This window comes from Thamnophis sirtalis, unplaced genomic scaffold (genome assembly GCF_051295495.1).
Source record: "Thamnophis sirtalis isolate CommonGarterSnake01/CBP01778 unplaced genomic scaffold, rThaSir2_p1.2 scaffold_2, whole genome shotgun sequence".
NCBI lineage: Eukaryota > Metazoa > Chordata > Lepidosauria > Squamata > Natricidae > Thamnophis > Thamnophis sirtalis.
In genome coordinates, this window is record NW_028261382.1 from 9,319,184 (window position 1) to 9,453,417 (window position 134,234).

Consider the following 134,234-nt stretch of genomic DNA (forward strand, 5'->3'; position numbering starts at 1 on the left):
AACCGGTTCTTAAATTATTTGAATCACACCACTGTAGTTCACCCTAGAGCAGGCAAGACAAACACTCTAGATCCATAGCCATCTCCACAATATCCCTCTCTTTGATGATGGAATGTCCTCTCTAGAGGACTACATCTGGCCCAGAAATGATTACTTGTCTCTTTTATTGTACAGGTTAAAAATGTCATAGCAATGTTAAGAGAAGCAAGTAATGGATGGATGGATGGATTGATTGATGGATGGATGGATGGACACCCATATAAAGACACAGAAACCACTCATTTCTCATATGAATTAGGTTCTTCTATTTATCTTTCTGACAATGTATATACACAAGAGATAAGTCCATTTTCAAAGGATACAGACAATGGGCACCAGCCAGTTAGACATTCCATGGATTCCAGGCTCTTCAATAAACACAATCAAATTAAAAGGTACATAACAACACTTTATCACTGGATGATGCCTTAGAATGACCGGAAGCACTAATGGCTAAAAGAATCTCGAATTTTGGCTTGTAAAGCATCACAGGTTTTCTTTGCATCTCCAAGTAACATTGAAGTGTTTGGTTTATAAAAAATGGGATTGTCGACAGCAGCGTATCCGACTCCCAGGGTGCGCTTCATGACAATGACCTGGTGGAGAAACCGAATGACACAATGAGAGCGAGTTCAACTATTTCTTGCCTTCACTCAAAAAAGCTGGTTAAAAACATAGCCTGCAGTATGCAAATTGGTTAAATCTTTAAATGTGGTTTACACCCAACACCACTGCAAGGATATGCAGACTTTTTTAACAGAAGTGTCGATTTTTCATCAGGGTAAGAATGAAATAGAAATTTCACATATAATATTATAAAATTGTAAAGTTGGAAGAGACCATTAGGGTGAGCCCAAACTCCTGCCAGAGCAGGAATTAAATTAAATTGAATTAAATTAATGTCAATTAAATCATTCCAAGCAGATGACTTTGGTAATTTGTTCCAGTGTTGTTGAACTGCTCTTACCATTAGGAATTTATACTGGATTTCCCCCAACCCCCCCCCCCCTAATATTCAACCTGAACCTGCCTTCCTGTAATTTAACTATATTGTTTTATGTCCTGCCCACTGGAATGATAAAGAACAGGTCTTCACCACCTTCCACCCCTCTCTCTGATATTTGAACAATGTTCTCCTATTCCTCATCAATCATTTTTCATGACTAAGCCTATTCTCTCCCCTGAATTCTTCCTCATTGCTGAAATTCTAAAAAGACAATATTTCAGATTCTACTGCTTAGCAAAAGGCAACCACCATATAGTCATAAGGACATAAGCAGGGCCCAGCTGGATCAGAATGCACTGCTGTTGAATGCAAAAATCTTATTTATATTGGCAAACCTAGAGAGCTTTCCAGATTCTCCAGCAACAGATAGCAGGACATCCTCATCTTACTTCCCCACTGGGTGTTTTTCTGAGGTCTTTTGAGTTCAGCTCTCATCATTTCCCAGCCAACATGACTGTTGACTCTGCAGTGCCAGTGAACTCTCTGTTGTGCTGTCCCTTAGATGCTAGAATAATTCTTTCCTCCCAAGAAACTGTACCTTGTGTCAACTGGAAGATTTGATGACATCAAAACAATAGTCTGCACTGCAATGAAGGCAACATTTTCGTACTTGGGGACAAAGTGTTCTGACCGAGGCTTCCCAAGAGCCTGAAGCAAACTCCTTGTCCCAACAAAAAACCCTTTTATTAATTGACTCTGAATTCTGCTCATTCACATACAGCAAAGTCTTTCAAGGGAGGATTTACAGTCACAGACCTTATCTGGCCTGGAGAGCTGCCAGGCCGATATCTGCAAAACCTGGCAAGGAGTCTCAGAGAGTCATGAACCAATTAAGCGAACTAATTGTCTCCTGCAAACTCTACTCCCCTTTCGCTCCTCTTTTATTCCCTCTGGGAGGGGCCATTGATCGTCCATCTGTGGCCTTATTCCCAAGTCGATCCCTGTTCTTCAGCTGTTCCTTTCTCTGGCAACTCTGTGCATGTGCACACTGGGAACAGGCTCCAGCTGTTCATCTGCCTCACTGATGTCTGACTCTGAAGGCAGCCGATAACTGGCATATGGCCCTGCCCCCCCCCCCTCTGCCTCCAACACCGAGCCCTCATCAGAGCCTTCCCCAGACTCCAGGACTGGCCCATGTTCCTCCCCAACCTCCTCACTGTCTGACTCTGCTTCCAGCTCTGCTGGCGGGTCACAACACAAAGACCCCTTTCTTTTTACATTGTGTGTTAGGTATTCTTTGCTCCAATGAAGAAACAATCACAACCCTGCACTCTCAGTTTCTTTTTGTCACTTACTTGTTTAGATTTCCAAACTTCCAATACAGGCATGCCAGCTATAATGGAGTTGGGATCTTCCTGTGCTGCAGAATTCACGGTGTCATTAGCACCAATGACCAACGTCAAATCTGTATCTGAAAGTAAGAAGACAGAGCCTTGGAAAAGGAAGACCTTTCAATATGAAAAGCTTCAAAATCCAAGTGTGCCATAATCACATTTTTTTAAAAAAAAAGTAAACCGGGGAAGCTCTAACGTTATTTCTGAGATTGTAAAGGAAAGCTGGGGAAAGAGACTTTGGTATAGTGAGCCAGCTAACTGGTACTCAATGTCCTTTCCATGTTGCTTACACTACTATTTGTCTGCCGAAATTTGGCTTGTGAATAGTTTCCCCCTTTTCATGAAAAGGCTTCTAAAACAAGTTCTCCTGTGTGCTGCTCCGGGAATCCAATCATGGGGTTAACTTAGCCTTCTAGCCTTGAGACTGAGTATGCAAATATCAAAGTTACGCCTCCTCTGACTGGACTTCCGCTTCCTCTCCAGTCCTTATTACTCAGTCAAGCCTACGAGACTTATTTTCAACGCTCTCTTGATTAATTGCTAATATTTCTAGGTTAAGGATGAAATTACTTGGTTTTTCAGGTCTCCCAGCGCTGCCATCCCTGCCGGATAGCACCCGCCCGCGGGCGCGGTCAGATCCGAGGCTTTGGTTTGTCGGAGCGGGGCTTCCCCCCCTTCCCCGCCTCCCTCCTTTGTGCCCTCGCTGGAGCGGCTGCCGGAGAATTGCACGGATCGGCTGTTGGGAATTTCCCTTGCGGTTCCCTTGAATTTCGCGCCTTGAAGCCGGGGACCTTATTTGGAAGCGCTTTTCACGCATGCGCTCTAACGCCTGGGATGAGAAGGCAGATTTTGTTCGCGCGCTTGAGCCTGCGCACTGCTTCCGCCCCTCCCTTTTCCCTCACTCGAGTTTGCTGACTCAGGGAGGAGGTCGCTTCTCTTAGTCTCTGCTTCCACGTGGCGTTCTTGGCGAAGTGCTTTCAATTGCATTCCTTTGTCTCGCTGATTGAGCTCTTTCAAACTCATATCATGGCTGATCAATTGCAAGGTACTGTCCGGCCAGTTTCTGAGCCCCGTTCCCCTGGCGAGGGAGGGGCCAGCCCTGGGCCCAGCAGGGCCGCGACCAGGGCCTCTACTAGTAGGCCTCGAGCCTCATCTACTGTTCGGGATAAGTCGCACAAGCGCAAGGACAAGGCCAAAGTTCCCCCCAAGGCATCTGGGGCTCCCATTTCTTCCCCTCCGGTTTTGGTTCAGCAGCCTGTGTCTCCGGTGAGGGTTGTTGAGCAGGGTTGGTCTCCTGATATTCAACTTCCCCAGGGCCCTATTCCCGAGGTAGGGGCTTTCGGGCCTCGTTCTCCCCCAATTATTTCGGAGGCTAGTGGGGCTTCTCTTCGTTCACCTCCACGCGCTGGGCCCTCTGCCACGTTCACCCCCACAGCTGCAGGCCTCAGGCCTCTGGAGGGCCAGGATTTGGGCCTTTCTGCTGAATTCTACAGCATGATCTCAGAGGCTATTTCCAGAGGGGTGGATGCGGAATTAGCGCGTAGATCCCAGGTCTCCAGGCCTACTCTGGCCTACTCAGGCCTGGCTCCCCAAGCAGTACAAGGGGATTCTTCCATTCTGCAAACTGATCCTCCTTCCCCTTTACACTCTGTGTTTAGCGCACAATCTCCCTTAGTGGAAGAAGGTGAAATCCAGGATAGGGAACTCTCTGGTGACGAGGGCCTTCCTGTGGACCTGCCTCCGCCCCCTGGGCTTTTCAGGCACACTCTTTTCAAATCCCTGCTATATAAGGCCAAGACTACCACCCACATGGGGGAGGCAATTTCTGCAGAAAGTGCTGCTGTGGGCCTGGATGCCACCGAGCGGCTCTTTGCTGAGCAGGTGGCTCTGCAGGATTTTATCCCATCTCCCAAGCTTTTTCTTGATTTAATCCAAAAGCAGTGGGATGAGCCGACCGCGGTTAAAGCCCCTGGGTCTGGTGATAGGAAGCTTTTCACATCTTCCCCAGAGTTGGAGGCCCTCCTGCAGTTTCCCACAGTGGATGCTCCCATAGCGGCTCTTGCTTCACCGGCATTAATTCCTTCTGAAATTTCGGAAGGATTGAAGGCCGAGGACCGCAAGGCCGAATCGGTCCTTCGCAAGACTCATCAGGCAGCAGCGTGGGCCTTGCGATCAGCCACTGCAGCTTCCTTCTTTAATAGGACTTCTTTAGTTTGGCTGAGACAGCTACAGGAAAGGCTGGATCCGGAGGAACTGCGCCTCCATCAGGATGTCACCAAACTGATAGCGGCCCTAGAGTTTTCTGCTGATGCCACCCTTAGCGCGGCGAAGTTTGCTTCCCGAGCCGTGGCTTCCAATGTGGCCTCTCGCCGTTTGCTCTGGCTCCGCCACTGGCAAGCTGATATCAAATCCAAGTGGCGTCTAGCATCCACGCCCTTTAAGGGCGGGGCCTTGTTTGGTTCAGTGCTGGATCCAATTCTCATTGAGACTCGGGACAGACGTAGGGTGCTTCCCTCCACAAGTGCCCGTGTGGCCAGAAGGCCACAGCCTTATGGTAGACGGCAGCCCTTTCGGTCTGGGGACTCGGGGTTTACCTCTGCCCCCTATGTCCCCAACTATACCAGGGGGTTCTCCCAGGCACAGGACCGTGGCCAGGACCGAGCCGGGGCCAGAGACAGGGGGCGCCAGCAGAGTCAGGCGCAGAGTAGACGATCATTCCGAGGAGCGGGCAACCGATCCTTTCGCAGATACCGCTGACTCGCAGGAGGTAGGGCCCATAGGAGGACGTCTCTTGGCCTTCGCCCACCGGGGGGCGGAGCTCACGTCAGACGCCTGGGCCCTTCAAGTAGTGAGTTTGGGTCTCACGCTAGAATTTCTATCCATCCCCCCGAGGAGGTTCATCAGGTGCCCTGTGTCCAGGTGCCCGTCAAAGCGGCGCCTTATGGACACCGAGATATCTCATCTTCTCACCATCAGGGCCATAGAGCAAGTTCCCAAAGGGCAGGGAGGCCTAGGGTTTTATTCCATCTTGTTCCTAGTACCAAAGAACTCCGGGGGATGGAGGGCAATCCTAGATTTGAAACAGCTCAATCAGTATATCAAATACCAAAAATTCAAAATGCACTCTCTAAAGAGCATATTGGCTTCCATCCGCCAAGGCGACATGATGACTTCCATAGACATCAAAGAAGCGTACCTCCATGTGCCCATTCATCCGGCACATCGGAAGTTCCTGCGGTTTCACTTCAACGGCCGTCATTATCAATACCGGGCCTTGCCATTCGGCCTCTCCTCGGCCCCGCGCACGTTCACCAAGCTTCTGGCAGTATTGGCAGCCTCCCTTCGCTCAATTCCAATACGCATCAATTGTTATTTGGACGACGTATTGGTGCTGTCGTCCTCTCGAGATCAGGCCCTCCGAGACCTACAGGTCACGATGGACGCATTGCGGGACCATGGCTTTGTCCTCAATCTGCCCAAGAGCCACCTGCGCCCAACCACGTCCCTCCGTCATCTGGGAACCACCATCAACTCGATGTCGTGCGAGGTTTTCCTGTCCCCGGAAAGGAGGCAGAGCATATACCGCCTAGCGCATCATGCGCTATCCCATCGGCGAGTACCGCTGCTGTCGCTTTCCAAACTGCTAGGGAAGATGATCTCCTGCATCAGCGTGGTGCCCTGGGCCAGGTTCCATGCGCGTCCTCTCCAGTGGTTCCTGCTGCCCTTCCAAAGAGCGCATACCAGTCATTCCCACATCAAGGTGTAGCTCCCGGGCAAGGCCAGGCGGTCCCTGCATTGGTGGATGTCGTCCAGGCTCCTCAGGGGATGTCCATTCAAGGAGCCGGACCGCGTTCAAGTTACAACAGACGCCAGCTTATTCGGATGGGGGGCCCATGCCCTGGACAAGGTGGCCCAAGGTCGATGGTCGGATCAGGAGCTGGCGAACAGCATAAACTGGCTGGAGTTGCGGGCCATCCGTCTGGCTCTCCTGGAATTTCGGGACTTTGTATCTCATCACCATGTGTTAATCCTGACCGACAATGTGGCCTCCAAGGCTCACATCAACCGCCAAGGGGGAACGCAGTCCAGAGCTCTGATGCTGGAAGCGGAAAGGTTGTTCCATTGGGCGGAGCCCAGACTCTCATCGATTCGGGCGGAGCACATCTCGGGCGAAGCCAACACTCAGGCGGACTGGCTGAGCAGAGCGACTGTGGATCAGGGGGAGTGGCAGCTCCACCCCATTCTCTTCCAGGAGCTCTCTCGCCGCTTCGGCCTGCCCGAGGTGGATCTGTTCGCTCACCCGCGCAACGCACAACTTCCCCGGTTTTACTCCCGATACCAGGCTCCGGGGGCGGAGGGGGTAGACGCTCTACGCAGCCGTTGGCCGGCCGGCCTTCTCTATGCCTTTCCTCCTCTCCCGATCCTTCCGTCGGTCATTCAGAAGATATTGACAGAACAGGCGGAAGTCCTGCTGGTCGCTCCAATGTGGCCCAGACGTCCCTGGTACGCAGACCTCGTCCATCTGTCCGTTTCGCGTCCTTGGAGGATCCCGGACGACAAGATTCAGCTCCACCAAGGGGCTCTCCGGCACCCGGGCCCTCAGCTGTTGCAGTTAGCCGTGTGGCACGTGAGCGGGAGATGCTAGCGGCCCTCCACTATTCAGACGAAGTCATCTCTACAATTCAGGCGGCCCGTCGCCCGTCGACTACCCGTATTTACGAAGCTACCTGGCAGGCCTTCTGCCGCTGGTGCCGACGCACCGGGGTCGATCCCATCAAGGCCTCGGTGCCCCAGGTTCTGGATTTCTTGCAGTCCGGCCTCAACAAGGGGTTGGCACCAAACACACTTCGCCGTCAGGTCACAGCCTTGTCAACGGTGGTCGGGGGTGGCCAAGGCCGCTCCTTATCCCAGCACTTGCGAGTTCGAACCTTCCTTAAGGGTGCTTCCAACTTACGACCGCCGACGGTACATCGTTATCCCACGTGGGATTTGACCTTGGTTCTCAGGGCCCTTACAGCTGCCCCCTTTGAGCCTCTACACTCCATCAGCCTCCGCTTGCTGACACTCAAGACGGCTTTCCTGGTGGCCATAACATCGGCCAGGAGGGTGTCGGAGCTAGCAGCCCTTTCGGTTCGTGCGGATTTTTGCATCTTCCACCCGAACAAGGTAGTGCTTCGTTTGGATCCGACCTTTCTTCCAAAGATAAATTCATTGTTTCACAGAACTCAAGAACTTGTCCTGCCGGACTTTTGTCCTCACCCGTCTCATCCGCGGGAACGACAGTGGCACCATCTGGATGTGCGCAGGGCTCTTCGTCGCTATGTGAAGCGCACGGCGTCGTTCCGAAGATCGGAGGCCCTGTTCGTCTCCTTCCAGCCATCTTCAATGGGACAGAAGGTGTCCTCCCACACCATCGGCCGATGGTTGAAAGCTTGCATTGCGTTGGCATATGACACCCACTCCAGACCGGTTCCAAGGCGAATCACTCCTCATTCCACCAGGAGTGCGGCCACCACAGCGGCCTGGGCGACGCAAGCGTCCGTGGAAGAGATTTGCAGGGCGGCCACTTGGGCATCCCCCTCGCCCTTTATTCGCCACTACAAGATTGATGTCTTCGCCTCGGCCGAGGCGTCCTTTGGGCGGAGAGTGTTGCAAAGGGTCCTTCCGTCTGCGGAGGAGCCTGACCAGCCTAGCTCCCGCCCTGGGAGTTCATTGCTTTGATATATCCCATGATTGGATTCCCGGAGCAGCACACAGGAGAATGACCGTTGTCTTACCTGAACGGTCCTTCTATGGGTGCTGCGAAGGGAATCCAAACCCGCCCGCGGCTTCGGCTGGTCAGGGCTCCATTTGACTGTGACTAGTTACTGACTGGACTTGACTCCGTAGTGCCGGATGACTTGCGGCTTGTTGAGGATTGACATAATGCTTCTTCGGTGGACTTCGTAATAAGAACTGGAGAGGAAGCGGAAGTCCAGTCAGAGGAGGCGTAACTTTGATATTTGCATACTCAGTCTCAAGGCTAGAAGGCTAAGTTAACCCCATGATTGGATTCCCTTCGCAGCACCCATAGAAGGACCGTTCAGGTAAGACAACGGTCAATCTGTGCTAAATAACCTACATGTGAAAGTAGATACAAGATACCCAAGATGTACCATGGACCGGGTTACGTAGCTCAAAAGCAAAAAAAAGGTTCAGCGCAAACCAAATATTCCTCACTTTCTGATCCTCGTTTGTGACCTAATTTATCTCTTCCCCAAACTAATCAAGTTATCCCACTTCATATTATCTTCAAAGCAACCTAGACTAGGCTGAATAAAAGCATCTAGGATTAAGATTGAGTGGTGATTCCCTTTCTGGATATCCTCAATCTTATATTCACTAAAATGAATATTAACCCCAAAACTAATCTTCTTGAGATGGAACCGGTTCTAAACAGCATTGTAGATTTGTGGAACCTCTTCTATAAAAGAGGTTAGAACTGGCAGGAACCCACCCGACGCTCATGTGCTCGTGTGACGCTTCTGCGCAGGCACAGAAGCATCTGCGCGGATGAGCAAAAACTCCCGCTGCCACCACTACCAATTTTCCCGATCCGGGGCGAACCAGTTGAAACCCACCTCTGTACCGATTTTCTCTCTCTCTCTTTTATAGTTTCTGTTTATGCTTGTATGTATGCTTTCTATATGGAGCCTGCTTGAAATCTGTAGATTTTGCATGAATCTGTTTCATCTGGATTCGGCTGCTCTCGCAATTTGGAGAGATTCCACGCTGGCATATTAGCCTGACAAGCCTAAGCTGTTGAATTCATCATTTGAAAAGTTATTTCTGGTCCAGGACTGTCATGAGTCCCTTACTGAGCCATAAAACCTGACCTCCCAAAGAGATGTCAAAGACAATTGCCTTGTCTCCTGATGGACTGCCTGAGAAAACAGACCACCTCTGAAGTCAGATGAGAAAACAGGCTTTGGAACTGAAGGGCTTCCAGCATCCAAGGTAATGTGGCCAACTATCAATCCCAGAGGACCTTTTCAGAATGCATCCATTCTGGAGGTTGCTTCAGGTGTGCAATGGGTTCAACTTGGAAGGAATTCCTACAGGAGGTGCCAATTAAGAGCCGAGGTGGCGCAGTGGTTAGAGTGTAGTACTGCAGGCTACTTCAGCTGACTGCTAGCTGCAGTTCAGCAGTTCAAATCTCACCAGCTCAAGGTTGACTCAGCCTTCCATCCTTCTGAGGACCCAGATTGCTAGGGGAAATATGCTGACTCTGTAAACCACTTAGGGCTGTAAAAGCACCGTGAAGTGGTATATAAGTGTTAAGTGCTATTGCTATTACTATTTCCAGTGTAGGGTTATTAGTATGATCAAATGGGGAGAAACTAAGTTTATTTGCCAGTACAGTTGCTTGCAGGGGGGCCTAAGAGCAAGTGAGATGCAGATTGCCTAGGAGATGATAATTATAGGGGCGAAGTAAACTACAAGGGGAAAGCATAATTTGTCATATAGCAGCATGAGTTTTACAATTACTGGAGCTACAGATTCAGCTAAGGACCTTGAACCCTGGAGGCACAGTGGTTAGAATGCAATATTGCCGGCTAACTCTGCTCACTGCCAGGAGTTCAATCCTGATGGGCTAGAGCTTGACTCAGCCTTCCATCCTTCCGAGGTGGGTAAAACGAGGACCCAGATTATTGGGGGCAAGAGGCTGACTTTGTAAACCATTTAGAGAGGACTTTAAAGCACTATGGAGTGGTATATGTCCTAAGTGCTATTGCTATTTTGCAGCCTGAAGAAAACACCATATACACTTTGCAATGCAATTCAAACACTAAGCCGTAGTTTTGTTCGATTTTTCATTCTCCTCTTTCAACCCTTATCCCCTACCTGGAAAATCTTCATTAATTTCGTCCATTTCCAAGACAACATCATACGGCACACCAGCTTCTGCCAGGAGGACATTAAGCTGGCCTGGCATTCGGCCTGCAACTGGATGGATGCCAAACCTGCAACCCAAAAATAGGAAGAAATGCTGAACTAGGTATACAGACCGAGAAATGGGGAAACGTCAGACAAAGTTCACAGAAAGGGGAGAGATATTATATATTCTCTCCTCTAAGCAGGAGAAAGATAGCCAATTGGGTGTAGTGGTTAAGGCACTAGGCTAGAAACCAGGAGACAGTGAATTCTAGTCCTGCCTTAGGCACAAAACCTCCTGGGTGTTTTTGGGCTGGTCACTCTCTAAACTTTTGCCAAGAAAGCTGCAGAGATTTATCCAGGCATTCACTGGGCGTCAACTTTGACTCAAAACCACACACACACACACATACACAGTAGGAGAAAAGTTCCTAGAGAGGCACTGACAGTACGATTTAGAGAGCACCCAATTTTCCTTCCTAACTTTCAGTCAAAGTCAATATTTCCCCCATTAAAGGTATACAACTGCCATTTTGGTTTTTTTTAATTAAAGACCAGTTTTGTTTGGATTTCTAGGATGTGGCATTGTTAAAAGCAGTGAAAATATAAGGCATAAATTTAATATTAATTAGAGCACCACATATAGCATCTTGGCTATAGCCCCTGCCATTGCTGATCAACAATAAAAAGAATAGATCATTTTTTTTCCTTGAAAGAAAACATTCTCATTTTTGAATGCTGGCACTAAGATCCCTGTTGTAATCTCATGCAATACGAAGGGAGGATTAATTTTCATTTATTTATTTATTCTATTTGCATATCACTGAAGAAAGGCCCAAATCAGTTTGCAAACCTTCAATTAAACAACTATTTGACTGAAATCCCTTCTATATATATAATCTACAACCCAACTCTGGATAGGAAGAAGGGAAAAGGGACAGAGACTTAGTTGCAAGACTGATATGAAGTAATGGTATATGACTATACCATATATATACATAGTCCATCATTAAATCAAAATATGTTAGTACAAAGCAGTGTAATTTGTTTATATCAACAATGGTGTTTACTTGCCTGACTTTTTTTCCTTGTTCGTTCAGCATTTTCACCATGTCAGCAATGGGGTATTGAGCTTTAGCTGCACATAAACCCCAACCTAAAATAAGGGGGGAAAACTCTATTAGAACATGGAGAGTGAATCCAGAGGCTGTTAGGGGAACACCGAGTACAGGAGAAACATGCATTATGGCCAGGAAAGTGTTACGAAGAGCATTAGAGCAGACAGAATAACAGAGTTGGAAGGGACCTTGGAGGTCTTCTAGTTCCAACCCCCTACTCAGGCAGGAAACCCTACACCACTTCAGACAAATGGATATCCAACATCTTCTTAAAAACTTCCAGTGTTGGAGCATTCACAATTTCTGGAGGCAAGCTGTTCCACTGATTAATTGTTCTGTCAGGAAATTTTCCTTAGTTCTAGGTTGGTCTGCCCCTTGATTAGTTTCCATCCCTTGTTTCTTGTCCTGCTTTCAGGTAATTTGGAGAATAGCTTGAGCCCTCTCCTTTGTGGCAGCCCCTCAAATATTGGAACATTGCTATCATGTCATGCCTTGTCCTTCCTTTCACTAAACTAGACATAGTCCCACCATCAGTTATTTACTCCACAGGGGATAGGAATTGTGGTGAGTTTCTATTTTTTTTACTACCGGTTCACTCATGCCTACACGCTTACTCGCACAATGCTTCTGCGCATGCTCAGAAGCATCCAGGCAGGTGGGTGGAGCCTCCCGCCCCGCCACTACCAGTTCGCCCGATCCGGGCCAAACCGGGTGCAACCCAACTCTGGATAGGAAGAAAGGAAAGAGGACACAGACTTAGTTGCAAGACTGATGTGAGGTAATAGTATATGAGAATGACCTTGGGAGAAAGGCAAAACAGCCACGGACTAAGCAACAATCCGTTATGAAGCAGTTGATCATGTAGGAAACATCTCAGAAGGCCCCCTTTCTAGTTTCTTTCGATTGTAAAAGTGAGGATGGAGAGATGCACTTTCAGACTTTCAAGAGTCTGTTAGTGTAATCTTACAATTAAGACTGAGATAGTACCTCTGTGCGTGCTCCTTGTCTGGACTAACTCATATGATTGACATGTGAATCCTAAAAAGTAGGCCTGATCAGGATTTACTGAGGTTCATTCAAAACGTGTGAATTGCCACCCCAGTTCTGCTACAGTGAAAGGTTTAATCTGTTTGAGTGTAGGAAAAAACAGGATTGGCATAGAAGACAATGATGGTGGACCCATCCAAAGCAGGGGCCACCTAAAACATGATTCAGTATCTGCAATTAAGGACAATAAAATCACTCATTTGAAATAGAACCTCAGGAGTCAAAAGATAATAAGACAAGAGGCCCAGATATATGATTATTTTCATTCTTTCCCATTTTTTCCTAGTCTACATTCTCCAGAGTTGGAGAAGTACCATTGCTGAGGTTCGCAGAACGGTCAAAACCAAACAAAGCCTAGGTAGCTCATGTAGAAATCCGTCTTTGGTTAATTGTTCACTCTTACCTGGTGTAATGATGATAGAGTTTGCTTCTTTGATCATTTCAATGGCTTGGTCAAGCCCAACTTCTGTATGTGTTCCAACCACTTCCATGGGCTTTCCTCCAGCTGTAGACGTTGTACCATATCCACCCAAAATGACATTTGGTAAAGAACGATTCATAGCCTGGCCAACCATAAACCATACATTAACCCAAAGGTTCCCGTCAATGAAAGATTCCAATGAATATAAAGCAGGAAACTACTTTAAGCGTGCTTTACTCTGTACAGTTGTAATGTATATGACAGCTCCAATTCACAACCTAGCTTGCAATCCCAGAATTTAATACCCTGCTTTCATTCTGAAATATGGTTTCAATGTTTATTATATCATTATAATGCTTAGCCGGAAATAAAGAAAATGAACTATTTTGAAGCAAATGTCTGTTAACAGTTAATCCTTTAAGCTTTTTAAATGAGCGGCAACATCTGCCAACTTTCTACAGGACCCTTCCCAGCCTGGTAGGGCTTTCATGTATGGAACTGCAATTCTAATAACTGGGTGTGAATTGGGGTCCCAAGAATTTTGAGAGTTGCAAACTACTTGGAGGACACGTAAAATATCTGGAAATATCCAGGCAAGGCTGGAATATGGTTGTCACAATAGGTCCTCCTGAAATCTGTTATGATTAACAAAATGGGAGATCCACAAAAGAGGATCCACTGAAGAAACACGTATTGTTTCCATGAAAAAAAAATGCAATGGAGCCCACCACAGAGGACTTAACCTTACCACACACATGATGTAAGACAGGATAGCTCCAGAAGAGCCAATCAAAGCTCCAACGATTGTCATCAAGTTGTTGTTGAGAAGGAACCCTTCTGCGCACAAAGCCCATCCAGAGTAGCTATTCAGCACAGTGATGACCACAGGCATGTCTGCTCCACCAATGGCTGCCGTTAGTGTCACTCCCTGTGATTTTTGATGCACCAAAAGAGAAAAGGTGGAGCAGATGTTTGTGCAATAATATATTGAAGAGCCGCGGTGGCGCAGTGGTTAGAATGCAGTGCTGCAGGCTACTTCTGCTGACTGCCAGCTGACTGTAATTTGGCAGTTCGAATCTCACCAGGCTCAAGGTTGACTCAGCCTTCCATCCTTCCGAGGTGGGTAAAATGAGGAACCAGATTGTTGGGTTCCTCCTTAGTAATTCTCAGAGTCTATCTTTGATAAAGATGCAAGTAATTGCTTTAGTTTGGCAAAATTTCTGTTTATAGGTAAGGAACAATAAAGGAAACTGCTTGGAAGTAATTCTATACGTCTTTCTTGGTTTTTGAGTCATGGTGGTGCAATGGTTAGAATGCACTGTTGCAGGTTAATTCTGCCGACTGTCAGAGTTCAATTCTCACCAGCTCAATGTTAACTCAGCCTTCCATCCTTCCAAGGTGGGTAAAATGAGGACCCAGATTTTTGGGGGCAAGAGGCTGACTCTGTAAACCACTTAGCTACTGCTATTGCTACTACTAAACCAGACTAACGTCATTGCCATGTTTATGCATATGGTGTTTATGGGAGACTCAAGCATATTCTTGGAAATAAAAAAGGATGCAGAATCCCCCTTGCCATTTTTAATTAAAACAATCTATAAGAAAGAAGGAAATAAAATCAGGAAGAACTACAAAATTTGGTGAGCTTCAAGGCAAGTATCAATATAGTCCTACTTTTACTCTGGATATCAAGTTGCCTACTACTATTCTGGAAGGTTCCAGCTCTTGCCTGATCCTGTTCTTAGGCTTTCTCTGACTCGGCCATCAGCTCATCTCCAGTTTTTTCATCTGCCCAATTTAAAGGAACGAGGAGTAAAGTTTTGGACCCCTACCATTATTGAGGAGAGTCCAGAAACTCCAAGAAGGCAGGCCATGCCTCCTGTATAGCTGGAATCTAACATAAAATAAATCATGCCTCCTACTGAAGCTGCCATCAGTCCAGCATTCAAATAATGACGGCCAGGCAGGAGAAGAGGAGCAGAGTTCAACAGACCTAGAAAGAAATGAGATTCAATGTATAAAGTCAACTGTTTATTAACTCTTGCGGTAGGGTGGGCTGAAAATGTGAGGAAGGTCATTTCTTTCTATCAGTGTCATGTGCTCTCACTTGCCCAACTGACTGAAATTAAGAATTGACTTATTTGGCTGGGCAGGAAGAGACCCATTGTGATGTACTGCGGATGCGCTGGACTAGGACTGGCTAGGACAGGTTTGACAACCCATGACTCTGGAGCCACATGTGGCTCTTTCATCCCTCTGCTGCGGCTCCCTATCGCCGGTCGGCTCCACAATTGATAGGGCTTTCAGTTAGGACAGGTAGAGGAAAAAGGATGCCATACTAGGAGGAGACCCTATGGTAGGGGAACCATACTTCTGGTCGGCAGAGGAAAAAGGACGCTGTGCTAGGAGGAGACTCTATGATGAGGGAACCAGACTTCTGATCAGCTCCAGAATTGAATGGTGGGCTTCCAGTTAGGACCTTTGTGGCTCTTTGAGGGTTTAAGGTGCTGACCCTGGGCTAGGAGGTCTTCAAACAAGATCATTGAAACTAATTTTAACACCTGATCCACCATACCAGTCTTTTTCAACCTCAGCAGCTATAGGATGTATGGACCTCAACTCTGGCTGACTAGGGAATTCTGGGAGTTGAAGTTCACACATCTTAATACTGCTGAGGTTGAATGTCTATGGAGATTCTCAATCATTCAGGTCATGGTTGTCCCAAAAGTGCTTTTCCAAAAAACAACTAGGCTTTCTTGGGTTTTTTCCCCCATGGAAAGCTTTTGCTTCTCAAGTACTGAAGAAGCTTCTTGGATGAGAATTGAAACGCTTTCAAGGAAAAAGCCTAGAAAGTCCAGTTGCCATTTGGAAAAGTACCTTTGGGACTTGCTGAGGTTGAGAAATGTGGACTAGATCATAAAAGGTCCTTTGGTCCGTATGAGCCATATAATATGTCAGCTAATACTGTGACACAGAGTCTACTATTCATCAGATCTCGAGATCATGTCAAACTTGTTTCAAGAGTTTTTGTTTTAAAAAAGTCCAGCGCCAGCTTTTATGGAAATTCAGTCTGAATAGGATTTCTATCCCTTAAAAAGCCATTGGTGTTATCTGCAGACGTTATTAAAATATATATATCATGTGTCCTGATCATGAAAGGACATACCTTGCAGTTTTCCATAGGCTACCAAAGAGCCACTGAACGTTACACCTCCAATGTAAGTGCCCAAGTAGGCCACGGTTTTGAGAACACTGGCAGATGGATGTAAATCAAGGTGTGGATATTCAATCATGTACTCAGCAACGCAGGTCAAAACGGCTGCCAAACCAACCAGGCTGTGAAAAGCAGCAACCAGTTGTGGGAGATCGGAGATCTCGATCCGTTTTGCAATTGTGAGACCTGCAAAACGAAGCAATTGAGATCCAAGGTGAAAACAAATTGATTTTATGCTTCATCATTCTCTTGACCCTGTAGAATAGAATAGAATAGAATAGAATTCTTTATTGGCCAAGTGTGATTGGACACACAAGGAATTTGTCTTTGGGGCAGATGCTCTCGGAATCATAAGGTACAACACTTAATGATAGCCATAGAGTAGAAATAAGCAATCAACTCATACTAGGAAACAATCGAAAGAGAATAAACTATGAACCCTAAGTTCTCTCCCTTTTGAGGTTAAGAAAAAAAGATATGACTGGTACATTGTGGTCTAATTTTAGGATTCCTTCAAGATTCCAGATTAAATTATCTAGCATTGCAGAGATCAAATAGGAAATGGGAATCCCTTATTTTCATGCAAAGGATGAAAACTGAAAAAAGGAGGGATTCCAGGTCCCTAGAATAGTTACTATAATGTTCTGCAACACATTTGGAGTTCCTCATCCTCTAGGCTTTTACAAAAGCCATTCTCTAAAAGTACACAAGTAAAAGCCACTGCCATAAATAATAATACCCATTTTCTCCTGTGTTATGTTTTTTTCCTGCAATTGGTGTGAAAGTTCCTGCTTCTAGAGTTATAATCTTTAGTGGATTGTAGTCTGGATTCCAAAGAGGGTGGGGCTTTTTCTAGAGGAGCAAGACACCATGAAGTTTTAGATAGTTTGGTTAGGAGAAAGAGAGAAGAGCTAGGCAATTTTGATACAGCTTCTTCTTTATGAACATATCCATCGTTCTGTGACTTCAAACTTCCTGACTACTTCATTTTTCAGGTGACTTGAAAAAGAACCAATTATTTTTGTTGAGTTGATTGAGGAGGAAATGCAGGACTGACCCAGTGATCCATTTCAAGTAGAAGAATTACCCACATGTACAGAAAACACAACAAGGTGAAACCCACACACAAAATCTCCGTGTTGTTATTATCGGAGGGCTCACACACCTGAGCACAGGTGAAGCTCTTTTCAATTTTAGAAGGCTTACCCAGATGGCTAATCTTTAAGCCAGCTTTACTCAGGTTGCCCAAGATATTTAAAGAAATCATGAGCCTTCTCGCTTTTATACTTTTACGTCGGATCCGATTGCCTAACGCTTTAAAAAATGCGAACTGCTTTTGTTTTTTAAATGAAAAGCGGTAGATTTGTTTTTTTATAAATAAATAAGCAAGCAAGCTGGAAAACCTGATTTTCCACTTGTTGATGCCAATAGGGGACTAAAATAAGATTTCACACAAATCCGTTTCAGAGCATGTTTACAAGAGTTTGGATTCTGTGAGTACAGCAGATTCATCTTCGCCCTGCACCCTCCCTGTTTCATGTTAATTCACAAACCCTGCTGGCGTAAAGGAGGGCACCGAGAGAAATCAAAAAGAAGGAAGCAACATGACATTTGTGAATAAACATTACTGACGTGAAAAACCTACTTTGCATGGTAGCAGTGAGCTGGCACGGTTGGTTCCAGATGAAATGTTTCCTACATTTACTATGTACACTTCACGCTTCATTATTTTCTTCTTACTCAAGAGCTCCATCTCTTGGAATTAAACATAACTTATGACCCCAAAATGCAGTACTAGATGCCAGGGCATCAAGATCATCTTATAAACACCATGAGCAATTTTATAAAGAAATTGGAAAGAACAGTTTTTGTATATCCAAATGTCACCCTGGATCTATTAATAGAACAGAATAAAAGTATTGGAAGGGACCTGGGAGGTCTTCCTGCTTAAGCAGGAGATTTTATACCATTTCAGACAAATGGTTGTCCAACATCTTGAAAACTTCCAGTATTGGAGCATTCACAACTTCTGGAGGCAAGTTGTTCCACTGATTAATTGTTCTAACTGTCAGGAAATTTCTCCTCAGTTCTAAGTTGCTTCTCTCCTTGATTAGCTTCTACCCATTGCTTCTTGTTCCATACTCAGATGGCTTGGAGAATAGTTTGACTCCCTCTTTTTTGTGGCAGCCCCTCAAATATTGTAAGGCTGTTATCATGTCACCCCTACTCCTTCTTTTCATTAAACTAGACATACACAATTCCAGCAACCATTTTTCATATGTTTTAGCCTCCAGTCTCCTAATCATCTTTCCTGCTCTTTTCTGCACTCTTTCCAGAGTCTCAACATCTTTTTTATGTTGTGGTGAACAAAACTGGATGCAATATTCCAACTGTGATTTAACAAGACACAATAAAGCAACAATAACAAATTTGTGGTTTTGATTCTATTACTTTGTTAATGCCGCCTAGGACTGCATTGGCATTTTTGGAAGGTGAAATGAAGGTGCCCAATCATGATTCTAGGAATATCAGATTTCCCTAGGAGACTGTTTCAAAACCACTGGTCAAAAGCTCACCCATGGTGCCGCCCAAGGCCATGGCTGTGGACATCTGGGCCAATACTTCGGGGGAAGGTTTCAAACTGCCCAAAGTAGCTGCAATACCAGCAGCAACACCAATCATCCCAAGGGCGTTGCCAAGTCGTGAAGTGCTCTGACTAGATAAGCCGGCGAGTGCACCCACACAGCAAAGGCCAGAGCCCAAGTATATCATCTGCAGAGGGAGAGAAGCAAAGCATGTGAGGGGGAAAAGTTGTCATTGATCTCATGTCTGTAGGTTTTACTTATCATCCTATTTTCCCGCACCAAACTATGAGCAAGTACAGGTATTCCTCGACTTACGATCGCAATTCAGCCCCCAAATTTATTTTGCATTTGTTAAATAGATTTTGCAACATTTTATTTATCTTTTTTTTTTGCCACAGTTGTTAAGTGAATCACTCTGGTTGTTAAGTTTGTCACACGCTTGTAAAGTGAATCTGCCCTTCCCGTTGACTTTGCTTGTGAGAAGGTCGCAAAAGGGGATCACTTGACCCCAGGACACTGCAACTATCATAATACATGGTCAGTAACCATGTGTCCAGATTTTGGTCACGTGACCATGGGAATGCTGCAATAGTCATCTAAGTGAACAAACATCATGAATCACAGGAAAAAAAGGTCATAAAATGGGGCAAAACTCACATAACTGTCTTGTTTAGCAACAGAAATTTTGGGCTCAATTGTGGTCGGAAGTCAAGGACTACTTGTATCTCAATACTTCGTTTGTGTCTCTAAATAAACATGCTTGCCTTTCCCCTTCTCTGCTTTTCAAAATCTTCCTGTGTAAACCTCCAAAGTTTTGTGCAAAGTAATAGTAATAGAGTTGGAAGGGACCATGGAGGTCTTCAAGTCCAACCCCCTGCTCAAGCAGGAGACCCTATACCATTTCAGACAAGTGACTGTCCAGTCTCTTCTTTAAAACCTCCAGTGATGGAGCACCCACAACTTCTGACTTCACTGGTTAATTTTCCACTGTTAGAAAGTTGCTCCTTAATTCCAGGTTGCTTCTCCCCTTGATTAGTTTCCATTCCTTGTTTCTTGTCCTGCCTTCAGATGCTTTGGAAAATACATTGAAACTTACTTACTTATTTATTTACTTACTTACTTACTAACTTGCATGTGAGTAAAGTGAAAAAACCATTTAGCTTTATCTGTCTGCCTGGCAAAGGGTAGTTACAGATGAGGTAATTAGCTGTAAATTTAAGTGACATAGTAAAGCTATTCTTGCTAAATTTATTCTGCCTCTCCTGCAGCAAGTTTAAAAGCAAAAAAGTTTTCACTGCCATTCAGTTTACAGAAGAATTGCAGACCACTAGTTCAAATGCATTTTGAAAATACCAGCGCTGTGAGATCATCTCAGCCCATTTTTTTATTCCTACTTTGATTTTTTTGTTTAGGATTTTGATGCATAGCAAGATGCTTTCAAAACCTGGCATGACCGAGCATTTATATGTAACATATGGTGCTTCTTCCCTGGGTTTGATTAGCAAGGGTTACTTTTTCTCAAATCAGAATGGTCTTGCAGGCTCGAAATAAACTTACCAAATTGGCAATGAAACCCCAAACACACCCATGAAGGATATTAGAGAAAGTCAGATGTTGTTTGTTGCAAAGTCGTGTCCAACCAATCGTGACCCCATGGACAACATTCCTCCAGGCCTTCCTGGCTTCTACCATTCTTTGGAGTCCATTTAAGCTCACACCGACTGCTTCAGTGACTCCATCCAGCCACCTCATTCTCTGTCGTCCCCTTCTTCTTTTGCCTTCCATCGTTCCCAGCATTCGGCTCTTCTCCAGGGAGTCCTTCCTTCTCATTAGGTGGCCAAAATATTTGAGTTTCCTCTTCAGGATCTGGACTTCTAAAGAGCAGTCAGGGTTGATCTCCTCTAGGATTGACTGGTTTGATCGTCTTGCAGTCCAAGGGACTCGCAGGAGTCTTCTCCAGCACCATAGTTCAAAGGCCTCAATTCTTTGGTGCTCAGAAAGTCAGATAGCAAACCCCAAAGTGAAAACTCTAAATCAGTGCACATTAAGATAGGAGTGCATGTACACACACATGTATGTATTTAAAATCTCAAGGTCTCCTAATCGAAACTAATAGAGAGAGGAAGGGGAATGGAGTCAGCTATCTAATGTACCCTATGAGAAAAATTCTGTACATAAATGCAAAACTACATCAAAGTTTGGGAACCAAAGATTCTGTATCTCAAACATCAGAAAGGCCTAAAGCTGGGCTGCAAAAACACACAAAACCTTAGTTCAAGGCCACCAATCAAAACTTCCTGAAGAGTAACTGATGCCTCCTGCTGACCTCCAAGAGTGCTAGAAACTTGAAATGTGTGGCTCCTAAATTGGTGATTGTCATTCAATGGCTCCAAGGTTAAATCCAGATCACCAAAGCTATGAGTGTAGCCTCCTGAGCTCCTTCAAGAGTTGTCACTGGATCGTAACTTTAATAGAACAGCAAGGGGGAAGTGAATAGTAAATACATGTGGCAATTATTATGCTGCATTTAATCTAATTTACATTCTATTTAGTTTTGCCTTAGCCGATTTTAGCCGTAGCACAACCCACTTTTGAAATTCAGTCTGAGAGAAGGCAATTAATTCCTTGCCATGGTGGAGGGTGAGAAAGATGATCTTGATGGGAATCTGCAAGAACTTGGGCTAAAGGGCTGAAGCATTTTTTTTTTCACCCAGTGCAATGAGAACATTAAAAACAATGCTGAGACTAGAAAGAGTGCAGAGAAGACCAACAAAGATGATTAGGGGACTGGAGGCTAAAGTATATAAACAACAGTTGTAGGAACTGGGTATGTCTAGTCTGATTAAAAGAAGGACTAGGAGAGACATGACAGCAGTATTCCGCTATCTCATGGGCTTCCACAAAGAAGAGGAATCAAGCTATTCTCCAAAGCACCTGAGGGCAGGACAAGAAGCAATGGGTGGAAACTAATCAAGTAGAGAAGCAACTTAGAACTAAGGAGAAATTTCCTGACAGTGAGAACAATGAACCAGTGCCTCCAGAAGTTGTGAATGCTCCAACACTGGAGGTTTTTAAGAAGATGTTGGATAACCATTTGTCTGAAGTGGTGTAGGGTTTCCTGCCTAAGCAGAGGGTTGGACTAGAAATCCTCCAAGGTCCTTTCCAACTCTGCTATTCTATTCTATTCTATTCTATTCTAACATTTGAAAGTAGCCCGAAGTGATACTTTCTTGATTCATTGGAGCATAAGAGGGGATAGGAGGTACAACACAATGAAACCTACAAGATTCTGTTATTGTAGCTCATCTCAATAAAAGTAGTTTTAAGCTTCCTGTGGAGTTGATTTCCTCTTCTGGTCTTCCAATACCATCAAAGCTGAAAATAGCTGGAGCACAGAAGATCTCAAAGTAGTCGTGCAAGATATGTGGAGAGACATGGTCCATAGCATCACCAAGAATTAGACACAACTGAATGGATGGTGATGATGATCATCCCCATCTTGTCTTCCTATAGGTGCTGACAGATATGAAAAGAACTGCAGGCAATCACCCCCTCCTGTTGATTATAGATGTTCTTCAACAACTTCAACATCATGTTCTTGAATGTTCTTCATCTTCCTTAAGACATAGAACTACAAAGTATTGGGTGAATGTGTAAAGATAAAACAGGTATCTTCCTATTCCTCCTCCTCCTCCTCCTCCTTCTCCTCCTCCTCATTTTAGCCACTGCAAGATGAAGGCCTCTTTCACCTGTTTCCGACCAATACATTCCTGAGCTTTCTTTTGTCAATAATAAAACAAGTCTACTTATTCATATATATGGTCAATTCTCACACAGGGGAATGAAAGTGTACCCATTTGTCTCCCAGTGACTTCCCAGTCAGCAGAATTCTATTGGTTCTGAGAGAACCAACTAGAACTAAGGAGAAATTTCCTGACAGGTAAAACAATTAATTGGTGGAAAGGCTTGCCTTCAGAGGTTCTGGGTGCTCCAACGGTGGAGGTTTTTAAGAAGAGACTGGACAACCCTTTGTCTGGAAAGGGTCTCCTACTTGAACAGTGGGTTGGACTAGAAGACTTCCAAGGTCTGTTCCAGCTCTGTTATTATTCCATTATTTGTTAGCCTCCCCTATCATATTATGTTGTCACACAAGTAGCTCAAGTTGTTGGTTTCCTTTTTGCATCTCGCAAGGAATTAAAGGCAGGCGGGGCAAGGCAGGGAAGACTGCTTTGCTTTCTTGTTGTGTGCTGAAAGCAGAAGCTGAGCACAGAGACAAACCCATAAATGTTTGTTATAAACACAATTCAGGGACCAGGTGAACCTAATGAAGTGGGGTTTTTTTTCATTACATTGCTTGAAAAATATGCATCACTGGTACTAATGAATCTTGAGAAAATTTTTCTCCAGAGAAGCTCTTCTTCAGTATGAATGTTCTGACCTAGGTTTCAGATCATTAAGCAGACTCCTCGTCCCAAAAAAACTCTTTTATTTGTGTTAAAGGGAATTCCCCTCCAGCAAAGTCCCGGCAAACAATCTTTCAAGAGATTTCACAACTACAGACCTTAATCAGGTTTGGAGAGCTGCCAGACTGATATCTTCCAAACGCCAAGCTGTAGCAGCAATTACTTGGCAAGACGTCAGGAACAGATCTTCACCCTAATGGATTGAACTAATTGTCTCCTGCAAACTCCCCTCCCCTTTTGCTCCTCTTTACTCCCTATGGGAAGTGCCATTCAGCATGCCTTTACTCCTGAGTTGGCCCTTGTTCCTTAGCTGTTCCCTTCTCCTGGCAGCTCTGTGCATGCACACATTGGGAACAGGCTCCAGCTGTTCCTCTGCCTCACTGATGTCTGACTCTGAAGGCAGCTGACAACTGGCATACGGCTCTGGCCCCCTCTCTGCCTCCAACACAGAGCCCTCATCTGAGCCTTCCCCAGACTCCAGGACTGGCCCATGTTCCTCCCCAACCTCCTCACTATCTGACTCTGCTGCCAGCTCTGCTGGCAGACCACAACAATCAATCTATTGAACAAACAGGCCCTAAACATGGGCCTGGATTTCTGACCTGCTCAATACTGTATCCACCAAGAAGAGATGCACCATATCCACCAACAAAGACCGTTCCGGGGAGAAGATAGAGGTAGTTGTATTCAGGTGGATCTGTTGGACGCTTAAACATATCCAGCATCCTCTGAGTAATTAGAAAGCCACCTATTTGGAGGAGGAGAAATGCAAATGGTTAAGATGAAGCAGAAAGATGAAACAAACAATTTATACCAGGAAATTAATTAATTATTTTTATTTATATTCTGCCTTTATTATTTTTACAAACAAACTCCATGTGACAAACATATTCAACACAACTTCCTCCTCCTATTTTCCTCACAACAACCTGTGAGGTGAGTTGGACTGAGAGAGAGAGTGATTGGCCCAAGGTCACCCAGCTGGCTTTCATGGCTAAGGCGGGACTAGAACTCAACATCTGCTGGTGATTGGCCCAACGTCACCCAATCAGGTTTTATGGTTAAAGCAGGACTAGAATTCCCAGTCTCCCACTTTCTAGCCTTGTGCTGGAAAGACCAAAGTTGCAAATATGGACTAGAAATCAATCCTATGGGGTTCTTAACAGGATGTCCATGGACACTAAGGGAGATAGCTTCCTTGGCTTTGAAACTGGGTAGCCATAGCCAGGGCAAAATATAAATATTTATTCGAAATAGAATAGCAACAGATTTATATACTGCTTCATAGTGCTTTACAACCTCCTCTAAGCAGTTTATAAAGTTAGCATATTGCCCCTAACAATCTGGATCCTCATTTTCCTGACTTTGGACGGATGGACGGCTGAGTCAACCTTGAGCCAGTCAGGATCGAACTCCTGGCTGTGGGCAGAGTTAGCCTACAATATTGTATTCCAACCGCTATGCCATCATGGTGAACGTGCACTTTGTGAATTATTACCTGCAATATTGACTGAGGAAACAAAGGCAGCCAGTAAAGCTAATGTCTGAGGCATACTGGAAGGCAAGTAAGATCCTCCCATCAACACCAAGCCGCCCACAGCAGTGAGTCCTAAGAGAGAGAAAATGAAAGAACCTGTTGTGACAGTGTGAAGGGATGGAGAGCTGGCAATCCCTGCTCAAAAACCTTCTATCATATAGCAGATGTTTCCTGTTGTGGTTGAACATGCTTGATTACTCATACTGTCAACAGCTCTCAACTCATCTTCCAAGCTAGTCGACTAGAGGCAGCCTTGGAAAATGTTGGATTGCACCGAAAAGAACGTTGCTACCTAAGCTACCCAAACTGCTAAAGCCACGTACTTCTTAGTTATCTCTAACATTTGACATTGACCAGTAGATTTTTTTAAAACCTAAGCACATCTCAAATACAGGTATAACAGAATTGGAAAAGAACTTGGAGGTCTTCTAGTCCAACCCCCCCCCCACTCAAGCAGGAGACCCTATACCATTCTGTAGAAATAGCATCTTTTTAAAAACCTCCAGTGATGGAGCAGTCACAACTTCTAAAAGGCAAGCCATTCCACTGATTAATCGTTCTCACAGTCAAGAAATTTCTCCTTAGTTCTAGGTTGATATATTTCTACCCGTTACTTCTTCTCCTGCCCTCTGATCTTTGGATCTACTTTAATATTCCACATTACAGTTATTTCAAGTTTATTTTTGCAGCATCTGCTAAGTTTAATTCAAAATCTGGTTTCACACTTTTATGCTAAGCCGCGTCTTTGGTTAATCAGGGTTTATTGAATAAACCATAATTGTTTAGACAATATCTGAGAAATTAAGCCGCCTTTGAAAAATATAACAACTAAGGCAAAATCAAGCAACCCCTTACCAATTATTGCAAAATGTAATTATTAACTAAGTCTAGGAACTCTAGGTTTTATGAAAATGGTGTCCTGGCCCAATTTATACTGGTTATGGTAAATTGTAGCTGGTTTTTTTTTCCCAATCACTAAAATCACGGTGGGATTGCATGAGACAACATGGATAGAAAAACAATCATCAGAATCTTTATCAACAACATGAACAAGAATGAAGCAAACTCAATCCTAAAATTCCCTTAAATGTCCTTCAAAGACTTGGTAATGTAAAGAAACATATTGATGTTGGAACATAAGGGCTACTTCAAGCAACCTACAGATAAGAGACGTTCAACTGCAGAGAAGTCACTGCAGCTAGAAAATTGCCAAGTTCAAGAAGAAAGATAGGGATAAGTGGCCTTTCTTGGCTGATAGTGTGATTCGGGCTAATGTCAGGGTTCCAAGTAACACCCCCAAAGAAAGAAGACTCAGAAGCTTGAGTTTCCTCAAAGTTCCATTTGCTAAGAGATGTCATATTGGCACATCTGGGAAAACCCAAATCTGAAAGCTTCCAGGTTTTCCCCACCCAAAAGAAAGTTCACGTCCCTGGCCAGCACCCACATGTCCATTCCATGGCCAAATCTGGCACCATCCAAAACTGGAGATGCCTCCCAGTCACACCATCACAGCTGCAGGGCAAGATGTCCGTGACTCTCTGAGAAAGGAATGTTATTTAGACTATATATCACCTGTACTCCATATAATCTCCGCTCCCATTTTCCCACAGTAGAAATTGTGGCAGGCCTGTAGGCCCAATGTAAAAGAGGGCTTCCAGGTCTGACAGAGAGATCTTGAAGGGAAAAGGAACTCTGTTTTCATTTTATTGTCAAAAGTCCTCTAGGATCATTGTTGCATCAAGTATTAAAACAAAAAAATCAGTAAAGCAAAGGTTGGACATACCAGAAATTGCATTGGTCACTGACATCAGAGGTGAATGAAGAGCAGGTGTAACACCCCAAACGGTGTGGTAGCCCACAATTCCAGCGAGACCAAAAGTTGTCACCATTTGGGTAAAGGCAGAATTCGGGGAGATGAGGCCCAGCCCTAAAACTGATGTCAGACCTAAAGAAAACAACAAGCATTTAGGATACTTACGAAAGCATTCCTCCCCCCACCCAAAAAAAGATGCCCCTGGTTAAAGGTCCAACTCTGTTTTGGGTTCTGGGGTGTTAACCTTCTCAATAAAACAAGACATTGGAAGCAAGGATATGAAGACTTTATGGATGCAATTCGCATTCCTTCCCCCCCTCCCCTCAAATGCTGACTTGTCTGGTTAAAATTCACTTTGCCAAGTTGTCTGTGCCAGAATGCTTTGGCCTCCGGATGTGGAAATGCCAAGAAATAACATTTTAGACATGTCAAAAATGTTGTTTGAACAATCCTTCAAGGGACAATGTCCCAAGAATTACAAAATGAAAAACCGCTCCAATGTTCCCATTGATTTTGTTACTCGCTTTAGAGGAGAAGGCTTCTATTGTAGCATCTGAAAAATGTTAAAGGAGGCAGAGACCACACAGGGATTTCAACAACATCCAATGAGAACAAGCTGTAGTTACCTTCTCCGGGTCCTCTATAGAGCAGCCTTCTCCAAAGAGGCAACTTCCAGATGCATTTCACTATAATGCTTGGGTTTTCCAGCTGCTATAGACCTGTAGTCCAACATCTGGAGAAGGTGTGGGCAACTATGACTTTATGACCTGTGGACTTCAGCTCCCAGAATTCCAGAATCAGCCTGGGGTTGACTGCCCTGTATTATTCTTTGACATGATACGAACTTAATCTTGTGAACCAAACAGATTTTTTCCCTTTTAATTGTAAAAGATTTGCAAATTTGGAGGTGTGAATCTTTGTGCTTCTCCAAAGAGAATAACTGAATTGATCGACACACACAATAACCGCATGGGAATTGTGCAAATTAGCGGTGTCCCATTCATTTAAATTAAAGCCAGTGTTGTCTTTCCTTTCCCTACTCCTTTATCCTGGACTATTCACATATACAACTGACCGCTTGGACTCATAATCCATGAATGCTAAGGAAATTCTACATGTAAATCAATTCAATACCAAGAAAAACACTTAACATTTTAATTGTATGCCAAAGCGCAGGCGAGATGGAGGGTGACCTTGTAGAAGAGATGGGCAGCATAAACATTTAATAACTAAATAAATAAATAAAAACAAATAAATATGTACAGGATAAAATATGGATAATTAAATGACCATATCTTTGTTCTGCAAAACCAACTTATGAAGATAGAGAGAGAGAGAAAGAGAGAAAGAGAGAGAGAGATAAGAGAGAGATAAGAGAAGATAGATAGATAAATAAAGAGACAGACAGACAGATAGAGATAATTATAGTTATCTATCTAATTATAGCCTAGTAAATCAACTTAAATTGTATAGATAGATACTATACAAGCCTTTTGCCAAGTATCGTTAAGTTTTTGCTTTTCCATAGCTTAATCGGCAGGAATTTTCAACATTCTGAAAGCATGACCACTCCGCTCTTAAAACAGGATTTTCTTTCCCGTTCTCAGAAAAGAATGTACCAGAACTGTGCTCAAACATATGGTTGGAATAATACCTTTTACAGCTTCCACTGAAGCATTTGGCTGTCCACTCCCTCATTCCCTGAAGCTGATATGTGTGTGTGTGTGTGTGTGTGTGTGTGTGTGTGTGTGTGTGTGTGTGTATAAAGGGATATATATATCACTTTATTTATTTATCAGCACAAATACAACATATAGATAGACAGACAGACAGACAGACAGACAGACAGACAGATAGATGATAGATAGATGATAGATATAGATATAGATATAGATATAGATATAGATATATAGATATTCCCCAAGAGAGAGAATTTCAATGAAATTTCAAGATGCACTATGGTGTTCTTGCGCTTCTTAACTAGGGGCCCATGGGGGTGAGTGAATGTCCTGTCTTTCGTTACACTCTCTTCAAATGAGTAGCGATTTCTCTTTTTCCCACTTTCATTCATTCCAAAGATATTATAATAGCCTCCAAAGGTTATTTATCTGATTAAGAGGCGTTGGTTAGCTATGGAGACTGGAAAGATCTGTCACAGAAATCAGCAGAATTGGAACTAGCCTCCTGTATCACTTCCATCCAATAATCACATCAGTTGAAGACTATCCTTATGAGAAAATTGAAATAAAACCTAAACTTTGGTCAGGGTGGGCTGCTACGGGTTTGCCTGGGTTCGGGAGAACCCATAGCTAAAGTTATAGACATTTTGGAGAACCTCCAAATCCTACCCCTGGCTGGCTGGATGTGAGTCAGTGCAGGACGCACACGGATGTTCAGGGAGGGGGGAAAACATGCCTTCTGGAAGACCTTTAAAGCCCAGGGGAGGCAGTTTTCGCCCTCCCAGAGACTTGAGGAAAGCCTCTGGAGCCTGGGGAAGGCAAAAATGCCTCTCCTGGCTGTGGTGCAGGAGGGCAACTAGGCCACTCTCACCATGGCCATGCCCACCCACCAACTGGGCAGAGAACCCGTTGCTAAAATTTTTGAAGCCCATCCCTGACTTTGGTGTCAAAAAGTAGAAAAATAGGCGCCTTGGTTGAGAACACTTTTTAGAAACTGCAAGGCTGATTTCCATGTAGCATGACCCTAAGGTGAGACATGATAGAAGGAATTATTGTTCAAGGGTTCTCTGTCCAACCCAACCAAGCATCAGTTGCATTTTCTCTAAATGCAGAATTTCCATTCTTAGTCATCAGCCTGAAATGCTATTAAAACTGTAGTCCCACACAATCTTACTTCAAAGGAGTTTCAAGCAAACGTTCGTAAAATATTTATAGAGTTGCATGCAATTGAATTCTCTGTATTTACATAACCTTATTTTAAACGTAATCCTAGGAACCTGGCCAACCAAAATGGACGATAGAACTAAAAGTCATCGCTGTATTTTAGAGGGATATCCATAAGTTAATTGCATATAAAAAGATTCTTCTGTCAGTTTTCCTAAGATCTGGTATGAAGCACCAAGGAAAACGAGATGATAAAAACTTTCATTCACATTTAGGAAGAATCAATTCCTACAAGGAGATAATAATAGAATAGAATGACAGAGTTGGAAGGGACCTTGGAGGTCTTCTAGTCCAACCCTCTGCTTAGGCAGGAAATCCTACACCACTTCAGACAAATGATTATCCAACATCTTCAGTGTTGGAGCATTTACAACTTCTGGAGGCAAGTTGTTCCGCTAATTAATTGTTCTAACTGTCAGGAAATTTCTCCTCAGTTCTAAGTTGCTTCTCTCCTTGATTAGTTTCCTCCCATTGCTTCTTGTCCTGCCCTCGGGTGCTTTGGAGAATAGCTTGACTCCTTCTTCTTTGGGGCAGCCCCTGAGATATTGGAACACTGCTATCATATCACCCCTAGTCCTTCTTTTAATCAGACTAGACATACTCAGTTGCAGCAACCGTTCTTTATATGTTTTAGCCTCCAATCTAACTTTCATTGCTAACTGACAGTTTGATAATGATAACTGACAGTTTGTCATTTGATTTTGCCTATTCACTTGTCCCACCTAATATCCTTTCTTACTGTTTTAAGATTAGTAAACTGAGCCAACACGGCTGGGAATGGAAAACAGCATACCACGCCCCCTCATGTTTTAATCACAGTCAACTATCAGTTCTATCTGGGATGGGCTCCTTGGCTAAAGTATAGTAGCAGCAATGTAGCAGATATTTTTTAATGGACCGTTGAGATGATTTCTCATTCTTTAACTATGACTCTGTCAAGTGCAGGAAATCAGGAGTCCAGGCAGCTCAAATAAATATGAGTTTATTGTACGCTGATGCTTTTCTACAAAAATGTGAACTACTAATGGTCAAAGCAATTTGGTTGTAGATAAGGTCAATGGAACTCAAGGTGGGCTAAACTTAGATCTCTTGTGGGTGCAAAGAGACTCAAGAGTGATGACGTGTTTGACCCCTCCCTCAGGCTCAGCCTGGTCATTTCCCACAGATTGTACAGGTAGTCCTCAACTTACGACCACAATGGACTTTCTCAACTAAACTTTTTGTTGTTAAGTGAGACATTTGTTAAGCGAGTCTTGCCCCATTATAGAACCTTTCTTGCCATACTTGTTAAGTGAAGCACTGCAGTTGATAAGTTAGTAACTTGGTTGTTAAGTGAATATGGCTTCCCTATTGACTTTGCTTGTCAGAAGGTCACAAAAAGGGATCACATAGCAATAGCAATAGCAGTTAGACTTATATACTGCTTCATAGGGCTTTCAGCCCTCTCTAAGCGGTTCACAGAGTCATTGCCCCCAACAATTCGGGTCCTCATTTTACCCACCTCGGAAGGATGGAAGGCTGAGTCAACCTTGAGCCGGTGAGATTTGAACAGCCGAACTGCAGAACTGCAGTCAGCTGAAGTAGTCTGCAGTGCTGCATTTAACCACTACGCCACCTCGGCTTGGCACACAGCAACAGTCATAAATATGAACCAGTTGCCAAGCATCTGAATTCTGATCACATGATCATGCAAAGTTCTTAATTGAGAAAAACAGTCATAAGTCAAATTTTTCAGTGTCGTCGAACTTTGAAAGATCATTAAATGAACTGTTGTAGGTCGAGGACTACCTGTATTAGCAAATCTCTTAATGCATATCACAATGAACTTTGAAAGAGGAATTCATACTTTAGAGAGAAGAGGGAGGGAGGGAGGGAGAGAGAGAGAGAAAGAAAGAGAGAGAGAATATATGAATTTTACATTTAGAAATACCTGTTGTATATACTCCAGCTGAGGTCATTGTTTTTCTAAAGGGTGAAAGGGCTGCTTGTTTTTCTGCTTCTAGTTCTTGAACAGACTTCTGCTTAACTGGGGCAGCAGGTGGTAAAGTTTTAGGTAAAGGTGCTGGAAAGATCGTTCTTCCTTCCTGTAGCAGAGACATTAGGATGAATCCTTCAAATTAACCCATGTAAAGTCACAAATCTTATTGCGAGGCTGTTAGAAGAGCAATGTGGACAGATTGAGTCTCGATGGGTCAAAATCTAAAAATGTATCCCAAATGTATTCCTTTGCTGACTCAAAGAACTTGGTTCTGATCTCTACTACCATCAGCTGATCTTTACAATTAATCTTTGTATGTCTTTACGATTAATCTTCTATATGTTGCTTGATTTCAACTGATCGTTCTTGTCACTTCATTGTTTTTGAATAGGAGGGAAAACCAGTGTGCAGATAATGGGTAAACTATTAATTTGCAAAGGTTTGTGACCGGGCTAAAATATAGTCTGGGTGCACAGAAGATTGGAAGAAAGCCTGATGTTCCAGTGGAAGAAACCAAAACTCTACGTTTCGATGTCAGTTGCAAAGCTAATTTCCAGACGGAAGTCAAGAATCAACTGCAATTTCTCTTAAAAGATCCTGATTCTGTCTTCTATTACGATGTTTTGCATGTCTCTGTTAAACCATTCATTAAGGAATTTTAGGAGAGGGGGGAAAAATAACAATAACTCACCTTCATGACCATAGTCCCTCTTATGACATGATCAATCGTCCCATAATCAAAATCATCTTTTGGCTCAAAGTAAAAGTATTCCTTGCTGGGGGAAATAGCTTTTAATAACTTCAAGATGTTGTTTGAGTAAAGGCTACTGGCCTGGGTAGCCATTCGGCTTGGCAAGTCTGTATAACCAATGTGCACCACGCCCTGAGGGTTGGAAAAAGCAATAAAGAAGACCCTTAAAAACATCTTTTTCGTGTATTGCCTTGTTAAGACTTTTAGGTGTTTTGACTTGATAAATCCTTCATAACTGATGGTAAATCAGATCTCTGCTGACACTTTATTTTGCCAGTTAAGGCAAAACTACTTTTTACTTTTTGCATGAACAGCTTGCTCTTACTCTTGAAGTGGGGGGGGGGAGCTTTTCTTTTTGACTTCGAGCCAAAGGCAGAGCAAGCCGGGAGGCCTCTGGGGGAAGCAGTTCCATGACCATATGGAGCTTATTTCAAGAGTTAAGAAATCAAAACACACTTTAAAAGCCTGAAAACACCTCTTTGGACATCTGATGCTCTCATGGTTACACATTGTGCTTCCCAGATTCACTGCACTCCAATTAAACTCTGAAAAGTAAAGGGAGGGGGTTAGATAACCTGGTGTCGCGCTATTTTGTTCAACAAAGTTTTTGCTTGGGGGTGGGAGAGAAGGAAGGAAGGAATAATATTACTTTGCAATTGTTTGAACAAATTAAACCTTGAGCTTTACAGAATAACAGAAGGGACCTTGGAGGTCTTGTAGTACAACCCGCTACTCAGTAGGAAACTGTACACCACTTCAGACAAATGGTTGCCCAATTTTTCTTTAAAATCTCCAGTGTTGGAGATCCCACAACTTCTGGAGGCAGACAATTAGAACAATTAATCCACTGATTAAGTGTTCTAATTGTCAGGAAATTTCTCCTTAGTTTTAGGTTGCTTCTCTCCTTGATTGGTTTCCATCTGTTGCTTCTCCTGCCTTCAGTTATAACCCTAAGTTCTGAGGGAACTTTACAATCGCAAATGATGCCCCTTAAAGGCACTGTAAATTCAGTTAACTGTATGTGTCACTGTTAAAGCAACTTATTTTGAGGTTTAGGAGAAAAGCTTCAAATACATATCAGATTCAGGCACTGCACTAAACCGTAACTAGGTCACTGTAGTGCAGAAGAGTTTCATGATTTAGTTGCACTAATGTTTGTATATACAAAACGTCTGTAAAGGCCATAGATTTCCAGGACAGCCGTAGTTCTTTTAACTATAGTTTGTTGAGTAAGCCAAAATGTCTGATTTTAGGAATATCTTAAATCATAAAGCTATGACAAGATAGTTTTTGTTGCCTCGGAGCTGCATAATTTCATTAGCAGACTCCTTGTCCTGACAAAAACCCCTTTTATTAAGCTAATGTGAATTCCTCTCATTCACATCCAGCAAAGTCCCAGCAAACAGTCTTTCAAGGGTGATTTTTTTTTCCAAATTCCAAATTTTTCCTATCCAGGCCGATATCTTCCAAACGCAATGCTGTACAAGAAAATACTTGGCAAGGAGTTTCTGAGAGTCACGAGCAAATCTTCACACTAATTAAATGAACAAATTGTCTCCTGAAAACTCCACTCCCCTTGTGCTCCTCTTTACACCCTATGGGAAGGGCCATTCACTGGCCCCCTGTGCCTTTACTCCCAAGTCAGCCCTTGTTCCTTAACTGTTCCCTTCTCCTGGCAGCTCTGCGCATGCGCACATTAGGAACAGGTTCCAGCTATTCTTCTCCCCCACTGATCTCCAACTCCAAAGGCAACTGATAACTGTTGGATGGCCCTGGCCCCAGCTCTGCCTCTGACGCAGAGCACTCCTCAGAGCCTTCCCCAGACTCCAAGACTGGCCCATGTTCCCCCGCAACCTCCTCACTGTCTGAGTCTGCCACCAGTTCTGCTGGCTGCTGGCGGGCCACAACACTGTGGGTTCAGCCCATGTCTGATCTTTTTCAAAATCCAGACCTTAAGATGCTTAGTGTAGCTAAGAAGGTCTATGTGTTACGTTCTGCTGGCTTGGAGAAGAGCAAAATAATATCTCTGTCAATGGGACAAAATATTTGAAACAGACTCTCCTGTGCAAACCTTATGTATATGAAGTTCTCCAGGGTGGATGGTCTCCACATTGCCGCCAGCCTCTGCGGCAAGATCTACTATTACGGAACCATCTCTCATGGATTCCACCATTGGCTTGGTGATCAAGATTGGAGCTTTTTTCCCTGTCGCAAACGGCAAGAACAGAAATGAAAGATGGGAACTTAAAAAAAAAAAAAGCATGAATAGATGCCAACATAAGATCAGGATTATCTGGATTATATTTGCAAGAGTCAGTTTAGGCTCAATAATTCCTACCTATTTCTACAATTCATTGAGATAGCGACCCGCCGTAAGACCACCACTGTCTGCTGAATCTCCAAAACTCTTTAGGATGTTTATCTCAAGATCAGGAAAATAAAACCCACACAATCGTTACATTTTCTATCTATTTGCAGAGTCCTCAGGGGAGAAAAGATTTGGCTTACCTGACACTCATGACAAAATAAGAAACCAAATGTTGGGCTTTCTTATTGGAAGCGTACACTGCTAAGGTCTCTGTACAGGTAGTTCTCAACTTACGACCACAATTGAGCCCAAGCTGTCTAAGTAAAACACTTGTTAAGTGAGTTTTGCTTCATTTTATGATCTTTCCTGCCACCTTTGTTAAGCGAATCGCTGCTGCTGTTAACCTAGTAATATGATTGTTATATGAATCTGTCTGTCAGGGTCCCAACGGATGCCAAACTTCTAGCCAAACTTCAAAAGAAATCCAGTTATTTATTAAAAGCTTCATGTTGGCACATTTTCAACTGAAGCCAGCTCTGACCCCATGTAATTTACGTCCCCAATCATGACCCTGTTTCCCCCCCTCCCCCCAGGGTGTATCATCAATCACATTCACCAATGGGGCAATTTCACGGCTTGTAGAGGATACAGCCCTGAAAGAGATAGTCTGGAATATGTATCTGTATTTTGCTGCCATTTCCCATCCCCTCTTCCCTATGGCAACTCGAGAGCAGGCCAGGGATGCTTTGCAAGTTGACACTGTCTTCCCCATTGACTTTGCTTCTCAGAAGGTCGCAAAATGGGATCACAAGACCGTCATAAATATGAACCAGTTGCTAGGGATCTGAATTTTAATCATGTGACAATGGGGGATGGTGCAAGAGTTGTTAACTGTGGGGAAATAGTCATAAGTCATATTTTTTAGTGCGGTTGTAAGTCAAGGAATATCTGTAACGGTGATAAAATTGTACAGTACCTGGAATAAGAGCTGTGCTAATAACAATGTCCACCTCTTTGCACTGTTTAGCAAAGAGGGCCATTTCTGCCTCTATGAACTCCTTCGACATTTCCTTCGCGTAACCTCCAACACCTTCTCCCGTTTCTGCAACGTTGATTTCTAAAGGTTCTGCGCCGAGGGATTTGAACTGCTCCAAAGCTGGAGGGCTGGAAGCAAGGAAAATTTCACAGCAATCACTAGCTTGGATGCTTTTCAGAGCAGTGATCAAGAGCATATAACTACTTTTCAGTCCAAGCATCGCATCTGACCTTTGTGTAACATGCCAGCATATGCTCTGTAAAATTCCTTGAATTTGCAAATGGGTTGTTGGTTTTCAGCTAGCATTATTATTGCTACTTTTACTTTATATCCCACTGTTCCTTTTCCCAAAGGACTGTCTGGAAGGCTCACAACATACAAATAAGAGCAAGTAAAACTAATATGTATTAAAGTAGACACATATTTGAAATTCATAATCAACCTTAGATGGAACCCTATTAAAGTTGGATGGTTCATTCGAGGCAACAAGTTAACGAGGGCAGAAAAAATATACTTTTGATTTCCTTAGGATTTGTATCCTGTTTTTCTTTACAACAGAAGCAGAGCTGAGGACTGGAGTTACTCTACCGGGTGTCGAATCCTCTAACAATGGCTCCCATCGATTTTGCTGCTCCAGCTGCAGCCAAGCCAGCCACCCCGCCACCAATGATCAGCATCTAGGAAGGAAAAGAAAGGAACTCACAAGTGGGCTTCTTAATGTATTTATAACAGCCCAGAATAAAACTTTTCTATTAATTAATGCATCATACACTTTGTGACATTGAAGAAGGGAGGGAGGGAGGAAAGAAAGGAAGGAGGGAATAGACAGACAGACAGAGATAAGAGGGAAGGGAAGAAGGAAGGAAGGAAGGAAGGAAGGAATAGACAGACAGACATAGATAAGAGGGAAGAGAAGAAGGAAGGAATAGACAGATAGAGATAAGAGGGAAGTAAAGGGAAGGAAGGAAGGAAGGAAGGAAGGAATAGACAGACAGAGATAAGAAAGAAGGGAAGAAGGAAGGAAGGAAGGAAGGAAGGAAGGAAGGAAGGAAGGAAGGAAGGAAGGAAGGAAGGAAGGAAGGAATAGACAGACATAGATAAGAGGGAAGGGAAACTATAAAAACTCTCTTCTTCGGGAGATGAAATAACTTTCTTCAAGCTTTCTTTGAAATGGCTTCAAAAGATAGTAATGGTGCTTCAGAAAACCATGCCATGAACCCTACCTTTGCAGGAGGTACTTTTCCTGCTGCAGTGATTTGCCCAGTAAAAAACCTTCCAAAGTGATTGGCTGCGAGAACTACGGCTTTGTACCTAGGAGAAAGAAAAAGGATGGAAGAGAAGAACATTGGAATTGCTAACATAGCAGGCATTTGAAATAAATAACAACAGACTCAGTTGTCTAATACAGTGGTCTCCAACCTTGGCAACTTTAAGACCTGTGGACTTCAACTCCCAGCCAGCTTTGCTGGCTGAGGAACTCTGGGAGTTGAAGTCCACAAGTCTTAAAGTTACCAAGGTTGAAGACCACTGGTCTAATAGACCAAAAAAATATAGAACTGCTTAGATCAGTCATGGCAATCAAACACCTCCAACAAATAAATAATCTGTCAGTAAAACAAAAAAATGCTTTTATCTATTAGCTGAGAAGTCATATATGGATATCAAAGTTATCACCATCATCATCATCATCTTCATCATCATCTTCATCATCATCTTCATCATCATCATCATCATCATCATCATCATCATGTCTTTAACAGTTTATACCATTGCTTATTACTTCCTTGTTGTTGTTAGTTATGAAGTCATGTCCGATCCATTGCGACCCCATGGACAACTAGGCCTTCCTGTCCTCTACCATCCTCTGGAGTCTATTTAAGCTCACGCCGACTGCTTTGGTGGCTCCATCCAGCCACCTTATTCTCTGTTGTCCCCTTCTTCTTTTGCCCGCAATCCTACTCAGTATTAGGCTCTTCTCCAGTGAGTCCTTCCTTCTCATTAGGTGGCCAGAGTACTTGAGTTTCATCTTCAAGATCTGGCCTTCTAAAGAGCAGTCAGGGTTGATCTCCTCTAGGACTGACTGGTTTGATCACCTTGCAGTCCAAGGGACTCGCAGGAGTCTTCTCCAGCACCATAGTTGAAAGGCCTCAATTCTTCTTGGCCTTTCTTATGGTCCAACTTTCACAGCCATACATTGCAACTGGGAAAACCAATTACTTCCTAATAAATGCTTAATCAAAAGACATTTCTTATGTTGTAAGCCGCCCAGAGTCGCCTCAAACTGTGAGATGAGTAGCATATGAATTTAATAAAATTATTCAGTTATTTATTTATTAAATTTATTCGCACCTCGGAATCATGCAACTCTGGATGGCTTATAATAAAGCAATACTGTAAATGATTAGGGCAGTCAAGTAATAAATACATCAAAATTAAGAAAGAAATAGCTAGGATTTAGCAGATGGTATATAACAGTAGAGTGGAGGTGGGATGTTTTAATCCAGGAACCTGACCAGAGTGAATGTTTTGTCCACCTTTCAAATTACATTGTGCTCATTGGGGAGAATGTTTTTCTCCCAGTTCGTCATAGTAGGGTTTTTTTTTCTGTTAAAATATTTTTTTGTTTAATTGTGGTGCTGATTCCTACATTCTTAGGCTGAGCGTCCCGTTCCTTAATTTTTGTTTTCTAAATGTTTGTTTGAGCCATTATTATGTACCTGGCTCTGTTCTGGTTGGTGGATCTTGATGTGCCAAGAGAAACATGAAGTGGATTCATTTTATGGCTTAAAAGGTCTGCGCAGAATTTTGGAAGCATTCAAGACCAGCTCATGTTAGATGCCTGCCTGCCTGCCTGCCTGCCTGCCTGCCTGCCTGCCTGCCTGCCTGCCTGCCTGCCTGCCTGCCTGCCTCCCTCCCTCCCTCCCTCCTTTCCTTCCTTCCTTCCTTCCTTCCTTCCTCCCTCCCTCCAAATGTTGGATGCTATGAATTAGTGAAAGATACTTGTTTTGGATTAGAAAACTAAATGATTACATCTCATTTTGTTTTTAAGCAATAAGCAAACTTTTTGATTAGAAGCAAAGAAGGGAAGGTATGCTTGAAAGCATACAAAGAAAATTTACAGCCCAAGATATCCAGGCATCACAAATCCAACATAAACAATCTCTGGAAAATCAGTATAATGTTTTCTTCTTCGTCGCACACAGGACTAAGGGGAGCAATGATTTAAGAAGGGAATTGCTCTTTTTGTATACAGATAATCCTCAAATTTATGACCAGAATTTCCATTGGTAAACAAGATGGTGGAAGACTGAATTGCACCCAATTTTACAATCTAGTATTAAGTGAGTCGATAAACAAATTGTCTTACTGCATTGACTATTCAAGGATATTGGAATATGATATGATATGATATATGATATATGTAAATATGATATGACTCAAGGTGGCACAGTGGTTAGAATGCAGCCTAACTGCCAGCAGTTCGATCCTGAGCAGCTCAAGGTTGATTCAGCCTTCCAACCTTCCGAGGTGGGTAAAATGAGGACCCAGATTGTTGGGGGGGGCAATAGGCTAACTCTGTAAACCTCTTAGAGAGCGCTGTAAAACACTGTGAAGCAGTATATAAGTCTAAGTGCTATTGCTGTTGTCCTTCCTTCCTTCCTTCCTTCCTTCCTTCCTTCCTTCCTTCCTTCCTTCCTTCCTTCCTTCCTTCCTTCCTTCCTTTCCCTTCCCTCTGTCCACTGCCAGCAGTTCAAATCTCACAAGGCTCAAGGTTGACTCGGCCTTCCAACCTTCCGAGGTGGGTAAAATGAGGACCCAGATTGTTGGGGGGCAATAGGCTGACTCTGTAAACCTCTTAGAGAGGGGGCTGTAAAGCACTGTGAAGCAGTATATAAGTTTAAGTACTATTGCTATCTGTCAGCAGTGTGCTCAGAACATTCTCTTAAGTTTGTATGCTACTATAACATTGCTTTAAAAGAGGAGATTGAAGAGGATACAGTGGAGAATCAGGCAGTTTGGGATATGGATTTTAAAATAGCAGGCTAAAAGTATGATATGGGCAAAGATGTTACACAGGACATAGAAATCAATCTGGCTGATGTTTTAATAGCTAAAGGGGACAAATAAATATAGATAAGTTATAGGAGGAAGGGATATTTTGGTATTTGTTTTAGAGAAAATGATAAGTTACTGTATAAATGAATGGAATATGAAATTAATTTGTTTAAGGTTAAAGTATAAATGTTGTTTCCGATAACTTTTAATAAACTTTTGCTGAATAATGGGGTTGAATAATGGGGCTTGATTATTTGTTAAGAAAGATGATATATGGGATGAAGAGATCTTTAGCTGAAATGTTAGGGAAAGTGGAAAGTTACTAAAATTGTTTCTGCTTGGCTTGATGAAGGGGGACATAATTTCTTTATATATTGTGGGGGTTTTTTGCCTTATTTTTTTTAACCAATTAATTCCCCTTTTCTTATTTCTGCACTTTTTAAAAAATATTTTTCCTTAGATTGTATTATGTTTTTACCTTTGTATTTTTAAGCTTTTTTTTTTTTTAATGTCTCTAAGATCTCTATGGAAATGTCAGCCGATCCAGTAAATTGAATTGACTGAAAAAGACTTGATTAAGCAAGCTATAGTTAAGTGTCTCTCAACTTCCACTACTTTAAAATGAGTGGACTTCAACTCCAGGAATTCCCCAGCCAGCCCATTGATGATGTATGGCTATAGATCAACATGGCATGTGAATGAGTCCAATTATGCCAGGGGTGTCAAATTCAAGAGCTCTGGCAGCGAAAACGGAGTCCTGAGCTCCGTTTTTGGCTGCAACAGCCTCCTGCTGCAATCCTCTGTGAGCAATCCTCTGTGGGCCAGATCCGGCCTGCGGGGTGCTTAAATCTGGCCCGCAGGGCTGACCTGGAAACAGCGAAGGACTGTCCTATGGTGCCTCTGCCAGTGAAAATGGAGCTCGGGGGGGGGGGAGCAGGCACCAGCAGCCCTTTTGGGCTCCTTTTTGCTCACAGAGGATTGCAGCAGGAGGCTGTTGCAGCCAAAAACGGAGCTCAGGAGTCCGTTTTCACTGCCAGAGCTCTTGGGCCACCACAGGCACCCCCGACACAAGTGACATCATGCTGGCCATGCCCACCCTGGCCACGCCCATCCCGGCCCCTGGAACTTAAACACAATCCTGATGTGGCTCTCAACGAAATTGAGTTTGACACCCCAAAATTTTCCAGATGTGTTATGATTACACCTCTCAGCAATTCCGGGCAGCATCCGTCTGGAGAAGGCTGGCCTAAGGACTCTATTTGAGACTTGTTGCTTCAAACAGGATCTAATTAGCACAGTGTTATTTTTACAAAAACCTTTCATTTGTCTACGAGCTGAGTTTTGCCTCCATGAAGGACCATAATGGAAAAGAAAGCCAGGTTTCTATGTGAACTTCATGCCAAACCTAAAAACACATTTCATGGCAGAAACTAGAGAGCAATCTCATTAGCTCATGGCAGCCACTGAGTCTTACGGTTTTCTAAAAACTGATTTATAGTGGCAAAAAGTGTGAGTGTACTAGAGCCCACACATAATACATCTGTTCATCTTTAAGGTCACAAGACATTCTATTGTTTTGATCCACTATGGAATCTAGTTCACATTACTCAACCCAACTATAGTTGGTGGGTTTGTAAGAGTTGTCTGGAATTCTCATTTGATTTTCTTTAGTAACGGTAACTTGAATGTGAATCACAGAAGGAAAGATATTTCAAAAGGCAGTAAAACCCCTGGTCTTGTTTTGTCATGACCAAAAGCAGACGTCAGAGATGTTAGAATCAACCACTCATCTCTCAGCAAGTTGGGTTGATACCAAACAAGATGAGATACGGTTCAATCAAAAGACCATGAAGCCTCTTGACAGAACTAGGCTGGAAACTAATACATCCAGATGATTTACTTATTCAGTTGTTTTGAATCTGCTCTGGATTTAAAAAGAATGAAGTCGAATTGTGTAATGTTTGTTTTATTAAGGTGGTATTTAAGAACCGTGTGGTTACTGTTAGCATAACTCAGCTCACCCTTCTCCAACTGAGTGTCGTCCAGAAATGCTGGAATTTCTGGAAGCTATTGTCCAAGCCTATCTGGAGAGAACCTATATTAGCCTAGTCTTACTTGGATGAAATGAAATACTAATCAAAGATTGGCAGTGGTATATGGCACGCACCAGAACCCCAACACAACCACTCACTCTCCCAATAATGTTTTAACATTTGGAGATCTCCTGATCTGATCCTGAGATTTTAGTGTCTTCTTAAATGTTCTCATGAGATTTCAATGAATGCACGAGACAAATGGATATAGGTGCTCCAGGGCAGAATAGCAGTAGCAATAGCAGTAGACTTATATACCGCTTCATAGGCCTTTCAGGCCTCTCTAAGCGGTTTACAGAGAGTCAGCATATTGCCCCCAACAATCTGGGTCCTCATTTTACCCACCTCGGAAGGATGGAAGGCTGAGTCAACCCTGAGCCGGTGAGATTTGAACCGCTGACCTGCTGATCTAGCAGTAGCCTGCAGTGCTGCATTTAACCACTGCGCCACCTTGGCTCTTAGAGAGCAAGGCTAACTCCACAATGGATGGTCCAAGAGACATATCTAATTGTGAGAACCTGAGAATTGAGTCTCAGAGAAGCTACTGTAAGCAACAAAAGAATAACAAGAGGTGCGTGGTTCCCAGGAAAGATTTCGATGGACTATGGTCTTCTGGTTCTCCAGTGTTATTCTTTCTAATCCATCTTAAACTTTTTCTCTCTCTCTCTTAAGCAAGAACCAAATATAAGAAATAAGACTGTTGAGAATTTCCCATGTTTTGGGATGTTTCCAACATGGCAATTGCCTGAATTTCCACTACTGTTTTTTATATATATATAACGTGTGTGTGTGTGTGTGTGTGTGTGTGTGTGTGTGTGTGTGTGTTGCATTTGTGCTGATAAATAAATAAAGGGAGACTAGTATAGATCTATTTCAAGCTATTTGGCTCTCATCAGCTAGCCATACCCTTCCTCCCTCCCTCCATATATATATGTACGTATGTGTGTGTGTGTGTGTGTGTGTGTGCGCGCGCACGCACACACACACACACACACACACACACACTGTATATATATTACCCCACTTGAGGTTTCCCACATCTGAGATGCCAGAAATTAGTTTTTCTTAGATCAGAGGAGATGAAATTGTAAATATGAGGTTCGGGAAAAATGCAGCATCTTATAATTGAACAAGGATTACAAGAAAAAAAAACTCCATTCCTAGGGAGGTCATGCGAGGGAAGGGAGTAAAAAAGAAGTCAAGAAAACAGCTGGGACCTCACAGTTCAAGTCTCAAACCTATCAACATCTATTTTTGATGCATGTAGAAAAAGATGGGACTTCTGTCACACAGTCACAGCTGCCCATTTTTATACGATTCCATTCCTCATGCCCCTATATCATATATAAATGTGTGTGTGTGTGTGTGTGTGTGTGTGTGTGAGAGAGAGAGAGAGAGAGAGAGAGAGAGAGAGAGAGAGAGAGAGGGAGAGAGAGAGAGAGAGAGAGAGAGAGAGAATGAGAATGCCTTCAAATCAGTCTTGACTTGACTTATAGTTTTCTTGGAAAGGTTTCTTGGAAAGAGTGGTTGTTTTCCATTGCCTCCTTCCTAAAGCCAAGAATGAAACTATTGGCCTGAGATCATTCTGCTGGCTTTGTGCCTATGGTGGTACTAGAACTCACAGTCTCCCAGCTCCTAACCCAATGCCATAACCCCTATACCAGACTGGCTCTCATACATAAACTAGTACTATATATGCAGCAGGGGTGGGTTCTAGCCGGCGCTACTGCCAGTTTGCTCGTGTGCACGCTTTGCACGCATGTACAGTTCAATATTGTTCTGCGCATGCGCAGAACTAAGAAACAAAATGGCAGCGTCAATGGCGCTGACCAAGAAACCGGTTTGGGGGTGTGGCAGGCCTGGGTCACTGCTGGTTCCAGCGATCCAGGCCACCATATCACTACCAATTCGGCCGAACCGATCCTAACTGGTAGGAACCCATCACTGATATACAGACATGAGTGGACTAAAGCCAAAGCTTTAGTCCTATTGCTTTGTGTTGTATGCTATTCAGAGTCACATTGTTTGAGCTGAGGGGCCCTTTAAGGCCAATAAATAAATATCTCCCAACCTTTTCTGCACCCTATTTTCTGGAATCTCATCCAACGGGAACTGCCAAAAATCAGCAATGAAGGCTTTCTGCTGTTTTTGAAGCAGGGGTCATTTATAAACAAAACAAAACCCTGTAGCATAGTTCCTAAAATAATCCTTAAAAACATGCAAGCTGGGGGTGGGGGTTAAAATATAATTACTATATAGGTGTACTTTTTTTTCTTTCAAAAAAAGAAGGAGGAAGATATATGTTAAAATTAAAGATGTATATTGAAATGGAATTATAAATACCATCAACATAAAATGGAGCATGCTCAGAGGCTGAAATACACCAAGTAAATGAGAGGAAGAGTGTGAAGTAGAGGAGAGAGGTAAGGGAAGAAGAGAGGGATAGGAAAGAGGGCAAGGGGGAAGAGAAGGAGAGAAAGAAGGAGTGGAAATGGGAGAGAGGAAAGGGAGAGAGGTAGGGGAAGTAGAGAAGAGAAGGACAACAGAGGGAAGAAAGGAGGTAGGGAAGAGGAGGAGAGAGGGAGAAGAATAAAAAACTTTATTAAAAAAACATGCAAGCTTAATAAACTAACTTCCCCAAACCAGAGAAATTTATCTGCTCTCACACTGCCCCAAAAATGTCCAACACCACCAAATAACTGCCCACCTCTAATATAGTAAAACAGGTTTGTTTGTTTGTTTGTTTATTAGAATTTGTAGGCCGCCCTTTTCCCTGAGGGGACTCAGGGCGGCTCACATAAACTGGGAAGGGGGGGAATACAAACAACAAGATAGAGACATATAATAAAATGGTAAGCAACATACATTCATCATTCGGGAGGGGTAACTATCCTTGTCCCCAGGCCTGACGGGCGAGCCAGTTCTTCAAGGCTATGCGGAAGGCTTGGACGGTGGAGAGGGTACGAATCTCTACAGGGAGCTCGTTCCAAAGGGCCGGGGCTACTGCTGAGAAGGCCCTCCTCCTTGTGGTTGCCAGCCGACACTGGCTGGCCGATGGGATACGGAGGAGGCCTAATCTATGGGATCTTATCGGTCGCAGGGATGTAATTGGCAGAAGGCGGTCTCTCAAGTATCCAGATCCACTGCCATGCAGGGCTTTATGGGTGATTAATAGCACCTTGAAGCGCATCCGGAGATCGACAGGTAGCCAGCGCAGCTCGCGGAGGATAGGTGTTATGCGGGTGAATCGAGGTGCACCCGCGATCACTCGCGCAGCTGCGTTCTGCACTAGCTGAAGTCGCCGGATGCTCTTCAAGGGCAGCCCCGTGTAGAGCACATTGCAGTATTCCAGCCTAGAGATCACAAGGGCCCGAGTGACTGTTGTGAGAGCCTCCCGATTCAGGTAGGGGCGCAACTGGCGCACCAGGCGAACCTGGGCGAATGCCCCCCTGGTCACAGCCGTTAGGTGGTGGTCAAATGACAGCTGCGGGTCCAGGTCAAATGACAGCTGCGGGTCCAGGTGATGAGGAACCATGGGAACAGAGAGAATAATGTGGACTCACCCTGCAATGTTGGCCATTGAACTTAAGGCGTCATATCCTTGAGCGATTGTGACCCGAGGAACTTGGTCCATTGCTAAGACAGTGGCTTTGCGCTGAGCCAGCTTTTCCAAGAGATCTGGATTTTGCGCTGGATAGATAAAGCTGACCAGAACCCCTTTCTCCTTGAGTAAGGTGGTCTCGTGGATTCCCAGCTGTTCATTAAAAATTGGAGCTCTGACCTTTGAGAGAATAAATGCCACATTACACTGCTTTTAAAAGAAAGAAAAGTCCATGCACATACGAACTATGCGCCAAAGTGAGGACTAGGCTACAGTATTTCTTTCTAATACACTTCATACTCACAATGTGGCCCTATCACAAACCATGACATATAGTCTAAATTATTGTCAAAAACCAACTGATTATGATTTATTGAACCAGGAATCCAACCCTGTTTACTCTACACTTTGCAGCCACTAAAATCATAATTATTGGGTCAGCAATTGAAGAAATTTTCTTTCCACTTTGGATTTTTGTGATCAATTCCTCACATCTCTGAGATTTATACCTCTTTGCTGGCCCATATTTTAAGGTTTGTTCCATATTTTCACTCTTTTTGCTGGTAAATGCTAGCCAAATATTTGAATATTATTTTGAACTCGGCTATTACACTCTGCTATGCTATGCTTAATTGTGGTATATTGAATATACCATGATTGACTGAGTTTATACCCTGTGCTAATCCATATACCACTATTCACAAAATTGTCATGGCTGGATAAGGCTAAAATATTAATTCAAAACCTCATGATGGCCTGGAGAAGTAAAAGAATAATCCTAACTCAAGAGTGGGAATGTTGTGAACTCTTCTTTCCTGTAATCTGGTGTTTCATAAATTCAAAGCCGTGTCTATCTCTGATGATGTATTCTGTATTTCATATTTATTTATTTGATTTTTATCTCATCTATGCTACTGTTTATAAATAGGCTCAAGGCAACAATCACACCTAATACTCTTTCTTCCTCCTAGTTTCTCCACAACAATTCTGTGAGATAGGTTGAGTTGGGTTGAGAGAGAGTGACTGGCCCAAGGTCACCTCCAGCCAACTTTCGTGACTAAGGTGGGACTAGAACACACATTGTCCTCTGATTGGCAGAAACCATCCATCCAGCTTTCATGACTAAGGCAGAACTAGAACTCACAATTTCCTCCGATTGGCTGGGTATAGGCCAGTACCTTAACCACTACACTAAACTCTCTCCCTCCCTCCCTCCCCCCCCTCTCTCATCCGTTTCAACTGTGAATAGAATATGCAAATTGCCCAGAGTCAATTTGGAGAAGTTCAAAAGTCCCACTAATTCATCCATCCATCCACCCACACATCCATCCATCAGTCCAGCAGTTAAATAATCTTGTCTACTAAACCTGGCAGTTTTATTTCATTCTTGCCTTTAGAACGATATCGGATCCAAACACAGTTTTCATGTCCCCGATTTTGGCTCCTGCCTCTTTGTACTGATCATCAGAGAACTTGGCTTCTTCACCTGCTCCATGCTCCACTTGCACATGGAAGCCTTGCTTCACCAAAGCTTGGACACCAGCAGGAGAAAGGGCTACTCTTTTTTCATTTTTATATACTTCTTTAGGGACGCCAACCACAAGTTCTTGGTAGCGGATTCCTGGATGAAATAGACATACCAACAAAAAGATTGATAGGTAGGAAGGAAGGAAGCCAAAGTAGACATGATCTCAATGAACTTCAGTACTTCCTGGGAATGTTAAGAGTTGTCAGGCAGAAGCACACAAAATAAATCAGAATAATAAACCAAAAGTATCCAGAGAGCTTCAGTTGGGGAAAAGGTGGTTACAAATATATTTACTTATTTATGTATTTCATTAATGCATGTACAATTATTATAACCGCTGAAACTTTCCAGCATAAATTTTGAGCAATAAAGTCTCATAATATATAATAAGTATTTTCTATTTTTAAAAAGTGAAAGTAGAGTCAGAGCAAAATTCCAATCAGGAATATAAATACCACTCTACGATTTCTGTAGATGTAAGCGCTAAATGCCTGACTTTTTTTCCCTTTCCCAAAAGAAGGAAGCTCTACTGAGCCTTCCCAGGGAGGGGAATATTTTAAAGTTGGAGGAAACCGCCATCAAACCATCTTTCTTAGCTTATTCGAAAGGTATCCCTAAATTGAAATTGTCAGTGATCAAGCAGATAACACAGGACAGAACAGGTTAAAAAAAATCTGAGAACCGAACCCAAGAAGGGTTTAAAAGTTAAAATAGCATTTGAATTGAACTTTAAATCAAGAAACTCAACAGTTTATCAAAGAACAGGTTCACTATCATAGCCTTCCATTATATTCTTTGGAGAAAGTCTGCAAGATGGAATAATGTACCTCTCTCTCTCTTTCTATGACTGCTTTACACATTATGCAAATAAGGCTTTGGTGTATTGTATGAGTTTAATCTATATCTTTTATTCCCATGCTAGAGAGAATTTTCAGATGCAGAGAAAAACCAGAAAATGTGAAGCAAAAGGGATTGTGATCATAACATCCATAAATGGTTTGGAGAATGAGAATCTGGATTTGAGTTTACTCTTTGAGGTCCTTTGCTTCTGCTACTCTCCACTTCACGTATGATCAAGAGATGGCTCTCCAGAGCTGATGGGTTTCAGCTCCTATCAACCACAGACAAACTCACTTGTAGCCTTGATTTGGCTTCAATGAACTTGTCAAAGTGAGCTTCCTTCCCTCACACCACCCAGCTCTACTGAACCCCACAGCATAACAACCAAGGTGACATAGAAATTTTTGGGGGGGTGTTGTTGTTGTTAATGGCAGAAGATGGAATGTTCCCCTGTCAAAGTGCAGTTCCATAGCCAACTCACACGATCACACAAAAGACACAGGCGGATACCAAAATAATAACAAATTAAAGTTTGGTTTGCAAAATACTTGACTGGGATCTGGCTTTCACAAGCTTTGGAGCTGTTTGCATGTTTTAAAAAGGTGCAGCATCAGCCTCAAGCAGTGATGGGACAACCTAAGATCTGGCTTTTGAGACAAGGAAAGGAAAACAAAGAAACAAAAGAACAATGTAGAAATTAGGTGATCTTTTTTTCCCTTTTTTCCTTTCCCTTCTCGCTCCTGGTTTGAATTAACTGCAATTATTTGTAACAAGAGGAAAATATAGTCATTATGCAGATATAAAACCACGCCTTTAGAAAAACTGATTATGTAAAAACAGGGTTACATATTACTTTTGAAGATGATTCACCCATCATATTAAGTCATGGTCACCTGAAAAAGCCATAGTTGGCAGGCTTCATGCAATACCTTAAGCCATTATATGATTTTGGTTTACTTACTATGTTGAGGAATGCAGCCAGTTCAGCACCCCAGTCAACCTGGATCATATTTTGTGGGGTCCTTGTTTTCTTTCTTTCATTAGCCAACTAGGTAACATCAGCTAGTATTGGTCTAATATTAATTTTGGTGTTAATCCCTGTTATCTGGGTGATGATTATTGGCAAGGAGCATTTGGTCTTTTCGTTTCCTTCTTGGTTTCTGGATTGTCCACCACCCCCCACCCCCCACCCCCCCGATGGAGTTCCTCCCTCTGACAAAAAACATACACTTTTGGGGGGAGGTAGAGGGTGTGGGTTTCTGGATTGTTGAGTGGAATGTAGACCAATTATACGGTATGTCTTTAGACCAACAATCAAATAGTAACCAGCAGCCTGATCAAGGAATCACTGAGAAGACTCCCACAAACACTGACAGGACAAACCACTAATATATAAAAAGATAGCAAGCCCTACTCACTTCTAGCACTGATGATGTTACCTAGCTGGGTAATAAAAGGTCTGCGACAACCAAGTTCAGAGAGCACCAAAGACCCCACCGTTCCACCGTGAGCTAATATCAAGAAAATGCTGAGATTCATTGTCCTTCACTATGTTTACCTTGGGATGTGATGAATAGATGAGAAGCCAGAGATGCTGAATGCTGCCTAAGACAGAAAATTCATATATAGTTTGATCTCTTGATCCCTATGCAAATGCAACAACATCATAAGAAACACCCTGATGAGAATTTCACCACAAATACTGTATCCTTCGAAAAGAATTTGAAATGTATTCTCCATCAAATTGAAGCTGACATTTGCTGCATGTGATTAATGCTTTGCTTAATCAAGAAGAGACTGTGCAGCCATTGTTATGTAGAGTCTCCTGCTGGAGCAAGTGGTTGGACTAGAAGACCCCCCAAGGTCCCTTCCAGCCTTATTATTCGTATTCTAATTTATTTAGTGAGATCATTAAGAAAGAAGGCAATAGGCAGAAGATGCATTCCATCAGATAGATAGTTAGTAAAACTTAATTTGGATTTCTGCACTTAACAGCTGTTGGACTGACTGGCTTCAAGATTCTATAAATTCTGCTACGGCAGATTTAATTTACAAAATGACATTTTTCTTGTCTTTCTCTGCACCTTTCTGCAGAGTACTGTATCTAATTACTATAAGTTATAACTTTTCCCCCTTTTCTGTTAACAATTACAAAGTCACTGTGACATTTCCAATAATCTCCTTTGCATGTCGAAAATGAGTCAGTTTATACATTGCCCTGTCCAATATTTCTCAGTTACATATCCACCAGAGCCTGTTTCCAAACTATGCTTTTTAGCAATTAAACTCTGTTTAAGTTGACTTTTGCTTTGCTTATTTTATCTCATTGGGCAATCATTTTCTGGAACAGGCTAAGATAAATCTAAACTACTGTTCTTGCAAGAGTAAACAATATTTAATATGCCATTGTTGCTTTATGGCTAGTCTTACCCAATGGCAACAAGTAAAATCGGAAAGGGAATTAAAATCCAAGGCTGAGGTTCAAACTACAAGTGAAGCGCAAATCTTTTCGGTAGATTGGTTTTTTGTTTTTTTTTAGAATAGCAATCAATGGAGGCAGAATGGTTGGGGACTGAATACCTAATTCTTTCATATCCTCCCATCTGTCTACTCAATTTTTATTTCCCTAAACTTTATTCTCCCCCTGAAGAATATCTCACTCTGTCTCTGAAGCGTGCAAATATTCTGCATCTGAATACAGAAATCCCTTCTTGCAGGTGGAATACATTTCTAATTTGAGGCCTTTGCCACCCTAGCAATTGGCAACGTGAAGTCCCAGAACTACAGATGTCTGTTGTTGTGGCCCACCAGCAGCCTGTGGAGCTGGCAGCAGATTTGGACAGTGAGAAGGTTGGGGAGGAACATGGGCCAGTCCTGGAGTCTGGGGAAGGCTCTGATGAGGGCTCTGTGTTGGAGGCAGAGAGGGGGCCAGAGCTGTATGCCAGTTATCAGCTGCCTTCGGAGTCAGACATCAGTGAGGCAGAAAAACAGCTGGAGCCTGTTCCCAGTGTGTGCATGCAGACGAAGGGAACAGCTAAAGAACAGGGGTCAACTTGGGAGTAAGGCCACAGGTGGACGATGAATGGCCCTTCCCAGAGTAAATAAAAGAGGAGTGAAAAGGGGATGGAGTTTGCAGGAGACAATTAGTTCACTTAATTGGCGCCTAGCCAAGTTTTGCAGATTATCAGCCAGGCAGCTCTCCATGCCAGATAAGGTCTGTGACTGTAAATCCTCCCTTGAAAGACTTTGCTGGATAGGGATGAGCAGAATTCACAGTAAATTAATAAAAGGGGTTTTTGTCGGGACAAGGAGTTTGCTTCATGCTGTTGGGAAGCCTAGGTCAGAAGAATCTGTCTAGATCTCCATGGCTAATTGCTGAATTGTTTGAGATCTGCTCTTAGCATACTTTGACTAAACTGGTTTCAGGGTTCAATCAAAAATTGTTGCAAATTGTTTTCTGACTTGAATTACATTTGGCTAAAGCAACGCCATCCATGGACGGATTGCTTGATGAAGCCAAAGCCTGTTTTTATTGATTATGAATTGATTAACTTTCTTCTCAAGTGGGTTTAGTACTTCTCACTTAGACTGACCATTTTTGGTCTCGTTAGCATAAAAGTGATGGATTCAAATTATCCTCAGCTGAATTTTCCTATTTTGATTATCCTTATTATTAGAAATGATTACTAATTTTGTGACATTTTTTTATCAACAGTGGGTCGAGTTGCTTTTCATTAACTCACCTCAACAATTATTTTTCCTCACACAATCATTGATTTTACCTTTTGCTTTCTGGTCACTCCACAAAGCATGGAAAGTTTTAAAAGAGCGCGGTCCAGTTGAGGGCTGAAATTTCCGGACATGGAGAGAGAGGAAGAAGGGCAACAAACCGTTGCTTCGATTTCGGACCAACGTAGCCATCTTCCCAGGTCCAGCAAGAAAACAGTCTGACCTTGACGTTGGTCCAGATGTTCTGTAAGCAGAATTTTTTTTTTACCAGAATAGACATCAGAGAGAGCAAGCTGGATACCACCAGGATTGTATCACCAAACCTTCGCCTCTACAGATAGTCCTCGACTTACAACCGTTCATTTAGTGACAGCTCAAAGATACAACAGCACTGAAAAAAGTGACATGATCATTTTTCACACATATAACCATCGCAGCATCCCCATGGTCACGTGATCAAAATTGAGATGCTTGGCAACTGGTTCATATTTGTGACGGTTGCAGTGTCCTGGGGTCATGTTTTGTGACCTTCTGAAAAGCAAAGTCAATGGGGAAGCCAGATTTACTTAACAACTGTTACTAATTTAACACCTTGCAAGGACTCACTTGATAACTGTGGCCAGAAAGGTTGTAAAACAGGGCAAAATTCATTTAACAAATGTCTCACTCAACAACAAAAAATTTGGGCTCAATTGTGAAGGTAAGTCAAGGACTATCTGTATTCTAATGTAAGATGTTAAGGCTGTATTACCTTTAACACAAATATACTGATTTGATCCTTGGTTGATATCACCATGTCATTGAAATTCTCCCTGCAAACTAAAAATACAACTTTGAAGTTACCCTCCCCATCACAAAAAGCTTGCCTATCTCTAGCCTAATCCATCATGGGGAAGAAGTAGTTGTGCTTTGTAAACTATGATTTATGGCGAACATGTTGGCTAAATCCATATGTAGGCCTTCCAAGAAAGTCTTTCAAATTTGCTTTGAAAAGATCTTCAGAAATGTCCTTGATCAAATTTTCCAAAAAAAATAGTTAAAAGCTTAAGCACAATAAAATATACACACATATACATACATACAAATATAAAATTTCAAACAAATTAACAAATTGAAATATGCAGCTTATGGTTAAATGGCCCTGGGGGAGTTTCAGTTTCAAAAGTTCACCGTAGTTATTTAATTTTCACCAGTTTATCAAAATGTGGAAAGTCTTACCGCATAAAACCATAGCATCTAAAAGGATTTAGTATCCCTAACTGTTACACTTCTGTCTCTCACATCCCACACTCTGGAATAAATGTCTGTGCTCTTAAACTGATGCATGAATAAAATAAAGCAATTAATCACAGACTTTCCATGAACAGATATGATCCTGGATAGAAGTTGAGACAGAGCTGGCAAAAGATCCTGCTTGGAAAAAAAACATTTCACATGGCAATATGCTTATGCACACCCTACTCCCCTTCTATGGTAAATTGCCACACATCCATCAAATACACATTGCTGCATCTACAAAAGTCCTTTTCAGCTTGTAAGGAAGCAACAATTTCCATACTGCTTCTCAATGTCCCTTAGCTCTGTCAAGAAGAAAGACAAATGCCCTGAATCTAGAAGCAGATGTAATTTGGAGTTGTCATCCAACTTGGAAGAATACTCAAGCTGGGCAAGATGCCACATTAAGCAAACCAGCCATCATGTTAACCTACATCAATTTTTAGAGGAATTCATTTCATTTCGGGTCAAATTGGAAATAAATTGTGTCTCTTGTCACTTGTCTGAAAGCCAAATTTTATTTATAAATGGCAGGACTCATTCATTGATCCCATTCCTGGCCTTTGACTTTCAAGACAGAACAAGGACTGGGACTCAGGAAGAATGGGGACATAAGAGCTGTTTTGGCACAGTGGTCAGAATGCAGTATCGCAGGCTAACCCTGCATTCCCTCTTGCCAGTAGTTCGATCCTGATCGAGGTTGAGTCAGTCTTCCATCCTTCCAAGGTCAGTAAAATGAGGACCCAGATTTTGGGGGGCAATATGCTGATTGTGTAAACTGCTTAGAGAGGGCTATGAAGCACTGTGAAGTAGTATATAAGTAATGTTGCTATTATTACAGGTAGTTCTTGACTTACAACCATTCATTTAGCCACCATTTGAAGATACAATGGCATTGAAATAAGTGATTTATGAGCGATCCTCACACTTATGAACATTGCACTACCTCCATAGTCAAGTGATTAAAATTCAGGTGCTTGGCAACCGGCATGTATTTACAACAGATGCCGCTTCCCAGGGTCATGTGATCATAATTTGCAACTTTCCCAGCTGGCTTCCAACAAGCAAAGTCAATGGGGGAAGCCAGAGTTGCTTAATGACATCATTCCACGTAACACTTGCGCTGGAAAATGTACTTCTGGTTTCTGGTGAGTGCATGAAGGCCGGCCAGCTAGTCTTCCGGTTACTGGCATGCATGCGTGCACGATGATCAGCTGCCCGGCGCATATGCTCACACTGGAAAACAGAAGACAAGCTCTTCCAATTTCCGGCACTGCCACACGCACAAAGGCTAGCTGATTGTCACATGTGCATGTGTGACAAAAACCTGGAAGAGGAATGGGCGATGCCGCACATGCCAGATGACATGGCTTTCCGTGCCACTTTGGCCACACGTGCCAAAGCTTCGCCATCATGGATGTAAAACGTATATACTTATGTTTTCTGTACACTGTTGAAAGCTGCAGTTTCCATTTAGAGGTTCTCAAATGCCTTGGGACTTTGAAAATTCTTATAAACCCTTTTATTTCAATCTTCATGTGAATGTCCTAGTTTAAACAGAACATTTATATCTGCTTCTGCTAGTATATTGTTGCTTCATTGGTTTGATGATTTGTTAAACAGTACTGAATACTGTTTTATGATTTGACTACTTATTTGTAGTCGAAAGGATGTTGCAATTGACATTGCTTTTAATTTTTAATAAAAAAAATGAAAAACCTTAAATCCGTTATTCTGTGTATTCTGAATCCAGATAGTTTATAAACAAGTGCCTGAAGAATCAGGCAGTGTACAAACTTCAGCAAAAATTATTTTGCATTTCGCAGAGACTTAAAGGAAAAACAGCAATGTGAAATTGACACACATGCCTTTTAAGTCCCTGAAAAATACAAAATAACACTTCCAAACAATTGGTTGAATCTTGCAGCCTGAATAAATTAGGTTAATAAAGATCCTTTGTGGTTTAATGAAACGTTAAGACTTGTTGCTCTGACTTGGTCCCTTCTAAATGTATTAAAGCTGAACTTTATGCTGGCCAGGAATTAGGAGAGTAGAAATCAGGGCTAGAAAAAAAAAACTACTTGTGAGAAAAAATTGTCTCTCAGACCGTGGCCTCGGTTTGCTTTGGCCGAGCAAAAAATTGTATTTGTTTTTTAGTTGTACATTTACACAGAATCTATCCTCTAGAAACACTCCTTTGCCCCCTTCTGGATTTGGAAACATAAGAAAGCATTCATGACATCCAATTCAAGCAAGCTTTTGCAGAAGATTAGCAACTTGGCTTAGTTTTTAAAATTAGGACAAAATCCTCAGAAGATTCCTGAATTCTGGATTTCCCTGAGTCATGTTTGAATGGAATTAATGCAGAACGTCCACCTGAAGTTATGTGGACTATGAGATGATCCAACTCAGGGACATGCTAGGCCAAACAGGGTATTTTCAGGGGGCGGGGAGAGACCACCCAGCTAAGTACTCCTAATAGATCTCAAACTGCAATTAAACTTAATCGGTTGAATCTCATCTCTTTTGTGGACAGAATAATCTGTCTTTCCCTGTTTCCCTGTGATGAGTATTTTAAGGGCACCCTTGGCTTTCTACAAAGAAGTCTCCTTCTGAATATTATGGCCTTGACTTTCCACAGTTGTCAGCTGGAACACTAAAAACAAAGAACTCCTGGGAATCAGCTGAAGAAGTTACACTGCTCTACATTTATGGCAAAGAACAGCAGTGTTAGAGAGCAATTAAGCAAAGACTAACCTGCGATCGGTGTCCTTAGGAGATTTCCCTGTCCTCCATAGAGAACGCAAGGGCAGCCGTGGGGGGCTGCTGGCTGTTAAGTGACCTTCGTATTTGCAGCTTGCTGGCAGAGGGAGAGGGGGCAATTTGAGTGGTTTATAAATAGGTGCCATGTGATCCCAAAGGCACTTGGCAACAGGCAGCATGGAGTCTTTCAAAGCAATACAGAGTAGGACATCCTAGGAAGCTGTGCAGAAGCCTGACAATTCCTAGTTTTCTTGTGGCAATCTTGGAAGGGAAAACCTAAGCCTGGTTAACAGACAGAATAACAGGATAACAAAGTTGGAATGGACCTTGGAGGTCTTCTAGTCCAACCCCCTGCCCAAACAGGAAACCCTATAACCATTTCAAACAAATGGTTTTCCAATCTCTTCTTAATTTGCCTTACATTATATTACAGATTAGGCCTTAAGGTTCTCATGTGTCCATCCCAAAGGTGCTTTTTTCAAAAGACAACTGGACATCTTTTCTTTGAAAACATTTCACTTCTCATCCAAGAGGCTTCTTCAGTTCTGAAGAACTGCACTGAAATGAACTGAAGAAACTTCTTCTTGGAGTGAGAAGCGAAATGTTTCCAAAGAAAAAAAACCAAGAAAATCTAGTTGCCTTTTGGAAAAAAGCACCTTTGGGACAAACCATGGCCTGATCGATTGAGACTTTCCATAGACTCTCCTGTGTCTCTCACATCGTTCAATAATTCTAAAAGGGACCAGGGCTATGGTGACTTCAGGCCACTTTGAACATTATTTTATTTATTTATTTATTTTATTTATTTAGTTTGTCAAACTTGTGCAAGATAACAGATATAAGCATAAACATGATTATGAATGCAGGAAATGGATACGAGTAAGTGGAGACAGTAGGACAGGGACGGTAGGCATGCTGGTGCGCTTATGCACGCTCCCTTACAGACCTCTTAGGAATGGGGTGAGATCCACAATAGAGAGTTTAAGGTTAGTGTTTTGGGGGTTTGAGGAAGTAACAATGAAGTCAGGTAGTGCATTCCAGGCGTTGACTACTCTGTTGCTGAAGTCGTATTTTCTGCAATTGAGTTTGGAACCGTTTACATTGAGTTTGTATCTATTGTTTGCCCGTGTGTTATTCTGGTCATCCTTGCTGCCAATTCTGAACATTTCATAAAATCAGCATGATTTTATGCCTTGCAGCTACGCCTTGTCCTACAGCAGGAGAAATATTCCCCAAACACGAGTAAAGATGATGCAAAATTTGCTGCTATTAAGCAGCAAGCTAACCCAGACCTTATAAGGCTTTCAAGATAAGTGCCACAATGTTGAATCTTTCCCCTTAAAAATATTCCTTTAATTGGCAGAATTCTTTATGTATCTTGAGTGATGGACAAGCAGAATGCTTGAGAATGAAACTGTACCAGACTTCAAAGATATGGGAAGGTCCATGATAATGATCTCTAGTCTGGGGGATAAGAGCATGAAAATGACAGGATTTTAACTCCCCCAGTGGTAGATAAAGAGCAAAACTAAGTGGGCTTAATCGTACAGACCAGGGAAAGTATGGAAGGATTATTAGCTGGCTGTTAATCTTTGGAAATAGACACGAACAAGGCCTTGATCTTGTTCTAAAAGCTGTGTAAATTCTTTTTTTTTTAACCACAAGAGGATCATGTTAATCTACAGAAAAGCAAGCAGGGAATGAAGTCAGAAAGGCTCTTACTTTTCAACATTTATTTTACCAAAATATGCAGAGATAGGAATTATCCAACACTCCTCTTTTTGAGTCAGTTTTGATTGCCTGGAGAAGCAAGCCCCTGCAATTTTCTTGGCACAACAGGCTGTAACTTAACAGAACACACACCCTGAAGGAGTGTTAGGGGTGTCTTACCCCCCACAGTATTTGTTTCCAGAGAGTAAGTAATCTGTGTAATAAGTTTGCTTGAAATTGCTCAAGGCATTCCAGTGTTATGCTGGAACGTATATATACACACACAGAGCCATTTAGATGATAGATAGATAGATAGATAGATAGATGGATGGATGGATGGATGGATGGATGGATGGATGGATGGATGGATGGATGGATGGATAGATAGATAGATAGATAGATAGATAGATAGATAGATAGATAGATAGATAGATAGATAGATACTAATTGTGTATCTGTAACTAAAAATTATAATATAAGTATTCAACTACTGTTATATTATGACTTATTTCTTAATACACAAATTTTTAGGACTCAGAGCAGTATAGATTTTTGGAACAAATGCCGGTAAATGATAATTCTGAGAAGGCTGGAATATCAAAGAAGGAACTAATGTGATTTGTATGATATACATTTATAACTGCAAGGCTAAGGCATACCTGATCATCTAATGTTGGATTCAAAACAAGCTCCCTAAAATGAAACATTATTGTGAGTATGATCAAAAAACACAGTAGCCCCAAGAGTGACAAGCCAAATTTTTATGTGGTCCAAAAAGCATCATTTCCTCTATTAGCAATAAAATGCCTTGCTAAAAACCCCAGATGGAAAGCAGAAAAATATACAATTATTGTATGGACAAGTGAAGATATCTTTGATACTTTGAGATTAACATATGCTTCTTATTGAAAAATGTTGCATGTTGTTTTTTCCTCAGCACACAAAAATAGTTAGTTAAGAAAATAAGCAAATAAATAACAGAGGGAAATCTTTGGCCATAGCAAAAAGTATGACATCATAGAAAACACCAGATATATTCCAAAGGATGATATTGATACATATTTAAGTTTGGCCTTGAGAAATACGTGGGGCCAAAATAAAAAGATGGTTTCTTTACTTGCTTCGTCTTCTGACTGCTTATTATAAGTTACTGTCAGTTTCTGGATAAATACTCAGGTTGTCTGGTTAAAGAGCAAAATCAAAATCATAGAGCATCAGAAAACCCTGCAAACTCTTTTGTTAAGTTCTCTCCACACATTGGCTATCTAAGGTCACCAACCAAGGGTGTAGAACAGGGGTGTCCAATCTGAGCGATTCTAAAACATGTGGGCTTCAACTCCAGCATAGTTGGCTGGGGAATTCTGGGAGTTGAAGTCCACAGGTCTTGCCAAGTTTGGACACCCTTATAGTAGAGTAAATCTGGGACTGTCTTTTTTGTTTTTCAATTCTACTTCTTCATCATGGCTTTGCTTCACCTTACATAACCACCCTATGCCAGAATTAGATCCACCATGGAGCATTCAACAATGGTTCAATTGGGATAGATGTGAAAATGATGCTTGTTTGGACAATTGTTTGAACCTCTTTGACTATTTATGTTTGTCTTGGGCTGTGGTAAATACACACTCCTGACCTCTTCCAGTGATTAAAGGGCAAGTAAAAAGGCAGAAAACATCAGCCAAATACGGCTGGATGTTGTTTAAGAGAATCTAGTCCAAGATTTAGATAATGTCAGGTAGATCAGCTGCAGAAGATTTCCCACTGGCCCCATGGACTTAATCTTGTTTATCTTAATGCTTCAATGTTTTGCAATAGGATTAGAAGCTCCTCATCCCCCAGTGATTTATTTCCTTTCTTTCTTGCATTACTTCTTTTTGTTGCTTATTCCTGGCTACTAAGACAAGTGAAAAAGGAGACTTATTTTCTAACATCAGCGGTGTTGATCTGCTGTTTAGGTAATGCTGACCTTATAGCCTTTGAAAGCATGGATATACCAAGCCTCCTCATCTGACTTGAGAAGAATTTGTATAATTAAGCATCATAAACTGTTAGAAATACACAAGGAGGCTGTAGGTGCTTTAGATGTTTTGAATGCTGTGGACATTCTTGCAATCTTTTGTTTTAGGGTGTTTTGTATTATGTGAGTTATAGCAACAAACCAAAGTTAACTAAGCCAGGGTTGAAACTGAGGGTAAATCTAGTCTTTGACATGATCAAAGGTAAGGATAGAGTGATTTCTCTTCCAATCTCTTATCACAGCAGCAATAATAGAATATTAACATTGGCTTTTCCATAAATAGTCTTTCTAGTTTTTTGCTTATCTCCTTGACTAACTTTCTCCACTAAAAAAAATCCAATAAGAAAAGATGGAAAATATCCACAATACCTTTTGATCGACTGTATTATCACCCTATGATTAAAAACAAGAAAATCCCCACTGTATTTTCCCTTAAAATATCAGTTTAGAGATGATATTAATTCATCTTGGGAAGTAGGTAAATAAGGGAATTCCAGTTAATAAACTCACTAAGAGAACTGTTACTGATAGCTTCCCCTGACAAATCTTCTAAATACCAGCCTCATAAAAGTCATAGTTACTTTATCTTTTACATTCCTAAAATTGTAGTGGGATCCATAAACACGTGGTCTTCAGAAAAGGAGTCTAACAGAGAAGTGCCTTGCTCATCTGGTTCTGGTTTAGACAATTTGCAAAAAATAAGAGTACAGAACTGCAAACGGAGTCCATGAGCTAAGTCTTCTATCTGAACTATTAACCAGCCCCTGGGAAAGGAGGGCTCTGGAGGATAACATAGGTGGGTTGGAAGAGATTCACGGACAATCTAAATCTAATGAAGTTATCAAAACTTTGGAGAGCAGAGGACTCCCTTTCACCGTACTTTATTTTTCAAAAAGGAAGTTTCCCCATGAGTTTTGCATGGCTTGGGCTTTCTGGAGAACAAAAACAAAGTACAAGAAAACAAAGAAAACAAGAGCCATGTTCATGGACAAGATAATTGCTTCCATATTTTATTGATGAGTAATACAAAGGCCCTATAAAACAATGGTTATATTCAGATGGTCAAGACCTTCATTGGCCTCAGTCTCAGAAATCTGGATGCAACCATCTGTCTCCCCCATTTGAAGAAAGATTAAAATAAGCAGGGTGGCTTCCAAGCCAACTACGATGTAAGTCCTTATTTAACCTTCAGAGTAGTCTCTTATTTCTGCCTTATTTGGAAACCACTAGTCATAATCCCCCCTCAACTTTGATTAAAATCAGGAAAACAAACCTCTAAACTTCCCATGAACCTTGAAATGAACCAAGTCCATTCCCACCAACACCAACAAAGCAAGGCACTAATATAAAACATGAGAGCAAACCCAATTCCCTACTAGCACAGCACTGATGATGCTACCTAGTTTGGTAATGAAATGTCTGCAAGAAAACAACCAATCTGCAGAAACATACATACATACATACATACATACATACATACATACATACATACATACATAGCATATATGTATATGTATACACAACACACACACATACAAACATACATACATATAAACACATACATACACATACTCACCACACCTTTCTGTAAAGTAATTAACTATAGTAATTAAATATAGATGAACTCAATGCAAGTTATTTTCGTAGCCTACATAATGTTATGTACCTCTGCTGAAAGGCGTGGCCTTTAATTCTACTGTTAAAAAGTGTTCTAAGCAATGTTTCTTTTACAGATCTAAACTGACTCCAATGAAGATCAAAGGGCCCATTGCAAGTTTATTTTGTGCCTCCATGATGGGCTGGATTCAAAGTTCAAGCCAAGCTTTTTATGGACCTAGAAAGTTAGAAAAGTACTTCTCATGTTTGTTCCAAAATCTAGAGGCTAACCAGCATCCAAGAACAGCTATAAAAGTAAGCCTCTTTTTTTCTGTTATGACAGGAACCAGATTTCTTAATGAAAGCCAAATGTTTGTGTATCCCAGTAAAAGCTGATATTTAGAAAAACCTCTTGAGGTATCTAAATGACATTTGCCTAGTAGAATAATGACTAAGGCTGCGTTCTCGAAGCAAAGATGTCATTATTTAATATTTTACCACATTATCTCTGCCTCATGTCTTTTTAAATAATTGGCCGTGACTTGATGTCCTCTTCTTAGGAGTAAACAATGCTCGTTGTCAATTGTCTGTTGAGAGTTTTAAAAAGGAGGGAGGAATACATCAAGTTACTAATTTGATTTCTATTCCAAAGCTATCCAAAAAGTTAAGATGTCATTTATAATTGATCTTTGCAGCTCTTGTTTAGCTTTCTTATAAAACAAGTTTTGGAGTTTGGAGAAAAATCTACCATTGCTAGAATACTAAAGGGACACAGTTCTTAGCTGGGGGAAGGAAAAGAGAAATATACAACTCCTAAGATTTCATCCATTTATAACTAATGTTTAAACTTTGGTGCGAAATTTCTTCGTTCTGGCTTCGTCTGTGGCTTGGGGTGGGGTCACAAATATCCTTATGAGAGAAGTCTTTGCTTGATTCAAATGCAATCATTCATTTTCCTAAGAAAGGTGAAGGATATTTAGAAGAAAATGATGGATCTATTTCCCCAACTACATAGAAAGACATGGGATGCTGTGGCTCAGTGGCTAAGACGCTGAGCTTGTCAATCAGAAAGCTCAGCAGTTCGTCAATTCGAATCCCTAGCATCACGTAATGGAGTGAGCTCCGATTACTTATCACATCTTCTGCCAACCTAGCAGTTTGAAAGCATGTAAAAATACAAGTAGAAAAATAGGAACCACTTTTGTGGGAAGATAACAGTGTTCCATGCGCCTTCGACATCTAGTCATGCAGGCCACGTGACCACGGAGATGTCTTTGGACAGCGCTGGCTCTTCAGCTTTGAAATGGAGATGAGCATTGCCCCCTAGAGTTGGGAACGATTGGCACATATGTGCAAGGGGAACCTTTACCTTACATAGAAAGACATTCAACTGCAGGAGAGAACTTAAAGCAGATTCTTGTTTGATACTTTTGCCCCAGTAGATGCTAGTAGGATAGCAAAAAAGCTTTTGCTATGTCTATAAATACATTATTTCCTTCCTTGGCTCTGAAATAACAATTGGCTATGAAGGATTGGTTGGGTGCATGAACATTTGACTGCCACAATTTTATATCCTAAAATATGACATTAATATGGATTACCCGTTGCTGTATCAGAATCTGATGGTGGGCAACTTCCAAAAAAACTGCTATCCATGGGATCTGTAGATATGTAACAGGAGCAACCACAATTCATAGCAGCATCTAAAAATAAGAGAATAATGGAATTACAATTAGAACCCAATGCATTTGACCAGTATAAAGTTCTCCACTTCTGCTATAAATTAGGTGTATATTTGATCATCTAGAATTTAACCAGTAATTGAGGTAGTTATAAAAAAATTAATTTAATTACAATTAAATAATTTAACTAGTAATTGAGGTATATATAACATTTAATTTAATTACAATTAAATAATTAAAATTGAAATTAAATTTTATATAGCTACCTCAATTGCTAGTTAAATTTTAGATCAGGGGTGTTAAATTCGATTTCATTGAGGACCGCACTAGTGTTGTGTTTGACCTCGGGGGGCTGGGGTGGGTGTGGCCAGCTCAATGTCACTCATGCTGGGGGCGCCTGTGGCAGCCCAAATGCTCTGCCAGTGAAAACAGACTCCAAAGCTCAATTTTTGGCTGCGACGGCCTTCTGCAACCCTCTGCTAGTGAAAATGAAGCTTGTGTGGGTTGCGTGTGGTCCTACTGAGCTCCGTTTTCACTGGTGGAGGCACTGAGGGCCATTCCTTAGCTGCTTCCAGAACATCCCCACGGGTCAGATCTAAGCACCCTGCAGGCCGGATCTAGCCTCCGGGCCTTGAGTTTGACACTCCTGATCTGGATGATCAAATATACACCAAATTTCTATCAGAAGTGGAGAAATTCATACTGGCCAAATGCTTTGGGTTCTACTGTAAAATCTATTACAGTTGGCTGTGTTGTCTGGTGTTTAAAAGAAGTTGTAATCCACAAATCCGTAAAGACCATCAGATTGCCTCCCCTCGATCTCCTCCAAGCTTAAAAGATACACCAGCTCTCCAGGTAAGCCAGGTTAAGAATCAGACAGCACAACAATTAATGGAACTATATTTTATTGCTGAAATGTATAAATAATGGAGTTTTGAAATCCTGCCTGAATCTCCGTCTCCCTTTTTTTTTACATGATGCAGAATCATGGCGGGGTTATTTTGAGTTTCTTCCTTAAGCTTATTGATTTCCAAGGGTTGGGGTGATGCTTGGGATCTCTTGTGTCTATTAGTGGCTTCTGCATTCATTTACTCTCTTTGCAGTCCTGGGCAAGATGGCACTGAGCATATTAAAAAACAGTTTTTGAAAAGGTGAGCAATGTCATGTTTTTCAGCACCTTGGACAGAGCATGAAGAGCAAGGCAACTTGTCCAATTAGGGTTAGGCTGAAACTAAATCTACTTTATAGGGCTAAAGCCTAAGACCCAGATTCTACCTCTTTGTTAAGAAATGGACGGTCAAGCTTAGCACTAAATCACTTCATGGTCTTTTAAATTGGACATGTTGAGCACATCAGAGTCTGGCCCCTCAGTGACACCTGGCCAGTTGCCATTGATCCAACTCTCAGAAGACAGATCATCAGCACTGATGATGTTACCTACTTTGGGTAATGAAACATCGGCAAGAAAACCATCAACCTCAGAGTCCACCAAGGATCCCTCATTTCAACCCTGAACTACGAATATTCTCCTCAGAAGACTGCTGCTTGTTTGGTTTACGAGCTGTAACATCCGAACTCCAAAGGCCTCATTTTTCTACTACTGTCTTGTTCCAGGTTGACCCAATAGACAGAATTTGGTTACAACTAATTTATTGATAAGTAATATTCCAAGTAATTACAGAGGAAGAGAAAGCCAGCCAACGGAGATGTATATACACTCCAGAAACTATACAGGAGAGTGACATTATGCCCGCAAGGTAGATGTGATCCAGGTAGTGAAGAGTTCAATCTAGAGTCAAATAACAGACAAGTGTAGCACAGGATCAGAGAAAGTGGCAAAGAAGCAAAGGCCAAAAAATTCTGTAAACCCAGTTGAACTGAAAAACCAAGAGTCAAGGAGCAAGAGGAAAAATCAAAATCACGGGAACATAGATCCAATGTGGCAGAATTGTTTTCAATGGAGTTTACTTTCTGAGAGCTGTCCTTAAACAGGCCAACTGGTATGACTCAATTAAGGGCACTAGGGGACTTTGCTTCGTGACTAACTAAACAGGCTAATCAGTAGTCTTTTAGTCAGTGAAGATTTTAGTCTCGTCTCCCTCCCTGGTTCAGGCTCAATCCTCTAAGCATCATACTACGCCATCATTCCCTATATCAGAGGTGGTATTCAGCTGGTTCTGACCGGTTCTGAAGAACCAGGAGAGGAAATTTTGAGTAGTTCTGACAACCGGCAAACACCATCTCTGACTGCCCCTGCCCCAGATCTACTCACTGCCTCCTAAGTCCCAGCTGATCGGAGTCCCAGCTAATTGGCTGGGTTTTCTTTTGTTGCCCTGCACAGGAGAATGGAGATGGAAAGCTGGTTAGGGGGATGGGGAGGGAATGGGGATTTTACAGTATCCTTCCCCCAGCAGTTGGGAGGGAATAAGAATTTTATAGTATTCTTCCCCCAGGAGTTGGATGGAAATTTTACAGTATCCTTCCTCCAGGAGGGAATATCGTTCCCCTCCCATGCCCACCAAGCCACACCCACCAAGCCACACCCACAGAACCAGTAGCAAAAAAAATTGAATCCCACCCCTGCACTATACGGAGTGTTTCAATCATATGAACTGATTATTCTCCCTTGGACACATTCTATACAAAGGCCTAGCTCTCTGAAGAAGGCTCTAATGCTGGGAAAAGTAGAAGGAAAGGGAAGAAGAGGAGGATTTTGTAAAGGAGGTTTCTGCCAATTTTGAGGAGAGGAAAAATGTGCTTATGTCAGTGGGAATTTCCAAGTTTCCAGACTATTACAGGCAGGCATCACTATTTCAATGTTTGTTTTTATGACTTTAAAAAAAAACCTAGGACTTCTAAGTAATGGAAAGTGTCTAAGAAGTTCTAAGAACTAACGGAAAGTGTCAATTCCAAAGGGTGTGTCAATCAAATGCCTGCCAAATGACTTATGTCCCTCTATGTTTCTGTTCATAAATAAAATAATAGAACACACAAATTGTTTTGAAAGCGAAATGCAAACTGTCTCCATTCTTGCTGGAAGAATTTAATAAATTTAGAGTTGTGATGGACAAGGAACTAATCAGAATATGGAATGTGAAGCAAATTCAGTAGTCCCTAAATACAGAAGTAGCTGATGTTTTTTGTTCAGGAACAAAATGATCTTTTCTCACATTCAGGAGCTTTAAGGGTAGTCAGATTTCTGGAGCCAGAGGGCAGAAATGATTGCTTGACATGGGTTTTGAAATAAGCTACTGACCTCTGATCTAATGTCTCAACAAAGATTTTCAAAAATTGAAGGAGAAATTCACATATTACATTTAAATATTAAATTAATCAACTACTAAAAAGCTACATGAACTTTTTAAAAAAAATGTTACTATGTAGGTAATGCACAACTTAAAACTACGCCATTAGATTAGAAATAAAAAAGGCAGAAATTTCAAATAATTAAGAAGACTATACCAAACTGAAATGCAGAAGTTGATTCATAATTGCAAACTTCCCCTTCAAAATTATCGTTTAGTTTTCCCTAACAACATCCATATCTTCAGTAATGATAAATGTCTCTTAAGACTTTGGCTTAAATCCCTGAAGATGGAAAAAATCTCATCACATTGTCTGTCAGCCTCATACTTTCTAATTTTAATAAGAACATTAATACATTCACTGCATAAAGTATTGGTTCATCATAAAGCTACCCTTGGAAATCCGCTTCCAATAAAACTAGGATGAATCATAGTACCTTGGACTATAAAATGGTAGCCAAATATTTAAACTTCTAGGAAATGACTAATACATTGTAAGACTCCACTTCTTCCTGCTGTTTGAATTTGATGGAAAAGGGCACGGCTTAACCTACAGAGCTGAAAAATTTGACCCGGTCCCCTTGCGTGTTGACAGCGTTGTTAGCTGCTCAAAATAATAGGCAAATATAAACACAGATGCTGGTTACAAAAATCTCTTCACTTAGAAGAAAGCAATATTATTTCTTTGAAAGACAGGTTAGGAGCCAAGGAGCCAGAAAAAAGAAAGATTGTTCCCTTGAAAGTTTTCCAGTCTAGATTTTCTCTTCCCTTTCAGCCAATGCTGAGTTGAGATAGTGCCTAAGAACTGTCAGCTTTCATTTCATTATCCTAACCCTCTCACCTCCAGGAACAGCATCTGGTTCCCGCTATATAATGTCAAGGAAAGGCACTTTACATATGCTTTCTGTCACTCATCTGTCTCAATATTCAAAAAAAGTTGAAAGGTTAGGTCTAGTCATTGGGCTTGTGACTCAAGGCAAATACTTGAGTCTTCACACTTTGTGAAGAGGCAACATCTCCTTGCTCTCCACTTTAAGACCTGTACAATCATCACATGGAAAGAGATTGATTACCTGCGACCAAGTCGTTGTTGCATCTGTCCATGATGATCTGTCCCTAACTTATTCCTTCAGCTTTTCCACCTGGCTGCTGGTCTTCCTCTTCTTTTCTCTTTCCTTCTACCTTTCACAACAGTAGAGTCTTCTTCAGAAGGTAAGGACTTTTCATAAGGTGTCCAAAGAAGGATAATTTGCAAAAATTTACACAATTTTTTGTTCCTGCAGTGACTTACTTGATGATCCATTGTTTTGTTTTCTTGGCTGTCCACTGATGAGTTTTCTCCATACGTGGAAAGCGCCCACCTAAAAAGAGATGATTACCTGTTTATGGTTTTATTTGCATTTGTAGGCCGCCCTTTTCCCTGAGGGGACTCAGGGCGGCTCACAGAAAACCAGGGGAGGGGGAAATACAACATTGAGACAACGACACATAATAAAATAATGAACAACATGCATACAACATGTTGGACTTCTTAATGACTAAACACTAAACTCTTCCAACCAACTTCCAATTTTCCTTACTTTCTTCCTTTCCTTTCCTTCCTTCCTTCCGAGACCGAAGTCAAAAATAATTACAGAATTTTCCAGAATATCTCTGCATGAATTTTGGCTTGCCCCCTTGCTGTCAAAATCATATCTAAATTTGGGGTGAACAGATCATTTTACTCTACTCAAAATTTATGCCAGTTAATTAAAATTTTCTATAACAGGGTCTTTTATTATAAAGTCATGAATTCCTATAAATTCTTAGTGTTTATTTATTAAATACTGGAAGTTAATGTTCTGACAGCTGTAATTCTAATATGAGGTGTCTTATAAATTGCAAACAGCATGCTATTTTGCATTATTACCAAAATGTATTTTGGTTAATTTATATATAAATGGTATGAATTTCCTTTTTTTTTAAAGTAGCAAATTTGTCCTCTACTATGAAAATTGCAAACACATTGGATTTTTGACCTTGCTGGTAGTAGGAACATAAATGGTTTATAATACTCCATCAATTGTGCTATTTTCAGCCACAAATGAGAATTTATAGAAAAATAAAAATTATTTAACAAATAAGGGGAAATTGGAGCAAGCCAAAATTTAATGGCCTCAAGAAAAGCTGTACTATGGATTTAGCTGAGTAGCAAAATATGAGGTGCCTTAAGTAACTGTGCTATTTTCATACGTAAATATACCTTAATTAATTTTATTGGGGCACATGAAAAAATTCCAGGTCTCTATATTTTAACTGCAAACTTCAAATGACTGCTTCTAGCTTTAATTTTGTTTTGTTTTTTTAAAAGAAAATCTTCTGGAAAAAATTAACTGAAAGTCAAGACAGCTCTGTTGCACAGACAAAAACAATAGTTATGTTTGTAACCAATATTACCAAACCATCGTAGTGTATACTAAACGTCAAAAGCATATTTTGTGTAAGGAACTGAGGAATGGCTTATGTTAAAATTGTATACTTACAAAGAATATGATTTTTCTTTTCTTTTTTAGGAAATAAGAATTTTACCTTGAAAATACATACTAGGGGAAGGAGGAAAGGAAAGGGTTTTAGTGATACTTTAAAATAAATGATTTTCTATGAAACAAGTACAATTTCAGTTTTGTATAAAATCTGACAATGACCAAAAACCTAGCAGGAATCAAGGTCACAGATTGTCTATCCTTCATTTAAAAAAAATGCACTGATACAAATGGTTTGCTGTTAAAAATGTTAGATATTGGCAAGATGAACAAATACTTTTTAAACAGAATAGTACCTACTCTGTCATATTAAAACTCTCCACTCAAGTTTTGGACTCTAAAATAAAATAAATCAGTAAAAACCTGAGCATTATTAGAAGGCAAAACTTCAGAGAGAAAAAATTCTACCAGCCTGGAAAACATGATTGAGCTTTCTATGGCTCCAGTCCAGTGGTGGATTACGGATCCCATTGCAACTGGTACGGTTGCAACAGGGCCCAGTGTCCTCCACATGAACATGCATGGTGCACATGCACACATGCGTGGCGTGCGCATGCATCCTATCTGCCAGTGACGCCTCCGCAAGCCTCCGTGACTGCTCGGCAAAGCATCGCGCAGGTGCTGTACACACCATGCATATGTGCGGAAGCGCCGAAGGCTTTAAAAGACAGGTAAGGAGCATGGGTGGGGGGTTGGGCCCTCCGGAGCACCATACCGGAACGGCACCCGGTGCTTTGGGCAGGCTCCGGTACGCCCATACCGGGACTACTGCTGCAGTCATACTTTTCATGGCAGAAAACCCACCACAATCTCCAAGGTCTTGCAAGAACATGTAGGTGTACTACCCTTGTTTTATATTAAAGATTGGCAAGTTTGGAGCAATGAAGATCATATGCAGCATTTTCAGTGAGAGTAAGAATTAAAGTAGATGACTAGGGTTTAGAAATCAGGGGCACAAGATCCTTTATGTTGGCATTTTTGGAAAAGGGTGTCAGGGTTCCAAGTAATAAATCCATTCCAAGCAACACTCCAAGGCAATTAGATTCCTCAAAGAAGAGCTTTATTGGAAATACCATATTGGCACAAATCTGGTGAAAACCGACTCTGAAAAGTCCCGTGGTTCTTACCTAGTTAAAAGTAAAAAAATTTCTCTCAACCCCAAACTATTAGTCACATGGGCCAATCCAGGCACTGTCTGATGGTCCAGGGACATCACTCCTCCTTCCTCCAACCAGGTATGAGAACATCCTTGGTTCCCAAGAGAAAGCATTTCAACCACACAAGCCCAGCTTTTTCTAATCCCCCCTCCTCCGTATCCCTCAGCTCCAGTATGGCAGCACTGAAGCTCCAAAATGGCTTCGATCAGGCGAACTTCAGGGTTGACAAAGGTTCTTTTATATATGAAGTCTACTGTAGGGGTTCCTGCAGACTTCATAAATAATACAATAAATATTATATGAAATATTTACTGAATAATAATGAATAATTTTCCATTATTTCCAGCCTTATTTCAAGGCCACCGAGCATTCTTGCTGCTTGACTTCTGGATGGTCTATTTATGGCAATTTACAAATGTGAACCACCATTCAAAAAAGGGTATTTTGAATTGGGCCAAGGTCATGGCAATAGGGCGCAGCACTCTTTTGTTTCTGCCCTTTACGACTGTCAAAAAAGATGAAGCACAGTCAGATTAACCAAAGCGGGGAACATACTGAACTCAGCTCGGGGGTGGGGGGGGGAGATGCTTCCAATTGTCAGAATAAACACAGCAGTAGTTAGTTTACACTGAAGAGTCCCTGCCTGGCTTCGTATGAAAGTGTTCGCTTCAAGGGCTATTATTCTTTGTTTTAACTGTGTACACAACCAGCCATCAATTTGAAAGCAAGATTTTTCAGATGGGCATTTTTTTCTTCCTAAAAGTTTATACCATTTGGATTAGTGTCCAAACTGGGTTCCACTCCCCTTTTAACTATGCCCACTCCCCTTTTAACAGGGAAGGTTTTCCTTTATTGATGGGATGGGTTTTTCGTATTTATTTATTGTTATTATTTATTATTTATTGTTTATTGTTTATTGTTTATTGTTTATTATTTAGTATTTAGTATTTAGTATTTAGTATCTATTATATCTATTATATCTATTATATCTATTATATCTATTATATCTATTATATCTATTATATCTATTATATCTATTATATCTATTATCTATTATTTATTTGTAGCATCCTTCTAGCAGGCCTCTATGATAACACAAATGTGATGGCAAATGGAAAGCTTCAAACATATTGCCCAACAAAGCCACACTTATTTTTATTCCATAACCCTCAAGTAAACAAGTAAACAAGGATGGCTTGTCCGAAGGAAAATTCTCAAAGCTTGCAGGAATAGACTCAGATCTGTCTGTGGCAAAGCACAGTTGATGAATTCACCTTTTCCATCCAATTAAATAGTATAATATGATTTGTTATATTTGCATTGCATTATATTATCAGTGTTTTTCTGCACCACAAAATATACCGATGTAAATAAACAACATTATATGTAGACAGTATTAGAGTGTGTGTGTGTGTGTGTGTGTGTGTGTGTGTGTGTGTGTGTTTCAACCTTGGCACTGCAAAATATGTGGATTTTAATTCTCAGAATTCCCTTGCTTCCTTCTGCCACAAGGATCTCTGAAATAAAAGAAACAAATTCAGATGATCTAAAAGAAAATTAAAAATCTACATTCATCCACAGAATTGCAAAATAATCAGTTAAGAGTGATTTAATGACAATGCTAGCTACTCATCTTAACAACCGCAGCATTGCGCTAGGTTTGATTTTCTTTTAAAATTAATTTTAATTTAAAATATTTGATTTTTAAGTTAGTAGTGGGACAGCCCCTTATTACAACCCTTGGTACAATTGCCTTTGATCATAATTTGGTCCAGCCAGTTTGTTACAGTAGTTAAGGCACCAGGCTACAAAATGGGAGACTGTGAGTTCAAGTCCTAGCTCAGTCATAAAAGCCAGCTGAGTTACTTTGGACCAATCCCACTTTCTCAGCCCAACTTACCTCATAGGATTGTTGTTGGGGAAACAGGAGGAGAAAGTTGTGTTGGATACATTAGGAAGAAGGAGTATTAGTTATGTTGCCACTTTGGGTTACTTTCAGTAGAAAGGGATAAATGCGGGATAGTAATAAACAAATAAACTTCCCTGTAAGAGATCCACATGGCATCTTTTATGTCCAGATTAAATCAGTGAGGGGTTTTTTAAAAACAAAACAACACAGTTTGTTATAGGATTTTCTTTTCTTCCAAAACTATATTGTCAGGAATGAGGTTAGGTTAAATACAGATAACAGCACCAATGTTGTATGGATACAATCAGAATTCTCTTCTTCTAACTTCCACATATGTGTATCTCACTATATAGTACAAAATCAGAAGGATTTTGTTTTAAGACCTGAGCATCAACAAGAAGACCATACCCTTCAAATCTACTCAAGTGATTCACCAGATAAACATAAAAAGATATCCTTTTATGGCTGAAAAATTGTCCCAGAGAAAAGGTCAGGAGATTTAGAATGCAATTGAGCCAATAAACATATAAAAATGAGTAATTTCCTCAGTATCAAAGTTTATTCATAGTACTATGAAATGTCCTTTAGAACACACTCACGTGACAAGATCCGCAAGGACGGTTAATTCAAGATTAAAACAGAGTTTAATTTAACTCCAACCCAGGACAAATCAAATGTATTAGAAATTAAAATAATACATGCCAAGAGATCTTCAGCTTCTGGTGAGAAGGAATTATCTGGGTTGGTGTTCTCCAAACTTGACAACTTTAAGATGTCTGGACTTCAACTGGATTGCTGGTAGGAAACCTACAGTACTCTCCCACAGTTTTCCCAAAAGCTTTCTAAAATATTAAGATAGACTCCTTCCGTGCTAGCCAAGGATTCTCATTTATAATTATTCACTTATTCCAAGGTCTTTGCCTTTGATTTCTCAGCTTTAATCTACATCGGATTAACAACTGGCTTTTCATCACAAACTGATGTTTTTTGCAGCTTTTGAAGTTGAAAAGTCTACATCCTTATGAACTGAAACAGTACAATTGTACATTATGAGATCATGTCGCAAAACAGATACACATCAAGTGCAAGCCAAAATGTGTTGCATCCAAGTTAATCACTAGAGTATGGGATGTTCCAGATAAATCAAATAGTCCTTAGAAAGAATCGAAGACTCCTGCTGGATCATAGGAGAAACTTATCTAGGGGGCCTAGAACTCCTACAATGGACAATCAGATAATCCTGGCAAATTTACAAGCTCTTAGGTTTTTCCCTACTTGCATTGCTTTAGAATTGATATTCATAGCAGATTCTTTCTGATAGTAGAGCTGACAAACAGCAATCATAATTTATAGGCAATGATCATTCTGTCCTCTACTGATCCTACATGATGTAAAGCAGGTGTGATGCCCAAATCAGTGTTCTTTAGTCCGCAATATTACAGTCCATTTTTAATTTAAGGATTGACCTTGCAATCATAAAGATATGAGCTGCGGTGGCGCAATGGTTAGAGTGCAGTACTGCAGGCTACTTCTGATGATTGCTAGCTGCCTTCAATTTGGCAGTTCAAATCTCATCAGGCTCAAGGTTGACTCAGCCTCCCATCCTCCCGAGGTGGGTAAAATGAGGTTGTGGGCAATATGCTGACTCTATAAACCGCTTAGGGCTATAAAGCGGTATACAAGTCTAAATGCTATTGCTATATGTATTATGGTCTTCCTCCTCTTGGCATCTTTCAATATGGTTTGGAAGTCCCAGAATTTCAAACCAAGCACTCTCCAGATTGTAAGGTTTTCTTCTCAGAATTCAAAGCCATTTCCCATAGTTACTAGCTATAGAGGTCTTGGTTTGAAGAGTCCTAAGTTGGGGAAAAATAAGTGGGACAGAATCTTAGGTAATTGCCTTCTTGTTGGGTTCTTCTAATTTGGTGAGAATCTCCTGGGAGCCAACACAAGTGTTCAGTGAGATGCATGTAAAGCTGGGTCTGGAAGAGTTACCATTTAGTTTTTAGATTTGCTTGACCATAGTACGCCTTGGGAGCATTCGGGGACACGGAGATAGGAGTCATCCATTTACTTTCTCACATTGTTCCACAGCAGCATTCCTTCAGAAGAATTCAGGGGAATTAATCCGTTAGGAATGATACACTTTCACTGAGCTTCTCCAGCGTAACAATTTGAGAATCACAAAGTAAGAAGATGAATCCATGATATCTTTCCTCCACTCCCTACAAAAACATAAACAAAAGTTGGAAGTCAATACTTTCCGTTTTTCTACAAGTCACCCTCCTTTCCTACAAGTCCAGGAAAACTAATCAGTGATGTACTCACTGCAAAGTCTTGGCATGTACACTGTGAGACAAAAAAGATCAAGTGTTTGTTATTGTTTTGTCTTTTAACATTTTGCCCAAAAAGGCTTTGCAAATTGCATTACAAGAGACAACCATTTCCATTAGCTCCAGAAATATACAAGCAGGCTTTTGTTTGAGGGCTTTGCCCTTTCAGCATGAAAAATAATGTATTACTCACATTGGAACTGAAATGAGGAAAAACCTACCTCAAGCAGAAGTGAAGAGTCTAATCTATTTTTGCCCTACAGAGGTTCTAGCCACGTTGGAAGTAGAAGGAAGGAAGCTCGGGATAGACATTAGGAGGAATCTTTTTGACTCGATGAGTGGTCATTCAACATAAACCGGCAATCACACAGCATGGTGAGTTTTCCTTCTGAGAAGTCTTTAAACAGAGGATGGAAAGTGGTCTAACAATGCATGATAGATCACCTTCCACCCTCTGTTTAAAGACCTCTGCTTAAACATCTCTATTTAAAGACCTCACCAACTTTTAGGACCTCCAACTCCCAGAATTTCCGAGACATCACCGATCTTAAAGTTGCTGAGGTTGAAAAAACACTGCTCTAGTGGGTTCTATATTGACCAGGAGGTTGAAGTAGATGACAGCTAAGGCCCCCTTCTACCTATGAGCCACGAGTTAGGCAGAGAACTCCAAAAGTTCAAATCTTAGTGCTAAATCCCAGAAAGAAATTAATACAGGACATCAGAGATAAAAATGAAAATCAGTGAACAGTTTGGAGAGGTATTTTATGGATAGGGGCCCCTTGCATTTATGATCCCCATTATTTTTATTCCAAGGAAAAATGAATGGGAAAATCCCATGGGGATGGAAATCCATTTTGGGTTAGGCTTCCAAGAAAGAAAATTTATAATCCCTATTACTTTCATGTAAATGTAAGAGTCCCCCCCCCCACCTCCCATGCATAAATAGCCACTGGAAATTGCTCAATGATGTTTTATTTTTTTCTATACAATTTCATGGAAGCCTAACTCTAAGCAGATTTCCATCCCAATGAGATTTTGCAATGTGTTTTTCCATGAAATTTTAAAAATTAAATTGTCTACACACAAATCCTTCTCCCAGCTCCCCCAAATAGGATATTCCTTATTTTAAATAATTAGCTATAAATAATCACAGTGTTTCCATCATATTCAGGGGGATCTCTTTCTGATATTAGTCAAAAAGCCAGTTGGATCTGGTGCTTAAGACAACAGGCTAGAAAATGGGAGACTGTGAGTCCTAGTCTCACTTTATCCATGAAATCCAGTTGGTTGACCTTGAGCCACTATCTCTCTCTCTCTCTCTCTCTCTCTCTCTCTCTCTCTCTCTCTCTCTCTCTCTCTCTCTCTCTCTCTCTCTCTCTCTCTCTCTCTCTTCTCTCTCTCTCAGTCCAACTCATCTGACAGGGTTGTTGTGGGGAAAATAGGAGGATGAAAGTATGTTGGATATGTTTGCTACTTTGAGCTATTTGTAAAAATAATAAAAATGAGTTACAAACAAATAAATAAATAAGACCAACTTTCTTTGAAATATTAAGGTCTCTCCCTCCCTCCCTCCCTCCCTCCCCCCCCTCTCTCTCATTGCAGCCTATCTTGGAAATTATTTCAAAAAAATCCACAGTGAAGTATTTCTTGATATTGGATTTCCCTTGGGTGGAGGGTTGATAGAGGCAATGTGGACTTAATGGACAGAAATATCGACATTGAAGAAGTAATAAACAGCTTTTGATTTATACAGAATTTATTGAAAGAGCCAACTATTCAATTCAACTGGACATCATATCATCAAATCACCGAAATCTTTCTTTGTCTAGTTAAGTGGTGATTCTAAATATCACTCAGAGCAAACCACTCAAACTGATATCTTTTCATTATACCATGTTTGCATATAGAAGAAGAGCAGACAGAGCTGGGGGGGGGGAGAATTAAGCATATCATCAGCTTAGAGTCACTACATTGCCATAAAAGATGCAAGTTCAACTCCTCTTGAATTCCACTGACCTTTCTCTGGCCTCAGTTTAGTACTGGTATGATACTAGTACTACATACGGTCCTGATCCTTTGTGCCTGAAACTGCAGTTTGCAGACAGCCTCAGAAAGGATTTGTACATTATGCTAAACCCTGATATAAGACCACCACCATAATTTGTTCTCATATCACAAAGGAAGCCATAAACCATGAAGTAAAACTGCAGCAGCCCAGGGGCCACAAAATCAACCCAAATGCATTATGGCTTTCTGTCTTTTGTAAATGCTTAGCAACTGTAGGTCTGCTTAGTTTTGCCTCCTTGGTTACAAAATGCATTATTTTAAGGGCAGAGAATGCAGAATTCAACACAGCATTAAGTCCATGGGACACAAACACATGAATCTTATTAAGCACATCTTGTATAAAGTAGAGCAAAAACAAATTCAGAGCAGCCAATTGAAATCAGTATATTTGGGCTGGAAACAAGCATAGAATCTCATTGCTGAATATCCCCAAGAGAAGTAGAAGATGACACATCTCTGCACAAGTAGTCCGTGTGTCCCTGGTTTGGATCATGCCTTTTAAATTTGCACGCCCATCTGTCTTTAATCTGTGTGTCCTCAGGGTTGAAAGCTTGACCAAGCACAAATTGCAGAAGCCACACTTCATCAAACAACATTGAAATTCCAAAATTGTGGGTTGGTTAACACGTAAGGCCTAACTAATTGACGGGGCTTTGTAAACAGGAACCTGGATTCAACTTTACAAAAACACTTATTGAGTGTGTATCCTTTTTCCTTTATTGCTAAAAAAAAATTATCCCTGCTCTGAATTAGCTGGTGCTTTTCTCTACTTCTTATATGTTTTACTTATACACTGGCCTTAGGTGCCACAGATTATTTATTTATTTGCTTTATTTGTTCAGTGTAAGCACCAATCAACTAATGGACTCTAGAAGCCACAATGCATATTAACTCAATAAAACAAATAGGACACAGTAATAAATAACAAACGACTAAGGTATAATGTCAGAACCAAGGAATAAAGTGCCAGTATCAGTCAGTGCACAATCATGTAATATCCTGTCCCAAAGCATTTGGACAGACTCAGTTTTTAAAACAACAGCTAACTTGGGGGAGAGGGGGGAGGGCATGCTTCCTACAAGGCATGTTGTTATTAAAAAAACACCTCCAGAACTCTGAAGTCCCATAAGAAGACATACTTTTAACAGGACTTGGAGCATACTAGATCTAATAGGGTGGAAGTGAATTGAGCTATACCCACAGGGTATTTGGGCTGCCACATTCTAGACCCCTAACTTCAGAGTGGTTTTCAAGGACAGCTTGAGTGGACATGGTGCTGCTATAATCTAGCCACGAGGTGAATAAGGTATCTCCTGGTCAAAGAATTGGCAAAACCCACAAGAGGGAATCGTGCAAAGATCCTTCTGATCCTGGTTCCCACCTGCTCTTAGAGACGAGCCACAAATCCAAATTATAAACCGGTTCCATCTGGAGAAGTTTGACGCCATCAATAACTAAGATGGACAAATGAATCCATGAATTGACAGTCACTCAGTCTTGCTAGGGTTCAGCCTGAACCTATTGCTGCCCTACCTGTGTCCAGATATTGAGATGAAATGTTACAGACTACAAATACTTGTTGGTGGATCTTTTGGTGTTTCAACAGGTTGGGATAACCATTTATATGAAGTCCATATTACCAAGCTAAGATCCACTTATGAGACCAAAAATCTCTCCAAATTACTAACTTTTCACATATTCTACACTAACCATGGTGAAGTTCAGCACTTTGTAAGAGGCATCACATTGAGGAAAGCTATTGTAGCATTTCTGTAACTGTGACATAGAACGGTTTATCTTAGCTTATGCTGCATGGTGACTTTCAAACCAAAGTTAAACTAGGGAGGAACTATTTGCCAGAGTGAATTGTAAATAGCTTAATATATGAGGACTCCTCGTAACCATCTTTTTTATGGAACATTTTTCCATAAATATTTCAGTCCATCCTCTGAACAAACATTTACAGATCTTGTATAATATTTACTTCAATTATTTATTCATGGTTTTTTTTTTTAAAAAAAATACATTTCTATGTGCATGCACACATCCGCAAAAAAACCCTCAACTACCGCACCATGTGGAAAAAACATCATTTGTTTTGGCCAAACCAAAATGTCACTTGGGCCAACTATTTCCTGGATATTCTTCTGTCTTTAACAATCTAAATCCTCCTTGTCAGTCTGGAAGAATTCAATTTCTTCGAATAAACACTAGCTCTATTAAGTATTTCTAGACCAGAAAGTTACCAAAAGCATTAATAGGTTCCAGAAAGAACAGAAAAATTAGCAAATAAAATGAGCCACCAGACAAATTTGTTAGCTGGCCTACACAGGCTAGTTCAGAAACAAAGCATGAACACAGTTTCACATCAATTTGAAGGTCCTTACCTGTTTTGGGGCCGCATGCTTATCGTAGGAATGTGACTCCAGTAAATTAGCAGGGGGAGATAATATTCATAATAAATCACAAAATACAAAAGGCTGCAAATAGAAATGGAATGACTGTGACAAAAGAAAGCAGATACCAATAGTAATAGGCACCTTGGATGCAATACCAAAACTACTAGAGAAATATTTGAACATCATTGGTGTTGACAAAATCACCATCAGTCAATTGCAAAAGGCAGCTTTACTTGGATCACCTTACATTCCTGTATCAATATCTTTAATACTCTCAACAATCTCATCAGCCCATCCCAGGTCCTTGAAAAGGACTCAACATGTGGCTAACATGCCAAATTCAGTCTAAACATCTGGCTAACTGTGTCCAACCATGCATGGATACCTCTAACACTATCAAACATCCACCACATCTGTCTATCCCACATCCTTAGAAAGGACTCCATAGATAGATAGAAATGCCAAATCCAAGGTGAACATCCAAAGCACAATAATATCAGTCACACAATTATATGCAATTATATTTACCTTTCTAGATAAGAAAAACAAATTGTGAAAGAACAAATGATAAAATGGGCACAGAACTTTGGCTCTAATATTGAAGTAGACAAATGGGAAAAATTTTTGGGAACAAACTTAAAAATGACACTATCAGCTGCATACAAAGAAAACCAGTACAAAATGTTTTACAGGTGGCACCTGGCACCAACAAGGTTAGCTAAAATTTTAACAAATACCTCCTCAAAATGTTGGAAATGTGAATCAATACACAGAATATATTACCATCTATGGTGGACCTGTGAGGAGGCTAAATTTTTTTGGAAAAGGATCAAAAATTGGCTGGAGGGGTTAAAATAGAATGAAAACCGAAGTTTTTCTATTAGGAATAATGTCTGTGAAATACAAGAAAGAAATCCAGTATTTAATACTACATATAATTACGGCGGCAAGGATTGCCTTTGCCCAGAAATAGAAAAACAAATTAATTCCAAGCAAAGATGAAATAATAAGAAAGGTTATGGATTGTGCTGAAATGGACAAACTAACTAAAGAAATCCAGGGAAAAGAAGAATCAGAATTCTACCAGATATGGGATAAATGGTATAGGTGGATGGAGGAAAGAAACAAGAATCAATGAAGGAATATAACAAAACTCAAAAAATAATAGTTATGAGTAAAATAAGAGGGTTAAGAATGGTGAAATCCAAATGAAATACAATAGAAGGGGAAATAATATAAGGTGAGCGGTATCGATTGATAATTGCTATTAGAAAGAACAGGAAGTTCCTGTTCGTATTGTATTGTGTAAATGTGGTGTACGTCTAGGTTTTGTGTGTGTGTATTTTACATGTTTGTTAATAAAAAGAAAAAGAAAAAAGAAAAACAAGATTCTCCCAGAGGAATAATATTATGCTTAACATTTACCTTAATGGTGCTGATATTATCAAAAGGTTTAAAAACACATTTCAAAATAAGTAGATGGACACAACAAAAAAATAAAATGTCTAGCTTAATGAAAAGAAGGACTACGAGCAACATAATAGCAGTGTTCCAATATTTCAAAAGTTGTCACAAAGAGGAGGGGGTCATCTTATTCTCCAAAGCACATGAAGGCAGGACAAGGAACAAGGAATGGAAACTAATCAAGAAGAGATTCAGTGTAGAACTAAGAAGGAATTCCCTGACAATTAGAACAATTAATCATTCTCTAGAAGTTGTGGGTGCTCCAACATTGGAAGTTTTAAAGAAGGGATTGGGCACCCATTTATTCAGAATGGTACAGGGTTTCCTGCCTGAACAGGAGGTTGGACTAGAAGACCTCCAAGGTCACTTCCAATTCTGTTATTCTGTTAAAATGGGGTATCATCCAATTTTCTTAAATAACACTGCAACAGTACATGAACAGAGCCCAACATGTATGACCATGTGCATTACTTTTTTTTTTAAGGACAGTTTGATTTATATTTTTTAAAATCAACTTTTTAATAGGCTGGAAAGAAACCTTAAATATTTATATGACCATTAGAAATGCTTTCCATACCAGCATCCACAGATCATTTGGCTTACATATTTGCGGGTTTTCTTCTTTCATACAGATCCAAGAACATGTGGTCTTGCAAAGTTTTCAACTTTGCAAGACCACAACAATTCTTGAGTCAGAATATACCCCTGGTCAGCTACCATGCTTATTTTCTCTGCCTGGTTTTTTTTTTCCTTCCTTGGCAAAGAAAACTGTATTAGCCCAAAATGTAGGTAACATGAAGAAACAACTTGAGAAAAATAAATCCAGTCAAAGCAGTAGCTGGATGAAACCAGGCAATCAAAAGCAAGAGCCATCTTTTAAATTTGCAGGCATTTAAAAGCTTTCAGAGGGACTCAGTGGCTCAGTGGCTAAGACACTGAGCTTGTCAATCAAAAGGCCAGCAGTTTCGTGGTTCAAATCCCTAGCGCCCCATAACAGAGTCAGCTCCGGTTACTTGTCCCAGCTTATGCTAATCTAGCAGTTCGAAAGCATGTAAAAATGCAAGTAGAAAAAATAGGGATCACTTTGGTGGGAAGGTAACAGCGCTCCGTGCTCCTTCAGCGTTTAGTCATGCCGGCCAAATGACCATGGAGATGTCTTCAGATAGCGCTGGCCCTTTGGCTTTGAAACGGAGATGAGCACTGCCCCCTAGAGTTGGGAAGGACTAGCACATATGTGCGAGGGGAACCTTTACCTTTACCTAAAAGCTTTCAAAGGAAACGGTTGACAAAATACACCACAGCCACTTCCCAAAAGTGCCCATCTTGCCCCCATTTATAAACCTCTCTGAATGTGGACACCAAATTGTAATATTTAACATGACAGAAATAGAACATTGTTCAACACTTGAGAAATAGTCCCATTGAAAGGAAAGAAGAGAAGAGGAAAAGAAACCAGATATATATATTTGACATCTACACTAATTAAACATCAGGGAACACAAGGGTTTTGCAACTGCCAATAACATGTCTGGGTACTTCACATTTTAATTTTTGGAAACTTTTTTAGAGAGTTTTCCTTCAATACCTCTCAATGGGGGTGATATATGGCTGCTCTGTTATCTGACTGAAAATATTCTCAAAGACTAAATTTTTTTTTTAAAAAATCTCTCACAGTTAATAAAAAAAGCACTTATTATGCAAGGACTCAAAATATAGAAGGGAACAAATGACCAGGAAAATAAAGTTAAATACAATGAAAGCATAACTTAACAAACTAGTTAGAGAGAAGCGATGTGCTTTTTCCAACTGTTTGCGAAATCGTTGCCCAATGATCATTATAGTCATTGTTTTGTATCCTCTTACATTTGTGGCAAATCATTAGGCAAGTGGCATAACATTCTTCTGACAACATCATTATAATAAATTATATAAAATTATTACAAAAACAGCAACTGTATTTGTGCTTGCTAAACTCAACAGCAAAACCCAGCTCTACTTTGCCTCATCCCTCCATCACTTAAGGCCTGCCCCAACAATTGTGCAGTTAGTACTAGCTACCAAATATTATCAACCCAAGAATATCGAGACTAAACAGTTTCCTTGCAAAGTAAAGCTAAAGTGTCTTGCAACAAGCAAAGCAGTTTAGCCTGTTATTCATAAGACTCTGGATTATCTTCAGACTGTATAAATCTTTCTTACATTAAGGCTGTTGGAGAGATACAGAGGGAACGGGGCTGCAGAACATCTATTTTCTGAGCAGCAAATAATCCTGTGGCGTGCTATATAAGGGTCACAGATCCAGCCAGAGCATCTTAATATTTTCCCGGACCTCTTAATAACATCGTCTTCTGCCTCCCGTACCAGTCCAGAAAACATCTGGGAAAGCCACTAATAAAAAATATAAAAAAGATTTTGAGACTCTGGAAAGAGTGAGGAGAAGAGCAACACAGATAATTAGAGGGCTGGAGGCTAAAACATATGAAGAACGATTGCAGGAATTGGGTATGTCTAGTCTAGTGAAAAAAGGGATTGGGGTGACATGATAGTAATGTTCTAATATTTGAGGGACTGCAACAAAGAAGAGGGGGACAACCAAACACTAGGAGGCAAAATCAGAAGAAACGGATGGAAGCTAACCAAGAAGAAATGCCACCTGGAACTAAGGAGAAACTTCCTGACTGTGAAAGTAATTAACCAGTGCTCCATCACTGGAAGTTTTCAAAAATAGACTGGGCAACTCTTCGTCTGAAATGGTATAAGGTCTTCTGCTTGTGCAGGGCATTGCACTGGAGACAAGGTCCCTTCCAACTCTTCCGTTATTTTGTTAAATATCTTCTGCTTTAGTATCAGAAAAAAAAGGGACAACCCTGGAAATCGTTCTTATCTCCCAGAGTAAATCGCAAATTCAAAAATGTCACTTGCATGAGGCCTAATTATAATTATGACAATTTTAAATACTTGCACATGAGCTGCTTTGCTTCATGGGTGACTGACATATGTCCCTAATAAAACCTCCATCAGATTCACCATGGCACGGATGCCAAAGCGTTCTTGAGTTGATTTCTGACAACTGTTGGCTGCAGTTGGCTTTGTGGTGGGCCCACACATTTGGTCTTCATATTTTTCAGCCATGGGTGCACGTAACCTGCATCCTGGAAGCCACAGGCTAATCGCCAGCTTGATTTTTGTTGCAACCAGTTCATTCCAAGATCATACAACTGAAATTCAGGAAGAAAGATGCTGACTCTGGCCATGTGTTTTGATTAGTGAGAGCAAACCTTGTGAGAAGTTCCTCAAGAAATGAGGAAGAACAACAAACAACCGATGGGAGAGTTATTTTGAATTTAGAAAAGCATCTATTGAACCAAATTGATATCAGCAAACCATGGTTACATAGAGCAGTTATAAAGATGGGTTTCTAACATAACATCAGGAAAGGCTCTAGCCTACTGCTTATTGAATTAATTGTCATTCCTATGTCTAATTTAGAGTAAAAACAAACAAACTCACAATGTGACGTATACTTTTCAACAATTAGATCCACCACAAGCATCGATTACAGTAATGTTACATATAAATGCATACACTATAAAATAGCAATACTGATAAAGCTTTCTTTTTGATTCCTGATTAGAACTGAAAAATAATTTACTCAGAGGGCAGGGAAAGATGTCTGATCCCTTGTTATTTATGAGTTTGTAAGGGAAGGTAAAATAAAATTAGTGCACTAATTCATCAAAGGTTTAATACATGGATTTTATTTATTTATTTATTTTCTCACCGATGCAACAATTTTCTTGTACGGAATTCACTACCAGAGTAGATAATCCAAACTTAGAAAAATGGACAAATGCCTAGACAAAAAGAAGCAAGAATTTGCAATTCCAGGAAAAGAAACTGCAAAGGTCCACAAACTTTGTTAATTTACCCTTGTAATGGGTTGCCTCAAGTATTTCTTAAACTACGCCTAAGTCTGAAAGGTATCTTTTTTCCATTTAACATTTTCCAGATGCATTGGTCTACAGTTCTCATCCTCATGCTAGCTGCTGCTGATGGGATCTATAATCTGGAGAGTATCAAACAGGAGAAGCAAAGAGAGAAGCAACCTAGAACTAAGAATAAATTTCCTGACAGTTAGAAAAATTTATCAGTGGAATGATTTGCCTCCAGAAGTTGTGGGTGCTCCAACATTGGAGGTTTATAAGAAGAGACTGGACAACCATTTATCTGAAATGTTATAGGATTTCCTGCCTGAGCACAGGGTTGGACTAGAAGACCTTCAAAGTTCATTCTATCCTATCCTATCCTATCCTATCCTACTCTATTCTTATTTTCTTATTCTTTGCTAAAAACCATTCATCTACAACACGGAGGCCGCTTCAAAGAGATGTAGGCCATTGTCCCATTTAGAAACCAATTCCAGAAAAGTGATCAATCTTGTAATTAAGAAGATTTAACAATATAAATTGTCCTGTTGCAATGTCTTAGATGGTTTGGCCAAATCACAGCAGTTGTTCCCATGTTTCTCTGATCCAGTGGAATGTAGAAAAGGAAAACGGCCTTCATCACTTTCAATTCCACAATACGCAACCACCCAAGGCCATTCATAAATATTCGCAAAAACTGATGCAAACATCTTAAAAGAGTAAAATAAAGCTAATTTAATAAAATAAAATTGTCCAAGTCCTTTTCCTTCCTTTCCTACAGTTGTCTGAAAGTTGCCTGGCATAGAATTAAACTAGAGAGTTTTGTTTCCACTCATATTTTTTTTCACTTTTAATGGTTTCCTCTGATTCATTTTAGTTTGATGTATGTTTATGATGACATTCTCAAAGCTCAGGGGAAGGTTTACTCAGAAAGTGTCTATCATCTCTCAGGGCAGGATTGCTCAACTTCCAGGAATTCTAAGGGAAAATCACACAAAAAATATCCATATTTGTGCAGAACTGCCACCCTGGACTATTAGCTTTGCTCCCCCTCCCCCAAAACGCAGATACAAGAGTTTAAACTTTTTGTTAGAAACCTTTGATTCTATGTGAGTAGGGGATCTTTTTTTAAAAGCATCACAGACTCTAAAACATGTGTTTTTGGAGCTCACTTCAATGAAGGCTGTTGCATTATCCCTATGTAACTTTGCATGGTCGATCAATAGTAGGAGCAGCAGCTCTCCAATTCTCAGCCAGGAATCCTTTAGTGTTGTGTTTACTGACACTAAAAGCTGAACCCGGAAACTTTTGCAAAGGATACACTCTTCCACTAAGCCCCAGATTGCCCCCTCTCCCAAAAGGGATTTCTTTTCTAAAGGCTTGCTTTGCATGATTGCAATAAAGCCTTAAGGGAGCCTATACCTGTGATGATCCTGTATCTAACTACTGTTCAGATCCAATCCTGTTTAGTTTTTCTGAGATCAGCTAAATCCTGCCCCCTGTTCTAACCTCTAATACAGAGATGTCTGACTTTGGCAACTTTAAGACTTGTGAACTTTGACTCCCAGAAAGGCTGGCTGAGGAATTCTGGGAGTTGAAGTCCACAGTTCTTAAAGTTACCAAAGCTGGACACCCCTGTTCTAATCCCAGAAGTTTGATGCACATGTGGTGTAGGGTTTCCTGCCTAAGCAGGGGCAGGGGATTGGACTAGAGGACCTCCAGGATCTCTTCAAACTCTGTTATTCTATTCTATTCTATTCAGTAAGATTTGCAGATCTTCTCTTGCAGGACCAGAAAGCTACTTTCTGTCTGGTTTCTCCTCTTTCCTAGATGCAAATTTGCACTTGACTTGGGTAGGTATATCTAATCACTCTGATAACAACATGCCGAGGTGGCGCAGTGGTTGGGGTGCAGTACTGCAGGCCACTTCTGCTGACTGTGATCTGCAGTTCAGCAGTTCTAATCTCACCGGCTCAAGGTCGACTCAGCCTTCCATCCTTCCGAGGTGGGTAAAATGAGGACCCAGACTGTGGGGGCAATATGCTGACTCTGTAAACCGCTTAGAGAGGGCTGAAAGCCCTATGAAGCGGTATATAAGTCTAATTAATAATAATAATAATAATAATAATAATAATAATAATAACAACAACAACAACATGCATGAGTTGTTGTTAGTTGCGAAGTCGTGTCTGACCCATTGCGACCCCATGGACAACGTTCTTCCAGACCTTCCTGTCCTCTACCATCCCGAGTCCATTTAAGCTCACGTCAACTGCTTCAGTGACTCCAGCCAGCCACCTCCTTCTCTGTCGTTTTCCTCTTCTTCTTTTGCCCTTGTTTTGTAGGAATAGCCCAATGCTATCCAGAGTTTTGGCAGGACCAAGGCCTACAAGAGATGGCCCACAACCAGAAGAAGCTAGAACTCTGTCATGCATGCAGATGAAAGGTTTTTTTTTCTGATGTTCAGGAAGAATAGATTTTAAGCTGCTTTCAGTTTATATTACAGCTTTCATGTGTTTTCCATTTCAACACAATAAGAAACAAATTTGGCAGTACAGTCAATGGGCAATACATGTGGCCCTGAGGCAGTAAGATGCACATCCTTTCCCCTAGAGTATGGTGTCATAGGGTTATTGCTGTTTTTTCCTGGAACGAGTTTCAATACAATTTACTCCCTCAAAGCTATACGATCAAGAGTGATTCCTATCACGGTCAGAACAGGATGGCAGTTCATATAATCTAGGAGTACGATTAGATCATTGCCAACTCAGTTTCACTGACAATGCGTGAGGTTGCTCCTTGTGCCACATATAAAAATATTTCACACTGACCGGCTTGCTTGGTACAGGGAGCAGATTTCCAGGCACACAATGTGCAAGAACATGCTGAAGGAATCAAAAGAACCATCCTGGCATGATCTACCCGATCCAAGAAACTTGGACAGTGAGAGAGACAAAGTTTATGTTCTGCATTAGATCACTTCTCCCCCTTCGGCATTGATGTAGAAAGCTTGAACATCCATGGAGATTGTTTTCAATCCACTGCATAAAATTGGCACCGAAAACTGCACTGCAAATAGACTGCTGTCGTCAATGGGAAGCAGCCAATGGGAGGTGATAAGACTACAACGCAACTTCAGAACAAAGGCGGAATCCAATCACAGCAACAAGTTAGTAGTGTAGATAGTGATTTGTGGCCTCTTTGAGTCCTGTAAGGGAGGAATCCCCAACCTCGCCACCGGTCAGTGGCATGCCAGCATCCCTGTCTGCACAAACAAGTGACGCCCAACCCGTGGGAAGCAGGTAACATGCAAAACCATGCCCCCTCAGGTCTATGGAAAAACCTCTCTCCCTGGTGCCCAAAAGGTTGGATGGGGAACTGCTGCTGTAAGGAGCATTAAATGAACAATGAGAGGAAACCAGGAGAGGAAGGCTTCTCTTGAATCATCTGCATGCAACCCAAGGAAAGAGGAATTATATCTCTTTCTGCTTTTATTGTAGGAGATGACCAGGCTGAGCCTGAGGGAGGAGGCAAGTGCATCATAAGTCTCGAGTCCCTTTGAGCTCACAAGAAATCTAAGTCCAGCCCATCTTGAATTCCTGTTATCTACTGCTAATTTGCTTGGGCTCTCGGGTTCAGAGCTTAAGCTTGTAATAAATCTTTATACTCATTTGAGGGGGGAGAGAGAGAGTCGTTATTAAAATGCAAATGTCCTTCTGTATTCAGAATCCCAGATTTCCTGGTACAAACTGTAATTTGGTAAGGATCTTTCTGCGTGAAAATAGAACTAGCAGGCATTTTCCTTATAATCTGCTACAAGATTGGGGAGAAAAAACCTAATTATATTTACCGAAGAGTTATTACCCTGTCAGTTAGCCTCAGTGACTAGAAACCCATGAAGACCTCATTCATATTTGTCTTGCCAGGTTTCTTTAAAATGCTTCTTTGGCTTTATGTACAGTATATCTTGGTTTATTGTATTTGCATAGCAATGGCCCCACATGGACCCTCAACAGTTTACACAGTATATATATTTTAAAAAGCCATAAAATAAATATAAACCTAAGTTGCCTCAGTGTTTTAGCATGCAAAATCTGCATTAAAAAGACTCAAAGATTGCCAATTAAACTTTCATTTGGATGCTTTTAAAAGAACCATATCTAAATAGACAAATACACTTCAAGTAAATGGGTACTCGTACTCATTTAGTGACTGTCTCGGATGGTGACCATTTGTAGTTATATGATGAAAAAATAACTTTATGACCAATACTTGCATTTAAGACCTTTCCAGATCTGTAAGGCAAAGAAAAGTTGAAGTACGATAAGCACAGTTGTGGTTTCATTTAGCAATTGCGTCACTTAACAACCAAGTTTCCAGTTCCAATTGTGGTCACTAAATGAGGATTTCCTGGAGTTCATTTGCAACCCAAGATTGCAAACGCATCCTTATTTGTAACTCAAGTTCAAGGAAGTCTACAGGATTTCCTCTTAAGTAGACATTCATAGGAGCAGGGTGTGACTCAGCACAAGCCAAGAATCTGAGGAGTTTTCATAAATACACTTTCTAAAAATCCCCAATTATTAAGATTTAATCATGGCAATAATCTAATGTACATTTTATTGATTGCAGAAGGAATGAAATTTTGCCTGGGCCAATTATATGAGGTAATTATTTGACTATTTCCATCTGGCCACAATTCTGTGTAGGTCCAAATTTTGTAGAACAAGGGCCAAGCTAAATAACAATACCACTATACAAACTAGAATTTAATGTAAACCACAAAATGTTTATTTAGAAAATTTAAAAAAATGGAGCACAAAAAAGCACAGACTTCTACAATATCTTTCTCCGGTTAAAACCAAGTGATCTTTTTCCTAAGGCTGTGATTGTTAAACTATGGCTTTTACCAAATAAAAACAATGCCATAAAAAGCATCAGCCATATTCTATGGCTAATACCAAGCCACTGAACATTCAAAATGGATAAAGTCACACCAAGCCAAAACCAAATTAGATTATGCTTAGTACAATGCACAAACTTACACACAAAAGAAAATTTGTATTTTTGCTCTCCTGAACAATAAGGAGTTGCAGGATAACGTTATCCAACTGTCTCCTTCTGAAGATTAAAAGTTGGGTGTTTTTGGAATACTGCTTTTGGTTTCAAATATATAAAAGAAAGATCCATCTAAATCAGATCCAAAGCCTGTATGTCCAGCATAACCCTGCTGGTTTGGCCAAACAGTTGACCCAGTTGGAGTTCACAAGGATGCAGAATACAGAATAACAGAGCTGGAAGAGACCTTGGAAGTCTTTTAGTCCAACCCCCTCAAGTAGGAAAAACTATATCATTCTGGACAAATGGTTGTCCAATCTCTTCTGAAAAACCTTCAGTGATGGAAAACTCACAACTTCTGAAGGAAGCTATTCCACTGATAGTTCTCACTGTTGGGAAATTTCTCCTTAGTTCTAGGTTGGATTTCTCCTTGATTAGTTTCCACTCATTCCTTCTTGTCCTGCCTTCAGTTGCTCTGGAGAATTTATTCCCCTCTTTTCTGGACATCCCCTGAAATATATCATTTCTAGTCTTTCTTTTCATTAGGCTACACATATATACCAAACACGAGTAGAAGAGGTAATTTAATTTGCCTAATATTGCTCACTAAAACATATTCTTCTGATACTAGTGCTAGTAACCTAGCCCACACATCAAGCTAATAAGTGAATTAAGTTTATTCATTGATTAATAAATGAGCTGAGCATAAATTTATTAATCAGTTCTAGTTATTTCAGTCTATTTCTTCCCTTTACTATGTGAGGGAAATTAAATAACCGGTACCTATTGTCCTTCATACTATGTCTAAATTAATTTGTAACTATATAGAAGAAGAGTTTAACCAGATTCAAATTCCTTGCTCATTTTTCTCACCATTGTAATCTTTCCTTTGAGAAGAATTTGAGTTGTCGTTTTCCAACTCTGCAACCATCTTCAAAGTGAAGTGACCAGAATTTCAAGCGTGATCACTTGATCATTGTGTAAACACAAACATTTCTCTACCAGGCAGCTGCTCTGCTGTCCAATTTCAGATCCTCCAAGGAGCTCTGAAGCCATATAAGATCCTGATGTGTCCCTGTAATAAGAAACAGAAAAGAGACAATTAAATGACTTTTCTAAGAATGAAAGGCAAATTTGTTTATTAAATGACAAATTATCTCATACCTCCTGCCAAGCAACTTAATGAGATTTAGCCAATGTGGAAAAAGAAACATATTATTCACCAATTAATCAATGGAAGGCCTTGATGAGTTGTTCCTAACTGCCAGAGGTTTTAAGGACCGTGGGCCTCACTTGATCCAATGGACAAAAGTAGGACAGCTCATTCAAGTTATGAATGAATATGTTATGAGGCATTTTCTAAGCCTCATGTTTCATATTGTGTGGTCTAGAGGGCAGAAAAGCTGAGAGAAATTTGCAATGAAATTAAACTAGATTACTCCAAGAAAGAAAGATCTGGTAACACTGAAATTAATTAAAAGCTTCACTTTCCAATTTTATATTAAAATACCGCTCTGATTGTTTATCAAGTATAATTTTGATAAATGTTTGCTAACTGGGATAACAGCCTTTCCTGATACAGTACCTCGCAAATGTGTTAGATCTTAATTTTAAGAATCTTCCATTGGCTAGAATGTTACCTGAGTTGACCAACACATTTGGAGGGTAGCAGAATTGAGAAATAGAATAGGATAGATTACAGGAAGATCATAGATATTATAGAACAGGATATCATAAAACCTGGCCCTTTCATTCTGGTAGAAAAAATGCTGCTAAAATAAATATTATTTATGTCATAAGTGGAAAGGAACAAATTATCATAAATTTATTAAAATTAATGGCATTGCACCTGATGATGTTACCTAGCTGAACAATGAAAAATCTCTATATAACTAAGATCAGGGAGTCCCAAGCACTGCACAGTTCAACTCTGAGCTACTGATATTCTCTTCTATTTTATATAGAATATTTAAAACATTTTTTTGTAGATCATCGTCGCACATCTTTATGTTGCTATGGGGGAATCATGCTGCTTGTAGATATGAAACACACCTTTTGCAATTACTGTAAGGAAGAGACCACAGCTCAGTGGAAATATATCTTCTTGTCAAGATTTCAGGTTCAGACCATGTCATTTGCAACCAGAACGTCCAAGATTGGCTGTGGTTTAGCTTGCAAAAACTTGGTTTATTCAGCAATTAAAACTCAGTTTAAAACAAGAACCTGGAGTTTCCTTTGCCTTTCCTTTCCATTATTTGCAAAAACCATATTTCATTCTCAACTAGTAAGAGTCGTCTCCTATTGCTTTCATTTTACAGGCTTTAAGTCACATGCCCATAACAGAGAAAAAGAAAACCTCCATCAATGTTGTAAGAAAAACTGAGGAAATGATGAAAAGCAGAGACATAAAGAGAGGAAAAGGGAAAAGTGGCAGTGCCAAAACATTTTCAAGTCTAACGGTGGATGTTTGGCTTCGGATTTTCAAGCAACGTTTTTTAGATTTGCAAATCTGGAAGGTAGCCAATATTTACTGGGAACTTTAGTGAGGTTAGAATATTATTAAAAATGAAGAAAACTACTGTCGGTTTAGAAAAAAGCAATGGTTGGGTAAAATTAAATGATTTATTACCCCAAGGAATTCGTCTGCTAAAATGCATTTGTATATGTTCACTAATAATTGATCAGGGAAAAATAATAAAAATATTGATAAGAATATAGGATATGAAATGTAGAATAACTGAGTTGGAAGGGACCTTGGCAATCCTCTAGTCCAACCTCCTGCCTAAGCAGGAGACCTTATACGATTCCAGAGAAGTGGCTGTCCAATCTCTTCTTAAAAATCTGCATTGTGGTTAGACAAGTATGGAGGAGGAATATTACTTTGAAAAGAGAGGGGGGAGAATACAGTGAATGGAATTGTAAGAGTTAAAGCCCACCATCTCTAATAGCAAGATGAGTCAAAAAACATGCTATTAAAGGAAGATGCCAAATAGATGATTGCACAGCATTCCAAAACCAGGGTTGGGCAACCTGCATGCCAGATCAGCCATAAGTTCATTTATTTTAAAGTTGAGTAACACAACTTCTCTAGAATTTCCGGCAGGAATTTTGGTCATCTACCACCAACGTCAGAGGTTGAATCTGGGACTTTCTGCATGCAAAACTGGTCCCCTTCCAGTAATTCATACTCATTACTACAATAGCCAAAAGCTATGAACCACCATTCATTCAACGGTTAAGGCATCAAGATAGAACCTGGAAGACCGGAAGTTGTAGTATCACTTTAGGCATGAAGCCAACTGGGTGACCTTGGGCCAGTCACTTTCTCTCTGCCCTAGGAAGAAGGCAATGGCAAACTACTTCTCAAAAACCTTGCCAAGAAAACTGCAAGGACTGTGTCCAGGCAGTCTTTGAGAATTGGACATGACTGAACGGAATGGAAAAAAAAATGATCCACCATAGAAACATGGAACTATGCCATTAATTTCTGAGGGTTGTGAAGGAAATGTAGTGATTGTCCACAGTGCATATTTTCAACTCACACTTTGCAAAATGGGCTTTTGTTAGAATTGCAAGTTAGTTGAGACAAATGAACAGACTCTATTCCAGACTTCCAGAGTCTTGTTTCCTTCCCCCGTTTCGTAGACTTGGATAGTTCTATCTGCAGAGTCTTTTCAATTGTTCCAAATCAAAGTATTTATTTCTGTTCATAAATTTACAAAGCCAGGATGGCACACGGTTTCCCCACTCTCTCTTGAACCCAAGCACAACACCTACACCTACACAAATAGGAAACATAATCCAGCCTGATATATATATATATATATATATATATATATATATATATATATATATATATATATATATATATATATATATATATATATATATATATATATATATATATATATATATGTTATATTTGTGCTGATAAATAAATAAAGGGAGACTAGTATAGATCTATTTCAAGCTATTTAGCTCTCATCAGCTAGCCATACCCTTACTGGGAATTGAGCCATCTTCAGATTGGGTTTTGGGCTTAAAGTGTGATCGGAGCTGCCGTCTTTCTATAAATCTTGGTGGTGGTGGTGGTGGTGGTGTGTGTGTGTGTGTGTGTGTGTGTGAATCTAAATAAATATATGTGTGTGTGTGTGTGTGTGTGTGTGGTATTTGTGCTGATAAATAAATAAAGGGAGACTAGTATAGATCTATTTCAAGCTATTTAGCTCTCATCAGCTAGCCATACTCTTCCTGGGATTCGACGAGCCGATTGACAGATAATGGAAGCAATTAGCTTCCTCCCATAATTGGGGCATACCTGGGGTTGTGACACTAAATATACACACACACACACACACACACACACCACCACCACCACCACCAAGATTTATAGAAAGATGGCAGCTCCGATCACACTTTAAGCCCAAAACCCAATCTGAAGATGGCAAGTGAGACCTCAATCTTACATGGGAAAAGACCTGAATACAACAAGACCAGCACACCTGTGAAAATCTACGAAAACACACACATATACCAGCCCGAGGATATATAAATACACACACACAAACACACACACACACACACACACACACACACATATATATATACACATACATACATACATACATACATACATAGAGAGAGAGAGATTTTCCACATTGTCCTGATTATTATGATGCTAACCATGCATGCTCAATCTTCTCATTTAAGTAAATAGGACCACCCCCTTTGTTTTTACAGTAGTGCTTCATGGAAACCATGTGTCTGGCCTTGCATATAAAGAACCACAGAAATGAAACTCCCAAACAAAACAAGAACTGTGATTGTTGAGACTGTCACCTTCTTTTCTGGTAGGGCTGCTGGACCCTCCCCAGCTACGAAAGATTTGACCAAGCTAGTAAAGGTGTGTTCAACAGCTCATGGGAAGAAGTCACTCAGGTCAAGGTAAAATCTGGAGAAACTTTAATGCTCAGGAGTCAGCAGTCCAGTTAGCTTCATTCCTTGATCTCCTTTCCGTCTGAAAATCTTTTTAGTTGGGGAACAAGAGACCACCCCTAAAGCAGAGTTTTCTGACACATATCATGTGCATTCAGAGGATTTGGGATATGGCAAATATTTTTCAAGTTAAAGTCTACATTTGGCCTTTGGATTGGAATATTACACTTAAGCACACACACACACACACACACACACACACACACAAACACACACATATCTCCCCCCAAAAAGACCATATTGGAAGAAAGTAAAGGAAGAAGGGAGGAGGGGAGAATCAGCCTTTTAGAATCAGAATAGAGCTGGAAGGGACCTTGGAAGTCTTCTAGTCCAGGTCCCTGCTCAAGCAGGAGATCCTATACCATTTCAGGCAAGTCTCTTCTTAAAAACCTCCAGTGAGTAAGCACCTACAACTTCTGAAGGCAAACTGTTCCATTGGTTAATTGTCCTCACAGTTAGGAAGTTTCTCCTCAATTCCAGGTTGCTTTTCTCCTTGATTAGTTTCCATCCAATGTTTCTTGTCGTGCCTTCTGGTGCTTCGGAAAAATAAATTCACTCCCTCTTCTTTGTGTCAGACTCTCAAATACTGTTATATTGCTATCATGTCCCCGCTAGTCCTTCTTTTCTCAAGACTAGCCAAACCCAATGACATTGTATTTCACTGAACTTAATAATCAAATTAATTGCATGCCATTACAAACATGGCAATGTCATTAGGAATATTTGTATTTATTTAATAATGTTCCTTTTGTGTCATCTTAGAATTTACAACTAGGCAACAGTGTCTTTTGGATAGATTTTTGGGCTTTGTGTGGCCCTGAGGTTTCAGACTATCCACTTCTGGAGTAAAATAAAAGCTAAAGCCATCTTTAGAGAATTGCACAAGAATTGCACAAAGTTATTGCATTCCCTGTCTGTATTCTCTCTTTGTAGAGTCTGTAGCCATTTTGGATTTAAACCTGCTTTTCCAATTAAACTTATTCTCTTAAACGCTTACTAACTCTGAAAATAAATATCCATTATTAATACTCAGCTGCCATCTAGTGGGTATGAAGGAAAGTCTCAGTCCCTCTTCATGATGGATGGATGGGTGGGTGGATGGATGGACGGACCGACAAATAGCTAGCTAACTAGCTAGCTAGCTAGATCTTAAACAGGATGTTTAACCATATGTGTATGTGTATGTATATGTGTGTATGTATATGTATGTGTGTGTATGTATTGCATATATATATGTATGTATTGCATATATATACATATACATATACATATACATACATACATACGTGTGTGTGTGTGTGTGTGTGTGTTGTATTTGTGCAACAAAGGCAACAGTAAAAATATTGGGTTTCTGTCGTGATGGACTCTTGTGATGAGCCGATTGACAAATGATGGAAGCAGTTAGCTTCCTCCCATAATTGGGGCTTACCAGGGGTTGTGACACTATATATATATATATATATATATATATATATATATATATATATATATATATATATATATATATATATATATATATATATATATATATATATATATATATATATATATATATATATATATATATATATATATATATATATATATATATATCAGCACAGATCTGAGTTGTTTTTAAAGGAGTAATGCCAGTGATCTGATCTAATCTAATCTAATATTATCTGTTCACTTAAAACTGACCATATAACAAATTATTACTATTTATGATTCTAGCAGCAAGAGAAATAATTTTCAAAAAACAAATCAAATGACAGATTTTCCTTGGCTCGACTGTATGTTCAAGTAAGGCAAATAGCAGAAGACAAGAAACTTACTTTATGCAAAGAGGCTTGTACTTTACAGGTCCAGGGTGCTGTTGTTTATGAGGAGGAAAAACAAATGTGCTTAATAAACTTAATAAATGTGCTTAATAAACCTTTAGGACTACACAAACCTAACTGGTTAATATTTAGTATTACTGATCTCTGTAACAAGATACGATCAGGGATCTGTACTTATGGGCTGTATGTAAAAATATCTTGTTAACACAAGAAATAGAATTGCCATGCAAATCAATTTTTAAGTTTTATTAGGCACTCTTCCAGGGAAAACCTTATAGCTCAAGACATCAAGAATTTCTTAATTTCTATATAGAAATATAGTAATCCCAGAGATTAATTTGGATGAGAGATTTCTTTTCCCCTCCCACACACAAAAATATCAAATCCCCTTGCAAATAATAAGCACATTAATTAGCATTTTAAAATCATCTCTTTATGCCAGCAGTATAGAAATATGAAACTTTCTACTTGGAAAATTCATTGATTATGTGCCACAATTTCTAGTTCTCTACTTTGCTGGCATCCAGCCACAGGAAATCCTATTTATTTTTTTGCATATTGGGGAGATTTCAGGGGTCCTAAATATATCTTTTTTTCCTTCCATTTGAATTCATGGAAGTAACCTTTTTCCTATGGGAAAAAGATATATCTTTATTGGATAGGAAACACAAAAAGGCACCATCTTGCTCTATTTTTCTAAAAGTCGCTAAAATAAAAAAAATAAATAAAAAATAATTAAATAAAATATAAATAAAATATAATTAAAACAATAAATCAAAAAGAAACCAAATAAACTCAAAGGGCAGAGTCCACGGACCACTTTTTCTGTCTTTAGTTTTTCATGTTTATATGTTTCTGTTATTTGCAATTCATTTTATTCATGTTGCAATTGTTTTCCTCACAGGCACGTCTTTTAAGCAAAAATAATAACACAGCCTGAATTATGAGCCAAATTGTTAATTTTTCCCAAGTCAAGGTAAAGTTTCCGTTTTCACTAATCCTCCACCCAGACAGTAAATATGTAGCTTTTTTTTTCCTCAAAAACAAACAAACACTAAATCTATCTCGGAAATCTTTTGTAACGTTTAGCATCAACCACCACAAAAAAGCCCGCCAATTTCTCCTCCTCTGTGACGTCACTCAGAGCCCCACCTGCATTCAATTATTAAAGCGCACCCGCCCCGCCCCCATTTCCCCCCCAATTCTGCACCGCCCATTCGAGGGCGTTATCCAATCCCCAGTCTTTTTCTCCTGCCCGGCCCGACTCCTCCCTTTTCGGGTGAGAGCACTTTTCCTATTGGACCAAGCGAACAGCCACTCGACTGATCCGAGCATTGCATTCCCATTGATGGGCAGGGCGACTAGCCAATGACGTACTTCCTTAACTCCAGCAGTCTTTTTGCAGCAACAAATCTTCCGTTTTATCTTTCCTCCCTTCCATCCTGTCTGCAAAGACGGAAGGGGGTTCCTCGCCCCCCCCACCCTTCGCCTGCTACAGCTTGGATGAGGTCAGTATTTAGATTGCTTCTTTTACATCCGTTCATCTATCAGTCAATGCACTGAATTCCTTTAGGTTAGCCTTGCCTTATGATGTGAGCTGGGAACTCTGGGAATTGTAGTTCCGGTGTATCAGAAGGCTCATTAGATTGAGAGATCCATGCATGTGTGTGTGTTGCACGCGGTTTATGTATGTTTGTGTCCTTGATGGAAGTGATGAACTTTGTGATGAACTGCACGGTTGGCGGTGTGCATTGAAGCTTTGCAGAAGAGCACTTCCTTGATATCTGAGCCAGGATAGTTAACCCCCCTGAAGACGGTTTTCGGCATTCACACGTTCCAGGATATGATGGAATTCAGTCTTTTGTAGGAACGCACAATGCAGTCTTTGCTGCTGAAGGACCCAAAGGTGCTCTATCCTGGCTCAATCGTTCTAACCAAGCCTTATTCCTGGGGCAATACCTGGAACATATTTTCTTACAAACCGTACATACATATATAGGGAAATAGTAGCAATAGCAATAGCGGTTAGACTTATATACCGCTTCATAGGGCTTTCAGCCCTCTCTAAGCGGTTTACAGAGTCAGCATATTGCCCCCACAGTCTGGGTCCTCATTTCACCCACCTCGGAAGGATGGAAGGCTGAGTCAATCTTGAGCCAGTGAGATTTGAACCGCCGAACTGCAGATAGCAGTCAGCTGAAGTGGCCTGCAGTACTGCATCCTAACCACTGTGCCACTGAGTTTCAGCGGTCTTGAGGAAGGATAGATGATAGGAGAGAAAGAGAGAGAGAGCAATAGCAATAGCACTTATATACTGCTTCTCAGCACTTTACAGTCCTCTAAGCAGTTTACAGAGTCAGCCTTGTCCCCAACAATCTGGGTCCTCATTTTACCCACCTTGGAAGGATGGAAGGCGAATTGACCTTGAGGCTGGTGAGATTTGAACTGCCAAATTGCAGGCAGCTGGCAGGCAGCAAAAGTAGCCTGCAGGACTGCACTCTAACCACTATACTACTGTGGCTAATAATCATAATTTCTTGCAGACGTTTCATGGCCCAACTGGGTAACATCATCAGTATTAAAAAGAAGTTGGGTTTCCTTTATTTTTATATACATGTTATTTACAATAATGTTTATTGATAGACATGTGTTATTTTTATATAGGGTTGTCAGTGTTGCTGGGAAGGTTCTTGATGGTTCTTTCTTTTGGCTGTTGTTTACGGTTGGGTTGTTTGAGTTGGTAGCTCTTGCCTGGAGTATTGTTTGACTTCTTACACGGTTTTGTTTTAACTTGTTCAGGAACCTGCCTTGCTGCCTGATCCATGCCCGTCTCAGAAGATGGCTCTGTTAAAACTGCTTCCACCGGATCCAGAAGATGAGGGCAGCCAGCGGTGCAGGCTTGGTCCTGCGGCATTCTCCTTGCTAGGCGCTAAGCTGGGCTCCTTGATCCAGATCACCTTGCCCAGCGGCTCTTGCCTGTGCACGGCCTGGCCAAGGCACGATTCGGCTGATGGCTACCTGCAGCTCGACCTCAAATGCAGGACTTGGGGATTAAGGGAAAGCCAGCTGCGAAGGCAGACCGTGAGCATGGACCAGCTGAAAGTAGTGGCCTGCCCCAAGCTAAGACATGTGGCGGTCCGAGTCGTTTTTAAAAACCAGGCCTCAAAAACAGCTCTTCCCGAAACGGCGCTTCCGGAAGTGGTGCGGGAGCTTTTGAGAAAGGCCTGCGTGGCGCTCCAACACGTCGTGACTTTCCCCCCAATTCTGGGCAACCCTGTTGAGTGCCTCGAAATATTGTCCATGGGACCATCCAGCCCGGAAGAAGCCGGCTTGATCACCCCGCAAACCAACGTCCACGTTAAGGAGACAATCACGTTGGAGAGGTACAGTCGCCTGATGGGGGACGGTTCGAAAATCCGGGTGGCCGGCTTGGATGAAGTCAGCCGGTCTTTAAAAGAAATGATTGAACTGCCCCTGCGTTTCCCGAACAGCTTCAAAAAGTTAGGCCTCTCGGTCCCAAAGGGAGTTCTTTTGGTAGGGCCGCCGGGAGTTGGCAAGACGCTACTGGTCAAGGCAGTGACTGGAGAAGCCGGGGCCTGTCTGGTGGGCCTCAGTGCCCCCGTGGTCTGTGGTTCGCGGCCTGGCGAAAGTGAGGAGAACTTGCGACGGGTCTTCGAGCAAGCGAGAGAACTCTCCAGCGAAGGGCCCACCGTCCTCTTCATTGACGAGATCGATTCGTTGTGTCCCAAGCGGGCAGCTTCCGGTCATCTCCCTGAGCATCGCCTGGTGGCTCAGTTGCTAACTCTTATGGATGGATTTAACCAAGGACAAGGGCTGGTCATTGTAGGGGCTACCAACAGGCCAGATTCCCTGGATCCTGCCTTGAGAAGACCAGGCCGATTCGATCGAGAGGTAACTGATAGTTGTGCCTTCAAGTCCTTCCGCCAACTGGTTGGTGCTTCCTGGAGATGGTTAGAAAAAGCTGTAGGCACATCAATGCACACAGTCCTTGTTTTGCGACCGCCTTAGTCCTCCTGGGGCTTTTGAGATCTGGTTCAGATTAAGCTGTACTTGCCCTGGGTTCAGCAAACTTTTGGGAGTGTTAGCGGTTAACAAAATGCCCATGTTTTCAAATAAATGTAGTCAAATAAAGGAGGGATAAGAATAACAACGTATATCTAGATATGAGTATAATATAAGGAAACTGGATGTAAATTTTAAACAGTGATTTGGAAAGGAGGATTAGAAAACTTTGTTATTAAATATTGTGGATGTTTAGCTAGAATAGGACATAAGGATTCAGTGTTAATGGAGGATTTTAGAAATAGTAATTGAAAGGCCAGTATGTGGTTATTAAATTTTGGTATATTTTATGATGAAGGACGCTTAAAACAATTATAGTCAAATGAAAATGGAGATATGATGATGGCGACATGTATAAAATATTTGAGTTAAGATGCTTGAGTTAATATGAATTATGTTTGTTGACTGTGGAAGAGATGCACGAAAGTCTTTTTGTAACCAACTGATAACACTTTCTACAGCAGGTAAAGAAGGATTGTGTTTGTTTTAAATTTAAAAATATATATTTTTTTAAAAAACGCCCATGTTTTCCATTTTTGCTTTAGATCGTCATTGGGAGCCCGACCCTGAAGCAAAGGAAATCTATTCTGCAACTGATTACCGCCGGCATGCCTGTCTCGGACGACGTTAATTTGCTACAACTGGCGGAAATGACGCCGGGCTTTGTTGGGGCTGACCTCACCTCGCTCTGCAGAGAGGCCGCCATGCAGGCCCTGTTTCGTGACCGCACAGTAAGAAGCTCTTTCGCATTTCATTGTGTGGCCTCTTTTCTTTTCTACCAAGATGGTTCTGTTGGGAGTTCGCTTGGCCTTCCCAGCTGGTCATCCCCAGATGTGTTGGATTTCAGTCTCTCTGTCTCAACTCTGGCTGGTCTCCTCTACAGGATACTGAATTCCCTCGGTTACGTCAACTGATGCTCTGAAGGCCAGTCCCAACTGTTTGCACTGAGGACGTGTTCATACATTGCATAAAGGCCTTATTTGGTTTTGGTTTAATGGGTGGATCGTGTAGCAATCGTTTGTAAAGCAGGGGTGCTTAAATTCAGCCCGTGGTGCCAGCCTGGAAATATCAAAGGACCGACTCGCGCTGCCTCTGATGACCAAACTGGCCCGTTTTCAGCCTCCCCAGCCTCTTGCAGCACTCTGCCAACCAAAAACAGGCCATGAGGAGGCCTCCACATTGCCCGTTTTGGGCTGCCAGAGTGCTGCTGGAGGCCAGGGAGGCTGAAAATGGGCCGGCGGGGAGGGGTGCGGGAGGCCTCCGCACAGCCCATTTTTGGCTGGCAGAGTGCTGCTGGAGGCCAGGGAGGACAAAAACGAGGTGGAAGTGGGGCTGCGTACTTCCCCCGTGCCCCGTTCTGGCCGGTAAAGTACTGCAAGAGGCTTCCAGCCCGTTTCCCTGCCCGCCAGCAGAGGAGAAGTACAATGCAGATCCAGCTTTAGAAGAAATCCAGTTTGATACCTTTTAGGGATGTAATCCTAGTCTTGGGTTGGCAATATGCGTGTGTCTGTGTGAGTGTGTGTGTGTGTGTGTTGCATTTCTGCTGATATATATATATGTGTATGTATGTATGTATGTATATATGTATGTATTTAGTGTCACAACCCCTGGTATGCCCAAATATGGGAGGAAGCCTACTACTTCCTATCTCTGTCTATCGGCTCGTCACAAGAGACCATCCAGACAGAAACCCAATATTTTTATTGTTGCCTTTGTTATATTTGTTTGTATTTGTGCTGATAAATAAATAAAGGGAGACTAGTATAGATCTATTTCAAGCTATTTAGCTCTCATCAGCTAGCCATACCCTCACTGGGATTAGAACCTGTGATGTATTACATCTTAGGCAGTTGTGTTAACCACTAAGCCACAAGGTTCTCCTCCTTTATCAGCTGAGCCAGGGAAATAGGTATGTATTTAGTGTCACAACCCCTGGTATGCCCAAATATGGGAGGAAGCCTACTACTTCCTATCTATCTATCTATCTATCTATCTATCTATCTATCTATCTATCTATCTATCTATCTATCTATCTATCTATCTATATCTATATCTATATCTATATATATATATATATATATATATATATATATATATATATATATATATATATATATATATATATATATATATATATATATATGTTGTATTTGTGCTGATAATAAATAAAGGGAGACTAATATAGATAGATCAGTACAAATACAACACAAACGTAACAAAGGCAATAGTAAAAATATTGGGTTTCTGTCGTGATGGTCTCTTGTGACGAGCCGATAGACAGAGATAGGAAGTAGTAGGCTTCCTCCCATATTTGGGCATACCAGGGGTTGTGACACTAAATACATACATACATACATCTGTTCCACTGATTAATTGTTCTGTCAGAAAGTTTCTCCTTAGTTCTAAGTTGCTTCTCTGCTTGATTAGTTTCCACCCATTGCTTCTTGTTGTGTACGAAGTGAATCAATGTTTTCTGCTCCTGTTTGCATTTGTCTTCAGGACTCAATTTGCCCTGTCGAGATGTCAGACTTCCTCGAGGCCCTGAAAAAGATCCAGCCGTCGTCCTTCCGAAGCGGAATCGGATTAACAGACTTCAAGCCCGTCTCATGGGATCAGATTGGTGGCCTTGAAGATGTGAAATTAAAACTAAAACAGGTAGACTTACAGAACAGAGTCTGAAATGAAGACCATTCTGGTTGGCCTCCAAAGAGGCAACCAGATTTCCGTACTTATTTAATACATTCGGATAAACCTAATGTGTTCAAATAGTGCAAAAACTATATAGAATAGAATAGAGTTGGAAGTTGTTGCTTTGTTCACAAAGCGGACTACAATTCAGAATGAGAAGACATTCAGACTATCTTGCTGGCGCCCCAGTAGGATGTGTTCAAGTCCAGTCCTCTAAAGCCACGGTTTATGATTTATCATGATCTGTGACGCCAGGCAATTGTGGCTCGCTCATAAAACTGGTTGGAAGGTGAATTTCTCAGAATATTCATGAACTGGCAGAGACATGGTAACAAAATCAGCCAATGAATAGGCATGGTAACAGGTCAGCCAATGAGGCTTATTTGGAAACAGAAACTTAAGTAAGAATTCTGGGCGTGGCTTAGCTGTGCTAAGCTCTGAAACTGAAACTGGTCTGGGCTGAGAACTAAATTGATCATCTGCTCTGCTCTGAATCTGAAGAACCACTGTTGGTATTGTACATTTGCTTATGTGTTATATTGTATATAAAGAGAAGTTTATGAATCCTGCTGAACCAGTTGCCCGTGTGTGCTTTCTGGATTTGATTTCTGCAACAAACTCTTGACAGAATTGCCTCATAGGATTTTGCAGCCTGAGAAATTCACAGAAGGTTCTGTTCTTTTCATGATTTGCAGAGCATCGAATGGCCAATAAAATTCCCAGAAGCCTTTGTCCGGATGGGGCTGCCCCGCCCAAAGGGCATCCTTCTCTACGGACCATCCGGTTGTGCCAAAACGATGCTTGTGAAAGCAGCCGCCTCCTCTTCTCATTGTTCCTTTCTGGCTGTGAACGGTGCTGATCTCTTCTCACCTTTGGTTGGAGAGTCAGAGAAGATTTTGTCTCAGGTGCGAGTTTTTTTTTGTTCCAGTGAGGACCGAAAGTGCAGGTAGTCCTCGACTTATGACCACAATTGGGCCCAAAATCTCTGCCGTTAAGCGAGATGTTTGTTCAGTGAGTTTTGCCCCCCTTTTTACAACTTTTCTTGCCACACTTGTTAAGTGAAGCACCGCAATTAGTAACATGGCTGTGAAGTGAACCTGGCTTCCCTGTTGAGTTTGCTTGTCGAAAGCAATTAGCAATTAGATTTATATACCCCTTCATAGGGCTTTCAGCCCTCTCTAAGCGGTTTACAGAGTCAGCATATCGCCCCCACAGTCTGGGTCCTCATTTTACCCACCTCGGAAGGATGGAAGGCTGAGTCAACCCTGAGCCGGTGAGATTTGAACCGCCGAACTGCAGCTAACAGTCAGCTGAAGTGGCTGCAGTACTGCACTCTAACCACTGCGCCACCTCGGCTCAAAGGTCGCAAAAGGGGGTTGCATGACCTTGGGACACAGCAATGGTCATAAGTATGCATCATTTGTCAAGCATCTGAATTTGCTACAAAGTGTAAAAAATGTTCATGTCACTTTTTCAAGGTTGCCCGTTGTAACTTTGAACAGTCATTAAATGAACCGTCCTAAGTCCTGAACTACCTGCACGTAGTTTTGTTATTTATTTTACAGCTGATAGACTTCATCATCATCTTCTTATGACCCCATAATCCCTTGCAGGGTGGAGTCTGGGCAACTGAATGTGTTTACTGGCCCGATGCCCTTCCTGTCACCAATGCAGAGTTCACAGCAGATAATTACTCAGCGTGCCCAGAGAGAGAAATACCTAGGAAATACCTAGGATCAAACTCACAGCCTCCTGATTGTGAGGCGAGAGCTCCACCTCTAGGCCGTCACGCCACTCCGCTAATAGACTTAATATGTTTAGCTATTTGATTCTCTTCTGGTTTTTGTTTTTTTCCCTCCAAGGTATTTCGTCAAGCAAGAGCAAATACTCCAGCGATAGTTTTCCTGGATGAAATTGATGCGATCCTGGGATCCCGATCGGGAACTAAAACCGAGTGTGGCGCCCACGAGAGAGTCCTTTCCGTCCTTCTCAATGAGTTGGATGGCATCGGAGTCAAGTTAACGGAGCGAAGAGGAAATAAAGCAGCGGTGGAAAACGAGAGTCAAGAACCAGCTGAAATTGATAAAGAGGTATATAGGCACATTAGCGATAACACTTAGGTTTATATACCGCTTCACAGTGCTTTCCAGCCCTCTCCAAGCGGTTTACTGAGTCATCGTATTGCCCCCAACAATCTGGGTCCTCCTTTTACCGACCTCGGAAGGATGGAAGGCTGAGTCGCTTAACCTCCATGCTACGATCTTAACAACTGCAGTGATTCGCTTAGCAGTTGTGGCAAGAACTGTTGTCAAATGAGCCAGATGTCACTTAACAAATGTCTCACTTAGCAACAGAAAGTTTGGGCTCTGTTATAATCATAAGTCGAGGACTACCTGTTTAAGATCACATCATTACACCCTGTTCGATGAGGCAGGAGAAATCCTTTCGTTTCCTTAGCTGAAATAAAGCATAAAACATGTTGGTGGACTGTTGTGACTCAGCAGACGTCTTCTGTGAGTCTTTTCAGGATGCAAGATTGCATCTGGGGCTCATTAGTGGCGTGTTCTGGGGATAAAAGGACGGATGGTGCCACGCCCTGGTTGCAGGAGTCAACGTTCATTCGTTCAACAGTCACTGATCATCAGTCGTGGTTTGTTTGGAGAAGTGATTTGCTTTCTGTAACCCTGATTCAAGGAGACACTTGGAGAAGTGCATTCTTTGTAAGAGTTTTTGTTTGGTATTCTGTAATCTTGTCAGAGACTTTATTTATGTTTATTTTTGGGCTCGCAGCCAGTCTGAGCCGAGAACTGATAAAGAGAGTTCCTTTTAAGTTTGTCTGCCTGTCGTCTGTTAACGAGCGGAGAAGGGGGGACAGAACAGCGGACTATCTAAAAACCAAGGAATGACGGGATGGTTTAAATGGTTAAATACTGTAGCTAACAGTTCCTCGTTTCTATCAACTTACTAGTTAGAACTTCAGGAAGTTTTTAATAAAGATGTCATACTCGTCGCTGCAACAAATAGACCAGACCAGTTGGATGATGCCTTGATGCGCCCGGGACGCTTAGACAAGATCATCTACGTCCCACCACCAGATGAGAAGGTATAGCATAAAACCATAGATGACCTTGAAATCAAAGTTCATTATCTCTAAATATTCTGTTTTGGTTGAGAAATGGCATGTTGGAGTAGTGTTGCTTATTTCAAACATCCAGTACTTGAGGGGCTGCCACAAAGATGAGGGGGTCAAATTATTATCCAAGGCACCAGAAGGCAGGACAAGAAACAATGCTTGGAAAGCCAAGACAAGCTTAAATGGAATGTCCTTTAATAACAAGACCAGACTCTCGGTGGCTGAAAGCAAACAAACAGATAAGGACCTTGGCAACAACTCAGACAAACCGTGGCAGCAATCCAGCCTGCCAAGTTAGTTTCTCTTTAGTCAAAGCGGTGACTTCTGCAAGAAGGGAGTGGCACAAGCAGTCTTTTTTATAGTCTGGAGAGGAGCCTAATGATCATCAGCTGAGCGTAATTACCTCCTGTAATTGCATAATTGTTCCTGATGAGTAGCTCTTCGATGGCGTGCATCCAGAAGCAACTCACTGCTGGTTTCTGGATGACTCCCTTGTCTTGCGTTGCTTTTTTTTTTACTTATTGGGGGGGGGTGTTGCTTTTAAGAGTATGTAGATCATAGCCTATAAAGTTAGTTGAATAACTCTGCGTCTTTCTTGATGTTTTAAAATAGGGAAGGCTTTCAGTTCTGAAAATCTGCACGGAAAGAATTCCACTAGATTCTGATGTTTCCTTAGCAGATATAGCAAGTCAAACTAATATGTTCTCTGGAGCTGATCTTCAGAATCTCTGTAAGGAAGTAAGTCATTTTTTAAATTTATAATTAACTTAATTTAATTTAATTTATTAGATTTATAGGCCATTTATAGGCCACCCAATCCCGGAGGACCCGAATGCCTAAGTGACGGGATTTAAAGGAAGTGGGAGATAGTAAACAATTGTGTGTGTGCATCTGTGTGTGTGTGTGTGTGTGTGTCTGTGTCTGTGTCTGTGTGGGTATGTACAGATAGTCCTCAACTTAACAGCGGCTCATTTAGTGACTATTCAAAGTCACTAAATGGCATTCAAAAAGGTGACTTATTATCATTTTACAAGGTTGTAACATCCCTGAGGTTGTGTGACCAAAATCTGGACACTTGGCAACGGGCTCATATTTCTGACGGTTGCAGTGTCCCAGGGCCATGTGATCCCCCTTTGCAACCTCTGAGAAGCAGAGTCAACAAAGATTCACTTAACAACTGTGCCACTAACATCTGCAGTGATTCATTTAACAACTGAGGCAAGGAAGGTCGTGAAATGGAGCAAAAATCACTTAACAAATGTCTCACTTAGAAACAGAAATGTTGGGCTCGATTGTGGTCGTAAGTTGAGGACGACCTGTATATGTTTAAACGTTTATGAGGCTGATTTATATTTCATATATAGTGAGTGTCTTTCCTATTTTTATTTTTCTCTTAGGCTGCTTTGCTAGCATTGCAAGAAAACAAAGTGGAAGCCACAACTGTGAAATATAAACAGTTTGAAAAATCTCTGGAGACGGTAAAGCCATCACTAACTCACAAAGAGTTGCAATTTTATGAAAAATTGTTTAGAATTCGATAATTCTAAGCGACTACATACCAACATGTTGTGACTCAGCAGAAGTTTGCTATGAGTTGAGTCGGGATGCAGGATTAACAATGCAGCTGGGGCTCGTTAGTGTTGTCTTCTGGAGATAAAAGGACGGATGGTGCCACGCCCTGGTTGCGGAAGTCAACGTTCGTCGTTCGTGCATGGTTCATGGTTCATCGGTTGTGGTTTGTTTGTGAGAGACACTTGGAGAAGTGAATTGCTTTCTTTCTGTACACCTGGTTTGGCAGTAAGAGATCTTTGTTTTTGCATTCTGTTATCTTCTTGCCAGAGACTTTATTTATGTTCATTTTGGGCTCGCAGCCAGTCGGAGCCAAGGACTGATAAAGTTATTTCCTTTTAAGTCTGTCTGACTGTCGTCTTTGAACGAGCGAAGAAGTGGGGTTCAGAACACCAACATATAGAAATATTTTCATCTTCAACAATAAATTAAAAGATCTGTAAAAAATGGGGATGGAATAATGAAAGCAGCCTAAATGGCCGAATGCATTTATTTAACATATTTTATCCGGCTTTCCAGAATTGAATTGAATTGAATTGAATTGATTAGGTTTCTATGCCGCCCAATCCCGAAGGACTCCAGGCGGCTTACAGAATAAAAAGAAATTAAAAGAACTTAAAAACAATAGGACACACAAAGTTAAAAAAGAACGCAACAAACATCAATCAGAAGGCCTGCCGGAAAAGCCAGATTTTAATGCCTTTGTGAAAGGCCATGAGAGTGGGCAGGGCCCGGATCTCTGGGGGCAGCTCATTCCATATGGCCGGAGCAGCAACAGAGAAGGCCCTACTCCTAGGCACCGCCAGCCAGCATTGTCCTGCTGAAGGCACCCGGAGAAGGCCCATCTTGTGCGATCTTATTGGTCTTAAGGGAGGTATGTGGCAGGAGACGTTCTCGTAGGTACCCAGGTCCATTGTACCAATTGTTCAATGTATGCACCACTGCAGCTCAAACAAAATAAACCATATTCTTGTTTAGTGTGATGGATAAGTCCCATCATAGAAAGAGTGCAGAGAAGAGCAACCAGGATGATTAGGAGAAACATACGATGAACCGTTGCAGGAACTGGGCATGGCTAGTCTAGTGAAGAGAAGGACCAGGGGAGACACGATAGCAGTCTTCCAATATTTGAGGGGCTGCCACAGAGAGGAGAAGGGGTCAAGCTATTTTCCAAAGCACCCGAAGGCCAGACAAGGAATCATGGGTGGAAACTGAACAAGGAGAGATTCAACCTGGAAATAAGGAGAAATTTTCTGACAGTGAGAACAATTAACCAATGAAAAAGCTTGCCTTCAGAAGTCGTGGGAGCTTCATCATTGGAAGCTTTTAAGAAGAGATTGGACTGCCATCTGTCAAAAACGGTGTAGGGTCTGCTTGGGCGGGGGGTTGGACTAGATGACCTACAAGCTCCCTGCCAACTCTGTTAATCTGTATCTAATCTGTAAATCCAGGAAACTGACTTTACTTCAGTATTTTTGTAACTGCATTATGACTTAGTTATTCAATAAAAGAAGTTACTCAATGGAAGGTCTTGTGGCATCTTTTTGTGGGATTCTTGGCTCGTTTCATCAATTTTGCTGTTCAGATGTAATTGATTAGCCAGGCAAAATGCCTTGTTTACAATTGACTGTTATTGTGAAATGTGGAAGGAAAGAGAAGAAGAGGATGACCAGCAAGAAGGTGGGGAGATGCAGTTACCATGGCGATTGGGGCACCATGGAAAGACCAAGATAGGGACTGATAATTCATTCGCATCCTTCAATCTCAAAAGACAGTGGTATCGTGCTCTGGGAAGAGGTCAAAGCTGGAGTGTCCTCTCCAGAGCACGAGGCCTGCATAGATTAATATGGAGGATAGACTGTTACCCAAGCAGCAGATCCCTCCTCCACGTCGCTGAAATAGTCCAATGGAACGACAGAGCCGATACGATTGGTTCCAGCTGCATCACCGGAGTTACCAGAACGTGGTTGTACACAGTCACGAACTGCTTCTGGGACTCCAGCTCCGGATTTTGCCTCGAAGTTGACTCCCGAAGCCTTTTCCAGTAGTGGATAGAGCCACAAAGCAGTGGAGGTTTGTAATCAGAGTTTCCCTTCCGCTAGAAGATGGTTCTGCCGCTTTATCTGCCGTTGGGGCGTAGAGCCCTCTTCCGCCTTCAAAACCGTTGACCGTCTCCTCCCGTAACCCTGCAAAGGGGCCCTTCTGAGGTGCTTCCAGCCGGGCCAGCTGGGCCAAGGTTTTTTTTAAGGAGGTGTTACTCCTCCATCGCTCACCCTTTGTCCTGGCTTGTGACAGGCAGAGCCTGGCTTCCCGAACGTTGGGCCCAGGATGGTGGGTTTTAGGGACCGATCATCACGGAGAAAACCAATACGGTCACGAAGAGCCAGCAACAACTTGATGGTACACAATTATAATAGTACGAACAAACAAAAAAATGGAGTCTGAGTAAAAGAGAAGGTGGTGAATCTCAGAAAGGATTCACAGCTATAGAATTTCAGTTCTTCATCGCTGTCATCTACTTACTATGATGTGCTGGCACTAATTTAAAAATAAAACTGCCCCAATGTGTAGTAGGCCCTATATTTTCAAGCCAGACTTTGGGGAAACTGCAATGGATGGATGGATGGATGGATGGATGGATGGATGGATGGAGGGAGGGAGGGAGGGAGGGAGGGAGGGAGGGAAGGAAGGAAGGAAGGAAGGAAGGAAGGAAGGAAGGAAGGAAGGAAGGAAGGAAGGAAGGAAGGAAGGAAGGAAGGAAGAGAGATCTGGACCCTCCCCACTCTCTCGGCCTTCCGAAAGTCTACTAAGCCCTGGCTATTCCGCAGGCCTGGGGCTGTTGACCTCTTGAATGAGGTCCAGCCCCACTAAGGTTGAGTGCATGATGTGTCTTTTAACTTGCTTTTCTCTCTATTTTAAAATTTTTTAGTATTCTTTTTAGAGTTGTTTTATGTAAGCCGCCTGGAGTCCTTTGGGATTGGGCGGCATATAAATTCATTAAACTTTGAACTTGGAAGGAAGGAAGGAAGGAAGGAAGGAAGGAAGGAAGGAAGGAAGGAAGGAAGGAAGGAAGGAAGGAAGGAAGGAAGAGAGATCCGGACCCTCCCCACTCTCTCGGCCTTCCGAAAGTCTACTAAGCCCTGGCTATTCCGCAGGCCTGGGGCTGTTGACCTCTTGAATGAGGTCCAGCCCCACTAAGGTTGAGAGCATGATGTGTCTTTTAACTTGCTTTTCTCTCTATTTTAAATTTTTTAGTATTCTTTTTAGAGTTGTTTTATGTAAGCCGCCCGGAGTCCTTCGGGATTGGGCAGTATATAAATTCATTAAACTTGGAAGGAAGGAAGGAAGGAAGGAAGGAAGGAAGGAAGGAAGGAAGGACGGAAGGACGGACGAACGGACCAACTGCTTCTAACGGACTTTTCCCTTTGTGTTCACTCTGCTGCCTTCTTCCTGTCATACTCTAAGGTTTGACTTGGGGAAAGAAGAGGCATCTTTCCACTAGAAGCGAGCAAGGTAGCGGGGAAAGGTCACCCCTCTTGTTCTCCATCCCACTGGCCACATCAAGAAAGGCCTGAACAGTAACAGAAACAGGGTGAGGAGGGGGCTTGGCCAGCTGGGTGGGCAACGAAATGGAGCCCAGCAGCCAAGCAAGCAGTGTGACCCACCATTTATCACTGGACAAGGAGGCTGGGCAAGGAAAAGCACCTGGTGAAAGAAAGGGAAGGAGGAAAGAATAGAAAAGAATAATAGAATAGAATAGAATAGAAAAGAAAAGAAGAGAAAAGAAAAGAATAATAACAGTTGGAAGTACCTTGTAGGTCATATAGTCCAACCCCCTGTTCAGTGGCTGTTGGAAGGGAAGGGGAAGGGGAAAGGGAGGAAGGAAGGAAAGGAAATAAATTTGATTTTGATTTTGATTTTATTAACATTTGTAGGCCGCCCTTTTCCCTGAGGGGACTCAGGGCGGCTCACATAAAATCAGGGAGGGGAAGTACAAACAATGACATAAACACATATAATAAAAAGTAATAAACAACATACATTCATCATTCGGGAGGGGTAACTATCCTTGTCCCCAGGCCTGACGGGCTAGCCAGTTCTTGAGGGCTGTGCGGAAGGCCAGGACGGTGGTGAGGGTACGAATCTCCACGGGGAGTTCGTTCCAAAGGGTCGGGGCTACTACTGAGAAGGCCCTCCTCCTTGTAGTTGCCAGCCGGCACTACATAAATAAATGGATGAAGGAAAGGAATGGAATAGAGGAAGGGAAGGGAAGGAATAGATGAAGGGAAGGAAAGGAATAGATGAAGGGAAGGAAAGGAATGGATGAAGGGAAGGAATGGAATGGATGAAGGGAAGGGAAGGGAAAGGAAGAAGGGGGAAGGAAAGGAAAGGAAAAGAAGGATCCAAGCTTAGCATGTCATATGAACGCAGCCACTGGGTTTCAAGTGACCCAGAGAAGGATGTTGTGTAAACAGGATCTGGAAATGCAATTGAAACAGGATGAACCCAAATCTGGGGCAAGACGGGAGGTGCATTTCTTCCAGGCCTTGTCAGCTTCCCTTTGCAACCAGGCAACAGGTGAGAGAGGGAAACCTCCTCCCCACCTCCCCCGCCTTGCGGTATCTATTTTCCTGGTCCGCAACTGAGGGTCCCTTCCAAGAGAGGGGTCTCCTTTGGCCATATTGCAGCCCAGGCCCACAGGCCCTGACTAGGATGCAGCTTAGCTTCGTTGCGGCCTTGCAAATGCTTTGCCTTTTGCTGTTTGCCAAATGCTGGGAAGGGATACAAATTATATTTTATGCAATAAACTGTGGTTTGAGCCCCTTGGGCAAACCTAATTTTCTCTGCTGCCAGAGGCTGGGTCCCAAATGGTTCCCTTCTTGTACTATGATTTCATTTGGACCACTTGCTAATCCAGAGAGAAGATTTACTACGACCTCTTTCTCAAGCCTTCCAGCCCTTTCTAACAGCTAATTTGGGGAGCCTTTTTGGATCATCTGAAAATGCAGGTTTTCTGTCAACGTTCTGTCCATTTTACAGGGGGCCTGAATTTAGCTCGTTTTCACGGTCTGCTCCTCCTTTTTCTATTGGTTTGTTTATTTATTAAATGTTTATGCTGTCCGCATCTCCTACCAAGTAACTCTCGGGCAGTGAGGACGAACAAGGGTGTGCACGTGCTCTGGAAAAGCCGAACTTCAGGGTTCTATGCGCATGAGCACCCAACAATCAGCTGACCGGCTCGCATGCGCAGGGCGGTTTTCGGCACTGCCGCACGGACGAAGGGATCGCGCTCCAGAAAAGCCAAACCTTTGGGTTGTGTGGTGCATACGGACCCGACAATCAGCTGGCCAGCATACATGCACACATCGGTTTTCGGCACTGCCGCACGTGCAAAGAACAGCTGATCGGCATGCGTGTATGTGTGCCAGAAATCCGGAATACAAACAGGCATGGCCAGAAACATGGTTTCACATGCCACTTTAGGCACGCGCGCCATAGATTCGCCATCACAGCTCTAGGCAGCTCAGAAGTTATAATACCATCCCCAAAATTGGCTCACACTCACTTTATCTACTAACCCAAGACACTCACCATTGCTTCACACGTCCAGCAGGGAGCACCCTAATCCTGTGCAATGCTCCTATATAGTATCCGTAGGTGGATGAATTGCCCATCCGAGCTACTACGTGACTTGGGACACATCCAGCACCCTTGGGCGTTAACGGTATATAAAGGGAGAAGTGCGTGTCACTGAAATTTTCTGCAGTTCTACTTAACCAGGTTGTTGTGATGAGGGAGGAAAAGGGCTCTTTAATGTATTCCGGGGAGGGGTATAATGATAAATTGGAAGGGAGAGGGGGAACACCTGACCAGCGTGGTACCCAAAGGATGCTTCCCGGAGATAACTTTGGAACTTTTTTCCCCTTTTTGCTTCTCTCAGAGTTGCACCTGCTTACACCATGCCATTCCGGTATCTGAACAAGCATAAAGGGGTAAGTTTTGGGCTTTGGTATTAGACAAATCAGAGTTAGGGTATCAAATTGCCCACCCTGAGCACAGCAAGGTAAGAAGCATCCTTGGATGGGAAGTTGCTATGGCTGTAAACCCTCCAGGGGTAAGGAAATATTGGGAAAAGACATTTGGGGATAAATGTCCTTCACAAGTCCCATTTTCTCCTGAAGTAGATAGATAGTTTGATGCATCCCCTTTGCTAAGGGAGGGCTTTGTATCTTTCAGCTGATTCCTCTGGCAATGATTATGACTACAGTGCTGAGTGGGATGGCATATACCGGCATCAGAGCCCTGAAAAGATCAGATATCATGTAAGCAGCACCTGTTTCTTTATTCTTCACCCTAAAGACGGTTCTTCTCCTTTCTTCGGGATCAGGTTCTTCCCATTGTTGTTGTTTTAATTTAAGATAAATGGGATATGAGGGTAACAGGCAAAGGAATAGCATTTTTCCTCCCGAGGACTGAAGATGCTGACACAAGACCAAGGAATAAAAATCAGACAGAGGGGAAAGCAAATGTTTCGCTCCTGTTCGTTTTATTTCTCAAGGAGGAAGTGGCATTTTGACAAGAGTCTTGTTCAAGGAAAGTTTGAAAAGCCTCTAACACAGAAAACAGAAGAATTTGTTCTAATTTTAAAATGTTTTCTATTTCAGTCGCGGTGTCTTTGTGTGTGTGTGTGTCTGTGTGTGTTTGTATGTGTTTTTCCAATGGAACATTAGGAATAAAGCTCGGCGAGAACTGTGTTTAGGTTTTAAAGCCCACAAGGTTTAAAAATGCTCTTATCTGTAGTTGGATGCTGAACTTTTTTCATTATGCAACGAAGGAAGAATCAGATGACTATAAAAGAAAATTGTTTATCTGTATCTCAGTGGTATATAAGCAGATTTTCCATATTACTCTCTAAAGGGATTGTTTTTCTGAATTAACATTAAAATCAGAGTTTTAAATTATTCAGCCAAAGTAAAGTCAGTGGAAGTCTGGGATGCTGACTTCAAAATAAGTCGAGTGGGTGCTATTGAGTCTTTAAAAAAAAAAGAAGCTAAAATACGTTTTTATTAAGCTGTCGGTTAGCTAAAGGTTATTTTTTATCTCATCCATAATAAATGCTGCCTTTTGCTTTTAGTATTGATAGGTGGCACAATCCTGAACCTTGGGAAAAAGTGGATCCCACCCAACCTCAAAAGGTAATGAACTTGGGGTAGCAGGGGTAGGTTACTGCCGGCACGCCAAAAAAAATAAATTATCCGTGCATGAGCATTTCCAGCTTTAAAAAGTCTGCACATGCGCACAACATTCGAAAAGGGAAAAAAATACATTTTGGCAATGAAGGTTGTTCTGTGCATGCGCAGAACCGAAAATCAAGATGGCGTCACTGCCGATAGAACTGGTTCGGTGGTATGGCAGGCTGAGTTACTACTTACTCATCTGAACCGGTCCGCACCAGTAGGAACCCATCTCTGGTAACAAGTCCTGGACTGTATTATAAAGGATCTAGAATCAAGGACTAAGAAACCTTCAGATATGTAATAGATAGCTATATTAACTTTTAGTGCTATTAGTATTTGGTGCTAATAATATTGGCTAATAGATAAATAGAATTGTAGGTTGTCATTAAGTGGTGATCAGGTTGGTTAAACTATTCCAATCGAATTCGATACAAAATGCTGGACTTTGTTTATTCCCATCCAAAGGATATATATATATATATATATATATATATATATATATATATATATATATATATATATATATATATATATATATATATATATATATATATATATATATATATATATATATATATATATATATATATATATATATATATATATATATATATATATGATAAAGGAGGAGAGCCTGTGGCTTAATGGCTAACACAACTGCCTAATATGTAATACAGCCCAGGTTCAAATCCCAGTAAGGGTATGGCTAGCTGATGAGAGCTAAATAGCTTGAAATAGATCTATACTAGTCTCCCTTTATTTATTTATCAGCACAAATGCAACACAAATGTGACATAATACATACATACATACATACATACATACATACATACATACATACATACATACATACACATACACACACACACACACACACACACACTAACTATACATCCATAATGGTGTCAAAGCTCACGGAATAAAAGTCATAGAAGACAGAATTGTATTAAATTTCAAAGAGAGAAAGTTGGAGCAAAAATTACAACCAAAATTGTTGTTGGGGAGGAGGGACAGTGAGGAATTTAAAAAGTGGCACTAAAAAAAACAATAATAATATAAAACAAGAAAATAAAATGGGAGTTCCAATTCTCTTCAATACAGATAGAATTAAAATTTGTAATACAGTCTTGCTTTAGTTTAACAAAAAACCTCAACAAAACTAAAATAGAAAAGATATATACTGTACCTGAAACAATCAAAAAATAATAACAGTATATACTATCATAGTCTAAATAAAACAAATAACTAATAAATGAATTCTAACTCCACAAATCCACATCGCAACCAATATATAAAAAACATACAAGGAACTAAAATAAAACGTATATTTATTAAACTCCAACAATACGCCGTATTTCTATAAAGAGAAGATATCCAATCATCAAATCCCAAAGTCAAATCTTCATTTTCATCTTTATCAAACAGAAATTGGTGCCCATGGCAAAAAATCCAAAGCTTTATCTCGAATCGAAGCAATCCATTTTGCCATCTCGGCAAGGAATTTTTTAAAAAATCTTATTTTACATAACCTCTTCTGTAATGTGAAACACTAATATGAGTGATATTTGGGGGCTGGGGGAGGAGAAATCCCTAATGCCAGCCAGCTTGTTAATCTTTTGTCTTTTTTAATCTTTTGTCTTATACGGCAGCTGTTTACAATCCGTCAGAAATGGGAGCCCATCCGAGAACTGGAGGAGGTCCGCAAAGTTTACAAGGGGTGAGGAGGACCCACCACCCCACTTCCAAAACGGCACTCTCTGAATCTAGTGGAATCATTTCTGCACAGACTAGAGGATGGAAACCAGTGTGCGGAAATGCTTCTGCTACATTTTTAGAGTCTCTCTCCATGATGTTTGGGATTCTGGAGGAGATTACTGTTGGTTTTACAGACCGCCCAGCCTAGAACTCTTATTACGGGGGGGAAAAGAAAAAAAAACATGTTCAAGGGTGGCTTGTTGTAAATTTGTTTTTGAACCCTGTCCTGTTTCTCATAGAAAAGGCAAACCAGCATTTCTCCATGCGGGAGTTTTAAAAAGAGTTGGGTTGTTGTTAGGAAAAAAAAAATACGTTGTCGTTTATGTTTTCAATAAACTTGGAATTGAGTATTTTATCAGGTCTCATTGCGATTCTCATTTATTTGGGAGCATTAAAAAAAGATTGTTATATCGTCTTCAAGGAAGGATCTAGGTTGCCCAATCCTTTGCATCATTCTGTTCATCCAACATCCTAAGATGGTTTGCTCATTTATCAATAAGCCACAATATGTTTAGCCACCTCTGACCATTCTTGGTTTTCCCCTTCATCTTACTTTTTCTGTACGTATTTGCTTTGCAATTCTATCCTCGTTCATTTTCTTTGTAGCAATAAACCAAATCAAGATGCTTCTTTTGAACCGATCCCTCACTTTTGTGTTTAATCCACATTCATGCTAATTTCTACACTTGCTTCCCCTTTGGCCACAACTATCATCTGATACAGTTGACCTACTCACTTACCATAGACATTCTTGATTTTACATGGATAAGATTTCTAGGAAACGTTAGGTGGGGAAAATGAAGTCTCTCTCTTATCAAGAAATATGTTTTTTAAATGATAAATTGTGCTTCAGAAAATCCAAAGGGCATGGGCTTAGACAATCTTTTAAAAACAAATGTTATTTGGGGAAAAAAAGGAATGATGTTGAGAAAGAAGGGGGTGAAGAAGAGAGAGATGATGCAACATTTGTTTTTACTTAATTATTCTTGAGTGCAAGAATGACTTGACGGACTGCAGATAACTGCTACCTTTCCAGGTTCCTTTTTAATTAAATAATTGTATTGGCATTTTTTAATAAATATGGTAAAAATGAATACAAACTAAACATTAAAAAAGAAAAAGTACAGAAGAAAGAAAAAGGAAAAAAGGATAGAAAAAAAGTATAAGAGAAAAGAAAAAGACAGCAAGTACAATAATAAAAGTTTCCAACCTTCCTTATACCGAACATAAGCTAAAATGCTGTTTATTTCTTTGTTTGTTTAAAACATTTATATAGCCGCCCATCGTTCAACTAAATCTGGACAGTTCCCAATCAAAATTTAAAAGATATATACTAACTTTTCATCCACTTTTATAGTTGCACATTTTAAAAAAAAATCTCTCCCCCTCATAACTTTTTATCTATACACAATCCAGAAATCATATCCTACTTTTTTACTGAATGTTCATTAGGAATTATCAGAGGTATCAGGCAAATAGTTTACCCCTGGACAGAAGATCCAACTTAATATTCCTTATTTTTGCTCTGCACAATCTTGACTTTTAAATCATTCCTATGCTTGTAAAGTTCCCCTCGTAGATATGTGCTAGTCGGGGCGGTGCTCATCTCCATTTCAAAGCCGAAGAGCCATCGCTGTCCAAAGACATCTCTATGGTCATGTGGCCAGCATGTCTAAATGCTAAAGGCACACAGAGCACTGTTACCAGTGGTGGGATTCAGTCGGTTCGCACCTATTCGGGAGAACCAGTTGTTAACTTTCTAAGCAACTCGGAGAACTGGTTGTTGGAAGAAATCTCTTTTTTTCCCCCACTTTACAGGGCTAATCCTGTAAGGAGGGCAGGAAGCATTCCTGCAACACCAAACATTCTGGTGGTGTTTCTAGCCTCATCTTTATTGCCCTGCTTACAGAAACTGCCTCTCCGGTTAACCCTTATTACATTCTAACAGCTATGGCAAAGCACCCATCTACCTGAGTGACATTGAGTTGGCCATGGCCACCCAGACACTTGACCACCAAGCCCCACCTACCTAGCTTGTCATTAGGGCAGAGAACTGGTTATTAATTTATTTGAATCCCACCACTGACTGTTACCTTCCCATCAAAGGTGGTTCCTATTTTTCTACTTGCATTTTTTACGTGCTTTCGAACTGCTAGATTGGCAGAAGTTGGGACAAGTAACGTGAGTTCACTTTACGCGACGCTAGGGATTCGAACCGCTGAACTGCTGACCTTTCTGATCGACAAGCTCAGCGTCTTAGCCACTGAGCCACTGCGTCCTTATGCTAAATTCCTATGCTAGGAAAAATTCCTATGCTAGGATTTGACTTTCCCTCACTGTTTGGTCATTTAAAGGAGTCTTCAAAACTTTTGCCAGCCTACTTTTAAAACTCCATAAAAAGACATCGTCCAGGATTTTTTTGTCACCACCTTCCAGATTTCTAAACAGTTTCCTTTGTATGACATCGGCTTACAAACAATTTCACAAACTAGTTTCGGTAGTTTGCTTTTTGAAAGGACAACTGGCGGTTATTTGGGGCAAGCCCACACTTGCAGTTTAGTTGACATTTGTCTACAGCTAAAAGGAGGAAACAGAAGTAAATCGATTTTGGCCGTACACATCACAAAACCCAAAACTAAAAGGCTACATGTCCCTGAGTTAAATTCAAAGATTTCACAATGCTGGGACTGAAATGAATTCTCCAAAAAAATATGACCTGATGAAACAGAAATCTGGTAGCCGGAGTTTATGAGATGCATCACCTCAATACTTATCCCAAAAGCGCTTTTTCCCAAAAGGGCAATTGGTCTTTCTTGGTTTGTTGTTGACTTGAAAATGTTTTCAGAACCGAAGGAGCTTCTTGGATGAGAAGCGAAATGTTTTCAAAGAAAATAAAAACAAGGAAGCCCAGTTGCCTTTTGGAAAACAAACATCTTTGGGACAATCACGACCTGGATGATTGAGAATCTCCAAAGAGACCTCAATACCTGTTTCCACGACATGCTCCCGTTGATTCGGTGAAGCGCATTGCGAGACAAAGTCAACGGGGAAACACTTTCGGTTTTTTTAGAAGGCCCAGACCTGATTTGTAAAAAAAAAAGATTAGGCAATCATTAGTGGACAGCAAAGAATTGGGTTTGCAAATCAGGTAGCCCTGTTCTTTTTCAGTATTCAAGGATGATGGATCAATGGCATAGCTAAAACTAAGTCAACAGATCAAGCAAGGCTCCTTATGAGTATGCGGTTACTTGGGCCAGAGGTCCTTTAAGGTTTGATGCCTGCTGTTGAGACCACTGAGGAAAAGCAAGCTGGTTTTCAGGAGAACTACCGGATATTCGCTTCTTTCTGCAGCCTTGTGAGCTTTTAGGACCTATATAGGAGCGTGACCCGTCAAAACCGCAGTCCACTAAAGTGCGCCCGATCAAAGCGCGTACGTGACGTCATCAGCAGCGCGACAAATAAAATTAAAAATAAATTAAATTAAAATTAAAATAAAATTAAAGCAAGCCGATTCACGTAAAGGTAAGGGTTAGGTTTAGGGTTAGGGTTAGGGTTAGGTTAAGGGTTAGGGTTAGGTTTAGGGTTACATTAAGCGTTAGGGTTAGGTTTAGGGTTAGGTTAAGGGTTAGCGTTAGGTTTAGCATTAGGTTAAGGGTTAGGTTTAGGGTTAGGTTAAGGGTTAGGCTTAGGGTTAGGTTTAGGGTTAGGTTTGGGGGGTTAGGTTTAGATTTACGCCTTAATTTTAAGTTTACCGCTCACAGCGTGCTGTTTTCGTCGCGCTGTGATGATGTCACGTACGCGCTTTCGTCGAGCGCACTTTACTCTACCGCGGTTTTGTGGTGGAACCATATAGGAGCAAGAGCCTGTGGGGTGGGACTGGGGACAGGAGAATGTGGATTCTATTTTATTTAATATATAGACCAAGTTTTGTTCCCCTCCTGAAGAGTTTTCCACCCATTCCTGCTTTGGGATCTGCAACTATACTACAGCTGGTCTTTTCATGTGTTATACAGTCGGTGCTGTATCTTCTTGCTGTTTTAGGTTTGAAAAGGTAGCAAGAAAACCAAGATTTCATTTCCTCCTTTGGGTGGTGAAAGGAGTGGTGTGTCTGTCACATAGCTGACTCATATGCGTACGTGCTGCAGATAAATAGGAGGAAGCAGCCACAAAAATATGTTTAACGATGAGTAAAGACCACGCTCAACGGTATTTCTATTTCCTTGAAATTTGGTTGCCTGGACGACCTACGATCCTCAACAATACACTAGTTTCCATATCTTTGACTATGTCTCTGGGCAGCTGTGTGGGTTGGGTCCAAAGGTTGAAGAGAGCAGCAATCAAGTCTTAAAGGGCCTCTAGTTAACTATCCACTCCTAGACAAGCCCTGGTTGATTTGTAGACAAGAAGAAGGGCCCCACGAGAGCATCTTACTCCAAACTTCAGTACCATCAAATCCTGGATTGAGGGAGGTTCTTGAAGATGCTCATTTTTGGCCGGTGTGGCAAAGCAGCCTTCACAGTCTTATAAGTCTTTGTAAGCATGAAGGGTGGGGGATGACAAAGCAGGTGTTGTGACCGATGCAAAATCTCCCTTGTGTGACATCACGAATCACGGTGCAAGCACGAAAGGGTGCAACTTGTGTTATGACATCACGGTGCGTATTTTGGCATCACTGCAGTAAGGAACACGTTGCCTGCGTCCATGCAACACAATCATCATAGTTTATAGTTCTGTGAATTTTGCAAGCCCTGAAAGTGGGTCACTTTAGAACCCTAGTTACACTAGGCAGGTTTGTGAAAGGATAGATGGCGTTGCCTGTACGAATCTGCTCTTTAAAACGCACATCCCACTTTGCACGCTTTTCGTTAGTGATCAGCATGTGGAGTTTCTCTCACTGCACTGTAAGTGCACAGCTCCAAGCCCAGGACTCCAAGTGGACATCAAGAGCTTTCAGCGCAGCTCCAGAGATCCCCAACATTGCTATTAAATTCAGACTTTTGAGTCAAAAGGGAGAAATAATCAGCCACTTTATTGACAAGCCATCATAAAATTATATTTAACTAGCTGGTAACCCGGTGTTGGCTGGGTATTTATTTATAGGTGGAAAATGTCGGGAACAAACATAATTTCTAATGTTGGATTTTCCCCCTTACCAGAGGGAATTCCCTTGTGGAGTACTCTGAAGTTGTTACCATGGCAACTCCACTACGCTGTACAGTAGAAGCCAGTATGGCAGTACGGCACAACAGGCTGTATCTTAACAGAACACACGCCCCGAGGGGCTTTAGCGGTGTGTTACCCCCACAGTATTTTTCTCCAGAGAGTAAGTCATCTGTATATCAAGTTTGGTTGAAATAGCTTGAGGTGTTCCAGAGTTATGCTGGAACACAGACAGACAGACAGACAGACAGACAGACAGACAGATGATAGAGAGATAGATGATAGATAGATAGATAGATAGATAGATAGATAGATAGATAGATAGATAGATAGATAGATAGATAGATAGATAGATATAAATCAAATCAAATGTTGGTTCATCTGTATCATTCACTACACTGCCACTGGCACACCATCGAAAGGTTAAACCCTGCTCACACAGCTTCTCCCAGATCTTGGAGAAACAAAAGGTTGTAAATCAGAAAGTCTCTTGTTTCTTGTCAGAGAAGGATAACTCTACTTTATGTTGAATTCTCAGCAAAAGGATCAGCTATTTTTTGCCTTGCCAATGTCTCCATTTCTCCACAGTGGATATGACACTGCAATTTGCACAACAAAAGTAGGCTCATTGCAGCAATGGTGGGATTCAAAATTTTTTACTACTGGTTCTGTGGGCATGATTTGATGGGCGTGGCATGGCTTGGTGGGTGTGGCAGGGGAAGGATACTGCAAAATCCCCATTTCCTCCCGATCAGCTGGGACTCCGGAGGCAGAGAATAGATGGGGGCAAGACTAGTCAGAGGTGATATTTACCAGTTCTCTGAACTACTCAAAATTTCAGCTACCGGTTCTCCAGAACTGGTCAAAACCTGCTGGTCCAAATATTTAGACAGGCCACGCGAAGGTCTATATTTTTAAGTCAGCTCTTTCTTTCCTGCTGATGACCATGCTCCAAGAGCCAAGGTGGCGCAGTGGTTAAAAGCAGCACTGCAGGCTACTGCTAGATCAGCAGGTCAGCGGTTCAAATCTCACCGGCTCAGGGTTGACTCAGCCTTCCATCCTTCCGAGGTGGGTAAAATGAGGACCCAGATTGTTGGGGGCAATATGCTGACTCTCTGTAAACCGCTTAGAGAGGCCTGAAAGGCCTATGAAGCGGTATATAAGTCTACTGCTATTGCTATTGCTATTGCTATGCTCATTTCAAGTCAAATAAACACGTCCTTTGGACACATAAACCTTACTGTGTCATTCCCACATATACCATTACACAGACAATTAGAGATAAGTTGTTTCTTTACTGGTGATAAAAATGTACTACTGTACATGGAAAAATCTGTCTACAGAAATCCAAAACTACATCAACATCTACTTTCCAGGCATTAAACCCCAGATCTTTTTGTCTTGACCTTTTGAGAGATCTGGCCATCTTGTAAGGTGTCGGCTTAGTCCTGACCTAACAGTTCTGTCTGATCTGGGAGCCATTCCTACATGATGGGTTCTCTTCGGTTCCCATTCGTTGCTCCAGGTCAAGCTGGAGAGTGCTAACCACAGTGATAAAAATAATTCATTGATTCTGGCAGGGATCAGCTCTTGGAGAAAGCCCAGTAAAGCTTTCACATTAAATGAGCATCACCACTCTCTTGCCTTGCTGCTATCAGTTTGATTTATTCCCCTGCCTACAATTTTTGTCATCTGCATCAGGCATAGAAGTCACCAGCGGAATACAGCACAATCTTTGTATACACTTTCTATACACAAAGGGAATGAACTGCATAGACAATTGCACGGTGCATCTGATAGGTCTATTGAAGGTTTAGAAATTCATGAGGGGGTCTCTCATCTTAAGGATGGTTGATTCTGTATTGAGCCTGGTCCTTTCCGACTCTGCTATTGTATTGTATAACTGTTAAGAGGTTGCACCATATTTTAAGTCCGGAACAAGATGATGTTTGGGAGATGCCTACTAGAGTGTAAGATGGGAAAGGAGGTATATTCAGTGGTGGAACCTACGGGTTTGACAAAGATGAGAAGATATGGGTGAGTATAGTGAAGTGGCCGGGGGGGGGGGCACTTGATTGGCGGAGTGAACCGGTTCACTCCCAGCTGATCATCAGAGCCCAAACTGCTAAGAATCAATAGAATCCCGCCCTTGGATATATTTATATGGATGTTACCGCATCCATATCTCTGAATACCTTCCTGCAGCCCTCTGGAAGATGGGGAGTTTGAACTGTGGAGATTTTACCTGGCCTGGCTGGGAAGGATAGACAGTCACCAAACTTTCACCCTTGGAAAGATCATCTCTAACCAAAATTGGTTGCGCTCCATTTCCCTAAACAAGCATAGCTGTGATGGCTTTTTTCCCCCAAAGGGGCATCCTGTTTATAAAATGTTATTCTCTCCAGAGATAAGGAATTTGAGCTCCTTTCTGCAATTCAGAAGTTAAGCAAAGGCTCCTGCTTGCTACCTTTCCCCCCCAATAGACTTTGAGGAATTGGTTTGATAAGGTTCCTTCAAGCCAAGCATCGCTATGGGTGACTTCACTGGTATACACACAAACGTCATATCTGGATCAGCACCAAGGAAGTGCTTTGCCTTTAACTTTCTTCCCAATGTTTTTTTTTCTTGATTGTCCAGTCTGCCACATTCTGAAAACCTCTTTTTCAAGCATTCACCAGGCCTGCTTTGCTTCTGAATCTAGAAAAGATCAACCAGGTCTTGCCATGTGCTAAGAACTTAGTGGCTTTTTGACTTTTTAAATTGTTGGTTTGACATCCTCTCAAGGAGTCCAGTGTGGCAAATATGGCTTTCTTCCCAACAAACTCAGGAGATTGGGCTGAAACCTTGAGAGCCGAGGTGGCGCAGTGGTTAGGGTGCAGTACTGCAGGCCACTTCAGCTGACTGCTATCTGCAGTTCAGCGGTTCTAATCTCACCGGCTCAAGGTTGACTCAGCCTTCCATCCTTCCGAGGTGGGTGAAATGAGGACCCAGACTGTGGGGGTGATATGCTGACTCTGTAAACCGCTTAGAGAGGGCTGAAAGCCCTCTATATAAGTCTAACTGCTATTGCTATTGCTATAATCTTCCAGCCAGCCATCACGGCAGAGGATTTGAAACCTAATTTTCTTCAAATGTCATTCAACATCCTGAGTGCCATAGCCTACAATTTTTCCCTTGTTTCCAGTAGAGTTCCCTTTATAGCACTGTTGTTCTCTGTGTATTGCTGATAAGTAATTTTATGACCAATAAACATCTACAGAAGTGGAGTCTAAATGAATGGAAGACACCACATGAACAGCTGCAACTGGCACGCACTGTGAGTTGCCCATTGTAAATACAGGGAAATAAAGTCTCCTTTGAGTCAAAAGTGTATAAAGGTCCATCAACAGTGTCATCAACAGGGTGTGTAAGTTGCAGCATAATTCTGAAACACCTCAAGCAATTTCAACCAAACTTGGTACACAAATGACTTACTGTCTGGAAACAAAAACTGTGGGGTTAAGACACCCCTAACACCTCTCGAGGTGTGTGTTCTGTTATAATACAGCCTGTTGTGCCTTAAAATGCCTTCTACTGTACTGTCGTAAATTGTAGCACAAAACCCACCTTTGCATGGTTGTGAGAACACAGGTAAAACTAAAAATAAAGCACAGCATCCCTCCGCCCTCTGAATGGGACTCAGTGTGACTCCAATTTGAATACGAGCACACAGAGCCGGGCGGGGGAGATAACCACCTTCATTTGCATTTTATGTGACCATGATGCTTTGCGAGGAACAATCCCTGGAGCTACCCGTGACTTTTTGCAGATTTTTCCTTTGGTGCTTAAAAAAAATCGGGACATTTTTAAAACGCTGTGGGACGCGGGACAAATTGTTCAAAAGTGGGACTGTCCCGCCAAAAGCAGGACGTCTGGCCACCTTACCGTAAAATGGCTTCTACTGTACAGCACAGTGGAGTTGCCATGGTAATGGCTTCACAGTACTCTACAAGGGGGCTCCCTCTGGTAAGGGGGAAAATCCAACATTAGAAATTATGTTTGGTCCGGACATTTTCCTTCTATAAATAAATACTCAGGCAATGCCGGGTTAACAGCACTAGTCAGATATAAACTCATACCTAAATGGGTGCAATCAAGCACATACACCCATCCACACGTCAATGTTTTTCTTCATGCCATAAATTCAAAGGAACAAATAAACATTTAACTACCATGCTCTGTGAGATGGGCAGCCCACGGTTCATTCTTGAGTCACATGGTCAGAACAAATAATGTGCTAAAGGATAAATGCCTTTTATCGCTGGCCTCTTCTCCCAACAGATAAAACCAGCAAGCCATGGGCAACCTGCCAAATCTCGGCCCCTGAAAGCTTTTGAACCAACTGAGGAAGTTTGCAGCTGAATTTCAGGACAGGTGCTCTCAGAGGCTATCAAGATGAGGAATGGCTGGGCCATTGCAGAATTCTGGTCTCAGAAAGACCCCCTCCCCAGCTCAGGGATTTCAAGATTTGCGTTTAAGCGAGGAATGGAGGAATTGGAAAGAGATAAAAAGCCAATTTCAAATGTAAGGGAGGTAAATCTACCAGGTTCGCCTGGTACGTCAGTTGCGTCCCTTCCTGGATCGGGATGCTCTGTGCACAGTCACTCATGCCCTCGTCCTTTCTCGCCTGGACTACTGTAACGCTCTCTACATGGGGCTGCCCTTGAAGAGCACCCAGAGGCTTCAACTGGTCCGGGTTAACTGCGCGGGTTATCATGGGAGCACCTAGGCTACATCCCTTTTAGGCGGCCTGCACTGGTTGCCGGTTGTCTTCCGGGTGCGATTCAAGGTACTAATTATGACCTTTAAAGCGCTCCATGGCTTAGGCCCAGGGTACCTGCGAGACCACCTACTGCCAGCGGTAGCCTCCCACGTCCAGTGGGATCCCACAGAGTTGGCCTCCTCAGGGTGCCGTCGGCCAGACAGTGTCAGCTAGCGACCCCTAGGGGGAGAGCCTTCTCTGTGGGAGCGCCTTCCCTCTGGAATGAGCTGTCCCCGGAGCTTCATATACTCCCCAACCTCCAGTCCTTCTGACGGGCCCTAAAAAGTTGGCTTTTCCAGCAAGCCAGCCTGGCCTGAACAAAACAAAATAAATTATTGATCATTGTTAATTTGAATTTGAATTTTTTAAAAAAATGTTATTGTCAATTCTAATTGGGTTTGTTTGGGATATTCTATTTAATTTTTTTTAAACTTTTGTATTATGTGTTTCTTTTAATGTTGTACGCCGCCCTGAGTCCTTGGGAGAAGGGCGGCATATAAATTTAATAAACCTAAATCTAAAAAGTAAAACGGCTAAACAAGTTGTAAAAGGAACTAAAGGAGAGATTACTCACAAAGCCACAAGGAATTGCATCACAAAGACACTATTTTGCATAGCGTCTGAATACAAAAAGAAAGGCTTTCTCAAAATCCCACGCTTCTCCCTGCTTCCTGAAACCTGGTTATTATATAAGAAGGTGAAATATGGGAATATCCACACCCAGCAAGAGCTGTTTAGCGAGTCAACATCATTCATAAATGTCCAGAATACTTGGTCCACCCAGGGCAAAGGGGAAAAAAATATCTCCATCCCCTTATTTCAACAGCCAATCCCTCTACACAGATAGTGCAATTTCAGTTTGCCTATATACATTGTTCTTGTAATTGCCTTCGGCTTTTACAGGACGGTAAAAATCAAGGTTGATTAACTTCTTGACCTTGAAGCAAGGAAATGAGCTTCCAGGAAGGAAGCTACGGTTCTTGCATTTGTGCGGTGTTTAAAAATAAGAACATTTGTGTGTGTGTTTTAATTTAATATGATTTATTTATTATCTATTTGGGTATAGCCTATCTTGATTGTTTTCACAAATAACTCAAGGCAATGAACATCCCTAATATTCTTTCTATTTTCCTAACAACAACAACAACAACAACAACAACAACCCTGTGAGGTGGCTTGGGGCTGAGAGAGAACGATCAGCAGAACTAGAAGTCACCTGGTGATTGGCCCAACAACACCCAATTGGCTTTCATGGCTAAAGAGGGAATAGAACCTCACAATCTCCTGGTGATAGGTCCAAAGTCACCCAATTGGTTTTCACAGCTGAGGCGGGAGTAGAACTCAGGGTCTACTGGTGATTGGCTGAAATTTACCCATTTGGCTTTCATGCCCAGGGTGGAACTCGAACTCACCTTCTCCTGGTGATTGGCCCAAGGTCAACTAATTGGCTTTCACGTTTAAGGCGAGCCTTAAACACACAGCCTCCCACTTTCTAGTTCCTTAACCGTTAAACCAAACTGGCTCATCCTTTTATCTTTTAAGCCATTTTTAATCATCATCCCTTTATCTTTTAATAATTCTCTAGGCATTGTGTTGCCTGCAATGCTTTCTTTTACATTTTTGGATCGAAATAAAAGTATCTATTAATGCGGTAATGATTGCCAAGGAATGAGGCCAGCCACACTTGGAAATGTTTTTGGATTGGCACTTAATTTGGGCCCACCTGAGTCAAGATATAAAAGTGGATCAAATTGGCTACAAAGCAGGGCGTGGATCCAACTCGAACCAGGCTTAGAATAAACCTAACAAAAGGAATGGCTAAGACTACTGGATCAAGCCTTTTTAAGATTCTGGATTTTGAAGCCTCTTTCCTGTGCATATTTTTTTTGTCATACATCCTACATCAGTGCAGTATCCCTCCCTATTGTTGACGTGGTTTTTTTTGGTCCATTGCTCAAAAACCAGAAGTAGGTAGGGAAATGCATAATTCAGAAATACTTCTTGTTTAATGATTAGTTCTCTTGCCTGGATTAAAAAGTATTGATCCAGTTGATCATGTCAAATGCTAAAATATACTTCGGAGCAGAGCAATTGCCCGTGAAGTCTCTCTCTTTTAAAAAGATTGTGCATTAGGTTTATTTTGAGAAAATATGGGTCATGCATAGATTTCCTGAACTAGCAGAGGACCAGCAACAAATCTTTTGCAATTGGGGAAATACTGGGGGGAGGAAGCTAAGGGAAACCTCAAGCATGCTGTCAAACATCCGTTTCAAGAAAAAAGTGCAAATTTTGACTCCGGAACCATCAAAATAATTTTCCCAGTTTAGAAACCTGTCTAGAACTACTGATTGGCTTAGAAGAAGACTTCTTAAAAAGAGGGTTTTTTCCCCCCATGTCAATCAACACAAAAAATCCAATTAAACCGAGTAGCAAATTTAGCAGAAAGATGGATGTGCGACATGAACTGGTAGAAGAGTACGCAAGAAAGGGGGGGGGGGAGATAGAAAAAATACATTTAAGTAAGTGTTCATAAATAGACTCCTGGGTATAGCTATTCATTCCCCTTTCAGCCTCTTTACCTAACCCGCTAATGCACTTTGGAAAGTATTGTATTTCTTTGAAGCAAATGGAGAGGGCATAATAGAAGGGAAATATTATAAAGAAGGGAGTTATTTATAAATAACTCTTATGTTCTTTTCTCTGCTCAAGATTTTGCAAATACGTCGCAAGGAACATCTCTGTACAGGAGCTGCCAACGTGAAGCCTCTAATCTGTGTTCTTTTTTAAAAGGCACTTTTAAAAAATTTATTTAGTTTATCAAACATGTACAAGATAACATGTATAAGTATAAACATGGACATGAACAAGGGAAATGAGTATAAATAAATGGGGACAGTAGGACAGGGACAGTATGCACGCTGGTGTGCTTATGCATACCCCCTACAGACCTCTTAGGAATGGGGTGAGGTCCACAATAGACAGTTTAAGGTTAAAGTTATGGGGGTTTGAGGCTGTAACAACGGAGTCAGGTAGAGCATTCCAGGCGTTGATCACTCTGTTGCTGAAGTCGTATTTTCTGCAATCGAGTTTGGAGCGGTTTACCTTGAGTTTGTATCTATTGTTTGCCTGCGTATTATTGTGGTTGAAGCTGAAGTAGTCATTGATATGTAGGATGTTGTAGCAGACAATTTTGTGTACTATGCTTAGGTCAGACTGTAGGCAGCATAGTTCCAGATTGTCCAAGCCCAAAATTTCGAGCCTGGTGGCACAAGAGATTCTGTTGTGAGCAGAGGAGTGGAGTTCTCTTCTCGTGAAATACCGCTGGACTCGTTCGATTGTATTAATGTCCTATAATACAGTGTGGATTCCAGGCAGATGAGCTGTATTCAAGGATTGGTCTGGCAAAGGTTTTGTATGCCTTAATTTGCAGTACAATGTTACTGGAGAAGAAGCTTCGCAAAATTTATTTGTTCGTTTTTAGAAGAACAAGCAGGGTGTAGATACTATTCTAACTGAAATTGTGTTTATCATGCTGTCTCAGTGTATTATTTCCCATCTTATTTCTTGCAAAGAAAAATAGAAAAAGAAAGGGGGAAAAGATAACAAAACAATTATACCTACCAAAGCTTTGTGTATACTGTATAACACTTTACACAAAGTTTTAATAAAGAATGCCCTATTTCCACCATCTATAAATAATCTTTATTGCATGCAAGGCGGGGTTGATCAGCTTACCTTCTAACATGCTCAGGATGGGATATTATTCAACCTGAATTGAACTTTTATCAACTTGAACTGAAAATGAAAGAACAAGAGTATTTGGTTGGAAGACGGTATTTTTTTTTAATACTAATGGTTAGTGGGACCTCTAGCGGCCAACACTGGAAACATTTCTGGTTTTTTCTTTTTTTAAAAAAAAGATTTTGTCTTTTAATACATCAATCATTTGACATTCTTATGCCAACTCCTGCACAAATGTAAATAAATTTCGGGGCCACAAAATACATTTTTTTTGTTTTTATTAGGTTAATATATGAACCCAGCCAGTTCAGCTCACGGTTACTTATACACCTAGCCACTATAGTTTAATAAATTATCATTTAAACAAATCCTGGCTTAGCATAACAAACCCAGTTAATGAGTTAAATCTTCTACAGAAGACTAAATTGGAATAGATTCACTAGAGATCTCCCAATCAGCTCTCAAAGGGGGTTCACTGACAAATGCGCGCTGGACAAAAGCGCGCCGACGAAACCGCGGTGAGAAAACCACGAGTTTGAAATCGCGCTGACGAATGAGCGCAGAAGCGTGCCTTCAACAAACAACTAATAACAACCTAATAACCCTAACCCTAATCCTAACCCTAACCCTAAACCTAACCCTGAACCTAACCCTAACCCTAACCCTAACTCTAACCCTTACCTTAACTTAAATTGCACTTTTGTGGGCGCGGTTTTGTGGGCTCGTTGTTGTGGGCGCGTTTATGATGTCGCGGTTTTCTCATCACGGTTTTGTCGGTGCGCTTTTGTCGTGCGCGCATTTATCGGGTCACGCTCAAAGGGCAGGCTGAAGGTAAAAGAGGCATCTTTATTGTACATATACAACAGTGGTGGGTTCCGGGCCCGGCGCAACCCACATGGACATGTGCGGCGCGCACGTGTTGTAGCTGCGAGCGACACTGCCACAAGCCTCCATGACACTCCAGCTGCTTGTCGGAGTGTTGCGCAGGTGCTGTATGTGCCATGCGTGTGCGCGGAAGCGCCGAAGGCTTTAAAGGACAGGTAAGTAGCTCGGGTGGGTGGGTGGGCCCTCCAGAGCACCGTACCAGAACGGTATCCGATGCTCCAGACAGGCTCCAGTACACCTGTACCAGAGCGTACCACCTGCAACCCACCACTGGTATACAAACCTGCAATAATCATTGCCTTTGGTATAATCTGTTCCTCCATCTACCACTACTTTACTAACATTGCAAGCGCCTGAGGACATGCTCTATGAGAGGGGTGTCAAACTCAAGGCCCATGGGCCGGATCCACCTTGCGGGCTGCTTAGATCTGGTCCCCCCTGGAAACAGTGACGGTCTGGCTCCAAGTGCCTCTGCCAGCAAAACCAGGCTCCCAATTTCTGTTTCCAGCTGGGACGGCCTCCTGCAACCCTCTACAAATGGAAACAGAATTCGGAAGGGCCACGACCTCCATTTTCGTTGGCAGAAGGTTGCAGACGTTTGTCCCAGCCGAAAACGGAGATTGGAAGGCTGGTTTCGCTGGCAGAGCACTTGGGCCACCACAGGCACCCCCCCACCGATACATGTGACTCAAGCTGGCCATACCCATCCTGGCCATACCCCCCCAGCCCCCTCCGAGGCCAAACACAACCCTGATGCAGCCCTCAATGAAATCAAGTTTGACACCCCTGCTCTATGAACATAGGCAGAAGTAATGTAGGGTATTCCGTTCGAAGAAAAGAAGATTTAAGAGAGAGAGGATCATGTTCAAATAAAAGGAAGCTACAGGGACCTGAAGTTGCTACCAAGGATGTTGGATGGCCAAAGGTCCAAGTCATCTCTCTTCCTTCCCATATCCTTGTCGAAGCATTAAACTATAATGTGGTCGGTTTGGTTTTGATCTAGAACAGCGATTCTCAACCTTGAGAACTTTAAGCTGTGTGGACGTCAACTCCCAGAATCCCCCGCCCCCAGCATCAATTACAGCTTCAGCTAGTGCGTGAAAGCTCCTTGGTCAACTCTTGGAGAACATCTTTCAGTGTTCTCACATTCACCTGGCAATAAACTCAACACACGGCGCAGGTTATGCTTGAACCCCCTGCCTGAACCCCACTCATCATGGCTGGTTCAGAAAAGTGTGGCTGTCCACAGAATCCGCGTGCAATTCTACATTGCAGGTAAGCTGTGCAGGTTTTCTACCTTTAGCCCTTGCAAAAGGTTTAAGGTTCAGCGCTCGACCTTGAAAACACGCAAGGATAAAACAGAAGCTCGGGCGATGGTTTTTATTCGCCTGCCCATGCAGGGACTCCAATCGTATCGAGAAGCTGTTGCTAATTTACGGCTGTTGCTCAAACAAAAGCAATCACCTGTATTTGCATGCACACACCTGGCAGGCCACCCATCTGTCACGGAGAAAACAGCTTCCTGGAACAATAAGGATTAACTTGAAAACAAGTCTGCTTTGCTGCCCTCAGCAGTTCCATTAAATAAGCTCTTACTGCAACAGCCACAGATAGAGAAATTGGTCTTTTATCCCTCTGTTATTGCAGTTTCATTATTATTATGCTCTTTTCTACGACTATGCAGATAGTCCTCGGCTTACAACCATACAGGTAAAGGTAAAAGTTCCCTTCATACATATGTGCTAGTCGTTCCCGACTCTAGGGGGAGGTGCTCATCTCTGTTTCTAAGCCAAAGAGCCAGCGCTGTCCGAAGATGTTCTCCGTGGTCATGTGGCCGGCAGGACTAAACGCCGAAGGCGCACGGAGCGCTGTTACCTTCCCACCAAAGGGGGCTCCTATTTTTCTACTTGCATTTTTATGCGCATTTGAACTGCTAGGTTGGCAGAAGGTGGGACAAGTAATGGGAGCTCACTCCGTTATGCAGCGCTAGGGATTCGAACCGCCGAGCTGCCGACCTTTCTGATCGACAAGCTCAGCATCTTAGCCACTGAGCCACCACGTCCTTACAACTATACTGAGCCCCAAATTTTCATTGCTAAGCGAGACCGCCGGTCAATGAGTTTCGCATATAAGAATGCAAATATAGCTCACAACATTTTGTTACTTTTCTTGCCACTGTCGTTAAGTGAACCACTGCAGTTTTTAAGTTAATAACATGGTTGTTCAGTGAATCTGGCTTCTCCGTCGGCTTTGCTTGTAAGAAGCTCACATAACTCTGGGACAGGGCAACCGTTATAAATACGAGTCAGTTGCCAATTTTGATCAGGTGACCCTGGGGATGCTGCAACAGTCATAAGTGTGAAAAACAGCTGCAAGTCGTTTTTTTACTTATATGCACTCCCAGCATTCAGATGTTAACCTTTGTTTATTAAATCTCTCTATATAAAAGCCAAATACACTCACTCATCACGAACTCTCCAGAACCGTAAAGCCTACAAACTTGAAATTTGGCACATACTGTATGTTCCTCTTGGCTTCTAGGTGCCCGTTAAGAAAGGATTTTTCGAAATGACCATCAGATCATTAGTAGTTCTTATATGGTAATTAACACGGTCTGATTCTAAGGAGTTCTACTCCCCCTCCCCACCTGAAAAGAACTCTGTTCCAACTGCCAGTTGCCTCACATTCCATTACTTCAGTTCAAACTGGAAGACGTTCCACTCCTTCACTCAGAAGCGGCCTGGGGCTCCTTATAGTACTAAACATCAGTACTATGCCTTCCACCTATGGAACTGCTTCCGGACAGGCTCAAGGCGGTGGGAGTGATCTTCCCTTATGTGTTCCAATCACCGACCATCACTGAGCCAATGGATTGAACCGGAGGGAATCAGATTTCTCCTGCATTGCCCATAGTTTCATCGCGAAGCACGGGTATCCAGTTGGTTAAGCATAATTACCTGTGTTCCCGTCCCACAGCATACCAAACCAATCAAACTGGACCTTAACCTGTTAAGTTAAAACGATTCCCTCCCATGTCTCAAAAACCGTCAGCTGAGATAACGGACTAGAATAAATGCCGATTCTGAATGTAGCCTATCCGCTTCCTTTAAAACTATGCACGGGAGAGAAATTAACTGAACTTGGTTACTTGCGTTTCGGTAATTACACAGAGATGGCACCGGATTGCTTACTTTTTTGCTTATCTCTGAAATGTGGTACATGCTGACATAAGCTTTTCTAAGCAGATTATATACACCACACAGTACTTATCTCTATTCAGTTAAAGTCCACAGCAAGCTCAGATGAAAGTCAAAAATCCAAATGCCACAAAGGAATAGGAGGAGGAGATGTATGTGGACAGTTTAATAACCCATGTAATAAATCCACAGGAACGTTAACAGATTGGTATCATTTAAACAAATGTCTATTATATAATTACAGCTTTTTAAAAATACTCAAAATTACAATACAGATCTAACAAAAACCCCAGTTTCTAACAAATTGGCACTGTGAAACCAAAACTGAATGGAAAGATGCCACTATAAATATTTTGGGTGTGCAGAAAGATCCGACTTTCAGAAAGTCTTATAAGAACAGGTATACTTTAAAAGGAAAGTGTGATATGGCTTTGTGTTACATCACAATGTAGCAACGCAGGTTTCCACCATTGGTCTCTGGGTTAGAGATAATGTTTGCTACTGCGGGATTTTTTATTTTGTCTCTGCATGTATGTATCTATGTATGATTTGTATGTACCGTAGATACGTAATTTTCATACACACAAAGTTTGCCTTTGGGATGGGGGGACATATTGAAAGTTCCAATTTCACGCAGCGTCAGAAAGCAAAAAAAGAGAACTTTAAGATAGT

General features: G+C 41.5%; 3 protein-coding genes across 4 annotated transcripts; 2 read left to right on the plus strand and 1 right to left on the minus strand.

Moving 5' to 3' along the window:
* Positions 1–427: 427 nt before the first annotated feature.
* Positions 428–55,458, minus strand: LOC106552928 (NAD(P) transhydrogenase, mitochondrial). Its single transcript, XM_087704222.1, has 22 exons — positions 55,347–55,458; positions 51,368–51,558; positions 46,609–46,838; positions 45,180–45,397; positions 36,691–36,778; positions 36,056–36,144; positions 35,408–35,595; positions 34,195–34,328; positions 32,064–32,255; positions 31,325–31,478; positions 26,462–26,623; positions 24,640–24,750; positions 23,744–23,889; positions 18,670–18,865; positions 16,046–16,279; positions 14,712–14,872; positions 13,628–13,807; positions 12,862–13,021; positions 11,368–11,449; positions 10,264–10,382; positions 2,341–2,456; positions 428–635 (listed from the first exon to the last, which is right to left on the minus strand). Exons 2-22 carry the CDS (start codon positions 51,504–51,506, stop codon positions 486–488), a joined length of 3,249 nt encoding a protein of 1,082 aa, XP_087560348.1. The 5' UTR covers positions 51,507–51,558; positions 55,347–55,458; the 3' UTR covers positions 428–485.
* Positions 55,459–98,109: 42,651 nt separating this feature from the next.
* On the plus strand, positions 98,110–107,127 carry AFG2B (AAA ATPase AFG2B). Its single transcript, XM_087704225.1, has 8 exons — positions 98,110–99,224; positions 99,941–100,126; positions 101,895–102,050; positions 102,779–102,988; positions 103,946–104,173; positions 105,052–105,186; positions 105,829–105,954; positions 106,614–107,127. Exons 1-8 carry the CDS (start codon positions 98,151–98,153, stop codon positions 106,755–106,757), a joined length of 2,259 nt encoding a protein of 752 aa, XP_087560351.1. The 5' UTR covers positions 98,110–98,150; the 3' UTR covers positions 106,758–107,127.
* A 5,370-nt stretch (positions 107,128–112,497) lies between these two features.
* Positions 112,498–116,133, plus strand: COXFA4L3 (cytochrome c oxidase associated subunit FA4L3). Of its 2 annotated transcripts, XM_087704227.1 has the most exons (5): positions 112,498–112,566; positions 112,727–112,778; positions 113,023–113,108; positions 113,921–113,981; positions 115,673–116,133. In XM_087704227.1, exons 2-5 carry the CDS (start codon positions 112,746–112,748, stop codon positions 115,742–115,744), a joined length of 252 nt encoding a protein of 83 aa, XP_087560353.1. In that variant the 5' UTR covers positions 112,498–112,566; positions 112,727–112,745; the 3' UTR covers positions 115,745–116,133. The 2 variants fall into 2 exon arrangements, with proteins under 2 accessions (XP_087560353.1, XP_087560352.1); XM_087704226.1 differs by lacking the exon at positions 112,498–112,566 and having other exon boundaries at positions 112,576–112,778.
* Positions 116,134–134,234: the final 18,101 nt, after the last annotated feature.

Excerpts from the sequence above, each read along its gene's own strand:
- AFG2B (XM_087704225.1), top strand. The coding sequence starts at position 98,151 with ATGGCTCTGTTAAAACTGCTTCCACCGGATCCAGAAGATGAGGGCAGC. Across the intron at positions 99,225-99,940 it reads CAGGCCGATTCGATCGAGAG|ATCGTCATTGGGAGCCCGAC; the intron begins GTAACTGATAGT and ends TTTTTGCTTTAG. Across the intron at positions 102,989-103,945 it reads CAGAGAAGATTTTGTCTCAG|GTATTTCGTCAAGCAAGAGC; the intron begins GTGCGAGTTTTT and ends TTTCCCTCCAAG.
- COXFA4L3 (XM_087704227.1), top strand. The coding sequence starts at position 112,746 with ATGCCATTCCGGTATCTGAACAAGCATAAAGGG. Across the intron at positions 112,779-113,022 it reads ATCTGAACAAGCATAAAGGG|CTGATTCCTCTGGCAATGAT; the intron begins GTAAGTTTTGGG and ends TGTATCTTTCAG. Across the intron at positions 113,109-113,920 it reads CTGAAAAGATCAGATATCAT|TATTGATAGGTGGCACAATC; the intron begins GTAAGCAGCACC and ends TTTTGCTTTTAG.
- LOC106552928 (XM_087704222.1), bottom strand. The coding sequence starts at position 51,506 with ATGGCTACGTTGGTCCGAAATCGAAGCAACGGTTTGTTGCCCTTCTTC. Across the intron at positions 18,866-23,743 it reads GTGGATACAGTATTGAGCAG|ATGATATACTTGGGCTCTGG; the intron begins GTCAGAAATCCA and ends CTCCCTCTGCAG. Across the intron at positions 13,808-14,711 it reads CTGGACTCTCCTCAATAATG|GGAGTGACACTAACGGCAGC; the intron begins GTAGGGGTCCAA and ends CAAAAATCACAG.